At 49.7% G+C, this 132,834-nt stretch overlaps 4 protein-coding genes across 11 annotated transcripts; all 4 read left to right on the top strand.

The window, feature by feature from the left end:
* Positions 1-17,439: 17,439 nt before the first annotated feature.
* On the top strand, positions 17,440-53,634 carry Ube2f (ubiquitin conjugating enzyme E2 F (putative)). Of its 6 annotated transcripts, XR_007979416.1 has the most exons (11): positions 17,449-17,537; positions 21,272-21,450; positions 29,811-29,840; positions 33,104-33,169; positions 43,143-43,210; positions 44,267-44,337; positions 46,118-46,175; positions 47,369-47,401; positions 49,735-49,797; positions 52,392-52,979; positions 53,071-53,634. XR_007979416.1 is itself a non-coding variant. In XM_052192236.1 (10 exons), exons 2-10 carry the CDS (start codon positions 21,333-21,335, stop codon positions 52,440-52,442), a joined length of 558 nt encoding a protein of 185 aa, XP_052048196.1. In that variant the 5' UTR covers positions 17,440-17,537; positions 21,317-21,332; the 3' UTR covers positions 52,443-53,634. The 6 variants fall into 6 exon arrangements, 5 of the variants coding, with proteins under 5 accessions (XP_052048196.1, XP_052048195.1, XP_052048199.1 ...); XM_052192236.1 differs by having other exon boundaries at positions 17,440-17,537; positions 21,317-21,450; positions 52,392-53,634; XM_052192235.1 differs by having other exon boundaries at positions 52,392-53,634.
* Positions 53,635-62,025: 8,391 nt separating this feature from the next.
* On the top strand, positions 62,026-85,287 carry Scly (selenocysteine lyase). Of its 2 annotated transcripts, XM_052192800.1 has the most exons (12): positions 62,028-62,157; positions 64,560-64,672; positions 67,776-67,876; positions 69,872-70,052; positions 73,175-73,302; positions 73,489-73,653; positions 74,682-74,788; positions 79,453-79,489; positions 81,411-81,494; positions 81,938-82,037; positions 83,358-83,433; positions 84,297-85,287. In XM_052192800.1, exons 1-12 carry the CDS (start codon positions 62,105-62,107, stop codon positions 84,448-84,450), a joined length of 1,299 nt encoding a protein of 432 aa, XP_052048760.1. In that variant the 5' UTR covers positions 62,028-62,104; the 3' UTR covers positions 84,451-85,287. The 2 variants fall into 2 exon arrangements, with proteins under 2 accessions (XP_052048761.1, XP_052048760.1); XM_052192801.1 differs by lacking the exon at positions 73,489-73,653 and having other exon boundaries at positions 62,026-62,157.
* A 1,182-nt stretch (positions 85,288-86,469) lies between these two features.
* On the top strand, positions 86,470-112,402 carry Espnl (espin like). Of its 2 annotated transcripts, none has more exons than XM_052193609.1 (9): positions 86,470-86,763; positions 87,889-88,079; positions 89,389-89,575; positions 91,771-91,953; positions 99,066-99,197; positions 104,839-104,951; positions 106,189-106,273; positions 106,919-107,113; positions 108,844-112,402. In XM_052193609.1, the coding sequence occupies exons 1-9, from the start codon at positions 86,470-86,472 to the stop codon at positions 110,461-110,463; spliced, it is 3,000 nt and encodes a 999-aa protein (XP_052049569.1). In that variant the 3' UTR covers positions 110,464-112,402. The 2 variants fall into 2 exon arrangements, with proteins under 2 accessions (XP_052049569.1, XP_052049568.1); XM_052193608.1 differs by having other exon boundaries at positions 104,839-104,953; positions 106,176-106,273.
* A 7,917-nt stretch (positions 112,403-120,319) lies between these two features.
* Positions 120,320-128,303, top strand: Klhl30 (kelch like family member 30). Its single transcript, XM_052192834.1, has 7 exons — positions 120,320-121,154; positions 122,601-122,733; positions 124,483-124,569; positions 124,870-125,025; positions 125,914-126,102; positions 126,477-126,622; positions 127,777-128,303. The coding sequence occupies exons 1-7, from the start codon at positions 120,381-120,383 to the stop codon at positions 128,032-128,034; spliced, it is 1,743 nt and encodes a 580-aa protein (XP_052048794.1). The 5' UTR covers positions 120,320-120,380; the 3' UTR covers positions 128,035-128,303.
* The last annotated feature ends 4,531 nt before the right edge of the window (positions 128,304-132,834 follow it).

Below are 132,834 nucleotides of genomic sequence, written 5' to 3'. Positions count from 1 at the left end.
CGTACGCCTGTAATCCCAGCACTCTGGGAGGCAGAGGCAGGCAGATTTCTGAGTTCGAGGCCAGCCTGGTCTACAGAGTGAGTTCCAGGACAGCCAGGACTACACAGAGAAACCCTGTCTCGAAAAAAACAAATCTAAAAAACAAAAACAAAAACAAAAAAGAATTCACAACTTATGTGTATATGTGTACATGCATTTAGCCCACAAGTATGTATGTGCACCATATGCATGCCTGATGCCATCAGAGGTCAGAGTAGGTGTCAGATCCTCTGGAGGTTACAGATGGCTGGGAGCTGCCATGTGGGTGCTGGGAATTGAACCCGGGTCTTTTGCAGGAGCAGTAAGTGCTTAACTGAGCCATCTCTCCAGCTCAGAGACGATTTTCTTGGTGGTTCACCTGCGTGGCGAGCATGAGACGCCCTGCAGCCCAGCACTTTGCAAGGCTATTCAGAACAGCAAATTCCTTACGGGACTAAGCCTACTTGGGCTAAGGGGTAGCCGACTTTACTCTGTCTTCTCACACGTGTTAGAGACAGAAAGTTCCGGAGACAGGCAGCTCACAAAATGATCGCTCTTCTTTTCTTTCTTTCTTTTTTTTTTTTAAAGATGTTGACTAATCATCACCCTTCGATGAGACTTTGTTATTTTATGTATATGAGTAGTACATTGTAGCTGTCCTCAGAGACTCCAGAAGAGGGCATTGGATCCCATTACAGATGATTGTGAGCCACCGGGTGGTCGATGGGAATTGAACTCAGGACCTCTGGAAGAGCAGTCAGCGCTCTTCACTGACTGCTCGGTCATGGCTCTCCAGCTCAATGATAACTCCTCTTGAACCCACACCAGCCACACTTCCCGCCTAGCCACCCACCCTGCAGGACTTTCTCCAAGGCGCTGGCAAGAGACTGAGGAAGCTTGTTCTCTGGTCACCCCTGGTATTAGAGCAGGAGATGGGCAGGGCACCTAGAGATCAAGGGCAGGTGACAACTGCTGTTCATGCTCAGTACAGGCTGTTGTGATAGTGTCTGCATGTTGTACAAGCCCAGTCCATGCAAGGCACAGAGACATGTGGAGTTAAAAAAATAAAATAAAAAGGAAGACAGAGGTGGCTCAGTTGGTCAAGCGTCATGCGCGCATAGGGACCTCAGTTGAAACCCCAGATTCCCTAATAACAAGACAAAACAAAGAGGCCTAGAGGTGCCCAATGCTGAGAAGGAGGAGACAGGCGATTCTCTTGGGCTCACTGACCAGTGAGCCAGCCCAAGCCAAAGGGACTTTCATGCACACATCTGTGTGCCCCACCCAAATATACAAATGCAAAGCTGGTGTGTACAAATAATTAGAGCAAATTGCCTGGATCAAATCAGACGCCAGCTCCCCAGTGGAGAGGCGAGCCAATCAAATCAGATGCCAGTTCCGCCAGCAAAACTGTGGCTCCTTGCCCCTGCCTCGGCTCCCTACCCACCAGGGGTGACTATGAACCTTAGTTCAGTATTTGCAAGGAGAGCCCCTGACATGCCCCAGCACTTCACAAATAGTCTGTCCACTTTGGCCACAAGGACTCACCTTAGTACAAGGACAACAGAATGGACAACTGCAACTGTGACTGTCCTCCTCTGCCACACCCCGTATACCTTTCCACCTCTCAATATGTCCTTCTCTGCCACCCAGAGGCTAGGTGAGTGGCTAGAGTACTTACTGGCAGTAATAATGGGAACTACCAAGTGGACACCTTGGAGACCGGTCCTTCTCCCCTTCCACGTCAGACCGGAAACACTTCCTGGAGCTGCATGACTGACTTCCCAGGCCCCTGCTTGGGAGAAGCTTGCTTTCTCTTAGTTCTCCAGGCTAGAAGCCGGGCATCCAGGTGTCAGCAGACTGGGCTCCCACTCTGGGCTTGTAGATTCCAGCCATGGGCTAGGGCTTACCCAATGACAGTGCCTGGCCGTAATTACCTCTTTAAAGACCCTCCCTTTTTAAAAAAAGATTTATTTATTACATGTTAGTACACTGTAGCTGTCTTCAGACACCCCAGAAGAAGGAGTCAGTCAGAATATCTCATTACGGTTGGTTGTGAGCCACCACGTAGTTGCTGGGATTTGAACTTAGGACCATTTGGAAGAGTAGTCGGCACTCTGAACCACTGAGCCATCTCTCCAGTCCAAGACCCACCCTTTAAGTAGGGATCTTAGGACCTCAACTTATGAATTTGGGTTGGGGGACAAACAATTTACCCATGGCAAAAGCCTATCTCCCCTCCAGCCAGCTGGCTCACTGCAGCCAGTTAATTCAGTTATGGACCGGTGTTGCAAATCTCCATGAAAACTAGGGGTAAACAACTCTGGCTAGAAGTGCCGCAGAGACATCATCGCAAGAGGGAACAAAAACCTGCTTCTCATCAAAGCCCATCAGCACACATTCTTGTTGGGAAACGCCAGGCTCAATTAGGAAGGCGGATGGTGGGGAGGGTCTCGGGGGAGACTCCTCGGAAAATTCCAGAACCCGTCTTCCTGGCTTTCATTTTTGTCTCATTTTCAGAAAAACAGGCAGTGTTCCTCTCCTGCTGCCCTGTTCCTGACTAGATAACATTTCTTGTTCCTGAGCTGATAATGTTTCTTTCTTCCCTGCCCTCCATGTAGACAAAAAAAAAAAAAGAATTTTTTTTCTTTACTCAACTGGGTGAGCTGTCTGGAAAGCAGGGTTGTTGAGGAATGTGGAGGAGGCCTGCAGGCATGCTATTAGTAAGAAAAGCTGTCTGTGGGTCAGCAGTCGGTGGAGAAGGCACAGTTCCCAGTCTCCAGGAAGGGTCTGGCCTCTGTCCCCTCTGCTCTGCCTTCCTCACTCAGAGGCCATGTCGGATTCAGGATGACTGAGGCACAGACGGGCCTGAAGCACATGCTTGGGTGTCTCAGATCATGATGGCAGAGTCTGGCTGTAAAGCCTGAGCTCTCCAGCCCAGAAGCACCCGTTCCTTCACGAACCTGTGCTGTGCCTTCCTATAGGGCTAGGGAGAACAACCAGAGATTGGGCTCAGCAGAGGGTGAAGGTGAGAAGTCTGGCCCCCCCAGCTGGGGTGTCTCTAGGGAACCACAGCTGTTAAGTTTTATAAAGCAGCATGATGAGGCAGAAGCCCCCCCCCCCCATGAGGTATCAGATCTAGTATAAAAGGAAGTTTATTGCGGGGCAGTAGTGGCACACGCCTGTAATCCCAGCACTGTGGGAGGCAGAAGCAGGCAGATTTCTGAGTTTGAGGCCAGCTTGGTCTACAGAGTGAGTTCCAGGACAGCCAGGGCTATACAGAGAAACCTGTCTCAAAAAAAAAACAAATCCAAAAAAAAAGGAAGTTTATTTGGGATGTGGGAAGAGGATCTGGGGAATGGAGGAGAGGGGGAGAGAGAGAGGAGGGGAACAGAGAAGGACAGAGAGAGGAGAGAGAAAGAAGGAAAGAGGCCAGTTTGGTACATGTTGGAGAGAGTGGAGAGGAACAGGGGAAGGGAGGGGGAGGGGGGAGTGATGGTGAGGGGAAGAGAGGAGAGGGAGTCTCAATCCTTTTATTTATGAGCCAGACTCATACCTAACTGTTGGGCAGAGCCTAGAGGAAATGCTAACAGCTGAGTATTCTCTCTCTCTCTCTCTCTCTCTCTCTCTCTCTCTCTCTCTCTCTCTAGGTTTGTTTTCCTTCCTTCCTTCTTTCTTTTTTTTCAATTTTCTTTCTTTTTTTTTTTTTCTGACACAGGGTGTCTCTGTGTAGCCTTGGAACACTGTAACCCAGGCTGGCGTTAAACTCAGAGACCAGCCCGCCTCTGTCTCCTAAATGCTAGAATCAAAGGTGTGTACCACCACTGCCTGACTAGCGGAGTGATTTCAACCCAGGTGCCAAAAGCCCAAGTGGGCCTCCCTCTGCAGGGCGACAGTCCTTTCCTGGCCAGGCTCTCCTGGGCCCACCTCTGCAAGCTTCACACATGTTGGGAAGCCTCACCTGTATTTACTGGTGATTCTTTCTGCCTCTACTTGCTGACCCCAGGAAGGCTGAAGGGCCGGAAGCCCAATGAGAATGAGCCATTGGGTATATCTGAGTCCAGTCCCAGGACAGCATCATGCTGACTCTAAGACTCACTGTACGCAACCCCACACCTCACCCAAGACTGTCCCCTGAATGAACAGGACATGATCACTATTGTGTTTTATAAAAAGAAAAGAAGCCAGGGTCATGTTTGGTGGAGGTGCAGTGTGGTACTGGGGAAGGGGGTGACTCTGTGGGCCCATGCTAAGGCATCCCTCCCCCAGAAATATGTTTGAGCCACATGATGGTATAGTATAGAATAAAGTTTATTTAGGGCATGGGGAAGGGAGTTGAGGAAGTAGAGACAGAGAAAGGCAGAGAGAGAGAGAGAGAGAGAGAGAGAGAGAGAGGCTGTCCAATGAGCATGCAGAGTGGGGGTGGGGAGGAATGAAGAGAGAGGGCGAAGAGGGTAAGGGAGCAAGAGGAGAAGAGAGTGAGAAGGAGGGGCAAGCAGCCCCTTTTATAGTGAGTCAGGCAGAGCCTAGACAAAATGCCAACAAACACCCCTAGATATGGTTAAGGATGGGTTTATTGTAGATATGAGAGAGAGTACAGCCAGAGGCATCGTCTAGACTGATCTGGGCTATGAGAGGAGAAAGGGGAGGTGAGAGAGGAAGAAGAGAGAGAAAGGAGAGAGGGCAAGCAAACCAAGAGAGCAGCCAAGGACCAAGAGGCCAAGAGAATAAAGAGCCAAGATGGCACCTGGTCAAAATGTCCAGGTTATATAGGAAAGCGGGGCAGGGGTGGGGTGGGGGTGGGGAAGGAACTGGAGAGATTTAGGATAGATAGACATTTGTCCTGAGGTTCTCTGGGACCTGAGACCCACCAAACCATCCTGCCAACATACTTTCTTCCCAGATCCCCCCCCCACACACCCCAATTGCTAATTTCTTTTAAAAATGTTTTCTTCAGTTGGTTTCAGAAGAAGCTGGTCTCCTGGTGATAAGTGGAGGGCCTTTCCTTACAGCTTTACAATAAAGGAGTGTCCTACTACTTAAGACCCGACAGTACTCAAGTCCAGGAGTGGCAGGGAATGGTTTGGGGCATCAGAGATAGGCTAGTTCAACTGGCTCAGCTGTTTCCCGGGTCTGGAGTGCCTTTTCGATGGCCGTGCGTGGTTGGTGGGCGCCTGGACGCAGAGGCTGTTCCAGGACCTCGGTGCTCAACCTGGCTGCTGGATGGCAGGCCCTAGAAGGAAAACTCTGAGCACAGGGAAACATGAGAGTCTGCCTTGGCTGTCCACTAGAACGTGGGAGGCTGGAGCCCCCAGGACCACTAGGGAGGTGAGCTCAGCCAGGCAGGGCACTGACTCCTCCTTTGTTCGTTTTTGTTTTAAATTTCTCATTTTCTATTTTTCTAAACTAAAGGCATTCACAAGTACAACACAGAACTGTCAGATAGTTTCTAATGTTTAACACAGTGTTCCATGGGTACTCAGAAAGTGTGCATTTATTTCATTAATGGTAAGTAATATGTCGGCAGTCACAGCTTGGCCATCCATCCATCCATCCATGGGGAGACATTTAACTAGGGTGATACATTATTTCCTGTTGTCATCCAAAATCCTACTTAAAAACAATCCCATGGGCTGGGACAATGATTTGATAGGTGAAGCACTCACTGTGGGAGCTTAGGGCATGGTGGTGGTCTGAATAGGTAAGGCCCCTGTTAGGAAACTCCACCCCATGGTTACCTAGCAACAGCCAGGTAGGTCTGGCCCACTATAAAAGGGGATACTTGACCCTCCTCTCTCTTTTATTCTCTTACTCTAATGTGTGTGTGTGTGTGTGTGTGTGTGTGTGTGTGTGTGTGTCTTGCCTCTTGCCCCCTTGCTCCCCCTCTCTTCCCATTCCCTTTCCCCATCTCTCCACGTGATCATGGCCGGCCTCTACTTATCTATTCTCTCCTCTGCCTTTCTCTGCCTCTACTACCCCCTTAACTCCCATCCCCATGCCCTAAATAAGCTTTATTCTATACTATACTATCATGCGTTTGGTACCTCAGGGGGAAGGGATGCCTCAGCACGGGCACACTGAGGTGTTCCCTTCCCCCACACACCCATAGAACATATTCTCCTGCCAGTTTCTCTTTTTTAAGATCACAACAGCTCCCATAGACTGAAGTGTGTGAATGCTTGGCCCATAGGGAGTAGCACTGTTAGGAGGTGTGGCCTTGTGTGACTAGATGTGGCATTGTTGGAGGAAGTGTGTCACTGTGGGGGCAGGCTTTGAGGTCTCCTATGCTCAAGCTATGCCCAGTGTGGTACACAGTCTCCTTCTTATGCCTGCAGATCAAGGTGTAGAACTCTTGGCCCTTCCAGCACCATGTCTGCCTGTGTGCTGCCATGCTTCCCGCCATGATGTTAATGGACTAAACCCTTGAAACTGTAAACCAACCCCAATGAAATGTTTTCTTTTATAAGAGTTCCCCCTGGTCGTGGTGTCTCTTCAGAGCAATAGGAACGCTGACTAAGACAGTCATGATGCCCCCCTCCCCACCCAACGCCGTGTAAAGCTGCAGCTGCATGCAGTGACAGCCATCTTTAATCCCAGCAGGGACAGGAAGAACCCAAGTGGCAGCCAGATTAGTGTACACAGCATAAAACCCTGCCTCAAACAAGGTAGGAGATTGTTCTCTGATCGCCATATGCAAGCTGTGGGAGACACACACGCGCACACACACACACACACACACACTTAAAAAAAACTTTGTTTTACTATGGAAATAGTCTACAAATTGAGCAAGAGACAGGTAAACAAAAAACAAAACAGAATTCTTAGCCTTAATTCCTAGCGCTCAAATAACTTTTAGTCTTCATTTTGATGCACATTGTCTAAACTTCAATAGGAACATAGATAATAGATACTTTTAAAAAATTGGCTCATTCTACACTGTAAATATCTTTTCTGATTTAAAAATCTATTACTAAAAATATATATCAAAGTGAGCAGTGGTGGCGCACACCTTTAATCCCAGCACTTGGGAGGAAGAGGGAGGCAGATTTCTGAGTTCGAGACGAGCCTGGTCTACAGAGTGAGTTCCAGGACAGCCAGGACTACACAGAGAAACCCTGTCTCGGAAAAAAAAAATTAAAAAAATATAACCTTTTTTTTTTCAAAGGTAACCACAGAGTTTTTAGTCCCAGCGGCAAGGGTTTTATCTTTTTTGTTTGTATTATGCTCTGATGACTATATATCATTTTTTTTCAACAGTGAGCACAGAGCTTCTACAAGCCCCAGAGGAAGGGTTTTTTGTCCTTTTTGTTTATATAATGCTCTGATGAGTACTTCCTTATTTTTGTCCTTAAAATGAATGTTTAGAAATAGACTGGTGGGTGAAGAGGATCCTCGTGCTTTGAGTAAACATGGCCAGGTCCCTTAAAAGTGTTTGCATCAGTCACAGTCACCACTGTCAACTAGAACTCCTACTTAACTTAAGCTCTTGCCTAAAGGGGACAATGGCTTCTTTTCTCTAGCAAACAAGAAAATCAGCTGGGTGAGGAGAGCCAGTCTCAGCTGCTGTTCTCATGCGCTTCTGACAGTGGAGTGGTCAGCCTGTCTCCTGTGGCTACTGACCATAGGAAGTCTCAGTGAATTACCACACAGATACTTACCACAGGCAAACCCCTCTTCTCTTCTTGAGAGGGCTCTACTTACAGGCTGACCGTGTTCACACGTTATACACAAAATCCAGCTTTCTTCAGATTTTTTTTAAAGGTTTATTTATTTTATGTGAGTACACAGTTGCTGTCTTCAGACACACACCGGAAGAGAGCATCAGATTCCATTACAGAAGGTTGTGAGCCATCATGTCGTTGCTGGGAATTGAACTCAGGACCGCTGGAAGAACAGCCTTAATCACTAAGCCATGTCTCCCGGGTAGTTCTTTTAAAGAGTTTTGCTTTCCTCTGAATTTTGTGAGCTATCCTTTTCATGTAATTTTGTTAAATAGCATAGAATCTTTCATCTTATCTTGTGCCCTAAATGTTTTATAGAGTATGAGAAACTCAGGGAAGGACCATGGAAATGCTTGATAGAATCAACAAGATGTCTCCTATCTCGGTTGTAAGTAGTGCACAAAGACAAATGTTCAAAAAGATGAACCAGGAGAATGGCCAGGGTGGATAGCCTGGGCTACATGTGAAGCTAGGTGTGCACCTATGGTCACACCTAAAGTCATCCTCAGGTGAGAGGACAAGTCCAACTTCCTCTACAAGAGATCCTATTTTGAAAACATCAGGGTTGGAGAGATGACCCAGTGGTTAAGAGTACTCTCTGTTCTTCCAGAGGTCCTGAGTTCAAATCCCAGCAATCAAATGGTAGCTCACAACCATCTGTAATGCAGTCTGATGCCCTCTTCTGGAATGTGTGAAAACCGATCATTCATATACAATTAATTGATTGATCGATTAATTAATTAATTAATTAAAAAAGAAAACAAACATCAGCAATAAAACCAAGATGTCCCTCTAGGATCAGGATGTCCCACTAGGTGATCAGGATGTCCTACTAAGTGATCAGGATGTCCCACTAGGTGATCAGTGATTGCAGGTATTTCACTTGTCCAGTAGCCTCCATATTCCTTAATTGGATGCTTTTATTATTTTGGAAAGATAAAAACAAAATCCTGCCCCAACTCTAATTCTTGAGGGGAATGGTTTCCTTTTTTGGTAGGTTATATCTTTCCTAGGGCAAAATGTTTTTTGGCAACAGAAAAAGTATTATCTTTCAATTAAAATTAAAAAAATTCTTTTGTAATTTTGAAACTAAATATACCTTAGTAGGTATGATAAATATACTTATTTTCCCTTTTCTCTTTATATATAAATTCAAGGTTTAAGTGTATTTATTTTTAGATCACAAAGGAGATTCATTTTGAATTTCATCCTGCTTTTTTTTTTTTTTTTGTGAGCAGCTTTTAAATTTAAATCACTATAATTCCTGTATGTCTGCCCTGCCTCCCAAGTGCTGGGATAAAAGGTATGAACCACTGCCTGCCTCTGGATTCCTTACAATAGTTATTTTCATACAGCTGTCCTGGTATAATTTGGTTCTCTATCTCCCCTTATTTTTTAGTGTTGGAGTAAACTTTCAAGTTATTTGAATGTGTGATCTCTCATTCTTGCTGATTTATTCAGAATTTATTCCCTGGCAAATTTTAATATTCTAGTCTTAATTAAACATGATGTCAATTTGTCCATGATTTCATTATTTCCAGACCACCTATCTGTCTTGCCTGTACAAGCTACATTAAAATTGATGTCCTTGCTAAGTTTTGCTTGGTTTTACCATTTCCCATTTGTGCCTCCCAGGACTGGATATCTTTGCCATTTATCTGCCATTTATAGTAGTTTTCCATTTTGATGACCATATAGCTATACCATTGTACATGCTCCAGGAATTGGAGAAGATAGAAATTTTCCTTTTGCTCTCCTAGTTTTGTGGTTCCTTCCTCGGTGTTGGCCATTCCATTGCCCTGTATATAGACTGCTGCTTTCCATTAGTTTGGGTTCCATCAGTGATTAAGGAATCATCACTAAGCCATGCATTAGCCAAAAGTTGTGTCCCCACAACATTGATCTCCACAGTTCAATAAGTGACTTTATTTAATCCTGTTTACAATAAACAAAAAGCTCTTGGGTAAAAGGTGTGTGTAAGGGTTGAGCCGTACCACAACTAGAAACAGGTTTTTCCAGTAAGTAACACAATCTTGAGGTTCACAGTGTGATCATATCCTGTAACACCTAATTATATCATTTAGTCAAAAGAAGTTTGCTTTCTTTCTTTCTTCCTTCCTTCCTTCCTTCCTTCCTTCCTTCCTTCCTTCCTTCCTTTTTTCTTTCTTTCAGTTTGTTTGCTTTTGTTTTTGTTTTTGTTTTAAACAGAATCTCAATATCTCAGCCTGACCTTGAAGGGAATCTACCCAGCCTGAGCAGAGAGCTTGGAAATCATGACTCTGGAAAGCCTTGTCCTTCCCTACTATTTCTTCTGTTTTGCTAAATAGAATAGAATAGAATAGAATAGAATAGAATAGAATAGAATAGAATAGAATAGAATAGAATAGAATAACCAGAGAAACTGGAGGCTCTCAGGACCCAGAGGGGGATGACTTTAGCTGAAATGCATAGAGAAGGAGGAGATAGAACCTGTAGAGATCACTTCTAGTAGATAGGCACGGCCCCTGGTCGAGGGACGGAGCCACACACCCATCTCAAAGTTTTTAACTAAGAAATGTTCCTGTCCAAAGGAAGAACAGGGACAGAAAATGGAACAGAGACCAAAGGAAGGGCCAACGGGGAATGGCCTCACCTGTGGATCTGTCATGTCTGCAGACAACAAACCCAACACTGTTGCCCTGGTCAAGAGACACTTGCTGACAGGAACCTGGTGTGGTGCTTCCTTGGGAGGTCTGTCTGGCCAGCAACTGACCGATGCTGATGTGGGTGCTTGGAGCCAACCATCAGACTGAGCTCAGGAAGCTTGGTGGGGAAGCTGGTGGAAGCACTGGAGGAGTGGAGGGGGACTGCAACCTTAGTGGAAGAACAACCACGATCACCTGGTTCTCCTAGAGACTAGACCACCAGCCAAGAGTGTACCTGGAGGGATCCACGGCTCCAGATACATAGGTAGCAGAGGATGGCCTTGCCTCACAGCAATGGGAGGGAGGTCCTTTGCTTCCAGGGAGCTTTGATGTCCCAGCATAGGGAGATATAGGAGCTGAAGCTGGTGGGGGGGGGGGGGGAGAGTGTGGGTGGGGGGAAGCACCCTCGTACAAGCAAAGGGTGGATGTGGGATGGGGGGTTGGTGGAGGAGTAACAGGGAAGTGGGATATCATTTGAGATTTAAATGAATGGAATGATTAATTTAAAAAAAGAAGCAATTATTAAAAAACAAAAACAAAAAAACAGATTGTATTCCTAAAACCAGCCACCAAGGTCTATTCCCTTAGTTGGCCACTTCCTCCTTCTGAGGCTTGACTACCAAGGTCCAGCTAAGTATCGATGTCAAGCAATCAAAAGCCTCCTTCAGTTCATCAATTAACATGTTCAATTAAAATTAAAAACCGTATCCTAACCCGGGGGTTTCCCCGTTTACCTTTATAAACTGACATTTTCCTATATGCCGCATCTGTCTCCTCTCTATCCAGAGGCAGTCCTTTGTCCTCTGGGACAAATACTCCCCCCCACCCCCACCCCCACCCCCTGTTCCCTTCCCCCTTTTCCATGTCTGCTACCTTCTTCTGTCTTTGTCTCTTACTCTCTGCGCTCTATCCACCTGGGCAAATAAATCTCCTTTGTGTAGAGAACTTGGCCTTGGGGGTCCTGAGCCAATACTGGTCCTTTCAGCCCTCAACCTTTCATCCTTCTATCTCCCATGGGATTATAGGTCTGTTCAATCCCTGCATCATAGTTACTAGGGATCAAGCCCAGGATGCTAGGCAAGGCCAGCTAAACTGCATCCCTAGCTCTGGAAGGGAAGTTTTAAATTCAGTGTTCACTGTGTCCTTGGGCTGTGTGTGTGTGTGTGTGTGTGTGTGTGTGTGTGTGTGTGTGTGTGTGTCTTTGGTCTGTGTGTCTGTGTCTGTGTAGGAATCTTTGGCTTCCCTGTGACAGCATTCTTCTGGTGAATTCTCCGGGAGCCGGAAAGCTCGCTGGTTTAGCTTTTGTGCTTAGATCTACATTCCACTTGGAAACTAGAGCCCTTCGTAATCTTTCCCTTGACGTGGTGAGCAGAGGGGGCCCGAGGCTTGAGATTCAGACCAAAGGAGCTCCACAGGCAAGTGTAACTCCTCCACAAGTAGGCTCTTTCCCGGCTCTGCTCAGTCCACGGCCTTGGGATGCCCCCTGGAGGCTGGAGCCCGGCTACATCCGGATCCTTCAACAGTGCTGCCCCACTGCAGAAGCAGCTTGAGTCCCAGCCTACCCATGGACACTGAAGGTTTCCAGAGCAGCAGGGTGGCAGTCCCTACAGGATATAGGGACCAGAGTGACTCAGAGAATGCACCCTTAGCACCTTCTTAAAAGGAGCACAGTCCCCTCACTCGCTTGATTCATCCTGGGTGAGGCCACCAATGATCTCCATCTACAGAAGTGGTTCTCAGCCTTCCTAATGTGGCAGTCCTCATACACAGTTCCTCATGTTGTGGTGAGCCTCAAACGTGTGTATGTGTGTTTGTATGTGTGTGTTAAAACTTTTTATTGATTATTTGTAAAATTCACATTATGCATCCTAATCCTGTTCATCTCCCTGTCCCTTCATAACTGCCCTCTGCCCTTGCAACCTAACCCTCAAGAAGAAAAACAATCTCATTGTGGAAGCTGTACTGTGTCTCATACTATATAGACCTTTGCCTACACATCTTGCAAATGTTTATTACAATGAGTCACTGGTCTGGTTCGATGCCTCTGGCTTCTGCTACACTATCAATACTGGATTCTCACTGGGACTCCTCTCAGACATCTTGTTGTCCTGTGTCACGGAGATCCTGTGATTTTAGAGTAGATCTCCAGCGCTGCCTGGGCTAGCTCAACTAATGATCCAGTCAGCAAGGAGCAGGGCCAGCTTTTCTGAACTCATACCCTGGGGGGCATCTGCTTCCTCACCTGCCATAGGTGGAGAGGAGTGGAGGAGACAGGTATAAAATTATTTTGTGTCTACACAGGGGCAGCAAGGAGCACGCCCTGCAGTGAACCCACCTGGAAGGGCTAATCTGGCATGCTCCATCCTGGTGATCCCTACTAAGGCCTCAGACAATGAACAGATACCAACGTTCGCAAGAGAGGGCTAAGGGATGCCTACTCTAGGACCTTTGGTTGAAAGGGTTAACTCAGGAACTTTGGAAAGGTCATGGAATACTTGCCCCTCCCAGAAGGGGAAGTGTTCCCCTTCCCACAAGAGAGAGGCTAAATAACACTCCTCAGACCGAGGGGAGGTCCCTGCGGCTAGAAAAGGCCCAGAGTCCATTGGCCACCTACCTCATCCCAGTGGTGGTGCACACCTTTAATCCCAGCACTCTGGGAGGCAGAGGCAGGTGGATTTCTAAGTTTGAGCCAGCCTGGTCTACAGAGTGAGTTCCAGGACAGCCAGGGCTATACAGAGAAATCCTGTCTTAAAAAAAAAAAAAAATCCAAAAAACCAAACCAAACCAAAACAAAATAAAAAAATGTTCCTGCTCTACACAAAAACTACATTCCTTCTTGCTCATTTTTTTTTTCTAGTCTCTGATTTGGTATTTGTCTTTTTTTAGGTTGTAGTCATTGACTGTATGCAATTTGGATGGAGCTCTTTACTTTAATAAGCAATCTTGCGGCTCCACACAGTCTGCATAATGATCGAGGCACACGGCTCAGCAGCGAGCGAGCGTTCCCACAGGCGAACTCACCGTAGCTTAGTGAACCACACAGTGCTCCCCAGGGGCTTCCAAGTCTCCATGTTACACAATTCATACCTTCCTGCTGTGGTTTCCCTGCCTGGGCCAAAGTTTCAAAGGAGGTCTGTCTGTCTGTCTGACTGACCTCCTGTCCCAGGCATGTCCATGGTGTGGAGTTCAGCGGATAACTTGTGGGAATCAGTTCTCTCCTCCCACCATGTGGGACCTGGGGATCAAACTCAGGTCACCATGCTTGGTGGCAAGTGCCTTAAGCTCTAAAACCATCTCACCCTCTCCTTTTAAATAATTAATTATTAATTTAGTTAGTTAGTTGACTAGGGTTTTTCAAGACAGGGTTTCACTGTGTAGTCCTGGCTGTCCTGGAACTTGCTCTGTAAACCATGCTGGCTTCAGAACTCAGAGAGATCCACCTGCCTCTCCTTCCCAAGTGCCGGGACTAAAAGCGTGCGCCACCACAACCTAGCTATTTATTTATTTTCATGTGTACACGGATGGTACATGTACATGCCACGGCTTGAGCGGAGAGGTGAAAAGACAGCTGCGGTGGTCAGTTCTCTCCTTCTACCATTTGGGCTCCGGGTACTGACCTGGGTCACTGGGTTTGGTGGCAAGCGCTCACTCCTGCTGAGCCACCTCAGCAGCTCCTCCCTCTCTTTGTCTCAGGATTTTGTCACAGCATCAGGAAGCTGAATAGCAATTCCTAAGAGATTGTGCTGAGTCTCCAGATGTCAACACATCAGTCTAAGTGGGGGCTCCTCCTCCTTCTGGATGACACCTGGGCTGCGCCCTAATGTCAATCCTGCTCCTGTGGCTTTGGTTAGGGAGGGATTGCTGCACCTGAGTTGTCCCTTCTCCCCAATCCCTCCATCTCCAGTGACAGTGGAAGACCCCTGGAGGTTACATAGAGGTGTAGACTGTGGAGACACATCCAAAAGAGTTTCAGATACTCAGGACCAGAGATGAGCATTCATATTCCTATTTTGTTCATGGAAGTATTTACCTTCCATCCCAACCCCAAAGACCCTGTCTCCAAAGGAAATCCCATGCAAAGTTCCATTCTGAGGCCATGGAGTTAGAACGTCAACGTGTTTGGAGAACACACAGTTCAGGACACAGCATCTGAGAGCCAAGTTCCTTCTGAAGCTCAAGAAATTCTGATTTAGCTTCTAGAAGTTTCCTGAACTCCACTTCCCTTACACTGCTCAACTACGCGTATATCTTCACATCTCCCCCTGCTGCCCTGACTAACAGCCTGCCTCTCTCACACGAGGACCCTTGAGGTTCTGCCAGACTCACTTGAAAAATTCAAGACAAACCCAACTCAGGGGCCTCAATTTATTCAAAATTGCAAAACCCACTTCTTGAGTAAATCGGCATTGTAGCCGTGCAGGAGTCACGGACGAACTGGGTTTACCTGAAAGGGAGGCTGGAATTAAGGTAGGGGGGCAAGAGATGAATGAAGCCAAGACAAACGTTCCAATCAAGGCTCAAGGTTTAATTTTCAGTTCTGCGTTTATATAGGTAAAGACCCATCCTTAGTTTCAGCTGAGTTCTTGTTTCAAAACAAGCTCAGCAGGCAGTCTTGTGGCACAGTTGTTGTTATTGTAATGATGCTGCTAGATTTGTTGATGTTGTTTTGGGTTTTGTTTGTTTGTTTTGTTTTGAGACAGGGTTTATGTACCCACCTTCATGTCCTGGAGACCACTCTGTAAACCAGATTGCCCTCGAACTCACGGAGATCCATTCAGTCTGTCTCAAAGAGTCTTGTCTCTCTCCTTGCTGTTGGTGTTAGCAGTCTGTCACTGGGACTAAATTCCAGAGACAGATGGGCTGGATACTTAACTTCTGTGCTTTGGGTCCCTTACCTGAAAGCTGGAGCTAACAGAAAGCTGTTAACTTGGGTTGTTGTGAGGACTATATAAGCTAACAATGCAGTAGGCTCTTGGTAAGTCTTAGGTGAGCACTTGAGGCTCCCTTACGAAATGGACCTAGAAGTGACTCACCTCTTTGTGATGTTGAAGTTCAGGCATATTGGTGAGACACTAGTTCCAGCTGTTCTAGCTATATCTGCCTCTGTAGCCTGGCTTCAAGTCCTTATCTTTTCTCATCAGGACTTTGTACAAACTCATGCAGTACTTGCCCAATAAAACGGGCTCTGAACACCTGCCACGGGTCCAAAGAAGAGCAGGAAGAGTAGGGGGTGGGGGTGGGGGAGCTGTAAGAAAGTGCTGTTTAAGCTTAGGAAAACAAGACAAGAGTTAGCTGAGCGAAGAACAGGCATTTTCCTGAGAGAATGAGGCGGCTTGTCATAAAGAGTTCACTTGAGTACTGTGATGGCTATTCCTGGTTGTCAACTTGACTATATCTGGAATGAACTACAGTCCAGAATTGGAGGGCACACCTGTGATCCAGATCTTGAGGCTGGAAGACGTGTAAATTCCCTTAATATAGAGAGACATTCCAGCCAGGCAGTGGTGGCGCACGCCATTGATCCCAGCACTTGGGAGGTAGAGGCAGACAGATTTCTGAGTTCAAGGCCAGCCTGGCCTACAGAGTGAGTTCCAAGACAGTTCCAGGACAGCCGGAGCTACACAGAGAAACCCTGTCTCGAAAAACAGAGAGAGAGAGAGAGATTCCATAAGTTCTGTGACTCTGGAGAACCCTGATTAATACAAGTACCATTTCTTCTTTGTTCACAACCTCCCTAGATCAAAAGCCTTATTTGTTTGCCTGTTTATTGAGACAGGGTCTCACTATGTAGCTGATTGTCCTGGAATTCACTATGTAGACCAGGCTAGTAGATCTGCCTCTGCCTCCCCATGTGCTGGGATTAAAGCCGTGTGCCACTCTGCCCATCCACCTTTTACTCAATATCTGTGCCTGAGCATATATCTGATATATGCACATCTAAGCTTCAGGGAATGTGTCTAGTCATGGGGTGATCTAAGGATAACTTTCACCTTGTTTGTGTTTATTAAGATGGAGGATTATCATTCTGGTTTGGAACTCTGGTCCCAGTCTTCTGAGGATTCCTCTGCCTAGGCATCACATTTTCCCACCTGAGTTTGGAAACAGGTCCTCATGCTGACAAATGGGCCTCATTTCAAAAGAAAGTCTAGGCTCTAGGGGGATGTAGCTCAAAGGTACTGTTTTGCATGTGCGACTTCCTGAGGTTCATTCCCCAGAACTGCAAAGAAAATAAATGGAAAACTTGACACTCCTTGGTCTTTTCCACAGCAAATATCCTCTTTCCAAGGCCCTGCCTCTCTAGGAGTCTTGCCAAACTCTCTTCAGTCCCACGGGGACAGAGAATTCATACCCCATGAGCTGCAAATAGGACACTGCACATGGAGCGCCAGGGCCTCACATATGCTAAGCAAGGTCCCCACCACTGCTATACATCTCTGGCTGTCCGGGAATTCACTATGTAGATCAGGCCTTCCTTTGTCTCTTAGCGCTATGATCGAAGGTATGCGCCGGAATTTCCGGCCTGAAGCCGATTTTTAAAACATACGAGAATACTTATACATAAGAATACAAGAAATTAAAAAATAAGGAGCAGCCACCTGGCGAAATCTGCACCTCTAAGTATCGTATGACCCTAATGCAGCTGCAAACAGGTCGGATCCAGTGCATTCGGGAATGGTTCCGGGCACAGGGACATAGCTCCACCAGCAGGCACTGCACTAACAGGGTACTCTGAAGGAATCCAGCGGCTAAATGAATGGAAACAAGCCGGAAGGCCGCGGACTCGCGTCTAGGATCGAGGTGCCTCCGTGACCAATCAGCAAAGGTCTTTCCACGTGGCCCGCCCTCAGGTCGTGCTCTTCACCAATGAGCGAGGTCCGCCTAGTTGGACCGTGAACGCGACTGTCCGCGCGAGGAGCTGCTAATAAAGTTCTTTATAGCTTTGAATTTTTTTTTTTAAAGTGCCCGCTGCGGTCACGGAGTAGTCCCCGCCCCGCTACTTCCGGTCCCGCCGCCGGGAGCCGGTGCGGCTGTGAAGGCCAGCGCGACTCGGAGCCGCTGCTGGCCGGGCATGGTTTTGGATGCCGGCTCGCCTTGCCTGACTCGCGGTGCTCAGGTGAGCTGGTCGCGAGAGCTGGGCTGAGGCCGAGGCTCCTCTCGCCGGGCGCCAGGCGGGACCGCGAGGTCGGCGGCTGACGGGAAGCGCTGGGCGGGCAGCGAGCCCCCGCGGCTCTGAGGGCCGGGCCGAGGCGGACCCCGTGCAGCCGCACGCAAGGTCACGGTGCGGAGCTCGGGCCGTCCGGGAGGCCGAGGCCGCGGCGGGGAGGCCGCTGCCCCTGAAGGGAGGCGGGAGGTGGACGCGGCCCGCCACGGCGACGGCGGGGAGGAGGGGCGGCCGGCCCGCCTGGCCCGGTTCGGTCCCTGACCCGGTTCCGCGGCGTGTCACCTGGGGTGTGGCCTTCTCCTCGGCGGGCTCAGTTTCCTCCGTCTCCGGTGGGCATTGGACCCACTCCTCGGCGCTGCCGGTGGGTTGGAGTAGCTGGAGAAGGCTTCCCGGAGGGGATCTTGGCCTGTGGGTAGAAATCTGCTCTCCTTAAGAACCTGGTAGGGCTTGGCGGTGAAGGGAAAGAGGACATCCCAAGACTTGGTTATCAGATTGAACAGAAAGTTCCAGAAATGAGCAGGGTGGTGTTGAAAAACAGTGAGGTGGCCGGTGGGCCTGGTGCCGAGGCTTCCTAGCTGTTTGGACCGAATGTGGGGAGCTCGGCAGTACGAGAGAGATTCATAGGTGGAAATTAAGAGGGATAGTGCTGCGGGGAGCCTCTGGAACAGGAGCATCTGGGCAGAATTAACTTGGCATTCAGTACCCGAAATCAGAGATGAGTTCCGGAGGTGGTCAGTCAAGCAGCCTGGCGGGTTAGAGCCCCTTGGGCACTCATGCAGTACGGTACTGGGGTGCGGACGTTTTAAAGTCCCGATCTGTTTCTTTAGGCTCCGGAGGTTAAGCGTCCCTAGTGGCCCGTAGTTCTCTCTTAAATGGCTTAGATTGGAACTGTCAGTGAGGAGTTAGCCTCACTTTGAGCTGACTGGCCCAGCACAGGTGACACCGGCCTGACTTCAGCACTGCACATAAGAATGCTGAATAAATATGACAAGACTGGTAAATAACATCTGTAGCCCTCTTTGGATGGCTTAAAAGCTGGTCCCACCCAGAGGAGGAACTAACTGGGCCAATTACAACTTGTGGAATTTGAAACTGAGCTTGCCGTTCAGAACAGCCGATCTGTTCCCAAAATACGGCCTTAGTCACAATGTGATTTCTCGAGAAAAGGGAAGTTTTGGTTAAAGTGGGGTTTTCCAGAGGTGAGACATGTTGAGGAAGGAAAGAGAATTCTGAGGCAACTGCTACCCTTTCGATAGTTTAACTATTTTTGTTTGATCCCTTTGTGTAGATTTAATTTTTGATTGTGGGGATATTTCCAAATTGAGACTTCGGTGTATTCCCTCCCATGCTAGTGAAGGTGATACAGATGATAGAAAAATAGGTGGATACTCTAGTCTTACCTGCCATAGAATATGCGTGTTGGGTTTTCTGTGGAGACAGCACTAGTGTTGTTTTCTACCGTGCACAGTATTTGCACTACATGATCTATTGGGAAAGCTTGCAGCTTACTGAAGATTAGACGTTAGAGTGTGGTATGTCTGGCCTCTGCCTCCTATAAAGCCCATGTAGGGAGGGCTGTGAGAGCTTTAAGCAGAGCCCTTGGACAGTCGCCTTCTGAGCAGCACAGTGCAGGGCCACAGGGTGGAGCAGCTTGTGCTCATTTTCCACGAAGCTCTGTTGGCCACTAGGGGACTGCCTGCTGAACTCTTAACCAGTGCCTTTCCCTTTCCACCATTTACCTTACTGATGTCAAAGGTGAAAACCTGATGGTCCTCATGTGGAACATACTCTATACTGTCCCCAGCAGCACATGGGGTTGTTATCTTGGACCATCGTCAGACACCGCTGATGTCCCAAGGTCTGAGCATATAGCGGTGGACTTAGATTTGGCCAAGGCAGGAAAGTATTGTTAGGTATGTTCTGCAGTTTTGGTAGCGTGTGCTGGAGTCCCACTGGGGGAAGTGACTTGAGGATGCATGAGTTCCAACTAGGCTCATCTCACATACATGCCCTGAGGAGAAGCCATAGTAGAGTAGGACTGAACTGCCCCATTACTTCATGACTGATCTCAGTGTTTGTATAAACTATGCCATGACCACACAACACAGCTAAAGGAAAACTAGTTTTTTGTGGTGAGTGCTTCTTGTAGCTTAGTGTCTTGGACATTCACCCTCCAGGCCTGTTCCAGGGTGTGAGTATGTGAGTGCCTGCCGGCCTGCCGGCCTGCCTGCCTGCCTGCCTGCCTGCGTTTATTAATGTTAGGAATCTTTCCCAGATTTCAGTGCTATGAGCTTATGCATATTAGCATGCAGTACAAGAATTGTTTGGTGCATTTAGACAAGTGCTCTGTTTTGCTTTGTTTTGATATTTTTATACTGTTTTTTGATATGTGATCTTCCTTTATAGCCAGGCTAGACTCTGACTGACAGTCCTCCTCCCTCAGCCCCTGAAATACTGATGTTATAGATGTGTGCCACTGTGCCTAGTGTAACCAGTCCTTAGTGTGGCAGGGTCATATATAGTTTGGAAGATCAGAGTGTGTCTTGTTTTTGTGATATGTGGTACAAAGTGAAATCTGCCCTTCACTAGGGATACACAGAAGACGACATAAGAAACTAGGCAAAAGAGTTGCATTTGAGGGTTTGTTTTTTTTTTTAATCTGAAGAGAGGAATATTCTTATGTTCATGGTATTAGCCTCAAGTTTGACCTTTCATGTAAAACTTTTCATCTGTAAGTTTTAGATTTTGTTTGACCAAGAAATTATCAAACCTGTATTGAAAGGAAATGCTTTTAAAACAAGAAAGGAAATATTGTAAATATTGAACTACTTACTCGTGCTGGAGTGTCGGTATGAGGAGTGCCTGACTGGTGGAAGTATGTAATAAACACAGAAGGCATTTTGTGGAGGTAGGGATTGCTGAGCCCCTAATGTAAACTGTACTCTGAGTGATAATGCCTTCACTCAGGTCCATCCGTTAGAACAAACAAAACCTTGTAGGGAATGCTGATAATGAGAGTGGAGAGAGCAGTGCACGGGAAGTGCCTGTACCTTCTGCCCAACAGTTCTGTTGCTCTAATGCTGCTGTTAGAATAAACAGTTGACAGCTCATGGGGTGAGTGGCAGTCCTTTTTGCAGGCAGTCGGGAGCATTACCTCACCCGCTTTTGGATTTTGCTGTCCTTCCCAAGGAGGTTACAGCCTGAGAACCTGAAACTCACAAGGTCTGGAAGCAGCCAGGGAAGAAGAGTCCAGTTTGGGGTATTCTAATTTGCTCTTGATGTTGACATTGCAAATCAGTAAATGCAACAGTCCTTTGAAGTCTGAGTACCTTTCCTATGAGGGAGAAGGAAAGCAAAGCATCAGACATCCCTTCTGCTCTAGAGGCCTCTGCGCCCAGGCCACACCTGGATCCTGTTGCTGTGGCGACACTTCATTGAAACCAGTGGGCTTAGTGAGTGGGTGCTAGTTGGGAAATGTGGGAATGGGTGGGGATGATTGTGATTGAACTAGCACACACTTTGTACCTAGTGGATATGAAACTTATGGCTCCCCTAAACTTAAGAAGAATCACATCACTTATTCAGATTCCTTGTGAAGGAATCTAGTTTGATTAATATATGTAGAATTTTTTTAACAGATTTTAGAGAATCTAAAGTAAAAACCCCTGTATATTTTTCTTGTCTAGTGTCTGAAGACATGGCCCTTAACCCTACTCTTGCCTGTCTTCCAGAAGAAAGGTGGCAGTAATGCTAACGCTGGCCAGCAAGTTGAAGCGGGATGATGGTCTCAAAGGATCCCGGACATCAGCCTCCACATCTGACTCTACTCGAAGGGTTTCTGTGAGAGACAAGTTGCTTGTTAAAGGTAACCATCTTCCACGCAAGCTGTTTTTAGTTATACCCTGTAACAAAAGGAAGCTTGTCTGCAGGCTCCTTGGGATATGGTGTACAGGAGTCTGTTGAATGGGAATATGTCTTTGAAATGATAAGTATAATTATCGGCTAGGCTTTGTGATGCACACCTTTAAGCTCCCCACTCTGGGGTAGAGGCAGGCTGATTCTGTGAGTTCAAGGCCAGCCTGGTCTACACAGTGAGTTCTAGGACAGCCAGAGTGTAGAGTGAAGAAAACCTGTCTAAAAAGAAAAAAAAAGTGTGTGATTGTTTGTCACTTATGGTGGAAGGATTTATACTAGGCAGAGAATGGGATTTGTAATAGCAAGGATATGGTGTTAGAACTGTGGTGTTTGACACACCGGGAGTATTTGTTTTTGGCTCTGCTCTGCTATACTGTGTTGTGGAAAGGGTAAGACAGTTGGAATTGGCAGGGCTGAAGCACGTGGGTACTGCTGTTATTTTTCTCTGCTCTCCCCTTTCCTGCAGGATGTACAGCAGTAGTTTCTAGCCTGGAACAGGTACTCTTAGGATCCTTTTGTTTCATGTGGGACATAGCCTAAGGAGTCCTGTGAAAACCTGGTGTCTTCAAAGAATTATGTCACATATTGCAAGGCGCGCGCACGCACACACATACACACACACACACACTAATATATGAACTGTTAATGATACATATTATAATTTTGTTATTAGAATTCATAGAATTATGATTATAATTCTCCTAAGGTCATAGTAACTATATTTGTAAAGGAAAATTATGTTTGACAGCATAGGTGTATATATGTGGATGCATGTTCTTGTGTGCATGGGTAGAGGCATGGGTGTACACGTGTGGAAGCATGTACATTAGAGGTTAAAGGCAGTGGGACTGTGCAGATTTAATAGGGCCTTTTGTATACTTTCTGTACTTAAATTTTGAATTAGCTTAAATCTTGACAAACTTATGAATGATTGGTTGAAAGTAAAATTATTGTTCACATCTTGTTCTTGTCTATAAGTTCAGAACAACCCAGATCATAAACCTCAGAGGGTAGCCCTGGAACACCTCGTTTGGGTGAACCTAATGGCATATGATTTTTTAGAATCCTTGAGGTTCCATCTGTAGAGGCAGCCCAGAGTCAGGAGAGCCAGACTGAGGAGTTTTGGGGTATAGTTGCAGTGCTTAGAGCAGTCTTGGGGTATTGGCTGAGAATAAACTGTCCTTTCATATTGCTGCCCTCATGTTTAATAACAGCTTTGGTAGACCAAGCTCTTAGGGCCAGGTCCCAAGTTAGACAATATCTGCTATGACTAAACAATTGTAAACCTTGTAAACAATCAGGTATATCTTTCTCAGGATCTGCAATGTAGAAGATTAAGGTTAAGAATGCAGAATTGGGGGGGCTGGAGAGATGGCTCAGTGGTTAAGGGTAACCACATAAGAATTCACAATTGTCTGTAACTCCAGTTCCAGGGGATCCAACAGCCTCATGAAGATGTACACACATAAAGGCAAAGCACCAATGAACATTAAACAAACACAACAAATCTTTTTAAAAGAAAGGAAAAAGAAAGGAAGGAAGGAAAGAAGGGGGATTCCCCGACATTCATGAGGCAGGGGCAGGCTAATCTCTGAATTCGAGGCCTGCTCTGGTCTACAGAGTGAGTTCCAGGATTGTCAGGGTTACACAGAGAAACTCTGTCTCCCCCCCCCTCCCCCAAAAAAAAGAAAAAAGAAAAAAAAAAGCAAGCAAGCAGGATTGGTCTCAGTGATAAGGCCACTTTCCTCACATGTGCCAGGCCCTGGGTTCCATCCCCACCATCAGAGAAAAAGATAAATATTGGTCTCTTGGGGGAACTGTAATCTGCTTCCAAGTGGAGGCCTCCTAGGAGGAAAGAGTCACTGGTCCTTTTGGAAGGAAGAGACAAAAGTTGAATGTGAACAGAGCCCTCATGACTTAATCATCCCAGAGACTCCACCTCTTAATACTGTACTACATTGGGCATTGGGTTTTTTTTTGTTTTGTTTTGTTTTTTTGTTTTGTTTTGTTTGTTTGTTTGTTTGTTTTGTTTTTTGTATTTTCGAGACAGGGTTTCTCTGTGTAGCCCTGGCTGTCCTGGAACTCACTCTGTAGACCAGGCTGGCCTTGAACTCAGAAATCCACCTGCCTCTGCCTCCCAAGTGCTGGGATTAAAGGCGTGTGCCACCACCGCCCAGCTGGGCATTGGGTTTTAACACGAAGTTGGGGTGTCTTCAGACCATAGCAGCAAGCACTTCGGGGTAATTCTTGATTTATGTTTAAAATCTTGCCATGCAGGACTTCATTTTCCACCTGAAGAGCTGAGAGACTTAAGCTAAGTAGTTGCAGCATGATGGCCGGACCCATGTCTTAGGGGTGAGGCAGACGCTAGGAGAACAGATTCAACGTGTAATTTAAAGAGCAGAAGTGCAAGTTGATAGAAAAGGTTTTGGCAGATAGTCTCCACCAAACCTGTGCCTGGAGACTCGCCTGAGAGCTTTCAAATAGCTGCAGGGTGGTCAGGGTGAAAAACCTTCCAACAAAAATTCCTTTAGGGACTTTGAAAGAGTCTGAGTTTAACAAGATGGCTATAATTGGGATTATCATCCTGGGCAGTAAAGTAGGCTCGTGTGAAGGTGTCTTTCATGGGTATGGACACATTATAGGAAATTGTGTGACTATGTCTAGGACTTAATACTGCAAGCTGCATTCCAAAAGGGAGAGGCAGAGAGTTTGTCATGCAGGGCAATTAAAAAGTATCTTGAGACAACACAGTAGAGCGGGTGAGGGAAGCAGGAAGCTGAGGAATGGTCACAGCTTAAGGACAATGCCCTAGTATAGCCTTTGCTCAGTTCTTAGAGCTGTCGTCAGGCTGGCAAAAGGCTCAGGCCTTTCTGGTCTGCTTGGGGTCAGGTGGGGGCTGTGTGGAAGGTATATAGCTTGTCTGTGCAGTCATAAAACTGTAGAACAAAGGCCATGTGTCCAGATCCCCAGTGATGGCATCTAGGACAGAAGTCTCATCTACACTGGCATCCCAGAGAACTAAAGGAAAGATTACAGATACTAACAGGCCAAAAGATAAGTGCTTTTGTGGATGGGGGAGGGGCTCATGGAGTCTTGCCACTTAATGGTGATAACTTACAGATTCTAGGAGAGTGGAGGCAGAACAAGAAAGTGTGGGTGCCCACTCCTGTCTTCCTTGAGCCCGGGCCAAGCACCGTAAGATTGTGAGGGATTATGTGTGGATGTGTGCTTGGGTCCTTAGTCTCTACTAGAGCTGCCACACTAATCTGGTGGGTCACAGTCCAGCTTGCCACACTACCAAAGCTCTCACAGCATTTGACAGCACATGAGTCTGAGGGGTAGTCTAGCAAGCCCTGCTAAGTCAAGTAGGAGGTCAAACATCTGAGCAAAAACAGCCTTATGTGTTCTGTTGAAACTAAACACCAGTGAGGCTGTTTGGGGCACTTGGACAGTAACCATAAGTACACCAAACAGCCTAATGGGCAAGATGGCCTCTAGAAGCCATAGATAAGCACCCACCTTGATATGCTCATGTCAAAAGTAGGTGGCATGAAGTCCTGGGCTGCACTCAGTGGTCCTTGGCTCTTGTTAGAGGAAACTGCTTTTTCCGGATTGTGGTTTGCATTTTAGAGTGGTACTAGGAGCACCTTTGAGCTAGTTAGCTGGGCCAGTGCTTTCTAGAGGGGCCGCTAGATGCTGTGAGCTTCCCAAAGCAAGAAGAGGTGAATTTATGAGGTGTGGGGGTCATTGTGGTAACTGGGTAGATTTTGTAATCTGGTTGTGGTCAGGCTTCCAGTGGACTCTGGTTTGATCCTTATTTAGAAAGGAAATGAATTTAATTTCTCAGAAGGAAGTTATGTAGCCACTGATATGCAAGGTGCCCAGAGCCTCCCAGAATTGCTAGGCCACCTAGCAAAAGAGGCATTGTTGTCTTGTGAAAGCAGGCCTTTAGCAGCTTAAAAATACACGTCAGTTTTTGTTATTTTTGTGGGGAAGTCAGTGTTCTTCAGGCTTGAGTCGTGTTGCTTTGTCAGAAGCCCTCAGGCTTGCCAAGTGCTGACTGGCTACTTTTGCTTTAGTTTCATTTGTGTTGATACTAAGATTGTCATTACTGATGTTAAGGTTAGTATGCCATCATTCAAAGGCCAGAGAAACCACTTGCCATGCTGGACAACTGTCCTACATGAGCACTGTGCAGATTTGACCTGGTGTTTTATATTCTGCACTGGGCTAGACAAAGTGTCAATCATCTTTATTGAATCCCATGTCCCAAGGATTCGGTTCCTTGCCTGCTCTGACAGATGGAAACAAGAAGTCTCCGTAGGACTCCTGGTGTAGTCAGCAGGCTGTTTGGGGCTTTCCTCAGCCCTTGTCTTCGTTTCTTGGTCGAGTTACACTGAACATGATGAATACAAGCAAACCTTCAAATTAAATTATTGACTGTCATGTAAAATAAGAACTTCTTGTTACATTTGTGAATGTATATAATGCTATTAGATGATGTTTTCACAGGCATTGGTCTAAAATGGTCTGAAAGATGTCCTCCAAATGTGTGTGCTCAAATCTAAACACCTGGGTGGTATTAGGAGGTAATTTCCTTTGGGAGGTAATCATGATGGTAGAGTTCCTGTTAATGGGGTTAGTGCACTAACGAGATCACAGATAGCTTCCTTGTCTCTCCTATGGTTTGAACACACAGCAGGAATTTGTTATCTATAAGGCCTTACCAGGTTCAAAATCTGCTGGTGCCTTGGTCTTGGGCAGGCAGCCTTCAGAATTATAAAAAAAAAAAAAAAAAAAAAAAACTAGTGTCTGTGTATACACCATCCATGCGTATAAAATATTTTTATTGTAGCAGGCCACACAGACCAAGAGTTAGAGACTAACACTAATTTAGGTTTTTAATGATACTGGAGTGAGTGAGTGAGTGTGGACTAGGGCATTCAGGGTTTTAGAATCCCTGTAGCTACTGGACTTCAAGGATTAGATGCAGAACCAGATTACTAAAAGAATCACTAAAAGAAGTGTGGAAGGCTTGCTGAATACTGAAGGCATGAGTAGGAGTGGGGAGCTGGGGTTCAGGGTTTGGAGACCCTTGGAGTTCAGGAATTAGCATTGCGTATGAAATGACAGAGCCTTTGGGTGGAGCCAGGTAGTGTGCTACTCTCTGTCCAAGGTAAAGACTGCTCTGCTGGCCTATTTATTGTGTCATATCCTGTTTTGCCTCCTACACACAACATTTTACTTGTTATTATGATTTTACACACCCATATGGTATGTACACAGTAAAACAATACTAACCAGTCATTTCATACACATTCCTATGTGGTCACATCAGCACACAGTACTTATCCTACCTAAGCCTAACCTTGTGCCCATTGCCATTGCCCTCATCCCTTCTCCCCATTGCTCTGTTTCTGTGTGCTCAGCAGTTTGTTCCTTCTGTCGGGCTTATTTCACTTAGCATGATGTCCTGTGCCCATCACGTAGTCACAGATGGTGGGCTCATCTCTGCTAATGCTGAGTAGTGTTTTTACACATCTCAGTTTCTTTTCCTTACTCAGTTTATTCTTGGGCTGATTCCATATATTGGCTATCATGAAAAATAACTGCAATGAGCATGGGATGGTCATTCTTGTACAGCAGTGGTCTTCCACTGTCCTGATGCCCACCATCCAGATGCTACAGCCCTTTAATTCAGTTCCTCAGGTTGTGCTGACCTCAACCATAAAGTTATTTCCTTGCTGCTTCATAACTAATTTTGCTACTATTAGGAGTCATAATGTAACAACCCAAAGAGGTTGTGACCCACAGGTCGAGAACTGCTTCTCTTAAAAGGTGCTGACGACTTATTTTGAGTGTATATATTCACAAAGATTGCTGGGTCATATGGTAGTTGTTTTGTTTTTTTTTCTCTCTTTTTTAGCTTTTTGAGGGATCTCTCTCTCTCTCTCTCTCTCTCTCTCTCTCTCTGTGTGTGTGTGTGTGCGCGCGCACGCACACTTGTGTGTATAATATTTAATATATATTATAATATTGTGTGAGGGTTCCCTTTTCTTTGTATCCTAACCTTCAGTTGCTACCTCTTACCTCTCTAGTAGTAGTAGCCAACGGGAAAGATTAGAGATAGCAGGCATGGTCTTGTTTTGATACTTGGTGATACTACATATCTTTTCATATAACTGGTCACTTTTATCTCTTTGGAGAAATGTCTGTTCAGGAAGTCTGCCTGATCCATCAATCTTTCTTTTTTCCTTCCTTCCTTCCTTTCTTCCTTCCTTCCTTCCTTCCTTCCTTCCTTCCTTCCTTCCTTCCTTCTTTCTTTCTTTCCTTCCTTCCTTCCTTCCTTCCTTTTCTTTTCTTTCCTTCCTTCCTTCCTTCCTTCCTTCCTTCCTTTTCTTTCTTTCTTTCTTTCTTTCTTTCTTTCTTTCTTTCTTTCTTTCTTTCTTTCTTTCTTTCTTTCTTTCTCTCTTTCTTTCTTTCTTTCTTTCTTTCCCTGTTGAGGTGTGTGTGTGTGAGTGTTGGTATTAAATCCTTATCAGCTACATGATTGGCAGACATTTATCCCCAGTCTCTACAGACTACCTTTTCTTTGTGCTATAGCATTTTAGTTTAATGTAGTCTCACTGTTTACTTTCTGCTTTAAAATAGAATAATTGGGGCATGGAGAGATGGCTCAGTGGTTAAGAGCACATACTGCTTTCCCTGAGGACCTGAGTTTGATTCCCAGCTCCCACATCAGGCACCATACAGCTGCTGGTAACTCCTGTTCCAGGCGCTCTCACATCCCTGACCTTTGTGGGTACTTGCATTCATGTGCACACACCACTCCTTCCAGTGCACATAATTAAAATAATAAGTAAAAAAATAAAGCAAAATATAAAGCACTGCTAAAGCAAGGTTTGAGAATTGACTCCACCACCACCCCTATGAGTTTTACAGCTTACATTTAAGCCTTTTATTTATTGTGTAATTAGTGTAAGGATGCCTAATTCTCCACCAAAGAGGCTCTCATTTCCCTGTGTGGTCTTTTTGGTACTCTTGGGTGTTAGTTGATTGTGTGTGCTTACTGGGTTTGCTCTAGCCTCCCTGTTGTTCTGTTGGTCTGTGTTTATGCCCATATTACTATATTGTTTTGATTACCCTATCTCTGTAATATAATTTGAAGTCAGAAACAGCAGTGTTAACTTTGTTCATTTTCTCAATATCCTGTGGATCTTCATATGGTTCTGTGAAGACTGCCACTGAGCTCGTGATAGGGTTACCTTGTGTGAAAGGCTTTGGGTGACGGGTTCCACTCGCTCTGTAGTTTCTGTCCTCCGTGTTTACAGTTTGAGAGTACAGATCTTTCATCTCTGTACTTAAATATAGTCCTTAATATTTTTGGTAAATGGGATTGCTTTCTTAGTTCCTTTTTTGTCTTTCTGTAGTACAGTGTTGGAGACTGAACCTGGGCCCTCCCATATACAGTATTCTTCCCTAACCTACTGCTAGCCTTCCGTGTTTCTTTTCACTCTTTTCTCTCCTTCCCAACTCCTTTCCCTCTCCTCCCCTCCTATTTTTTATATACTTTTATTTTTTAAAGAAAGAGCCTGGCTCTGGAACCCCTGGGTGGCCTTGAGTTCATAGAGAACAGGTATTCCATTGTGCACCATCACATTTGGCATTACTTTTCTTTTAAATAGTGCATTATTAATGTAATAGATTGGTTTTCATATTTTTGATTTATTAGTTTTAATGTTTGTTTCCTTGCTATTGGAATCTCTGGGGCCTTCTTGGTGTAATATGTCTTTTGTACAGCTGATTGTTCTTCTAATACTTCTTTTCTCTGTGGAATAGAAGTGGTGAGAGTGGGCTTGGTGTCTGTCTGCACCTATGGGAGAGAGTTAGCATGAGATGGGGAGGGAGAGCTGTGGTTTTGATGTGCAGAAGGATGCTGGACTTAAATACACAGTGAGCAACTGAGGATGTGAACTGGATGGTCTGAGGCCTCGTGGGAGAGGACTGGGGCCAAGAAGTGTAAGTTACAGAAGTAACTTGAAAGCACATTTGGGGAAAAAACATAAATTGATGGTGTGTGTGTGTGTGTGTGTGTGTGTGTGTGTGTGTGTGAAGTTAGGCTTAAAATATAAATTCTAAAAAATTAAAAGAAAATAATGGGTGGGATTAAAAATTCAAAAAAATTCTAGACTAGGTTTCAGTTCATCTAGCTTATTTTTTTTCTTCTGTAATCTAGGAGGAATTGCTTATTTAAAACTGGTGATATTATGAAGATTGCTGTTAACTACAGTCTCTTTATTTCTACAGAGGTTGCAGAACTTGAAGCTAATTTACCTTGTAAGTATAGCATGCCTGTCAAATTATTACTATATAGTGATGACATGAAGAAAACTCATTTTGTTTTAATAACTTTGCATAGCAAAACCTTTTTTGTGTGTATATTAAGAATAAATTTTAATTTTGTAAAAGAAGAGGCTTTTTTGTTTTGTTTTTTGCCAAATCTAAGATGAGGTTCTAGCCAGGTATCAGTGCCATAAGCTTTTAACCACAGCACTTAGGAGGCAGAAGCAAGCAGATCTCTGAGTTTGAGGCTAGACAGGTTGACACAGTGAGTTCCACAACAGGGTGACAGAGAGCCAGCCTGTCTCAACAAACAACAAAGCAGTCTGTAGTCCTGAGTGGCACGTGTACACTGCTGGCTGTGTCGGTGTAGCGGAGGCATGATTGGTCAGTTGATCCTGTTCTACCTTCCCCCTGAGTGAAAGGAGAGGGGGTCAGGAGCACACAGCCCCGTTGTCAACGGGTGTGCTCCCAGTCAGCTCAGGAGATGTTTATTGTTGGTTTGTGTTTGTATTTGAGAAAGGGCAGATGTACGCCCTTCATCCACAGATGTGCTCCCTCATTCTGTCTTTCCCGAGGACACACATGGACCCTGCAGTGTGTCACTGAGAAATGCACCTGGATAATATATATCAGATTTCTACTTTTTTTTATCATTCACCAAATATTTAACATTTTACATGTTGTATGAGAACCTGAAAGCTTTGACATTTTACTTTGTTGTTGTTAAGCTTTTTATTGTAATATTTGGTTTAAAAGTCATTCTGAGTCTGAGGGTGGTTGTAAAATTAGTTTGTGAGGGCACAGACAAGCTGTTAATATTCACTGTGCAGTCTTGGCTAGCCTGGACTTTACTACGTAGACCAGGCTGGCATCAAATAGCTCTGTTTGCCTCGGGAGTGCTGGGATCAAAGGTGTGTACTTCCTGGGCAGGCTGAACAATTTTGATGCCTGACATTTGTGTGTGGGAAGAGTGGTCATGATGGAAAATATATTTCTGCTATGGCTTTTATCTAAAACCTTCTAATTCTGTAGCTTGACCTCAAAGTACCTCCATTCAAAACTGATGGTATTGTCTGGGAATTTTATTGAAAGGTTAATCTTGAAGCTCAGGATATGGTTTAGTAGCAGAGAACTTGCCTGGCATGTCTAATGCCCTGGTGTCAGTCCCAGACACTGAGTGGGGAATGAAAGAGTAGAGCAAAAGGAGAAGGGCATTCTTAAAAATGCTTCAGAAAGTCTGTGTGAGTGGTGTGACACAGGCAGATGGCAAAGGCCTAAAGCCAGGTGATGAGCTATCTGTCTTTCTATCCATCTGTCTCTCTGCCTGTGTTAGGACATTTTCTTCTAAAAAGCATCATACAGTGATTTTCTGTGTTCTAGTCCAACATGTCTTTCCACTGTTCCTGATTCACATGTTTGCTCAAAGTGCCTTTTCATCAGAGACCACAAAACGTTTCCTCTTAGAACTAGCATGTGTGCTTGATGTGACTCTTGTAGGATATGGAAAAGAAGGAGCCTGTCTTCCTGTCTGTCTGTAGCTAAGCTATCAAGGAGCATACACTATATGACATGCTGCTGCTTTCCCAGGTTTTGTGCAAATCATCATGTTAAAGAAGAAACAGGCCACCACATGCTCATTCTTTACTATCTGTTTAAAACACTCTTAAAATATTTACAGAGCCATAAGGATAGCTTTTTATTTGGCAATGTGATTAGAGACTGTGGAATGACCTCAGAGCTTTGTATTTGCGCATGCATGGGTGTCTCCCTGAAAATGAACATTTCCTTAGATTGATGCTATTGTATATAGAGAAAACTAAAAAGTGTGTGTGTGTGTGTGTAAGAATAAAACATATATATGGAGCTGGAGAGATGGCTCAGCGGTTATGAGCACTGACTACTCTTCCAAAGGTCCTGAGTTCAAATCCCAGCAACCACATGGTGGCTCACAACCATTCGTAATCTGACACCCTCTTTTGGTGTGTCTGAAGACAGCTACAGTGTACTTACATATAATAATAAATGAATCTTAAACATATCTATTGATAGATTAAAAGCATTTATATAATATAATATAATATAATATAATATAATATAATATAATATAATATAATATAATATAATATATAGTAATGTAATGTTTTTTTTGACTTATCCTTTCCTGAGCTTTAAGGTTAGTTATTTGATTTTGGTAGTTTTATTAATTTTTAAAACGTGTTTTACTGATTTTTGTATTCTTGGAAGGCTAATTCAGAAGGCTCTTTCTAGATTAAAGAATGTGGTATTCTATCTCAGAAACTGCTCCTGACCCCTGAAAACTGAGGAGTTCTTTCCTCTACTCTAAAAAAAGAAAGCCTACAAATCTTAAACTGTTTTTTATCTCAATGTTCTATGTCTGACATGCTCATTAAATACTAAAATGAAACAAGACCAATAGTAAAATTATGAACCTTTTTTTTTTTTTTTGAGACAGGGTTTCTCTGTGTAACCCTGGCTGTCCTGGAACTCACTCTGTAGACCAGGCTGGCCTCAAACTCAGAAATCTGCCTGCCTCTGCCTCCCAAGTGCTGGAGTTAAAGGCGTGGGCCACCACTGCCTGGCTGTGAACCCATTTCTTGAGACAGTGTTTCACTGTGTAGGCTAGGGTGGCCTTGAACTCAGAGGTCTTGCCTGCCTTTGCCTCCCTGGTGCGGGGTTAAAGATGAGCAGTAACCTGCACTCTGGAGGTGGAGAGAGAGGCAGGCGGGTTTCTGAGATTTTTTTCCCCTCCAATGTTATGGTAAATTCTGGGTGGCTGCCGACTCTCAGTATCTCACTTCTGTTTAACCTCACTCTCTGCATCTCTGTGGTCCTGACTGATCTGAACAGAAGTCCTCTGTGCTGCTTTCCCTGGTCTTCCATGTTTAGTTAGCCTTTACACATTTAGTTAGCCTTTACACATTTAGTTAGCCTTTACACAAAGACATTCATGTCTTTGAGGGATCGTCTCTTTCACTGTAAACAGCACAATTCTACAGTGAGGAGAACTCTTCAGTGATGGTTTAAAACTGAATACTTACCTTAATTAGGAGTTAACTAGTAAGACTAAGGGGGGAATGGCAAAGACAACAGAACCCTAGCTTGTCATTTAGTATATTCCATGATTACCATTAGAGTCCTTTGTGAGTCAGCACCATGGGCTTCTGTGTGTTTGGAGGCTAGCTCAGCGTGTGGACACCACTCACTCCTGACCTTCCTGATGGCTATTTCTTTTGCAGGTACCTGTAAAGTACATTTTCCTGATCCAAACAAGCTTCATTGCTTTCAGCTGACTGTAAGCCCAGGTAATAAATACTGGATATTTCAATGTTCATGTAATTTTCAAGCAGCAAGTGTAAAGGTCTGCTTAAATCTGTTTTTCTCTGGATGTGTCCTGTGGTATGTTAGTGCTCTCCCATTCCCTAGGATGGCCTATGACTTGCAGCCAGATAAAGTACAGCAGGTGTGAGGCACTCAGTGTCTGGTGACTCTGAAAGCCAGGCAGCTAACACCAAAGAAAACTGACGACAGCCTGCTTTGGGTATGGGCTTTTAAGTCATGAGTGGGTTCTGGTAACACTCTGGTTGAGCTTGACTGAGGTAGGATTGCTTAGCTGCAGCCCCCATCTCCGGAAGGGAGTCATGAATCCTGTCTTAGGCGGTGTCAGGATCAAATGGATTTTCATATGCACACCACTTGGTCCCAAGTTCTAGCAGATGACCAGCTGTCCTTCTTAGGACTATACTAAGTGCCTAGTCTCCAGGAGCAGCAGCATATCTCCTTGGTCAGGCTTTTCTAATGAAGGTGCTATTAAAGGAGTTACTGATCATCAACCCATGTCTGCCTCCAGTGGTCAACCATTGGTAGCCAGTTCATGCTAGTTCAGGGTAGGTGGGTAGGAAGAGTAAGAATCAATTCTCAAGGTTTCTCCGAGAAAACTAGCTCATAGATGTTTGTGAAGGGTACTAGAGTGAGAACTGCATCCATTGTTTCCCATTCTACACTTTGTACCTGAAGTGAAAATTTTAAAAGTAGCCAGAGAAGGACATTATTTAAAGGATGTTACTAGTACTTCAAAGAAGTGGAAATTATTAAAAGGATTATGATGCAGAGAAAAGGATATTGTCAGCATTCAGGTCATACTGACAAGTAATGTGACACTTGTTAAGGCTGGAGTGGTCTTATCTTTGGGGTTTATGAGTACGTGTCCAGGGGTGTTCTGGGGCAGTTAGTCCACAAATGTTTCTGACATCATTCGGCAACTGTAAAGTTAATATTGTTACTTAAGCTGAAATGCACAGAAAAAGAAGAAAACAAACAGGACAGAGATTCCTTGTAAAAATAGAAGGTGTTGTCCTATTTGGGGGGCGGAGGGTGAGGAGCTGAGAATAATGAGTCATGAACTAATTAGAAAGTGAGAGGTACAGGATTTTGTTACGCGATAATGAGTCCATGAATAAACATGGCCTCTGTCTCTGCAAGGAGAGTAGCTTGTTTCTTGTGGAAAATGTTTTATAATAACAAGTATCCCATTTCAAAATGTTCTTGATAATTTGTATTTCTGTTTACATCTGACTGCAGTGGTGCATGCTTATAATCCTAGCACTCAAAAGGCTGAAGCAGAAAGTTCACAAGTTCAAAGCCAGTTCAGGTTACCAAGCAAAAATCTGTCTTAAATCTATGTGAAGAGTGCTCTGGGGCAGACTTGTAACTCTGGACAGATAACAGTTGCCTGGAGACACTAGAATACAGTTGGTATCAGGACCTCATTCTTGGAAATGGGAGGCTTTGCATGCCTGGTATCTTTGAACGGGTGAGATGGTAAAGACCAGGCCCGTTCTGAAACATCTTCTGTCCTATGTTGATGAGGGATGCTGAGTCCATAGGTAACGTCTCTCATCTCAGGATTACCATGAAGAGCAGTGTCACTAAGTCTCTCAGGCTCGTGTGTTATAATGAGCTAGGTGCTGATGGTCCAGCAGCACTCTGAGCACACCTCTGCAGTCCTTGGCGTCTCTCCCAGCCTGCTCAGTGTCTTATTTATGTTTCTGTGGCTTCCTCTGAGTGTTTCTCCCTCTCCTCCCTGTTCTACCTGTTCATTCTTACTAAAGCCTATGAATGTGGATCCTGAGATGACATATGACCACGCCTTCATCCTGATTGAGCTCTGTTAGGAAAACAACTGTTGGTGGTTCAGTATACACTATTCTAGCAGGCAATAAAAAAATTTTATTTTAGTGCCTGGAAATACAAATTCATATAATAGTATCAGGAAGAGCAGACATCTCTGAGTCAGTGTTCAGTTACAGTGTAGAGGTCTTCCAGAACTGGGATAAACTTTGCGTAAAGTTCAACAGTGGTAGTTGGCTGCCTGGTTGGTTTTTGAGATAGGGTCTTACTTTGTATCCCAGACTGGCCTTGAACTTCCCTTCCTGTAGCTTCTGCCTCTTACATGCTGACATTACAAAACTCAGCTACCACACCACAGTAAAGTGTTTTTAAGACTTCAGTTGGCACCATATGAAAATAGCAGATTTTAAAAATATGTTGTTTATGTGACTAATAAACAAGTTTACTTGTTTATTCTAGTAGCTTTTAAAAATAGTGTTGAGTGCTGGAAAGGCAGTTTACCAGTTAAGAGTACTAGTTGCAGAGGACTCAGGTTCAATTCCTAGCACTCCATTGTAGCTCTCAGCCATTCATGACTCCAGTTCCAGGGGATCAATGCCCTCTAATGACCTTCTTATATACCAGGTTTAAACATGATGCAAAACACTCATACACAAAATAAACACATCTAAAAAGGCAGTGTTGGCATCTGTGACCTCTCTCACAGAAATCGTTCTGTGTGGGAATGTGTGCCTTTACTTCTCAGTGTGTGCTCGCAGTCACCTCATAGAGCAAGACCTGGGTTCCACTTACTAGTATTTTCTTAGGAACTTTTGAATCGGTAATCATGAAGATTATTTTATTTTGTTTTTCTTATAATTTCTTAGGTTTTGTTGTCAGTAGTAAAATAAGTTAGATGTGTTCCTCAGAGTACCTTTGTGTTATTTCTCTCTGAAATGGCTGGTAGGTTACCAGTGGTCAACCTGGAACTTCATTTCCAGGAAAGTTTTTATTTATGAATGGAATTTGTTTAGGAAGTACAGTGTTAGCATTGATTTGTTTTGTTCTAAGTCAGCTTTGAAATCGTTCTTTGACAGAATTGATCCATTTCACTTGAACTATAGGTTTGGGATGGTTTGTTTATCCTGCTAATGGCTAGGGTATGTGGTGATCTTGTGACATGTCACAGTTTCAGTTATGGTACTTAAGAGTCTCATTCACAGTTTGATCCCTGGTTCTTTCTAGTGATTTTTAATTTCACTGTGCGGTTAGCCACAGTAAGAAAACAGTACATTTTAAGAACAGACTTTTCCTCCCTTGGTGAGTCACTTCTTTCAGATAACCCTAAAGACAGGTGGCAATTTTCTGTCCTCTGTGTGTACTAGAAATGTGTGAGCTATCTGCCAGCAGTCTTCTGACTGTGAAGAAAACACTCATTGCTCTTTCCTTGCTCTTTCCACGAACTCTGTTGCTGTAGTGTTTGCTTGTGATGGTACCAGTGGGCCACTGAGTTACCTGATGGACAGACATGTCATCTGTTTGATGCCGATTTCTCTCCTTCCCTAGCACACATCTTCCAGTTACATATTTTTTAGGGGATTCTCAGGCCATTTAGTACCATTGTTAAAAACAGCATGTGAGCTGAGTTGTGGCTCAGTAGTAAGAGTGCTTGTTCAGCATGCATAGGACATTCTGGTGGTCACCAGTAAAAATGTACAGTGTAGGCCAGTGAAATAGCTCATTGGGTAAAGGCACTTGCTGACTGCCTTAGTTTAATCCCTGGAGTTCACATGGTGGTAGGAGATCCCTACTTCTGCAAGCTGACCTGACTTCCAAATTCACATCTCTGTGCATCTGAGAACACTAGCACACACTAAACCCACAACGCATTAAAATAAGGAAACAAGTAAAATAAGTAAATAAGTAAAATGAATGAATGCAATTAAAAAATCAAGGTAAATAATGCATGTTGTGTCCAAAAGTAGCATGGCATTTACGTGTAAGTTTTTGGTCCAGTATTTTCTTACTGTAGCTAGAGTTCTTTTGTACCCTGAGCCATCTAGTCTAGAGCAGGTTAGGACTCAGGTGTAGCTTTAAAGACTGACGGTCTTCACATGTTCTAGCTCTCTAACTATACTAAATGCTTGTTGATAGCTTTTAGTGATAGTTGATAGCTTTTTTTGATAAAGGAAAACTTGCTCTTCCTGAGGGTTAAAGACTGCTGGCTTAGGTGAGTAACACCTGGGATTATTTCTATCTCCACAGGAACTGCATAACTCTCAGGGGTCTAAGAAAAGGGGGGAATGAGCAGTTACGGGGATCTGCTCTGAGGGAAAAAGGGGTAAGGATTGCCCTGCTCTCTTTGTCCTTAGCACTTACACATCTTTCAGAATACATGATCACATGATAAAAAGTTTATCTTAAGTTTATACATAAATTCAAATTATAAATCAATTAAGTTTACAACAGAGAATGTTTACATGGGTATCTATTAGGAGTAATTATCTGGTTAAACATATATTTCCTGTCACCAGCTCTGTAGGTTCATAAGATTTAAAAACCATAACTTTTGTGACCAAGGTATTAGTGAAATTTGGTATAGATAAACTCAGTCAATATTTTATCTTCTGTCTTAGCACCTATAGTAAATCAATAGTTCCCTTTTTATGATTGATGGTTAATAGCTTTACAACCTCTTGGAATGTGCTCTGAGTAGTAAATGCCTGCTTGCTATCTCAGAAGCAATTAACTCATGAAGCTAAAGAACGATAGAGTTCTCATTGTAGTTTTGACTATCAGAAAGGATTTAATAGCAGTGTATTATAAAAAAGCTTAATAATTACTATAGTTTTAGGAATTCTTATAGGATCATCATTAAGGATTAAGAAATCATCTTCTATTTGTCTATATAGCAATCACTGTAAGACAGTACATCTTCACTGTTCGGCAGAGATTTGCTCAAAAGGGTGGGCTAATACCTAGTAGTTGCTATATATATTTAACAATTACAGGAAAAGCATATTAATAGCAGGAATCTTTCCTAAAATGGATTTCTCCTGGGCTTTGCCTACTGGAGCAGTCAGAGATTTTTAATCCAAGGTGGATGCATCTCAGTTTTTAGCTTCCACTTGTTGGCTCCTGACACTTTTGTAATGTTCTGTGCCGCTGCATAATGGAAGTATGTAGTTTGCCTTTTATTTTTACAAGGAGCTTACAGTGAGGAGACTGCCTGGAATCTCAAGAGACTTTAGCCTTTAAACAGTGTTGAAATAGAAAGGCTACGGGGCCTCTTGAAGTTGAACTAAATTCATTTTGTTCCTGTGGGACAAAGGAGTTGAATGTGGTGGTTTGAATGAGAATGCCGTGTGCAGGCTCAGTCGTTTTAACCCATGGTCCTCAGTCTGCCTCTATTTGAGGAGGCTTAGGAAGTACATCCATTGGGGTGAGCTTTGAGGTTTTCCAGCCTCCCACCATTCCCATTTGCTCTCTGGTCTAGCTGCCACACCTGCCTGCTGCCATGGTGATGAGTTCTTATTCCTCCGGAACCATAAGCCCAAATAAACTTGTCTATAAGCTACCTTGGTCATAGTGTTTGGTCACAGCAACAGAGGAGTAATGCAAAAGATATGTTCAAAGTTAAAACCAGAAATCATAGTATTTTCATGATCTTGGAATTGAGTGCTAGATCTAGTACATTGTTGGCTATGTTGAAAGCAGATTAAAAGAGATTTCACCAGCCAGGCACTTGAACATATTGGTAAGGTTTCTGAGCCTAATCAAACCCTCTTTGATCAAACTCCGAGATGAGACTATTGAAGATTACTCATTTAGTGTGGGCGTCATAGTGGGTCTTATCACCACATTCTTCATACTTTGATCTAAAGCTTGGCCCTGCAGACTCATGTCATTTCAGGTTGTCAGAATTGCTTGCTATCTGCACTACTTGTTAAAGCCTCCTACTCTCTAGTAAAATTTTCTTCACTTCTCACTTCCAAACTCCTGAGAGCTTTATGCTTGGGAGTTGTGACTCTTGCTGGTTGAGAGGTGCCCTGGTGATTGCTTATTAGCATATTGTTTGCTTCTTGCAAGGGGAAGCAATGCATTCTTTCACAGTAGTTTAAGGTTCAACTTGCCGTTTTGTATTTTGTGTTGTTTTAAGAGAGTCCTATATGGCTTGGGTGGTCTATACATAATTTACTATGTAACCGAGGGTGTCGAACTTCTGATCATACTACCCTATACCTTTTGAGTGATAGGTTTACAGGTCACACAGCTTGAAACAGAACTACCTAAATGAAACATTAATCATCTCTGTGCGGTGTCTGTCTGAACCAGTGGCAGGAACTGAGATATGGTATGTCCAATGTTGCTCTGTCTTGAAAAACCACTGTGGAGACAGAGATTCAACAGGCTCCCAGAAATTCTTCAGTCCTCTAGGCCTGTTTGTACCATGATGATGTAGAGCATCCTAGTGGCCAGGTGTGTGTGTGTGTGTGTGTGTGTGTATGTGTGTGTGTGTGTGTGTGCAGGGCTCACTCATTCATGTGTATTTGCGTGTCTTAAAGTAGAGACAGGCTGTGAAATGGGAGGAGCAGAAGTGGAGCTGCTGAGACTTCCGGACCTTGAGAGGTCCTAGCAGTCATTCTGGTGTAGGGCCCAAGGGTTAGTGTCTGTGAACCCTTGGAGAATCTCTTCCCTGGAGTCACTGTCAGTGCTGATGCCTTGAAGGCAAGAGAGCAGGCTGTAAAGTTCCAATGGAAGGAAGGGTAAGTCCTCTGACTGTGGGCAGGGAGCCAGCAGCTCTCTCCTGCTGTATTTCAGGATTCAGTCCCAGTTGCCAAGAAGTAAAATGTTTTTAACGTCAGCAACTGGTATAGAGTTGGCACACTATGCTGGTCATGGTACATGGTACACTGAAATTTTCTGTTTGTCAACTCCAAGGAGAGGAGGCCTCCTCCTTGGGCTATATGGACTGTGGAGCTGAGCAGAGCGGAGCCTGGGCTCATGCAGGGTAGTCTGTTCCTCGGCCACATTGTAAGTTGCAGGTCAGCAGTAAAGTGAAGAGGGTGTGTTGAGTCTGACTCGGCTTTGAGTAGGGAAATACTAACTAAGAAACACATCATCTTCTGGAGAGAAGAATTCCATTAAGGGGGGGGGCGGGGAGGAGCAGTCTGTTCTTGGATCTTAGATTTTAAGACATAATTCTTATTAGTAAATGAAAACCTTATCAGGGCAGAAGAAACATGGTATAAGACAGACATTAGACACATCTTCGTAACTGGTGAGCAAAAAATCAGAATAGTATCAGTGAAATGCAAAGCCAGCCAGTGAAATACAGTATGGCAGGAGGGAGGCTGCAGCACAGCCTTGTAGTGGGTCAGTGTGTCTTAGGTGGGACATAGTTACTCCTGAAGAGCAATTAGAGTGGGCTGTGTGGTCTGCAGAGTAAAAAAGCCCGGCATAAAGATCTGGACTATCAGGGAGTTTAGAGGTCAGGTGGGGTAGGGGTGGGGACATCCATGTGGAGACATCCATGTGGAGACAGGGAGGAGGTATGGGATGTGGAACAGATGGGGGGGGGGTGCATGGGGTGGGGAGGGGGATGTGGGGAGAGGAATAAAATATGGAGTGTAAAATAAATAAATGTTTTAAAACGATCTTAATTTGATTTAAAAAAAAATCTTGTACTATGCTGATTAAAATCAAATTACAAGAGAGCAAGATCACTGGACTTGGAGCTAAATTTACTAACCAACTTACCAAAACAAGTGTCTTTCCCCAAGACTTGTTACTATGTCTGAAATCCAGAAGTATTTACAAAAGGTAAAAGACCTGACATATTAAAAATAGGAAGGCTTTGTTCTGCTCATCATTTTAGGGGTGGCAGTTCATTATGTAAGGAGGGGTATGGTAGACCTTAGAGCATGGCAGACGGGAAAAAGCAGTACAGGAAAGGGTCAGGGCAAGATGCAGCCCTGGATGCCTCACACAGTGTCACTGTCACCAGGCCCCATTCCTACAGCCCCGCCAATCTCCCAGCTGTCTATTCAAACCCTGAGCTGAACAAACAACTCCTTAGGTTGTGATTTGTCCGGAAAGGCCTCCCAGAGACTCCCAGAGTTGTGCCTCACTATCTCTTCTGTTCTCTACTCAACCAAACTGACGTCAGAGAGGAAAGAGAATTACAGTTAAGCAGCTGATTGGGAGGGAAGAAAACACCACATTCAGTGAAATTAGTGAATGACCTTTTTTACTAAGATATCTTGGTTGTGAAAGACCTTTATAAACCACTACACCAGAGACTGAGTCCATGAAGTAGAACTGGCTGAGTATGGTGGCCAAGCTGAGTTTGAGGCCATTATTAGTATACAGAGTGAGCTCTAGGACAGCCACCGCTACTCAATGGGTACTCATGGCTACCCTGCTCTAAGTCCCTTTTTCAACCCCCCCACCCCATCTCCCAAAATAAAATAGCAAAGGTGTTCTGGAGTGACAGCTCAATGATGCGGAGGATCACAGCACCCACTTCAGTTCATGGTGTGTAAAACTCCAGCTCTAGGGGCTGCATGGGTACCCCTGAACACAAGACATTAATTAAAATGTTACAACAGCAAAGGTAAATCTAGGAGCCTTTTATATCAGTAGCCCAAAGAAATTTATCTTGCTAACAAGAGATAGACACCAATTCTTATGGAAAAGTATGTTTTAGTCAGGGTTTCTATTCCTGCACAAACATCATGACCAAGAAGCAAGCTGGGGAGGAAAGGGTTTATTCTGCTTACACTTCCACACTGCTGTTCATCACAAAAGGAAGTCAGGACTGGAAGCAGGTCAGGAGGCAGGAACTGATGCAGAGGCCATGGAGGGATGTTTCTTACTGGCTTGTTTCCCCGTGGCTTGCTCAACTTGCTTTCTTATAGAACCCAGGACCACCAGCCTAGGGATGGCACCACCCACAAGGGACCCTCCCACCTGTGATCACTAATTGAGAAAATGCCTTATAGCTGGATCTCATGGAGGCATTTCCTCAAGGAAGGCTTCTATCTCTGTGATAACTCCAGCTTGCATCAAGTTGACACACAAAACCAGCCAGTACAAAGTAGAAATAACCAGTAAACTTCAGCCCTACTAGCATTAGGCAAGGGTTGTGTAGTGAGGCACAGATAGTGTTTAGTCTTTTACGAGATTGCCAGAGTACAAGTGCTACCGTCCAGGAGTGGCTGTTGGATTACATGGTGCCGGCACAGCCTCAAAGTTCTTTTCTTTTTTATTTATTCATTTATTTTTGTATGTACATATGCAACTGTTCATGGGGGGAGGTCAAGGGATAACTTGCAGACGTTGGCTCTGTCCACCTTGCAGGTCCTGGAGACTGAACTCAGGTCCTCATGTTTGAAAGCAAGCACCTTTGCTTTGCTTGCTGAGCCATCTCACCAGCCTACAGCCTCTAAGTTCTTAAAGAAGCTTGCTTTTAGTAATGGTTTATTTACTGGTAAAACTTGCTTTATGTATCTGATTTTTGTAAAAGGTTGAAGCAGTTGGCCTTAGTGTTAGCTTTAAAGATGAAGGCAGTGCTAGTCACACCACAGTGAGACTTGGAGGCTGCAGCACCTCTGCAGGCAGCAGCCCCTTCCGTTCCTCTTGAACCTGGCTTGGGCAAGAGAGACTATGTGCTGTGGGTTTACAGACCTGAAGAAGCCTGGACATCTTGTAGGTCCTTGCCACACCCATTTCCTAAGGGCTTGTTCTTTCTTGGAATCTCACCATGCACTCCCTGAGGTAGTGGGGAAATGGCAGTCAGATCTCATCAGCTTTCCCACAGAAGGGCGTCCTTGTAGGGAATCTGGATCTGTCCTGTAAAAGGTAATTCTCGCGTGGCAGGAAACGGTTAAGAGGGGACACAGTATCTGTAGTACCCTGAAGAAGGAGCCTGCTCCTGAAGGATGCCCTGCCCTTTTTCTCTGAGGGCACCTTTGCCCTGGAGCAGGTGGTGATGGTGGCAGGACCAGGCTCTGCACTTCGCAGCTTTGCTGAAGGACCCTGGGGACTCTGATCCTAGTGTTAACCTCTTCATTCTGGGTTTGCCGTATCCTAACTCCATGTTTGCTTTTGTTTCCTTTTTTTTTTTTTATTTAAAGATTTTTTTGTTTTGTTTTGTGTTTTTAATAGATGAGGGTTACTACCAGGGTGGAAAATTTCAGTTTGAAACTGAAGTTCCTGATGCCTACAACATGGTGGTGAGTAGCCTGTAAACCTTCCCATCTCCCAACACACACACACACACACACACACACACACACACACCCCTGGGGCAAGACATAGAGAGAGACATGGAGGACACTGCCTTGGGAGCCATGCTTCCCACGCAAGCCTGTTTGTGTTTCTCTTGTGGCATTTGCACCAGTATGAGAATTACAGTACAGAAACTCATTTGTCTGGCAGGTACTCACTGTGCAGATGTATATTTCATGTAAATTTTTTAAAATGAGGAGTCATGTTTTTAAGACTGAATTTTATTTATGGTATAATACCAGAATTCCAGGGGCCAATGATTTAACAATCTATACCTATATGTTAGTTCCTTAAAGACCATAATACATACTACTTATACTAGAGGCTGTCACATGGCTTTTGCTTTTGAGACTAGATCAGTAGGGAAGTAAGGTGATGGTAGAAAGTTGAAGTGATAAAAATGGCAAGTAGCTAGGCAGGTGGGTCAACGGTAGGAAGTAGATTTATAGGGAGTGCGTAGAGAAGGGGAGAACACCACCTTTGCAGCATGGCAGAGCCATGTGGGACTATGGTCTAAGTTGTGGAATGTAACTCTACTTCTGAGGAATCCAGCACTGCATGTGCACATACACACGTTAATAAATGAAAGAATAAAGTAGACTAAACCTGGTCTTGGAGACTGTTTGGTACTAGTGTCTGCAAACACATCTGGCCAAGGTGGTTCTGTATGGAGCAGTAATGGTCAGCTATGGATCTGGGATTTGGGTATAGCAATTTGGACTCCAGGTTGGAGTTTCAGACTGGGAGGTGGTGCGTGTGTCTGTGTCTATGGCCGTGTGTGTGCGTGGGTCTGTCTGTCTATCTATATCTATATCTGTTGCAAGTATTTATGGGAGTATACACTGCCACCTGCTATTCTGTTCTCAAGTTCCATAGTTCTGTGGTCTAGTTCCAGACCATGTGCTTGATGATTCATTGGGTGTGTAGAAAGACCACACATTGCAAATAGGGACTGGGGAGCTCTGTGACTCCCTCCACCTCTTTCTCTCTCTCTCTTGCAGCCTCCCAAGGTGAAATGCTTGACTAAAATCTGGCACCCCAACATCACAGAAACAGGGGAAATATGTCTAAGGTGAGTCTCTTCCTCCCTTCTGCCTGTGCATGTGTGAACCTCTTCAAATTCATTCTTGTAAGGAGATCTTGTTTGGCTACAATTCAGAAATTCCTGTGCCAAACTGACGCAACTACTTTTGGAACACATCCTCTGTTGCCAGGGCCCTGGTAGTCCTCACTGTGCAGTTGGTGCTCTCTGCCTCCACCTCCTTTAGTGAGCAACCACAGTCCCAGTTCACCACTGATGTTAGCTAACACACGGGTAGGTCTGGGGGAAGGAAAACCCAGGAGGAAAAACTACAGGAGCCTGACCTCAGCATCTCAGATACCTGCACTGAGGCTACTTTGCATACTGTCCCTTTCAGAACAGGCAGGTTCCCTGTGTCTCATCAGCTGTAGATTGTGTCCTGCCTTGGCAGTGGCACAGGTCAAGGCCTAGCAGTTCAGCTCTCCCTGGAAGGTTACTGCTCTCCAAGGAAAAGAGCTAGAGAAGAAAATGGGGGGTTCTTTCACAGTGACCAGAGCATTTGACCTTTGTTTTTCTGTTTGCCCTGTCCCCACTGTCTAGTGCTATAAGGATGTTAGTGATGGGTGGCCAGTCTCTGCCAAGCGCATTTGATGCAGATCCTCTCTAACAGTAAGACTCGGACAGGCTATCAAGACACTGCCTCGTGTTCACTGTAATGTGTTGGGACCTGAGGCTGCTCTTAGGGGTCCTCTGCTTCTGCAGTTTCCTTAGTAAGCATTAGTGACTTTGTGAGGAAGATGAGTTGCACCTGGATGCCTCTCTCCACTCTTTTTTTGTCTGAGAAATTCAGTCAGTGCCATCAACCCATGCCAAAACCTTAAAATACTGTCAGGCATGGTGGTGTGTGCTTTTTAATCTCAGCACTTTAGTGGAGCAAGAGGCTCTCTGAGTTCTAGGCCAGCTATGGCACCATAGTGAGACCCTGTATCAAAACAAAACAAGCACATCATAACAACAAGTAACAAACCATACACACAAAATTGAAAGAGAGGATCCCTGGACTGTTTGCTGTCATTGTATGTAAATAGTCACTCATTTTGAAAAAGCTGGGCACTGATCCTGCACGCAGGAGTGTGGGCACAGGAGGACACCACTAACCAGCCAGCCTGTGTGGTGCTCAGCCACACTGGCAACCAGGAAACACGCAGGAGCACCGTGAGGGAGGGGCATTGGGGTGGGCGGCAGCCGCAGATAGTGACAGACTTTGGGCAGATGCATCCTTCTTTCATAGAGAAAGCAGTTCCTCCGGTTAAGGGAAGCGTGTTTTGAATTATGCCTGACACATGAATTATAGGCTCTAATCCTCAGTCGTTCCTTCTATAATTTTTGTTGCTATCACTTCACTATTTCCTGGCTTTCAGACAACACTTGTGCATGCTGTTTTAATAATACTTTTCTGGTGGGTATGATGACACACGCCTGTGATACAAGCACTTGAGACAGATACAAGAGAATTGACACAAGTTTGAGCTAGGTTGGAATATATAGCAAGTTCCAGGTAAGTCCCTGTCTCAAAAAAAAAAAAAAAAAGATTTACCTTTGCTTAGGAATTCCATGTGAAGAATTAATAGTCTATACATAGTCAATAAACAAAACAATGGACATTGTAACTGAAATACAACTTTGAAGATGAGGATTGTTTCAGGAGGACAGAAGAGAAGACTGGACAGCAAGAAGAAACAGGTTCCAGAGATGGAATTTACTCCTTTATTGTGAATAGAGGCCTGCAGAGAGCTACAGCTCCTCGTTAACATGTGTTTCTCTCTTCCAGTTTACTAAGAGAACATTCAATTGATGGCACTGGCTGGGCTCCCACTAGGACGTTAAAGGTGAGAGCTTTCCTCCAGCACTTCTCAGGAAATCAGCCTCCCTTCAGAAGCACACCCTTGCTCCTCCTCTGCCTGCCCCTTGCCTTCTGAGTCTGCTCCACCCAGTATTGCTTAGCCAGTTCTAATAGGGATGGCGTCTTTGTTGACCAGCACCACGTCACTCAAGAGTCAAACTGTAGGTTTCAGAAGCCCAGGAAAAAGCCTCTCTGTCTTAACTCATTCAACAGGGCTGTCTTGAGCCTTTCTGGGTGTGTGGAAGAGCTGCAGTGTGTATAGTTACTTTCTGAAGGTCTGTGAAGTGACGATAGGTAGATTATTGCCGAATAGTCACCATCGGAGAGAAGAGTCGATGTCAGAATCTGCAGGCCCATGTAGTTATGCTCCATTGCTCTCCAGCTGAGCTCTCTGGCACATGAACCACCCAGCCTTCTGCCCAGCCTTTCCCTGTGTCCTTTCCTCAGGATTTAGCTCTGCCAGCTTGTCCCACCACCTAGAAGGCAGTGTCCTCAGGTCTCCACTCAGGGCACTGCTCCTACAAGTGTCTGGCATGGCTGTCATTTCCTCTGCAGCCTCTCTCTGCTGCTTGGGGCTCAAATGTCTACTTCCTTCCTTCAGGCTTAATGCTCATCTTCCCCTCTAGCTCACACCAGGTCAGCTGTGACAGGACAAATAGGTGGGACATCCGTCCCTGAGAATCAGCATAAAGGAACAAGAGTATGGAGTGAAGAATCAGGTAGAGGAGGGGTTTGGGAGCATCATGGCTCCCATCTGAGAGTCCGATCTGTGAGCAGTGAAACAATGGTTTTCACTAGTGGGAATTAATGATCTTAGAAATGTGAGTCTACCTTAATTCTTAAAGTAACTAGAGAAGGTTAAAAAGATGTAATGGAGTAATTTATCTGTGAATCCCAAAAGGTAGTAATGTCACAAAACAACAGGCTTTGTTTTGAGTCTAGTCTGTGTGGCTACAGGTCGAGCATGCACGTGTGGACCATGGCTGGTGGTCCCTGCATCTGATTGAGCAGGGAAGACAGGAAGTTGGTTAAAAGTTAAGCTTGAAAGTCCATTTATTTGTCTTGAGAAAAACGGTGTGATGCATATTTTTGATAGCCTACGATGCACATTTCTTGTTTACATGTTTGAAAGACTTTTAGTGGATTGGAGCCTGAGAATTGTTCTCTTTCTTTTTTCAGGATGTTGTTTGGGGATTAAACTCTTTATTTACTGTAAGTATATTAACCGCCTACCCACCACCCTCTTGATTTTCTGGCTGCTGATTGGAAACACAGCCTTAAAGACCATGGGGTCTTAGAAGCTAGCCTTCTTTTCCATTCTTTATGATCAAATGTTGCACTGCTGCTCAGCCTAGGGGGCTTTAGAGACATTTGGAGGTTCTAGAGCATACCTGCTCCTCCTGGCTTGTGGAGCACAACATGCTTGTTTTTAAATGTTCAGCAAAACAAAAAGCAGAACTGCTACTAATCTGTGAGGCCCCACCCAGTGTTGTGATATTCCGGGCAGCATATGCCTCCAGAGAAGCCAATATTCACCGGCATTTCAGGTTCTCCCTGATTCCTGTGAAGTCACTAACTCCACCACTCAGATGGCTTTTCTGGTGAGATAACGGTGTTTGTAATCCTGGAGGCTGAGTCTTATTCACAATCTTCCCAGCAGCTGGGCTTCACTGTCTATTTAAATAGATTTATTATCTGTGGGTGCTTTGCCTATATCCGAGTCTGTGTACTACATATGTAGCTGATGTTCACCACGGCCAGAAAAGGCCATGGGGCTGAGGTTATAGGAGGTTGTGAGCCACCGTGTGGATGCTGGGAATTGAACCAGGGTCCCTTTCCTTAGGCCTTAGCCCACTATGTAGCCCAGGGAATCCATGGACTCATGCTATTCCTCCTGGTCAATTTCCTGTGTGCTGGAATTAACATTCACAGCTATCTATGTTTTTCTCATTAGGAACACAGTACTGCAGAGGAATATGGTAGTCTCTGCAACAAGACCTTTTCAGATGTCCTTTGAGAAGCAGTAATTCACTATATGAATAGTATATCTGGGCTGATTTTCACAAGGACTGGGCAGGTCAGCTGTGGCCTCTGTGCTGAGTCTGGGTGTACATGGAGAGGTGGAAAGAGACTGCTTCCCTGAGTCTGGGGACACCAAATACTGTTCCCTTTGAATGTTTGAAGAAATCTGACATCTGAAGGAAAGTCAGAAAAGAATAAAATCACCCAGGCAAAGTCAAAAGAGAAACTTTGTGTACACTGAGGAGACAGGAAATTAGAGAAATGAATGCTTTTAAAAGGAAATGTAGCTGGGTGTGGTAGGCTTAGTTCCAGCACTTGGGCTACAGAAGCAGATGGATCTCAGAGTTTGAGACCAGCCTGGTGTAGAGAGTGAGTTCCAGGCTTGTCAGGGCTACAGAGATACTCTGTCTCTCAAAGTAAAAGAATTGAAGAGCCAGTTAGATGGTGTAGCAGAGAGGGGGCCTAGCCTGATGTAATCTTAAGTTAAATCCCCAAAACCTACCACTTCCTAAACATTATACTGTAACCATGTATGTATATGCATGCAGTCATTGTCAAAATGCATGATAACAAATACTGCAAGAAAGAAAGCAGTAGAGCTGGAGAGAGCTGAATCAGTAAAGCGCTTGCTGTACAAGCATGAGGACCCAAGGTCATTTCAAGAACTGATATTAAGAAGCTGGGCATAGGTTTGTGCCTGTGATTCCAGCACTGGAGATGGATCACTCCAGTGCTGGAATCGCACTGGTCACTAGCCTAGCCTAATTAGTGAGTTCCTGGTCCCAGTGAGAAACCCTGTCTCCAGCAACAAACAACAACAACACAGTGGTTGCTCTAGCTGCCAGTGCTGGCACACACCCTCAATCCCAGCACTTGGGATGTAGAGGCAGGCAGAACTTTTAAATTTGAAGCCAGCCTGGTCTACAGAGTGAGTTCCAGGAGAACCAGGACTACACAGAGAGATCCTGTCTCAACTGCCCCACCCCACCCCCCCAAAGAATGGTGACTCAAGGTCAGAGAGATGACTCCATGGTTAAAAGCACTGGCTGCGTTTCTAGAGGACCCAGGTTCTATTTCCAGCACCCCATTGCAACTCACAACTTCCTGTAACTTGAGTTTCTTTTTCTGGCGTGCACACACACACACACACACACACACACACACACACGCAAGAGTACATCTACATACTTGCAAGTAAAACACTCAGAAAATAAAGATAAATATTTTTAAGAGAATGATTGTCATTCACTAGTTATCAGATAGCTTCAAGTTACTGTGATTGCTATTCTCTCCAGTTCCCCAGGGTAGGGATAGTCAGGTGTAAAGACACACTTACCTTTTACTCAGCCTTCCTTCACCATTGTGAAAGCCACCCTTGCTCAGCTCTCTGTAGTGAGGGACATGGAGAGCTTGGAGCTCTCAGGTTGCTCTGCCCGTCACTGGTGTGCTGAGACTTTGTAAGGAAACTTGGCTACAGGGTAGAGCAGACTCTTTCCACACTCATGAGTTGCTCTCTTTTTAAGGATCTTTTGAATTTTGATGATCCACTGAATATTGAAGCTGCAGAACATCATTTGCGGGACAAGGTGAGCTGTTTCTAGGTAGACATATCAGGTAAAAGGTAGTTGGAGTCTCTCAGCTGGTGAGTGGGACTTCAGTGGTGGGTGCCAGGCAGCCAGTTAAGGCAATTTCTATATATGACGTTACAGTAAATGTGTTGTGGTTTGCTCATAGTGAACGTGGCTTTTATTACAGGTAAAACCATAATAAAATTTGATGACTTCATTAGCAATAAGGGAGGGCTGGGGACATAGCTTTGTGATAGAGTACTTGTCTAGCACTGCAAAGCAAAACCGCAAAATCCCATCACAGTGGTTTAGAGGTAGAGACGGAAAATGAGTGACATCAGGCCACGTTTTACTCTGAGTCTTTCTTTTTCTCTCTGATCAGTCCATATCTTCACTCCTGGGCTGTTTTCTCTGATCTCTCAGGGTCTCCCTACAGTAGTCACATCTACATCCTTAAGCACTGGTATTTGATGTGGTCCTACAGGCAGATTACTGGAACAGAGATACTATGTGTCCTTAATTTGTGGGCTGATGATTTATCTTTGAGGCTCAATGGGGCACAACCCCTGAGCCTGTATACACTGCCTAGGAAACTTGTAGGCAGATCAAGTATTACAGAGTGTGCTTGCTTTGAATAGTTTGCTCTTATTTTTGAGCAGTTCTCAGAAGATTGATTTTTTAATTTTTTTTTCTGATGTACCTTCTGAGGGTTTGATTCTGGCCATCATTTTGCACATGTAGGGGACAGAGCTTTGTTTTGTTTTGGGGTTTTTTTTGTTTTTGTTTTGGTTTGGTTTTTGGTTTTTCGAGACAGGGTTTCTCTGTATAGCCTTGGCTGTCCTGGAACTCACTCTAGACCAGGCTGGCCTCGAACTCAGAAATCTGCCTGCCTTTGCCTCCCAAATGCTGGGATTAAAGGTGTGTGCCACTACTGCCCAGCTAGAGCTGTTTTATACATTAAACATTTTCTGTCTTACCTACTTCAGATGGGTATGAGGTGCTTCTGAGAAAAAGCCTATAAATCAAAGGAACCAGTGGAAGTGTACCAAGCTATAAGAGTTGCCATCACAGTGCACTGTGGCTGCACTCTGGGGCCTGTGTTCAAGCAGCATGTGGGTCCATAAATGGAACATCAGAACCTTAGGGAAGGGACAGGACAGAGTACTGAGGGAGATGCACCTGGAATGACTTTGCATAAAGGGTCTCTGGTGACCTGGGCGGAGGTGACTCAGGTTGCTCAGCCTCAGTATGTGGCTAAGAAACTCATCCTGTTTGCACAGCCATAAAGGACAAACCCAGGGACTCGAGCCTGAGTGTCTGTGGTGGTCTTCAGTCTACAGTATTTTAGAAGCAGCAGGAGCTGCAGTCAGAGGCCTCCTATGGGCCTGATACTGGATTCACTGGAAATGAACAGTACATTAGGGGCCAAAGTGGAATAGAAATCTTTGTCCTGAGGTAACAATGTGAGTAGGATGGACTCTCCATTTCATATTCTAAGACTTTGTGGTAGTTCCTGGTGAGCTCACAGTATTGCCCAGCTCTGGAAAATCGAAGTAATCTAGAAGACATTTTGGATTTCTGCAAAACCCTTCCTAGCCACCCTGTATTTTGACTGAATGGCCAATGTGGGAACCTTTGCACAGTGCCCTGTGCACAGCAGTCATTTATAGTCAGATCACTGCTCAGGCTGAGGGCAAGTCCCTCACCTTCTCATAGTGTGTGATCTGAGAATATGCTGGGCCTTGAAGGGACAGCTGTGCCGATTCAGCATGGAGCAGAAGGGCCACAATGGGATCCCGCTGCAGAGAGACAGCTGTAGGAAGGCGTACTTTTGAAAGGGTTTAGCCCGTCAAGATGTGCCAAGTTCCTGCCTGTATCCTACTCAGTACTGTGTAGGGAGCAGGATGTGGGTGGAGCTCTCCATGCTTCTGAACTTTCTTGGGGAACAACTTTTGCTGCCTGTACGTGGTACAGTGGTGTAGCCGAGTGTCAGAGTAAGCTGGGAGAGTTAGTTAGTCCTGTGGGATTTGGCTCCCAACCTTGTAGAGAATCTGAGAAAGCTTTTCCACTCACTAACCTGGGCGAGTCTCAGGGGTTCTGCTGTCTTTTGCCATCTGAGGCACCCAAGCAGACACTGTTTTCTTGACATGAGATGATTGTAAGCTCTGTGGCCCACTTGCCCCTCCTTCCTGTATGGTGGGTGCAGGGAGGATAGACTGCAAAGGTAAACACATTATAAGTGGACAGCCAGGTCCTGGGAAGATGGATCTAGAGGCAAAGGTCTTTCAGAGTAGCTGAGTGGCTCATATTCCTTGCAGAAGAGTGTTGGCATTGGCCATGAGCATGCTTTTCTAGACTTGATGATCCTATTGGCAAAAGAGGGGTGGGGTAAGCTGCTCTTAGCATTTCCACTGCTCAGACTTGTTCGGTGCCCCTCCCCACTACACACTGAACTGTCTCCTGCAATTTGCACTGGAGTCACGGTGAGGTGGTCCATTGGTGACAGGAAGCCAGGTCTCTCCATAGGGTCTTTCACTTTGGAGGTTGGCTGTGTTCCTAAAGTGTCCCTTTGCTCTCTCTTTCTCTTTCTGCTCTGTCCCCTCCCTCCACAGGAGGATTTTCGGGACAAAGTGGATGAATATATCAAACGCTATGCCAGATGATAAGAGGAGAGATCGCAGGTCTGAGGACTTTGTCACAGTTGTCTCTGATGTGAAACAGCTCGAGGTAGCCCTCCTCCCCATCCTCATACTCCCTGTCAGCCCCTTGGGATTGTCCCAGTCCTGCGACCATGCTGTCTTGAAGAAGACCCTCCTGACTACCCACTATAGGTGGCGAACAACATAATACAGCAAGAAAAAGTGTGTCTGGGCCTCGAGAGAGTTGTCTGCTTCCCTTAACATGTTTACTGAAACTACTGTCTAGGCTGTCTGATGGAATCCCTCCGAAGTTGTGATGAACTCACCACTGAGGACATAGCGCTTGCTTCCTTTCCCCCAACAATCGGTGTCCTGCACAAGTGATGTAATGACATGTTCCGTGTGACTGGCAGATTGGCAATAAGAAACCCGCTATAAACTGTGATTGGATGCACATTCTCTTAGCTTCTTCCACGAATGTTGGCCCTACCTAGATGTGAAGCTTCCCAGAATGCATAGTCATTCACTGTAGATCTTACTGAAATGCGTATTTTATTTAATGTAAGTATATTTTGGAACAGATTTGTAATTTGTACAATTTGATGCTTTAATTATTTTTTCTATTCTTATTTACTTTGTATTCATTGTATAGAGCAACACAAAGATATTGGGTCAAGAAACTACTGAAGAGAAATGCAGAGAGACCATGCTAGGCACATAATTCAGTTTCTCCAGATGCAGCAGGAATCTTGCTCCTAGACACGAGCTCTTCCTTCAGGTCTACATGCGGATGTCTTAAAGCCTTAGAACCTACACCTGGATGATCAAAACCAAAGGCAGGAAGCCTTCTCTCACGTGCTGCCCAAACACAGCAGGCTGGGGCTCTGTAAGCAAGGATGGTAGGTGACTCTGCCATGGTCATAGCATGAGCCAGGGGCTCCTTAATGACTCTGTCATTGCCGTCCTGCCTGGGCAATCGGCCCAGTCTCTGACCCTGCCAAAACTCCACTGTGACTGTCTTCCAATCTGCCAGTGGTTCCAAGCGGGGGGAATTTCACAGTCCTTTTCAGGCCGCCAAGCAGCAGCAGCTGCAGCATACGCCATAGTCGGGGTAGTACACTTCAGGGTCAGCCCTGGAGAGACAGGTGGGTTTATTCTGGCTTTAGACATGTAAACCAGTGAAATCTAATGCAAAATAAATGCGTGTCTGGTTTTACTCACTGCCTTCCTGGCATTCACAATTAACTGCCAGTCTTCCTGCCTGCCATCCTCTGGGTTTAGTGTGCTTTGCAGGTCAGTTTTGCTTCCCATTTGGCATCCAGAATTGTGCCAGTTAGCCACAAGGGTGGCCTCTGTTGGCAGCCACATACCTAGAGGAACAGAGCAGGAAGGATGGCGTCTAACAAAGTGAATGGTAGTACTCCAGTGGTTTAGGCTTAGGACTTGCCCCAGCCTCCTCCTCCCAGAGCCTAAGGAAAATGTGACTTAACCCTCGTCCAGGGTTGGTGTCATTGGGCACTCATGGTGCCCAGCAGCTGACCAAGGTACCTGCCTGGCAGTGCTGGCATCATGGATAGGACTTCCTTACAAGAATGCTTCAGTGGAAGAAATGACACTAGTGCCTGTCAGGTACACAGTGACAGAGAGCAGCCTGCCTGCACTGAGAAAGGTGCTAACCTCAGGGTACCACACAGTAGCGTTCTGTTAGAGGTCAGATAGTTTATAACATGACATTTCCAAATAAGAGGATACCCTCTCATTCTGTTAAGTAGAAATCACTCTCCACATTCCACAGCCCCGTAGCTTCACCGGTCACAGTGAGCAGTGGTGCTTCCCTGACCTCTAGACTGCCAGCTTGTTGATTTCCCGACCCTGGCCAAAACAACATTCTAATAAGTTCTTGTGACTCCGGCCAAGCTGATAGTTTCTAGTCTGCCAAGGAAGTATGATCCTCAACATTGTGTGGAAGCTGGGCCAGCCCTCTATGGGAAACTGGTACGGTCTGGCCTGGGGCATGGACGCTTTTGGTAGCTTGAACACACTGCTATCAACCTCTACTTCCTGGGTCTTGGCTCTGCCTTGAAGGATGCTGCTCAGATTGGGTGAAAGTTGTGTGTTCCCAAGTGCTCAGAGAAGGAAACACTTGCAGGGTGGGCCTCTCAGAAGGAGAGTAGCATCTCTAATTGTCCCTTAAACACCCACCTCAGCAGGTTAGGACTGTAGTCTTTCTAAGGAACTGAGGCAAGGATACCATTAGGTAGAGTCCAGGTCTTGGCTGCACACCGTTGTGCCTCTTTCCTCCTGCTCTCCCTCATTTCTAATGTTTCTGTTAGTTGCTGCATGGTCCAAGCTGGCCTTCTGCCTCATTCTCCTCAGTGGTAGGATGACAGGTGTCATAATGCCCACTGTTTAGGGAGCTTGCAGTCAGATCCCAGGGAGCAGGGTCCCTTTTAGTCCTGTTCAAGCACTGAGCACCCCATAGACACCCTGTCCTTCCTGCTGAACACAGCAAGGTGTGTACCCACAAGAGCAGCACTGTAGAGAAGCTTTGTGGAGCTTCTCCTCAGGGAACAGCACTGTGCAACCCCCAACCACACCCACGTCTGTAAGTGCACGGCAGTGAAAGCTCACTGAGCAACCTAAAGCCACACGTGTCGATTTCCTCCCCTGTGATGTCTGTGATCCGGGTTCTGTTCTGGTTAACCTTTAGTTGAACTTCATACTCTACTAGACCTTAAAAGTCACGAGTTCCTGTGGCCATCAGGGTTGTTTTATTTATTTTATGTATATGAGTGCTCTGTCTGCATGTACTCCTGCATGCCAGCAAAGGGAATTGGATCCCGTTATAGATAAGTGTGGTTGCTGGAAATTGAACTAGAGACCTCTGGGAGAGCCAGCCAGTGCGCTCCATCACAGAGGTATCTCTCCAGCCCCAGCATCAGGGTTTCTGCCATCAACCCAGCAGAAGTTTCTTTCTTGATTAAAAATACCCAATAATGGACTGGCAAGACAGTTGGGTGACAAAAGGTGCTTGTACGCAAGTCTGGAGCCCTGAGTTTGATCCTCTTCTCCCCTCTTCCCGGCCCCTGTCAGCTGACCTCTGCATGTATACTGTATGGCACACGCTCACACATTAATAAGAAAATAATTTTTAAAACAAAAAAGGCTATAAGCCAGCACCCACAGTCTTAAGTAGGCACTTGTCATTGCCTGGCCCAAGGTGGTTCTCACCTTCAGCTATTTACAAATATTCCATCTAAGATTCTGAGCACTACAGTTCACTGTTCATGAAGTACAATGTGCTTAGTAAAATGCTAGAGTACGGTAACATTGCTGGGCATATTTTTGTCAAAGAAGAACTAAGAATAAAGCCTGTGACCCCCTTCCCTATCACAACCTGTATCAAGCACTGAACAGCAGGGGGGCGGGGATGATACAGCAGGCCATGCTGCCTGTCTATGCTTACTGAAAGAATTGTATTTTGAAGCACATGGTGGGGGCCTTAATTAAGAATGTATTTGTACATGTTGAGTAGCATAAAGAACTGAATTATCTCACATCTCAGCTTTGGACTCATTGGCTCTCATTCTCAAATTTTCTGAGCCAGAGTTTTTCCAAAAAAATGTTGTAGGTTTTTTAGCTTGTAAAGACCATTGGCCACAGCAGGGCCTTCTGGGTGCTGCAGTGCTGCCATGAGCAGGGCTTCATGCACAGACTCAAACGGGAGCCTTGGCCGCAGGTGCCACTCAGAGAAGAAAGGAGTTATGGTGACTTAGTTTCTGCGGCCAAAAGCCAATATGCCGGATGCTGAGGCTGATACCACAGTTAGGCACTGGGCACTGGCCAGTCTAGGTGTCTATCATTTTGTAGTTTTCTCACTTCTGCATCCCTACTGTACTGCCTAGCCACTCTTCAATACTCTGGCAGCTTTTACAAGTAGCTAGGCACTGTGAGATCCCCAATCTTCTCCAGCCATCAGGAAACAATAGGAATGTCACATGGCCTTCCATGTGTTCCTGTCCCTCTGGGAGTACCTGGTGTCACCTCTAGTGAGTCATCTGAGATAACCTGGGTAGGCTATAGTGTGGCCCTTCACCATTGAGAGGAGAGAATGTGGAGTGAGGTGGTTGCCCAAGGAACTGCCCAGAAGCTGAGTGTCCTGGCCAGCCATGCAGTGACAGAAGGGACCTGCCCACCAATGAGGAGCTGGTCTCCATCATCTACGCAGTTTGCTTTGCCTGAGTAAGGAGCCTAGGAAAAGAATAACAGAAAAATCTTATCCTGGAGGCTCAGTTACCTCTAAGCATGAACGGAAATAAAGTGTAGGATTGAAAAAATGGAGGACACCCCAGTAAATAACATGCTGACTCAGACCAAAAAAAGGGGGGGGGGGCAGGGAAAAACAGGCTAAAGCAAAAGGCAACAGGAAGGCACGCCATGCCAGAAGCCACATGACAGGGATGGCACAGCGGTTAAAAGCTCTGCTCTTCCAGAGATTGGGTTTGAGTCCCAGCACCCACATGGCAGCTCACAATTGTAACTCAGTTCCAGGGACCCAACACTCATAAATATGTGCAGACAACACACCAATGCACGTGAAATAAAAGTCATTTAAAAAAAAAAGGGATGGGGTTGTAGTTAGAGTTTCTGTTGCTTCCACCTAACACTATGACCAAAAAACAAAAAAAAGGGGTTATTTGGCTTGCACTTTCATACAGCTGTTCATCAGTGAAGGAAGTCAGGACAGGAACTTAAACAGAGTAGGGTCCTGGGGACAGTTAATGTAGAAGTCACGGAGGGGTACTGTTTACTAGCCTGGAAGAACCCAGGGCTACTAGCCCAGGGATGGCACCACCCACCATGGACTGGGCCTCCTGCATTGATCACTAATTTAGAAAATGCTTTACAGCTGGATCTCATGGAGGCATTTCCTCAACTGAGGCTCCTCTGATGACTAGCTTGTGTCAAGCTGACACAGAGAACCAGCCAATACAGATGGGATCCGTAACATGGAGTTAAATCAGACCCGGAACATGCAGAAGGCAACACAGTCCCCCAGAAGGGTGCAGAGAAAACTGTATGCCTACTCAGTAGCATGGAAAGACCAGAAGGACCTCCTCGCTAAGCCAACCCAGTAGTACCTGGCCATGTCACACACAAGTCAGTTTTCAGACTCCTCACCAAGCAATGTGACAGACAATGCGCTTAGGTGGGACTCACCAGATCCTGGCTCATGGCAGGCATAGCTTCCCTGCTTTCAAGGGAAATGAGTCTTAGGTTGTGGAATTCAGAGCAGAGCCCACACAGGATAGTCTGCACAAAATACACGCCCAGCCTGGTCATTTGACCTTAGCTGTTCCTGCCCTGTCTGTCCCTGAGATCTTTGAAGCTAGAAAAGAAATAATGTGGAGTAGAAGCCTTGCAGTTGAGCCCACTGGGTAGAAGTTGGTGGCTACTATTGGCTCAGTGATGGGGAAAAATGAATCCTAAAGGCTATGCTGGCCCTGCCCAAATTGGCAAGATGGCTGAATAGGTGAAGGTTCATGCCAAGCCTGATGACCCTCTGGGACTTGGGACAGAATAGCCTCTCCCAAGATGTCACCTGCCCCGTGTGCTGTGGTACAGATGCAATCAAGTGCTCAAACACAAGGTGTAGTTTTTAAAAAGCCACATCCAGAATAAAGCTTCTAAATACTTGTAGTAATAAAATACCCATACTATGCCACAACAAGCCACTAATCATGCAGTCTTCTGTCCCAAAGCACCAGGATGCCTACAAAACTATCCTGTAAAAGGATTTAAGTGCTGAAAGAGCACTTGGTGAAGCTATATTCAGAAAAACCTTGTTTCTGGAAAAAAAGGGAAAAGTCAGCTCAGATGAAGTAAAACGATGAATTACTGACCTGTTTGTAAAGATTGACTAAAACCTTCAATACTGCTGCAGTGGCATACGCCTGTCATCTCGACACTCAGGAGGCAGAATGAGACAGATCTCTGTGAGTCCAAGGCCAGTCAGGGCTACCTAATGAGACTCTCTCAAAAATTAACTAAAATTGAAGTTCTTCAAACACAGGGAATGATGGAGCCTTTAGAAATCATAGATGGTGGTTACATAGAAGTTACCCCACCTGATACTCAGGCTGTGATGATGAACATAGAGAAGAGCACAGGGGGTCAGGAGGGTCATGGGAGGAAGGGATTATGGAAATACACCACTTGTGTATTCTCAAAATTTTTCATTTAAAAAAGAAGGAAAGAGCTGGGGTAAGCCCAGCTGTGGGAGAGCACTTTAACCCACTGTATGTGAGACCCTCTGGTTCTGGGAGGGCAAGCTTAGGTTTGCCTGATAGAAAGCCAGAAGTAAACCTGGTCACTCTGAAGGGCTCCTCCCTTCCATCCTTCTCAAGTGTGCCTGTGTCTGCATGACCAGAGCTAGAGACGGCTCTTTATGATGCGGATTCCTTTTCCACCCCGCCCCACCCACAAAAAAAGCAGAGGAAACAAAGGAAACTAAATCCAAGTAAAATTTCATCAAAAATGGTGACGTGTTGGTACTAAGAAGCAGAGATGACTCTGGAGCTAAGAACACGTACTGCTCTTCTGGGAGACCCAACCTTGGTTCCTAGCACTCACACGAGGTGGCTTAAAGCCTCTGTACGTCCAGCTTCAGGGGATGCAGAGGCCTTCTCTGGACTCCATGGACACATTGTACTCATGTACCCATTCCTATGGAGAGATACACATCATTAAAAGGTGGTCCTAACCAGTGCTGTATCCCGATACCCACAGCAGCCTCTGAAAGCTACTCAAGAAGATACACTGAATGACAGCCTGAACGGGTGTGCATACAGCTGCAGTTGCTCCTGCCGGATCCAGTTGAGGCATTTTCCCAAATAAGCCAACTAGCACCTGAAAGGTGCCCAATAGTATTGGATGGCAAAGAGCTTCTGAGCCCACTCGCCAAGAAATTAACTGGCAAAAGAAAAAAGAAAAAAAAAAGCAAAGGCTGTGTCAATCCTGGGGATCCCACAGACCTCAGTGAAAACAGAGGCCCGGCATCTCTAACTTAGACTGGCGGTAACTCCACAGCAGTGTCAGTACCACGCAGCTCACCTTTACGGCCACCAGAGAGGGCAGAATGTGGAGGGTGCTCTTTGAAGCCTTCCTTCCCAAAGGAATGTGCCATTCCTCAGCAAATCTAGTAATTCCCTGGATGAGTCCACATGCAAAACTTTTTCTTGATTTGAATCAGTTCAGTAAGGACAGTGGTATTTTCCCCCATGTTGCAAAACACAAGACTGACCAAGCAGGCATGTACACTATCACTAAATGAGTGAAAGAATGAAAAATAATCCCACCAGAGCAATGTAAAAAGAACAGAGTAGTTGTCGATTTGATAAACACTGGGGCTTCCTTTGCATGCGAAAAGCTCTCGGTGCCATTGCTGTTACCACAAAAATAATCAAAAGACCACAAGTTTTATGCCCCGAGGACTGCAAATACCACCTAAAGAGACAAGAGATCTAAAGTGGAAACCCATCCTGTGTCCTTGGCTCTGGAAGGTAGCGGAGAGGCAGCCCTCATTAGCCCCCCATACTGAACCCTCCCATCCCCCTCAGCCGTTGTGGTGGACTTGCTTTACCCGCACTCCTGTAAGATCCACAAGACAACCTTACAGGTACTAGCCGCCAACCCTTCCTGGAGCTCAGCTGCTGCTGAGTCCGTCACCGCCCCCTGGTGGGCAAGCACAGCACTAGCCGCCAACCCTTCCTGGAGCTCCGCTGCTGCTGTGTCCCTCCACAGTCCCACACATCCCAGCACTTTTCTCCCACCAACTTAGCCGTAACAAGCGAAGCCACCGGTCCTCTTGTTGGCTGACAGCCCAGGGGGATGGTGATGACGCCCTGGTTGAGCAGAGAGTTCCACAAGTACATGGCCTCAACAACAGCTGGCTGAGTTCAGTGAATGGGACACCAGCATCTGGGAGGAGTTTGGAACTCAATTGGCTTCTACTTACAAGTCATATGGTGAAAGTTATGATGTGTGTCATTATAGTGTGTGATGTAACATCAGGAATTACAAGACTGTCAATCTGTTACAGAGATCAGGTGGAAACCCATCCTGTGTCCGGTGTGTGAAAACATTGCTGTTGTTTGTTTTGTTTGGGGGGGTTGTTTGTTTGTTTGTTTGTGACAGGGTTTCTCTGTGTAGTCCTAGCTGTCCTGGACCTCACTCTGTAGACCAGGCTGGCTTTGAACTCAGAAATCTACCGGCCTCTGCCTCCCAAGTGCTAGGATTAAAGACATGCACCACTGGTAACAAAGTCAATGTTAAGGGCAGAACCTGAAGGCAAAACCTACCCAGGATGGTCCAGATCATCTAAGACAAGGGTGACAATCTGGGAAAGGGGGAAGCTGGAGCCCAAGTCTGGTTTCCTAGAGGACCCCCTGGGATGCAGTCAGCTCAGCACTGTTTAACTGTTGCCCGGCTAGGCAGACGGGTGTTCAGTTCTGTGTGCTGACAAGGATGGGTGGGTTCCAGAGTGAATGTGACACTTTAAAAACACACGTTCAGCGTTTTAAGTGGCTCAGCGGTTAAGAGCACTGATTGCTCTTCCAGAGGTCCTGAGTTCAAATCCCAGCAACCACAGGGTGGCTCACAACCATCTGTAATGGGGATCCGATGCCCTCTTTCGGTATGTCTGAAGACAGCGACAGTGTACCCACATACATAAAATAACATGAAATAAATAAATCTTAAGCACACACACACATTCAGAACTCACTTTGTAGACCAGGCTGGCCTCGAACTCACAGAGATTAGCCAGCCTATGCCTCTGGAGGGCTGGGATTAAAGGCCTGTGCTACCCCTGCTCTGCTTCACGACTTTCAATTCTTTAAAAAAAGTATTTTTATGTGTATGAGACTGCATGCATGTGTATTTGTCTGCACTTACACACGAACACCATGCGCATGCCTAGTGACTGGAAAGGCCAAAAAAGACCATCAGATTCCTTGGAACTGGCGCTACCGGTGTGAGCTGTTGTGTGGGTTCTGGGTCCTCTGCCTTCGTCCTTCCATAATTTTGACAGCCCTGCTTAGCTCTCGCTCTCTGATCCAGATTGCCTCAAAAGTATCAAAGCATGACTTTCTCATTTCACGCAATTAAATCATCGGGGAAGGCGGATCTAGGGAATCCTATGTCCAGCGAGCACTTAGGTCTACAAGCCACTGGCCGCCAACCCTTCCAGATGCTCAGTCTTGGCTGCTGCGATGCCTCTCATTGCACCGTGCATCCTAGCGCTTTTTCTTCCACCAAGTTTGCGGCGACAGGTGAAATCACTGGTCCTTCTGTCACTGGTGACAACCCGGGGAGGTGGGCTCCCAGGGCATGGTGCCAGTAGCTGGAATACCCAGATTACTCGCTTTGAGCGGCGCGCGCTTTGCAGGAGGCCGGTTAGATGAGACCGGCTGCGTGGTGGCCCTAAGACTGTCCCCAGCTCCGCCCCACTGCCACCTGACCCCGCATGACCAATCAACCAGTCAGGGGCGGAGGCAGGGCCCGTGCGGCTCGCAGATTGGCCGAAGCGAGGCGCGCAGCCAAGGCGGATACCCAGGGCCGAGGCTCCGCCCCGTCAGCGACTTCGGGGCGCTCAGGTTTGGGGTGACCGTCAGGCGATCAGGGGGATGGACGCGGCGCGGAATGGCGCGCGAGGCAATATGGAGAGCCCGCCCGACAGGTGCGCTCCTTCCAGGAAGCCCACAGGGCCTGGGGACACTTGGGGGACCTCAGTGAGGGTTTGGTGAGGCGGGGATGGGGGTGGGGGGGAAGGAGTCCCAGGGACACGCAGAAGCATACGGCCACACGACCCAGTAGAAAACAGGCTACCGCCAAAGCTGAGGGCAGAAGGGGGCCCGCGGGTGACAACTGTGCCGAGAGTGACCGCATTACTCTTCCCGTGTTGCGGGCTCCTCCCCAGGGAATAGGGTCTTGGAGGTTGGAGCTGGCAGCAGGATCGCTATTATCCGCATTTTACAAGAATCGCTGCTGCTTAGAGACTAGAGCTGCGTGACTGTGGGACAGGGGAGAACTTTGGGGACGATCTCTTAGGGCCCATTTGACCGCCCCGAAGTGAAAAGTGGACTTTGGGGAGGGAGCCCTAGGGACACCAGGACGGTGGAGGAGACAGATCAACATTCTCTTGCACTCCACAGGACTGCAGGACCTCCTCCCTAAGCGCACAGAAGCGGGGGCGAGGGGGGGTACGGGGGAGCGTGGTGTGCAAGTCCCTGGTTCAGCCTTCACCCACCCAGGAATGTGTCATACCAGAAACCTCCTCTCCACCCCCATCTCATTTTTTTCCTTTCTCTTTTCTCCTTTTTTCCCTGTCTCTCCCACAAGGCCTTGCTATGTAGTCCAGGCTACTCCTGTCCCCCTCCTACCTGGATTATAGGTTTGCCCTCTCCGTGTTTTGTTTTTGTATTTTCTCATCGTCTGTGCCCATGTCTAAGATGTCAGATATCTATCTCCCTTTAAAATTTTTAGTCTCGCGGGATGTGGTGGAACTTGCCTATAGTCCCAGACCGAGGCAGGAGGATTGTGATTTGGAGGCCAGCCTGGATCACACAGTGAGAACTTGTCTCATAAAGGCCTAAGCCTGGTGGCTTGAGCCTGCACTAGATAGTCATTAAGCAGTTTCACTTTCTCTAGGAACAGACTAATAACAGTGAGTCAATCGCTGATAAAATGCAAACCATAAAACAGTTCTGCCAAGCTACAGATGGGAAAACCACAGTCACTCGGTGGACCTGTGGGTGTGCAGCACTTTGGGAGCTATTTATTTATTTATTTATTTATTTATTTATTTATTTATTTATAGGAAGGAACAGATGTGGGGCACAGGCAAAGCCTGCAGCAATGGGAATTCCAGCCCCAGGGTGTTCAGATAGGTATACCTTCCAAGGCCCCTAACATTGCAAGGTCAGGTGACTCTGTGGCACTTAAAGCTGAAGACAGGAGATCAAAGCTTCTTCCTACCTGTTCTGTTGTGCTCTTGTGGGTGTAGTTGGGCATTGTGTTCCGGCTCACCAGTGCATTGGCTTGAACACCAGTTTGGTTTTAAATAATGAAGTGAAATAATGGCTGTTTTCAGGCCTGATTGCCTACCATGGAGATTTTTGGGGTCTGGAACCCCCGTGAGAACACAGCAGATAATTCTCCTTAGTGAGGGTGTCTGGGGTTTGCACAGTATCCTGAAGTGGAGACCCTGCCGGAAGGCAAAGCCTGCTGGTACTGGAACTACTCTTTCTCCCTAGAGAGAAAGCTATGCACGTGACTCTTGGGTTGGTCAGATGATGTGGGGAAGACAGGGAGGGAGGGGAGGAAGAGGGCCGAGCTGCGGCCTATAGTTCTAATAGGACTGTGGAGCCTCATCCAAGCAGATATGTTAAGGCACAGCCTTTAAAAAGTTTACATAGAGCCAGGCAGTGATGCCTTTAATTCCAGCACCTGGGAGGCAGAGACAGGCAGATTTCTGACTTTGAGGCTTGCCCGGTCTACCGAGTGAGTTCCAGGACTGGTCAAGGCTACACAGAGAAACCCTGTCTCTAAAAACAAACAAACAAACAAACAAAAATTTAAAAAATTTACATGGGGGTGGGGCAAGGAAAACTGAAAATGCAGGATGCCCCAGGGAGAGGCCTGCCTGGAGAAAGCCTGGGAGGAGACTGCCATTGGCCTAGGAAACCTACTGCAAAGACATCCAGTACAAAGCTCCTTCCTAGAGTCGGTTCCTGAAGGACTCGAAGGGGCAGATGGCTCTACGTTGTTGGGAAATTCCCCAAGGAAATGTGGGGCTCCCCAACCATTGGCAGTTCCTTCCTCCCTCCCTTCCTGGAGTTGGGCCACAGATCTGGCCTCCAGCCTCCAGCAGTCAGTCAGCCTTTGCTAGGGGAGATTATGACCCTCTTGTATGGGGCAGCTGCTGGGTGACCGGAAACCATCGTCTCCTATCAGGAGGGAGAAGATGGAGAACCTATGTCTGATGCCCTACCTGAGCCTCCACTCTCCACTCTGGATGCAGAGGACTCTAGCAGTGGACCCCTGCTTCCCCAAACTTTACAGGCTCTTCTCTTTCTTCAGGAAGGTCTACATGGACTATAATGCCACCACACCTCTAGAGCCGGAAGTCATCCAGGCTGTGACAGAGGCCATGAAGGAAGCCTGGGGAAACCCCAGCAGCTCATACGTGGCAGGTAAGAACCATGACAATAAAGGGGCACTGGAGGCCTCTTAGAGAAAGTGTATACTAGCCTGGCTTGGTGGCGCCTGCCTTTAATCCCAGCACTCAAGGGCAAACTGCTCTCTGTGAGTTCAAGGCCAGCCTAGTCTACAAAGTGAGTTCCCGGACAGCCAGGGCTATCTAAACTGAGAAACCCTGCCTAAAAACAAAAACAAACAAACAAAAATGAGAGGGGGCGGAGAGAGTAAGTATATAAAGTGTATGCTTACATAAGATGGCTTTGTTTCGAATTGGGGTGGACTTTCTTTTTTTCTTTCAACTTTAAACTTAGTACAATGCCTATGTTGCTTAACATAATTCCCAAGAGTTTTTTAAAGCACACTTTTAAAAAAATGGAAAGAAAATAATTACATTTTAATCTTTAAGCATTGTGTCACTAAAGTCTACATAGTGTCTTCTGTGTAAATTAGCATCATGTTACAATTGTATACTTGACTTGACTCTTAAAGTCTTCTGTCCCTGTATGATAGCCTAGCTAGGAGCTGCATGTCTGACAGATTTTTTTACACACACTCATTCCTATTCACATTGCATAGCACAAATGCGTGTGTCAGAGGACAACTTGCATGAGCCAAGATGAACTGTATCTTGAGCAGTCATTTTTAGGATTTTTTCGAAAAGTCCAGGATTGTATCTGGAGCCTTACTGTCACCCTGATGGCTGTAACCTTTCAACTATAACCTGCCACCCTTTCCTACAAGAAACATTTCACTGACATCTGTTATTAAGCCTGCACTTACTAAACATCTTTTCTGCAACCTGCAGTCTATCTCCATGCATTTTGGGGATGTACTTTGCAGCATCAAGTCTACGTATGTGTATTGTGACCTTTTCCAAAAAAAGGCAAGTTGTAGGGCTGAGGAGATCTCAGTGGCTAAAGCACTTGGTACACAAGTGTGAAGATCTAGTTCGGATCCACAGAACCTGTGCAAAAGCCACACACTCATGGCAGCAGGTCTGTCATCCCAGCCCCCATGAGGCAGAGACAGGGAACCCCCAGGACAGGCTGACTAGCAAGGTTAGCAAGTCTGCAGGCTCCAGACCCTGCCTCGGGTTCTGCAGGAGACCCTAAGTAACACAAAGCACTAAGGGAGATACTCAACTTCTGGCTTCCACCCAAACATGCAAACATGCATGTACATCACAGCACATATACATGCACAACACATATACATGAACACACATGCACAGCACAGCAAATACATGCACAAACGCATACATGCATGCAAAATAAAGTAAAAATAAATTTGAAAAGAGGAAAATTAATTTGTTGCTTGGGTTATATAACATTCTTTCTTTTTTGTTTTATAGAGACAAAGTTTCTCTGTATAGCCCTGGCCATCCTGGAACTCAGCCTGTAGACCAGGCTGGCCTCAGACTCACAGAGATCCTCTGCCTCTGCCTCTCAAGTGCTGGGATTAAAGGTGTGTGCCACCACTACCCGACTTTTAATTATATTCTTATTTCTTTCCAGTTTGCCTTTGTAATGTAGAGTTTTAAATTTGCATTTTTGGATGATAATTTGCTTCCAGTCAGTAGTTAAAAGACAGCATTCCACATTTTCCTACAGACTTGTAGGCTAATCAAGCTTTGCCCTCCTAGTTAATGTTTATCAGCAGAATGGCCAGGGCCCTGCTCCCAGCCCTGCGCTGTGCGGTTAGGGTGACTAAGATGAACCACATTAATGGTGCTTTATTGGGAACTGAGTGCCAACCAGGGAACTAAAGATGACCCTCGCTAACCGATCTGTCACACGGGTGGGCAAGCCCAGGTCTTACTCTAGTACCTGTGTCCTTCCTAAAGGGCTGTGGTGGGTTCATAGCAGTTGTTTACTGAAAGCTCCTCAGCAACTCAGTGACACAGACTTTCCAAATCAGATGCTAGTCACTCATTAACTTGTCTGTCGCCTTATTTCTGGACATTTCTGGACTGCCTAATGTCACCTGTAGTATAGTCGAACTTCTGATAGAATACACTAGAGAAGGCCAAGGAGATTAAGGTAACCAGGAAGTTGGGCACGCAGTGGGAAACTGTTGCTATCCTGGGTGACAGCCCAGCTGCTCTCTGTTAATAATTGAGTAAAAATGCCAAGAAGAAAAAAAAAAGCAAAAATCGTGAATCATAAATTTTTGCCTGTCTGTTTTCAAGACAGACAGGATCTCACTGCGTAGCTCTGGTTTCCTGGGACTCACTCTGTAGCCCAAGCCTGCCTCAAATTCACAGAGATCTACCTGCTTCTGCCTCCGTAGTGCTAGGATTAAAGGCGTGCACCACCACCCCAGCTCATCTTCACAGCTGCTTCAGGGTCTCTCAGTATTAGGTTTTAAAATCTACAGCAACATATGCTGAGGTCCTGTGGGAAGAGGTTGAGTACTATCCAGATGTGGCCAGATGTGGCCTTGCTTGTGACCGCCAACAACATCTGGAAGTGAGCTGGGGAGGGGAGGAGTTCTGGCCAAATGACTGGGCATCATGGGAAAGCCGTTCTGGACCCAGCATCAAATGTAGGGGCCACTGGTGTCTTGACTGAGAACCCCATAGAACCACCTTCCTCTGGCACGCTGTCCAGTGCAACTGGGCAGCCGTTAGGACACCCACTTGAAGGCAGATGCTCTCAACCTTCCTGTGCCTCCCAAGGCTGACCTGCAGCGTGAGAGAAGGCACTGGCTGATTGGGTGTATGAAATCTCATGTTCTGTTTTGTTTACCTTTGTGGTTCTGAACCTTCCCTCCTTGTTCTTTCTTGAATGGTGAGAAGGTGGGCAGATAGCCGTAGCCTGTCCTCTAGCATCCAGTAACAGAGCAGAGCTGTGCTGGGGGGGCTCCTAGATCCCCCAACCAAGCTGTCCGTGGCTCTCGCTGAATTCCATTGGTTGGCACTGACTTGCTAAGTCAATGTGGCCCCTTTGCTGACGCCCCACTAACTGGTAGGAAAGTATTCTCATCCCGGGTGGATGTGTCTCCTTTTAGGATCACCCCAGTCCTTGACTTCCCTTGTCTAGATGCCCTGTTAGATGTGGAATTGCTAGTTATGACCATGTTCTTTTGTCTTTCAAGGTAGGAAGGCCAAGGACATTATAAACACAGCTCGAGCGAGCCTGGCCAAGATGATAGGGGGAAAGCCCCAGGACATCATCTTCACTTCCGGGGGCACCGAGGTAAAAGCTGCCACCTCTCAGAGCTGAAAAGCACGGGTGGGGTGAGGGCGGGGTGCCGCCTGTGGCTTTCTCCCTCCTATTGCTCTGGGACTATCCCATGCTTTCCGACTACATTGTGTATGTCACTGAGTCCGAGGCTTCATCTGACTCAATGGAACTCACGTTTAAGTTGATAGAACACACTAGAAAGAAACCTAAAGGAAGATACTGCAAAGCTCGGGGACAGTTGTTGGCTGTGGGTCACAGGTTACTTCAACCACAGCAGTTTTTAGATTAAAAGTCAATTCGTTTGTTTTACTTTGACCTTGAGCATGAGGGCTGTTTTACTTTTTTTGTTTGTTTTGTTTTTGCTTCTTGGTTTGTTTTTTTTGTTTGTTTTTGTTTTTGTTTTGCTTTGTTTTGTTTTGTGCCTGTAAAAGGCATTTACCATAATATAAAAATGTCACTTAGGAAATAAATCCAATAGAAAAGAATTGGTGAGACCAGCCAGGGAGGTGAGAGACATTTCCTGGAGTCTCCTAAGAAGTTCTGGGCAAGGGGCCGTGCTTTGCAGATCGGAGGACTTGGGTTCTTTTTAAACCAATCTGATGACTCAGTACAGCCTCTGTCAAAATTCTGACAATGGACTCTCACAAATTAACTCATGTGGAAGCTAAGAGTCAAGATTTCAGGAAGATTAAGAGCCTAATGAGGGAAGGCAGGGCACTCCCTAAACCAAGTCTGTAAGAGCTCCTGTAACTAGGCAGACAGCTTTGGCAAGGATAGACACTTGGTCAGAGACAGTGTGTCAGTGCAGACACTTACCACATGATTAGGTGGCCACACATCTTGACTGCTCAGGACTGGCCTGGACAGCCAGTGTTGACACAGTAGTAGGCCATAAGACTGTCATGTGACCGAGTAGGCGGATGGCAGGGAGTCCTGCTAGACTCTGCTGCCACAGGGCCTGGAAGTCAACTTCTGCCATTCGGCAGCGATGGGACCAAGAAGAGACATTAGAAAGCGCTTAGCTGCTGCCTCAGCACCTCTGTGCTGTCTGACAGCAAAGGGTATCTCAAAGCAAGTTTGGATAGCATCTCCTTTAAAGGAGAACACTCGACTGGGCAGCCGAGGCAGGAGGATCACAAATATGAGCCAAAACAAACCAGGAAGACAATGATTTCTGTCACAGCAAAAATAATAATAATTAATAATAATAATAAATAATAACAATAATAATAACAGATACACTTTGTGCGATCAGAGAACACTTCAAGGAAAGTCAAAGAGCATTTGGAAGAGGTGTTTATCTCACAGAGCCAAAGAAGCCACAAGCACCCAGGACAGTTGGGGGACTCACACAACTCTCTGGGGGATAACACAGTCAGCAAATAAGTCAGAGATTTGAACACAGGTGCAGCCCAAGGGAAGCCCCAGGGCGTCCTACCCTTCTGGCCTCGCCTGACCAGTGCAGAAGTGTGAACGTGGAGCTAACTGGAAATAATGTATCCTGAGGCAGAACAGGCGAGTCACAGGCTCAGGTGGGAAAAGAAACTCCAAGGCAGGCGGTGTGTGCTGCCCGGCCCAGCTTCCCTGTGAAGCTGCCCTTCTGCTCTGCTGCCCGCGGGTTCTCTTGGCCGTGATCTGGGGCCAGTACTGTGGACTGTCATGCGCTCCGAAGGCAGGGGTGTATTTTAATTTCAATTTTTGATTTTTTTCTTTCATCTTATATTTGTGCCTGTGTGGCTTCCAGTTTGTGTTCCTCCAACCTGGGGTGGAATTCTCCTTCCTGTCAGGTTTATGTAATATGAAAGTTTGGGCTTACTAACAAAACAGACACACTTGAAGTGAGCTCTAGAGTATTTAGTGTTTGGAGGCGCAGGCCTGTCAGGAGGTTGGTTTTCTCTGGCCTTTTCCTTCTGCTGTGTTAGGCGGGAAGGACAGTAACGAGCAAGCGCTTCCTCTCTCTCCACTGGCAGCTTTGGTGAAAGCTGTCTCTCTATTGTGTCTCCACAGTCAAATAATTTAGTAATCCACTCTATGGTGAGGTGTTTCCACGAACAGCAGGCCCTGAGGGGGCGTGTGGCTGACCAGCACAGCCCGGAGGAGGGGACCAGGCCCCATTTTATCACTTGCACGGTGGAACACGACTCCATCCGGCTGCCCCTGGAGCACCTGGTGCAAGATCAGATGGCAGGTTAGTGACCAGGGGGACTGTCCTGGGCCTCACGCGCCCTGCAGACGGGTGTACCGAATCGTACTGGCCTCTTCAGAAGTTAATGGCCGTCCCCGCTGTTCAGCTGTTATGAATAAAGCTCCTTAGGGAGAGTATGTGTGTGAGAGAGAGTGTGTGCGTGCGTGCGTGTGTGTGTGTGTGTGTGTGTGTGTGTGTGTGTGTGAGAGAAAGAGAGAATGCATGTGTGTGTGTGTGTGTGAGAGAGAGAGAGAGTGTGTGCGTGTGCGTGTGCGTGTGTGTGTGTGTGTGTGAGAGAGAGAGAATGCATGTGTGTGTGTGTGTGAGAGAGAGAGAGTGTGTGCGTGTGCGTGTGTGTGTGTGTGTGTGTGTGTGTGAGGGAGAGAATGCGTGCGTGTGTGTGTGTGTGTGTGAGAGAGAGAATGCATGCGTGCGTGCGTGCGTGTGTGTGTGTGTGTGAGAGAGAGTGCGTGTGTGTGTGTGTGAGAGTGTGCGTGTGTGTGTGCGTGCGTGCGTGCGTGCGCATGTGTGTGTGAGAGAGTGCATGCGTGTGTGTGAGAGTGTGCGTGTGTGTGTGCGCATGCGTGCACGTGTGTGTGAGAGCGCATGCATGCATGCGTGCGAGTGTGTGAGAGAGTGCATGCGTGTGTGTGTGCGTGCATGCGCGCGTGTGTGTGAGAGAGTGTGTGCGTGCGTGTGTATGTGTGTGTGTGTGAGAGAGAATGCATGCGTGTGTGTGTGTGTGTGAGTGCGTGTGTGTGCGTGCGTGTGTGTGTGTGTGAGAGAGTGCGTGTGTGTGAGTGCGTGCATGCGTGTGTGTGTGTGTGTGAGAGTGTGTGTGTGTGTGCGTGCGCACGTGTGCGTGAGAGAGTGCATGCGTGTGTGTGAGAGTGTGCGTGTGTGTGCCCGTGCGTGCACATGTGTGTGAGAGAGTGTGTGCATGCATGCGTGTGTGTGTGTGAGAGAGAGTGCGTGCGTGTGTGTGTGTGTGCATGCGTGTGCGCGCGCGCATGTGTGTGTGAGAGAGAGTGTGTGAGTGCATGTGTGTGTGTGTGAGAGACAGTGTACGTGCGTGCATGTGTGTGTGTGTGTGTCTGAGAGTGTGCGTGTGTGTAAGAGAGAGAGAGAGAGAGAGAGAGAGAGTGCGTGCATGCATGCATGCGTGTTGGATGCTGAGTCATACAGAAACCAGATTGGAGCCCTGCGGTGGTGGCGGTGCACGCCTTTAATCCTAGCCCTGGGGAGGCAGAGTCAGGTGAATCTCTGTTGTTCAAGTCCAGCCTAGTCTACAGAGCTAGTTCAAGGGCAGCAGGGATACACAGAGAGACCCTGTCTCGAAACCCCTTGACAGGTTCTCAGGTAGACTTGATTAACCTTCGCCTTTGCCTTCCCTGACACCACGATCGGCAGTCTCTTGTCCCTGACGGAGCTTCTTGTCTGTCTCTTCTGTCAGAGTCACCATGTGTGCTAGGCTAGTACTCCACACGGACAGCGCCCTCAGCCCCTCGCCCTAAGTTTTACTGTTCATCTTGTTATTGACTTACAAGAATTTCACATATATGTGACACAAGCCCACAAAGTTTTGATGAGGTCTGCTTGCTTTTGGTTTTTGTTTGGTCGTTTTGTTTATGTTTTCTGTCTTGTGTCATATCTAAGAAGTCTCCCTTTGTGACCCTACCCCCGAGTCACAAAGATTCCTTTCCTGTCCCAGCAGCGCCTTGGGTGGTTTCAGCTTTGATTCTTACGGCTGACTCTGTGGTGCCCTATGAACCAGGAGCAAGAATTTGTTTCTTTGTAAGAGATTGACTCTCTGTTTTATGTTTTGAAAACTATATTTTACATACAGCAGTGCAATTGAAATATTAAACAATGCTCTAGTAGAATGGTTTGATACGGTTTTGTCTAACCTCTTGCTTCCAATCTTTGTGTCACTGAATCTCTGTGGCTCAGAGACAGAGGGTGACCCATTGATGACAGCCATAAGAACCACTTAGACATCCCATGGGACTGGTCTGTGTCCCCTTGTGTGGTGGAACCTGGGCCCGGAACCTCAGCTTTGGTTCACAGAGTTCCAGGGGTGATTCTCTCCAAACCTTAGAGCCCAAACTGCCCTGTGAGCGGCCGGGCACTGACCCGGATGGGAAAGCAGGAGGCACCTCCAGATTCCCGGAAATGACGTCAGATGGGTTCCTTTTGTCGTGTCTTGTCCGATGCCTGACTCTATCTGGCCCATGTGTACTGGCCTATTGTCCGGCCATCTTTTGCCACAGTTTACAGGAATTAGTTTTTTCTGATGGTTGCATATTTTAAAATAATTTTTCAAAATGAGAGTGAATTTTCTTACAAATTCACTTACAAGAATTTATGTAAGAAATAAATGTGCCGTGCAGAAGAGCAGGACATGCGGAAGACGACTTGTCTCTCTCTCCCTCCCCTCCCCTCCCTCTTTAGAGCTGGAGCATGATTGATCTCATCTTGCACACAGCCATGGTCACGCACAAATCCATCCCAAGACACAGAGGCTAGAGAGAGCTTGTACGCACTGGCTGTCTTTGTTCTGATCTCTAAGGCGCATCTGTCTGCCGATGACGGCACAGCCAGCTGTTACACTCCACAGACTGTGGGCGGGAATCAGCTGGGACCCATCCCAGCTCTCTGTGGCCTTTTGTCTGGCCCTGGAAAATCCTCTTTCTGCTCTCTCTCCCTGGATGCATCTGCTAATGTGTCACCTAAGGTGTTACCTGTTGCCATGGTGACCTACTAACTTCCTGGAGCTGCTCACTACCGGGTCCTATTGTGAGGATAACCTGAGGCCTGAGCTTCTCAGTGGACAGCATTTCTAATGTTGTCTGAACTTGGATGGTACATTCCTCTTTTTAAAAATATAATTGTGAGCCGGGCGGTGGTGGCTCACGCCTGTAATCCCAGCACTCTGGGAGGCAGAGGCAGGCGGATTTCTGAGTTCGAGACCAGCCTGGTCTTCAGAGTGAGGACAGCCAGGACAGCCAGGGCTACACAGAGAAACCCTGTCTCAAAAAAAATAAAAATAAAATTAAAAAATAAAAATATAATTGTGGAGTTACTTGCATGGTTAACTTGCATAGTATATATGTTTTGTTTCTCAGAGGTCACTTTTGTCCCGGTGTCGAAGGTGACCGGGCAGGCTGAGGTGGAGGATATCCTGGCGGCTGTCCGTCCCACCACGTGCCTTGTGACCATCATGTTGGCCAATAACGAGACCGGCGTCATCATGGTGAGTTGGCCATTTTCTTTTCAGTGGGGGGTCCAGCGAAGAAGGTCTGCACCTTCCAGGCATCTGCACCCCACCTGTTCTTTTCTCTGTCTTTGACTCTGGCTTAGCTCGGCCCTTGGCAGCTCGTGTGGTTCCTTCTAGTCAGAACCACACGCTCATCCAGCTGCTTGCCTCCTCTTGCTTCAGCCTGTCTCCGAGATTAGCCGTCGTATTAAAGCCCTGAACCAGATCCGGGCGGCCTCGGGACTGCCCCAAGTCCTGGTGCACACGGACGCCGCCCAGGCACTGGGGAAGAGACGAGTGGATGTTGAGGACCTGGGTGTGGACTTCCTGACCATCGTGGGCCATAAGGTGTGTATGTGTGCACGGGCTGCCTTCCCTCCATATTGACCTAACCACCACGACACAGTGGAGCCCTCAGCACTGCTGTCGATGACCAGTTCTGTCACTGTGGTTGTCCAGTGAGCTCCAGGTGCCTGTTTGTCAGGGACCAGGTGCTGAGATGCTGTGACAGCAATTCAGGAAGGGCCTTATCCTCGAGAGCTTTCGGTGCACGTGTGTCATGGCACCAGTGACAGCTAGGATGACCTCTGACAAGCTGTGACACAGATAGCAGGGCTCCCCAACCCACACGGAGCCAGGGAAGGACGTAGCTACAGGCTCTGTGGAGGATGCATGGCCGAGGGTTTGGTACACAGCAAGTTCTGGTTGCTGGGGAAACTTACTCAGAGGCCTCATCTACACCCACGGAGGATCCTGCCAGCACAGAAGAGATGGGTCCAGGAGACTGTTGCTTCCTCTGACTTGATTGAACTATGACCTTTCAGCAAGAAGGTTCGGTTTCAAGTGACTCTTCAAAGTGCAGTTCAGGAACAAGGTCATAGCAAAGACCCTCCCCAGAGCTTCCGCTTGGCTCTCTGGCAGCTGACAAGGACAGAGATGTTCTGTGCTCTGTTTTGCCACACCGCCCTTAGCTGGTCCCTAAAGGAGCTCACAAGCTGGCCTCACACCGTGATGTAACCCTTTGCCTCTTACCACTGGGAGGCACAGAGTTCAGGAAAATCCCGCTGCTGCCGTTCTAGCCCCTTCCTTCCTTCACAGTCCTGTTGTGTCATGTGCAGGCCTCTCCCATCATAGGACTGGAACTGGAGTCCAACACCAGCCAATCCTCAGGCTGGGCCGGACCTTGAGCATAAGGGCTCTTGTGACTCTTATACACCAAAGTCAAAGCAGAAAGACCCAGGCCACAAGGAAACCTCAGGAGCATGCCCCCTTCCCCCAGAGCTGCCTGGAGCACTCTGTGCCTCTCGTCCTCAGACGCGAACGGAGCAGGTCACCCAGCAGCTCCCAGTGAGTAAATGACTGGTTTTTCCTTCCAGTTCTACGGCCCCAGGATCGGTGCTCTGTATGTACGAGGGGTCGGTAAACACACCCCCCTGTACCCCATGCTGTTTGGAGGTGGACAAGAGCGGAATTTCAGGCCAGGGTAAGGTTGAAAGTCCACGAGCTTCTGGCTGGCTGGCCAAACACTCCTGTCAGTGGAGTCAGCGACACTTTGCCGTTTCTCTCTCTCTCGGCAGTGCAATCCACATCACCCCAAACCAGGATCGGTCCTACTGATTGGTTTCCACAGTGGGACTCAGATCTGCCATCTCTCAGGGGGAATCAGAGTATGCAATAGGGGTCCCCCTTCTCAAATGCTTCACAGTTCCTGTGTGCTGTGATGCTCTACTGTTCCCTGCGGTGGGGGCTCAGCGGGCTCAGGGGGTGCCCCATTTTCCTTTGCGAGAACTCTGGGTCTCCACTACATGCATGGTGTTTTAACCCCAAATCAGGGCCAGCAGCACTTTTGTTAGGCTGTCTAAGGGAAGGGAGATGGTAACAAGGCGAAGACAGTGTTGGCTCCTGGCCACAAGTTCCACAGCCAGAACCATCTGTCTAGAAACACTGCTGAGGGAAGGCAGGGACTGCCTCCACCTGATGCCCACAGGTGGGCAGGCTAGCCAATCAAGAAGAAGAAACACAGTATCTGCTCTAGCCCACCCCCACAGGACAGTTGCTGCCCCTCGCCAGTCACAGAACAAACAAGCAAAAAGCTGAGAGAAGTCCAAAGAAATGTTTGCCGAGATATTTAAATGTGTAACAATAGAAGATAAACTCTTGAAAGCAACCAGCGACAGCCAGCCTCTGCCGACAAGAGGAAAGCGCTTTGAGTGACATGGGTGTCCCGTGGTGGTGCACCGTGCTGAGGGAGGACAGTCATGCTAGAATCCCACACCTGGTAAGCAAGTCTGAAGAGGAAATCAAGGTGTGGCCAGATGAAGAGAAGTTGAGAAAAAAAAAAAAAACAGTAGGAAGCCCTTCTCCTCTGGGCTTTCCTTGAAACTTAAAAAAGATCTGATAGCTTATGAAAGAGTTGAACAGTATCTGATATGGCTATCAAGGTATGTAAAATGAACATTTAAAATAGTTGTGTAAAGGAAAAGCCTTAGAAGAAGGGATATTCCTATCTGGCATTTGTAGACAGGACTCATGTAGCTCAAGCTAGCCTTGAACTCTGACCCTCCTGGCCCTTCCTCTCAAGTGCTGGTCCTACAAGGCATGTTCCACCTGACTATCTCATTTAAGCTGGTAAAATGATAAAATCAATAGACTGAAATTTTTTCTAACATATACTAGCATATAATATATTAATATAATGCATATAATATCCATAGTCTCATTGGGTGTACTTTACAAAGAGATGAATAGGTATATCCCAAAATTAAACTTTGAAAACTGTGCAGTACCCCCACAAAAGCAAACAGGAGTGTCTGGACGTATAGCTCAATGGTAGGACACTCACCTAGAATACATGAGGCTGTCTGTGGTGTGGGTAACACCACCAAAAAAAAAAAAAAAAAAAAAAAAAAAAATGGAGTAAAGCAGGTTCTAGCCCAGCTGCCTTAGTTTATTTTTCAGTTGCGTTGATAAAACTTTGGCGGAAGTGACTGGGGGGAGGAAGGGTTTCTCCTGGCTCACGGTTCAAGGGTTCATGCAGTCCATCATGGTGAGAAGTCCAGGCAGCAGGAGTTTATTACACGTATCCTCAACCAGGAAGCAGAGCTATGCTGCGGCTCTGCCCGCTTTCTCCACATTCACAGTCTGGGACCACAGCCAGGGGATGGTGCCGCCCACAGTGGGCGGGCCTTCCCACATCAACTAAAGTAAAAAGACAATCTCTCAAGGCAAGCCCAGAGCCCCGTCTCTTAGGAGATTCTAGACTCCATGAAGGAGACAACTGACACTATCACAGCTGACCATTCACAGCTTGCCGTTTCAATCATGATGTCCAATGTAAATGGCTTAAATACATTGCATAAAAGAATTTTTATGGGCTAGAGAGATTGCTCATCTGTGAAAAGCACTTGCTGTTCTCAGAGAAGACCCAAGTTCTGTTCCCGGCACCAACAAACTCGACTGAATCACAACCATCTGTAACTCCGGCTCCAGGAGATCCAGTGCTCGCTCTCCTCTGGCTTTTGAGGCACCTACACTCATGTCCGCATATCCCAACACCCCACCCTCAGACACACATCTACACAAAGCTTAAGATAAATCCTTCTTTTAAAGGCACGTCAAATATATCCGAAACTGCAGGGGAGCAGAGAGGGAAGCAGGCGTGGCTTTCTAGTCCTGGCTGCCACAGACTCTAGAGCACAGCAGAGAAGACATGGTGTGCGGGGTCCACCAAGGAGCGCATGCAGGGGCCGGACAGCGTTGCAAGTAGAACAGAAAGTGAAAGAAGACACAGCTTGCTGTTGTGAGGCCCGAGTTTACACTATGGAGAGGAAGGAGGCGGGAGAGACCCCTCGGGAGCTCTTAACAGTGGCTTGATCCAGTCGACAAAGACAAGGAGATGGAAATCTCCGAAAGTGCCTTGCCCAACATGGTTGGTCACGTGGCGACCTCTCCACCCAACAACTGCCCGGGTTGCTGGGATCACTTGCCATCCTTTAAGCAGACCTCAGGGCAGTTAAAAATGGAAACTTCTAGTGTATGCTCTCTAGCCATGGGTTCCTGAAGCAAATTACAGAGAACAGAAAAATCCCCAAACTACTGCAAACAAGAAACACTCTTCTAACCAATAGAGAGTCCCAGGGCAGAAAAGATTTAGCAAAGGGACTGGACTGGATGAAAGTGGAAGCCCAGCTCAGGCGGTGGGAGGGAGGCTTATATCCTAAAATGACCAAAAACAGCTGAGAAGAAAAACGGGAAGTCGGGCCTAAGCTCCTGTAGGAAGAACCAGAAACTGGGGAGCAAAATGGGCCCTGGATGGGTAAGAAACTGCAGCCCAGAAAACAGATGAACGAAGCCAGGGGGGGTTCCTTAAAGCCAACAAACAAACAAACAAACAAAACCTCTAATCCTACTGCTTCAGAGGTAGTAACAGAAGAACCAGGAGTTCAAGGATAGCCCCAGCTGCATGGGAGAAAGGAAGGAAGGAAGGAAGGAAGGAAGGAAGAAAGAAAGAAAGAAAGAAAGAAAGAAAGAAAGAAAGAAAGAAAGAAAGAAAGAAAGAAAGAAAGAAAGAAAGAAAGAAAGAAAGAAAGAGTCACCAAATTGGTGACTCTGTAGGAAGAGTGAGTGACAAAGGAGAAACTCTCCCAACCAGGAGTGACACATCATCACATCAGACCCTGCCGACATCAGAAAGCCACCGGCAGCCCCATGGTGGTTGGTAAATCACTAGGCTGGAACCATGACTCTTTGGAAATGGGATCTAGCTTTAAAACTGCCCAGGGAGATCTCTGCCCATGGATCGTTCTAACTAGATCCTGTCAAATGTCTAAGGAATATCAGATCTGTCCGTTCTCTTCCACAAAAGGAGAGGAGGGGACACTGGGGTTTCCATGAAGCAGATGTCACCTGATGCCAGCACCAGGGTGGAAGGCTGCTCAGGGTCAAGACCCCCAGTGAAATCCACTTTGCCAGCAAGTTCACGAGTCAAGACAATCACACAGTTGTCTCATGTGATGCAGAAAACGCATTTGACAGAATCAACTACAATTCGTGTTAAAAGCTCTCAAATGGTGGGATGAGAAGGAAGTTTCCTAGCTTGGAGAGGGCTCGCCTCTCTCACCCCACAGCGGGTAAAGACCACTGTCAGCCTGCTGGGAGTTCTGGGTAGGCAGTTCTAGGTACTTCCGGTTCATTTTACAATGTCAGTATTAAGCCAATATCACAGGCAAAGACCGAAGTAAACCAATGTCTCTCATGAGTTTGTGTGAGAAAGTATTCATCAGAATGTTAGCAAACAATTCCACAGAACCAAAAGAACATCACAGGCAAAAACATGAGCCTTACGCTGATTACACCAGGCGTTGTCTCAAAATGGTTTAAACACAGAACATAAGATATAAAACCTGTTTTAGGGAAGGGAAAGAAAAGAGAACTTGCTGGGGCCCAGGCAAGGCGGCAAGTTCTCGGACCTCATATCATGCTACTCATTAAAGAAAACCTGGGTAAGCTGGATTTTGTAAGGGAAGCTTTGTTGGTCTGAAGGTTAGCTCAGTTTGCAAAGTGCTTGCTCCAGGACGAGCCCCATCCCTAGCACATGTGTAAAATCTGTGGGCGGTATGATTCTCTCTCCCATGCTGGGTCAGGTGGAGATGGTGGGTAGATGCCCAGGGCTCACGGACTAGCTCGTCCCGTCAGTCAGTGAATAGCGGGTTCCGAGAGACCCTGTCAGGAGAGACAACTGAGAAGACACCAGGCTCCACACCTGGCCTCCTGCATGCGCTCATGTACGCATAGGAGCATCTCATAGAGTTAGCAGTCGCTTTGTGAACAGCTTTACTGCAAAAAGACCAGCTGCCTACTGGGAAAATATGTTCAATATTTCTGGACTGGACAACATCTAGAACTGCCCCAAAACATACATACATACATACATACATACATACATACATACATACAAGCTCAGGGAAGAAAGGATTTATTTGAACACACCGTCCCAGGTTCTAGCCCATCACAGCAGGGAAGTCAAAGCTACAGGAACTTTAGACAGCTGGCCGCATCCCGCCCACCATCAGGGGCAGAGAGCAGTGAGTGCCTGCATGCTGGGGGCTCAGCAAGCTTCCTTACCACGCCATGCCTCATCTCTTGCAGGACCGAGAACACGCCCATGATTGCTGGCCTTGGGAAGGTGAGTCTGCTGACCTTGGGTGGGCGCAGTGACGCCATGAGTGTACTGATGACGGAAAGCCTGGAATTTCCTCCGGGAGGCTGGAGAGCCAGGTGTGGTGTACTCATGTAGTCTGAGTACTTGGGAGGTAGAGGCAGGGGGTGAGGAGTTCAGGAGACTTTTGTTTTTGGTGGTAGTGTGAGGTGCTTCTGCTTCACAGTTGAAAGGGAAAACCTTGCTGGAGAGATGGATGGCTCAACAGTTAAGAGCACTGACTACTCTTCCAGAGGTCTTGAGTTCAAATCCCAGCAACCACAGGGTGGCTCACAACCATATGTAATGGGATCCGTTGCCTTCTTCTGAAGGTGTGTCTGAAGATAGCAACTGTGAACTCATATATAATACATAAAAGAGAACATCTTTAAAAATATATATTTTAGGCTAGAGAGATGGCTCAGCAGTTAAGAGAATCACCTGCTTTTCCAGAGGTCCTGAGTTCAAATCCCAGCAACCACATGGTGACTCACAGCCATCTGTAATGAGATCTGATGCCCTTTTCTGGTGTGTATAAAGACAGCTACAGTGTACTTAGATATAATAATAAATAAATATTAGAAAAAGAAAGAAAGAAAGAAAAGAAAGGGAAAACCTAGGCCGACGAGGTGGCTCTGTGGTAAAGGTGTCCAGCCTGACAACCCAATTTGATCCCTGAAGCCCACATGGTGAGAAGACAGAACTGACTCTAAACACTTGTCCTCTGACCTCTGCAGGTGGTGTGCCGTGTGTGTTTGCATGCACATACACTAAAGAATAGAATCGTTTTAAAGGAGAAACTCTTTGAGTCCCTTCCTGAATGAGAGAAAGGCAATGCTGGCTTTTCTGCAGGTGGTCAGGCCTGCTGGTCCCTGTCGGGCCGTAGGGTGTGAGGTACCCAGCTCGGGTGTGGGACCCTTGGCCTGTCTCCTCTGGAGCCTGCACTCTGCCAACTCTTCGGGAACTTGGCTGGGCAAGGATGGTCACGTTGCATCCACAGGAGGGAAGCAGAGAGAGATGGACGCCACGCCCAGTTCACTCACTTCATTCAGCCCAGGACCCCAGCCCATGAGATGGAGCTGCCCACATTCTGGGAGGATCTTCCCTCTAAAGTGAAGTCTTTCTGGAAACACCCTCACATATCACACACACACACACACACACACACACACACACACACACGCACGCACACACACTCTCTGTCGCCCTGAGGTGGCTCTCACTTTCCAGGCCCTCACTCACAAGGCCTAAGGAACCCTTAGGGCTCCTTGTCCTCATTTCATGGGCCTGAGACAGCAGCTGTGGCTGTCTCTTCTTCCTGTGGGGTGCCAGTGTCTTTGTCCATTTTCATGGCTCCCAGCACTGGATGAGGTAGTTCTTGCCTTTACAGTTGGGCATCTGTCATGGTTTCTGTGGGCCTCTGGTACAGCAGTTAGCATGACCCTTACGTATCACAGCGGGTCATCCCAGCCCTGACTAGAGCTAATTACATGTCTGCTGGGCACTTAGATTCCTGTTCTGGTAGAGTGGGACCTCTGTGAGTAAGCAGAACCTAAGGCCTGCAGCTGCCTGTGGAAACAGCCATTCCCATTGACTGTCTCCCTGGCCCCTCAGGGACCTGAGGACTTTGCACGCTCAGGAGGGAGACTGTTGACCTAGTTTTATCCCTTAGAGAATGACACTCCTTAGGAGCTGAGATTCCCTCGGGGTTTGTTTGCTGTTCTGCCTGTGACACCTGGATGGAGCCTGTGGGAGCACCTGGTGACCCTGCTGCGCACACACGAGCAGGGGCAGCTCGGCAGGGTTTGCCAGCACACTGCAGAGGCTTAGCAGAGGCCGGGAAGGCTGTTTCTAGCTGTCTGGTCCCTGACTCCAGGAGACCCACACTGTCCCATGTCTGTGTCCCCAGGCTGCTGATCTGGTGAGCGAGAACTGTGAGACATATGAGGCCCACATGAGAGACATCCGGGATTACCTGGAGGAGAGGCTGGAGGTGAGAGGGCGAAAGGCCAGCCCTGCAGCTGCACCTGTGCACCTGGGAGGTGGTCTACCGTGGGACAGTGCAGTCAGTACGGTGGCGCCAGACACTGTCTCCCCGTGGATGAAACTCAGTCTGGGGACCTGGAGAAAGAGGGGGCAGAACTGGGTTGGAAGTTAGCTAGCATCAGAAATCCCAAAAGGGCACCCTGTATCTTTCTCACAGTTGCGGTTGTGTGTGAAGGGTGAAGATGTTCAGTATGCTCACTTGTACTATAGGGTCCATAGTCTACTGCATAGCTGTTACGACAGGATAAACAACGCCAGACTCTGTTTCCAAAATAGTCTAAATATCAAACAGTTGATGGGAGAGGGTGACTTTGAAGTGATCCCTGACTAATTTCTGGTGTGTGCTTGTGTGTGTGTGTGTGTGTGTGTGTGTGTGGATTTTGTTTTTAGGCTGAATTTGGCAAGAGAATCCATTTGAACAGCCGGTTTCCAGGAGTGGAGAGGCTTCCAAACACCTGCAACTTTTCCATCCAGGGGTCCCAGCTCCAAGGTGACTACTGGTCTTGCCCTGATCCCCGTGTATGTTGGGGAGTCATGGGTTTGGGTCTGAGCCAGGCCCTGCTCCTGCCCTGTGCGCCCAGCACAATGCGGTTGACATTAGCAGGGTGTAGGACATTTGCGGGGGGGCCACTGGCCAGTGCGGCCAGAAGGGAAGAGAGCAGACTGCGCCCAGGCCAGCCAAAGGAAATCAGCCCAGGCTAGGCAAGTTTGCCTGCTTCTGCTCAGTCAAGACAAAAAAAAAAAAAAAAAATGCAGAGGCCATGTGACGGTGGCTGAGGGCAAAGCGCGGGATTCCGAGTTTGGGTGGCATCTTCCGGGGAGCACTCCTGGGCTCTGCTTCCCGGGGTTCCCAGCCCTACTGGCCCAGAGGATACCTCTGCACCTGTGGCTTCTCCTCCTCTTCCTCTTCCCTCCTCTTCCTCTTCCTTCTTCTTTCAAGACAGGGTTTCTCTGTGTAGCCCTGGCTGTCCTTGAACTCACCCTGTAGACTAGGCTGGCCTCAAACTCATTTGTACACCTGCCTCTCTCTGCCTCCTGACTGCTGAGATTAAAGGCGTACATCACCACCACTAGGTGGTGTCATTAAATGTATCTGAGGGCTGTCTGCATGAATGCCTGCAGGCCATAAGATTCCATTATCCTTGGTTTGGAGGGACTGTGTGGTTGCTGGGAACTGAGCTCAGGTCCTCTGGAGCCAGTGCTCTTAACCACTGAGCATCTCTCCAGCCCTTGGGTGTCACTCTCACCTCCCTGGATCACAGAGGAGCCTGCGGTCCTGATGGGACATGATGGAGCCTAAAGCTAAACCCCCGTGCTTGATGAGAGGAAGGAGTTTTGTACTCTCTCTCCCCACACCCAGCCAGACCCCCTGTGGAGGAAGCTATTCTCCTGCTGTTCCCACTTTCCCAGGGGCAGCTTTGCCCAGGGATGACCTGTGTTGATTTAAGTGTGACAGGGATTTTTTGGGATCAACTCCACCAGCATCTCTAGAGTTTTAGGGTCTAACCTGGGCTTGTGAGAAGAGCGCAGTGTGCCCTGGGTGAGCACAGCAGTAGGTAGCCACCTTCAGCACTACCTGGCACCAAACCTGTAAGCAAGGCAGCCTGTAGGAGTCCCAGTGCCCTTGAGGTGGCTGGCTAGACTACCATTTCAAAGCCAGTCTTAGGAGGCAAAAGAGGACTGGCCTTTCTGTAGCCACAGGTCGTAGTTTTCCCAGAGTTCTGCCTGCACTGGGATCCAGTGGGTAGTGGCAGGGAAGCAGGGTCAGAAGGCTGGGAGATGGCTCAAGTCCCACATGCTGTCTTCACAGGGTACATGGTCCTTGCACAGTGCCGGACGCTGCTGGCCAGCGTGGGAGCTTCGTGCCACTCAGATCATGAGGACCGGTAGGTGTGCTTAGCTACACCCGACTCTCAGGGGCACCCGAGTTAGTGGCAACTCCGGGCCTAGCCCCCCGAACTGCAGACTCACCACCGGCGAGAAGGGTTCTGCTCCAGGCTGGGGGCAGGTATGGGTCCCTGTGGATCGGAGCGAATGGGTGAGCGGGCTTGGCTCTGAGACAGCAGTCAGCAATCAGTACCGGGTCCAGAGCTGGTGGGATGGTTCAGTGGGCATGTGAATGGTCCCTGTGCTAACCAGGAGAGGAAGACAAGGGTCAGGCTCTCGGGGATCAGTGGTTCACAGAAGAGAGAGGGGACATAAGAGGGCACCCGGTGCCTGGAGTCCGGCACCTGATGGCCAAGGCTCCCTTAGGAGCAGGGACACAGAGGCCAGCTGGGGATCAGGGGCAAGTGGGAGGTACAGATGGGGGGGCACATGGACTCCCCCCTCCCCGATTAAGCACTAGATGGCATTGCTCAAAGAATCTTTACCTTGACTTTAAATACAGGAAAAAATCAGGAGCCAGGGCTCAGTGCAGAGCTGAACATAGTTGGCAGATGCATGGGAGGAAGGTGTTAGAGCTAGAAACCAATATGGTTCCCCATGGGAAGCACAAATGGGTACCAGAGAGAAATGGAGAATGTTAGGAGGACCTTACCTATGAGTTGGTTTGGAGGAATGTTTGGGCCAGGGAGTTTGGGGACAGGAGGACTTCAGACAGTGTCAGCAGGCCAGGTAGGTAGGCCCTGATGGACAGAGCACATCCTCACCTTGAGGGCCTGGCTGAGAGGTGGGAGCGCAAAGGGAAGTGCACCCTCAGCTGCGGCTGATGCTGTCCCCCCACCCCCTCGCGCCCCTCCCCCCACAGGCCATCCCCAGTGCTGCTGAGCTGCGGCATTCCTGTGGCTGTGGCCCGGAATGCAGTCCGGCTCAGCGTGGGCCGTAGCACCACCAGGGCTGAAGTGGACCTCATCGTGCAGGACCTGAAGCAGGCCGTGGCCCAGCTGGAAGGCCGGGTCTAGAGCTAGCAGCCACTCTTTCCCCTCCATGGCTACCGGGACTTTGGCTGCTCAGTCCATAGGAAACCGCTTGTGAAAGCCCCTGGCCCCTAAACTGCCCCTTCTCAAGAGCTGCACGGAGATGACTTGTCTTACTGTGGGGTCCAGAGCGATGAGGGGCCGCCCACCGCACAGAATCCCAATCGTCCCATCCTTACAGGCTCAGGACAACCGTGTCACATAGGACTTCCCCCTGTCACCTTCCGACAAAGGCCACAGGGGAATAGGAATATTCCAGTTGTCAGGCAGCCTGCTAGAACTGCCTGACCCCAGAAGGCACCTTGGCCAGAAGACAAAATCCAAGTCTTGGTCCAGTGTCACTTAGCTGCTAGTGTGAGAATAGGAAAGTTGATTTCGTCTCCACCCATGGCCTCCTGGGTGCACCTACAGACACACCCCTCCCCAGTACAGCCCCGCCTCTTTCCTCTGCCCTCGGCCAGTCACTGCCCGCCTGCTTCCCTGGCCTGAGGGTCCCCAGATGAGGCCTAATGCCCTGTCCCCGAGGTCACCGCTCACCCTGCCCTCTGCTCAGGGATCCACCTCCAGTGAGGCTGATGCCTGATCTGTCTTTGCCAAAGTGGGAAATCTGATCATTTCTCGCTCAGATTCAATTTTGATTTTATTTGCAAAAGGTTTTGCCGTCTTGAGGATGTGTGGCACACATCGCACCAAGGTTTATATAGGAATATCTTCTTGGAGGATGCTTTGAGCACGTGGGTCTGTGGTCCGAAGGATGACACAACCCATGGAAACAGCTGTTAAATGAACAGAAATTAAATGAACTAATGAAAGATGTCTGCACCTGCTGAGGTGGCCTGGGCTTTTTTCTGGTGGGGTGGGAAATTCTCTGACTTGCTGCTCACAAGGCTGATGAATGCCTCTGCCTCTCTGTCTGTCTGTCTGTCTGTCTGTCTGAGCTGAAGGAGAAAAGGTTTCTGATGTACCATTAGATATTGCAGCCCAAGGGCTTGAAAGGGCTTTCTGGTAGCTTAAGGTCGGTCCCCCATCAGCACCTGTCTGTGGCACCAGGGTGACCCCACACTAGTCCTGACTTCCCCAGCCACAGGCTATGGATGGTCTAGACTCCCAAAAATGCTGTGGCAGGAGCAGGCAATGTGGACCTGTACGGTTGTCCTCTTACCATAGAAGCCTCACCTTAATCCAGCAGCCACTGGAAACTCATCCAGAGTCAGTGCTGAGAACAGCCAAGGACTGGGTTCCAGATAGAAACCAGCCAGGCACAGCTGCACACATCTGTAATCCCAGCACTGGAGAGGTAGAGACAGGTGGACCACTGTTCTCAGTGAGTTCCAGACCACTAGTGAGACCTTGTCTCAGTTAAACACACACACAGAGAAAGTGTGTGTGTGTGTGTGTGCGCGTGTGCGCGTGCACGTGCGTGCGTGTGTGTGTGTGTGTGTGTGTGTGTGCGCGCGCACGCGCGCGCGTGTCCTGGGTGCCTCAGGTCATGGCATTTAGATTCTAAAGGTATCATAGTGGGTCTACGTTTCAAGGAGAATTGAGGCATCTCCTGGATGGCCTGCTAGTCTATCACCGAAGTATTTCCTGGGGCAGGTTTCTGAGTCTGAGCTGATGTAGCTATGAACACTGCTGGCTGGCTGGCTGGCTGGCTGGCTGGCTGGCTGGAGACCCATCCCAGGCCAGGAGCCCTGCGGAGGGGTGTTCTCACTTCACTCTGTAGATGATAGGGTTCCAACTGCTGAGTGGCATCTGCCAGCATGACCTGCGTACCCCTCCCTCTGGGCCTGTACTCTCCATGCTTGGAAGCTCCAGGCACCCAGCCCTGAGTTGCTTGGGCCAGGCTTTGAGGGCCAGTCTCCAGAGCCTGCCCCCCTGTTGCTGCCTCCCATCTGCCCCGGGAGTTGCTTATCAGGTAACCAGAGCCCTCAGCAGCGTCCACGCCTGAAACAGGAAGCCCTGCCGGGCCTGTATACAAGCCACTACTGAGAGTCGCACTTGAGGATGGAGGCACAGCAGGCGCTGGTGGCCTCCAAGGACGGGGATGTGGTCACCTTGGAGCGGCTGTTGGAGGCTGGCGCCCTGAGAGCAGACATCACTGATGATTTGGGGGCTGGCCTGGTGCACCATGCCACCCGGGCTGGTCACCTGGACTGTGTCAAGTTCCTGGTACAGAGAGCCAAGCTGCCGGGCAACCAGCAGGCACACAACGGGGCCACACCAGTGCACGATGCAGCCGCCACGGGCAACCTGGCAGAGCTCTGCTGGCTGGTCCGTGACGGGGGCTGCGGGCTGCAGGTAAGCTAGGTCAGGGCGGCTCTGCACCTGTTGTCTTTGAATCTGGCTGAGGTGAGTCCAGAAAGTGCGATCCCTGGAAGGCCCTGAGCTCTCAGTCAGAGATGTGTGCCTCTGCCTCTTCCAACCCATCCCTTCCCCCAACCCCAAAGAGCGTAAAGCCCTTAAACACCAAGGCCACAACATCAGATGGATCCAGCCCTGGCACAGGAGAGTCACTGGGGTTTTTCCACACCCCCCTCAGCAAGGAGGGCCTTAGACTGCCAATGATGGCCTTGCCTGTGTTCAGGTTCTCATCTCTAATCAGACCTCATCTACAGACCCGATCAAAGGGTCAGAAAGTGGATTTATAAAGTGGCTTTGGGTACTTAGGATCTTGTAGCCCTAGGGACACAGGCTGTGATAGTGAGAAGATTCTCAAGTATGGTGACCATCTTGCTAGGACATTTCTATCAGAGCCAACAGCTACTCGTTTGCATGCCTAGGCCTGCTTGGGGCAAGCAAGGGACTTAGAGTTGTTAGCCATGACTGCCTTCTTGAGAGCATGGAAATAGTCATCAGAGTTGGATAGAGAAGAGACACCGGCTCATGTTTCAGCCTCCACGACCCTGTTCACTGATTTGACCAATGACCCCCGAGGGCAAAGGGCAAACAGACACTGAACCATCTCTAGATTCACATTGGATCATAGCGCTCTGAGGGAATGGCCCAGTCTACCGGATGCTTGACACCTTAAGGAAAACGGCCTTGGGGACCATGATGGAGAGGGGAGAAGCCCAGAGGCCTGGAGACTGGGGCCCTGGAACAGCCATGGTGGGAATCACTGTGCTAGCAGAAGCCTTTCTGAGCATGTGCAGAATGAACAGGGACTCAGCTGATGAGGAAGGGAGGCAGCTGGGGTGGGGTGGAATCCCAGGGGCCTGGTCCAGCTTCTTCTTCAGTCAGGGCGCTCCTTCAGTCTCAATAGGGGATGGAGGAACTGGAGAGGGATTCAGCTGCAGACATTGTAGGGTCCTCCAAGAGCCTAACTTTGGGCAGCTGCTTCTGGCCGTTCTGGCCCTGCCCAGCTGGGCCACACTGGGACCTGCATAGACTCGATGTCTATGCAGACTGCTTGTGCCCTGATAGGACCAAGATGCCTCAGGTGTCTCCCCGCTGCACCTGGCTGCCCGGTTTGGACACCCGGCCCTGGTGGAGTGGTTGCTACGGGAGGGCCACTCAGCCACACTGGAGACGCTGGAAGGCGCCTTGCCACTGCATCACGCTGCTGTAAGTGGTGACCTGACCTGTCTGAAACTCCTGACGGCAGCCCACAGCAGGTGAGAGCCACCTTACCCATAGTGACTGGCCACTGAGGAGACAGCACAGAGGGGAGGCTTGCTGGTGGCCTTGGGGACAGAGTCTGTGATAACAGAGGTGGAGGATAAGCAGGGGCAGAAAGCATGGGTGCAAGTTCTGCATGGGGCAGGGAGGGCCTTTAACACAGGTGCAGCTTGTGCAGGTGGAAGGGGGAGGGGCCTGCAAGAATTGCAGCCAAGTGATGCTCGGGAAGAGCAACCACCTTCAGCATGCTGACTGGGCTCATCCTCCACACGGGATCCCTTGACTGGACCAGCCTCATCAAATCCAAGGCCTTGTGCCCCACCCTCTGGGGTCTGTGGATAAGGGAAAATATGGCCTGACCCCTGCACTGAGACAAGCAGTTTTCAATTTTTTTCTTTCTTCCTTTGCTGTGTTCTGGTCCAAGCCCTATACAAAACTCACCTTGCTAGAACAAGGTGGCTAAAAGGGCTTTGTAAGGAAAGAAACCACAAGCCTTGCCCCTTGAGTAAATCATCCATCCCCCAGCCTCAGCTTCCCCCCTTCTGGCGGTTGGAGCTTGTAATCGCCTCTCCATGATGAAATAGAAGTCTCCCTCTGGGGTGGACCCACAGTCGCTCAGTGAGTTTCAGGGTGTTTGTGGAAGCTGTCATTACTCCCCTGCCTGAGTGCCACCCTGTTCAGGGGTCCCAGAGACGAGTCAAGGCCGAGGCACAGTCAGTGACCTACAAGACAAATATGCTCGAGTCAGGAGCGGTTAAGAGCCAAGGCTTACTGCTAAGGGAGGCCGCCTCCTCCCAGCCCCAGGGAGCACAGCTCTAGCACCCATGGACTCTGCTCTGTGGATAGAGAGCTGTGTCCGGCAGGGGTGTTCTGCTGCAGCCGCAGATAGTACTAGCCACTCCCAGAGGCAGAGGGAGCCCTTAGGAGTTAGGGGTTCTGTGTCTCTACAGGGATGGCTGGGAATGCAGAATCAGTCCAGAACCGAGAAGAGTAAGCTTGACCCAGGCAAAGAAAGAGTTAAGGACAGGTTGCGGCAGCATATAGTGCACAGAGCCCACTGAGGCAGCAGATGGCGAGAGTTAAGGAGACTCAGACAATAAGTTCAGGGGTCAAGAGCAAGTCTTTGTCACCCGAGGATGATGTCAGTTTGGGGTAGGACCCTGGCCTCCCCTGCAGCAGGTCCCTGGGAACTAAGGAGTCACTCAGGCCCAAGAGAAGGCTGCCGAAAGCCCCCAGATGCTGCCCCAGCCCATCCTCCATGGGGCAGTTATGGGCGCAGGCGTCATGAGCCTCCCTCCATCACAGTGGCGTGAACCAGCGGACATGCAGTGGTGCCTCTCCTCTCTACCTGGCCTGCCAAGAGGGCCACCTGCATCTGGCACAGTTCCTGGTGAAAGACTGCGGGGCCGACGTGCGCCTGCGAGCCCTGGACGGCATGAGCTCCTTGCACGCGGCGGCTGCCCGGGGCCACTACTCTCTAGTTGTCTGGCTGGTAAGGGGGCACTGTGGGGCGGGAGGACCAGGCCCTAGAGCCAGCTGGGCCTGGAAGGGGCCACTCGGGCACTGCGGTCACACAAAGCACCTAGAGCGGCAGGTGGAACCCCATGCCTCTGCAGTGGTCACTTCAGGAGACAGGAGGTAGCCTCAAGGGCACCCAGGGCCTCTTCCTAGGAGTCGGGTGCTTCTCTGGGGTTCAGTGGTGATCTGTCACAGGTGCCAGCACTTGACCTGAGCCTCCTTTCCCAGAGCTCTGGGGGACAGCCACTCACCTTTCCCAGGAAGGAAACCCCTAACTCCAGAGTGGCCGGAGTTGGGCCTGAGTGGACCAGGGACTTCTCACCTTCACAACAGAAAACCATTCACCTCCAGAAGTGGGCACTTCAAGGGTCCATTAGAGATTCCATAGAGACCCTGAGCTGGGGAGGACCCTTCCTTCATTGAGGAGGAGGAAAAGGAGGAGGAAAAGGGGGAGAAGGAAGAGGGGAAGAGAGGGAGGAGGGAAAACAGGGAGAGAAGGAAGAGGAAGAGGAAGAAGAGGGGGAGAAGGAAGAGGAGTAAGAGAGGAAGGGGAGGAGGAAGAGGGGAAGAGGAGGAGGGGGAGGAGGGAGAGGAGTAAGAGGGGAGGAGGAGGAGGGGAAGAGGAGGAGGGGGAGAAGGGGGAGGAGGAGGAAGAGGAGGAGCTGTGGTGGGTATTGAGGAATAGCATAATGTGTATTGTGGTTGAGGCAGGACTCAAGGCAATTTCCCAGAAGAGGATGGGTCACACTCAAAGGCAGGAAAGCCTGGCCTCTGGACCTCAGATAGAGTGGTTAAGACAGAGAGGGCCCTAGGTGGGCAGGGGCTGTCAGGAGGATCCCGAGGAGCCATGGAGGACTCAAAGCCCAAATCTGCCTGCGCGACAGAAAGCCATTCTGAGGGTGGATGAGGCTCGGCCTTCCAGCTCCCTTCAGCCTCCTCTCAGGGCCTTTGTGCACGCTGTGCCTTGCTTGCGCCTTCCTGAGGCCCCTGGGCATCCCTGGAGCTAGCACCTGACCAACAACACATCTGGCTGGCACCACAGTTGTTTCCAACCACCATCAGCAGTCAGGTCCTGTCTGTCTGCTGGACTCCCGTGCCTGCTGGTGCTCCCCTTACACTGGGGAGATGTCCTCCCAAATGTCCCAGAGACCATGTCGCTTGTCTCCAGCTTTCCTTGTAACAGCTGGTCAGCCACTGGTGTCAACTGGTGTGTGCTGCTCCAGTTCCCTCTGGAGAAAGCCTTGGCTCCGGGCCGCCCAGTTCCCCAGCACCTTAGTCCTTGACGCTGTGCCCATGGCCTTGCTTGCAAATCTCACTCAGTCACTCTAGGCCATGACCCTGTGCTGTGCCCCAGGTCTGAGGTTAAGCTGGCTGTCCTGTCAGCTGGATGTGCGAGTCAGTGGAATGTGATTGGAAACGTGGCCGCGGTGGGGGCACATAGCAGGGAACAGGTGATTTGTCCATAGAAACCCTCGGATTGTGTCAAGGTGGGCACACTCTGCTCTGAGGAAGAAGTGGCCACAGGGCCGCAGGGCCAGAAAGGCCATTCTAGATGGGGGAATGTCCAAAGTTCCCCTGCCTGTCGATTGGGTCACCAATCGTCTAGCAGACCCCACACGACAGAGTCAAAGGCCATCCCAGGTGTCCACATTTCATGAGGTAAGCCCATGGGAGAGTGGGCATGGCTTTTGCCTGGACAGCCTGAGAGGACCCCGAACTGGTCGCTGTGGAGCAGATCCCATCGTGCCGTTACAGGGCAGATGAGACCAGAGATGAAGACAGGCCTCAAAGCACTCTAGTGGTGACAGACCCCAGGCTATATGAGCAGCTCCAGGCCTCGGGCAGCACCCACCGAGGAACTGAGACACCCAGGGGTGGCCTGTGCCGGAGTCTTCCCCATCTCTCCTTTCTTGCTGTGGCATTTGGCTTGTGGGCTTCGAGTGTTCAAGTCCTGTCCTCACATACCCTGCCCTGGCTTGGGATGCCACCAGGGCCACAGGGCATGTGGGATGAGCTCTGTCCCAAGGCTTCCTGGGGATATCCCCCCTGCCCACTGAGGATTACAGCTGGGACCATTTCTGCTCTGAGTGTCCCTGTCTGTCCTCCCTGAGAGGAGCTACCCCAGGTCCAGCCTCAGCTTCAGCCTACCTTCCTCCGTTCTGTCACCAGGTCACGTTCACAGACATCGGCCTGACAGCACGGGATAATGAAGGAGCCACTGCCCTGCATTTTGCAGCTCGGGGAGGCCACACACCTATTCTTGACCGGCTCCTGCTCATGGGCGCCCCCATCATGAGAGACTCCTGGGGAGGGACCCCCCTGCATGATGCAGCCGAGAATGGACACATGGAGGTATGCTGCAGTGGGGGAGGGGGAGGGCTCCAAGCTGGCACTGCGTCGGTGTGCCGTTGAGTCCTCCCAGAAGTCCTTTGGAGCAGATGCCAGTACTGCCCTTCTATAGGGAGTGAGGGTGGGCGCAGCTGGCAGGGCACTTCCCTAGGTCATGAGCCATGGGGGAAGCTATTGACTCAGAAAAACCCCTGTCTCCTGCTCCAGGCTAGCTTGGTGATGTGTAGTTGAAGGCTATATGGGCTAACCTGGCCCAGGTGGCCCAGCTATTTCTAGGAATGAATCCCCAGAACTTAGGACGTGCAAGGGTGAAAATGTCACAGATGGGGAAGTGCTAAGCTCTGAGGGTCAAGACTGCTGGTGTTCTGTCTGGGTCTGGTCCCACGCAGGTTCCTTCTCCCCTACCCTTCCTGCCCTGGGAAACTTGAACTCCACTCCTACCCCTCCTACCTGTGTCCTGGATTCCTCCTGAATTGCTGATTTTTGCCAAAGTTACCCTTCAAGTCTCCAGGCAGACTGGACTCATCCATGGGGACTGTCACCAGAGACAACCCAAGTGTCTCAGCATGGGTCAGAGTTTGGGCACCTGTCTCTAGCAGGATCCCCAAATATTCAGGGAGACACCCCAGCAATGGCAAACAAGAGAACCGCACATAGTGCCACCACAGGGTCACTGAAAGCAACCCTGGACTGTCCATGGCTACTACCCAGGGCCCTCTACCTCCCTACCTTCCAGGCAGAGGCTGCCTCTCACCTGGCCCGCTCTCTCACAGGCCCTGCACAGTTCGCTTCAGCTCTGTCCCCAGGTTAGCCTGGAGGACTAAGGCGCCTGCCAGAGTCCCTGGGAACCCTTTCTGTCCTGTCTGCTGAAGATAAAACATCCTGGGTGCAATGACAGATGCCACTGAGCTGCAAGAGGGGAATCGCTCACACCCCACCTGTGGGAGTCTGCGGGGCATCCAGGCTGAGCTCTGCCCCCTGGTCATCAGGCTACAGAACACCCCAGTACTTGTACACAGTACTCCTTTTTAGGGAGGGATGTGCAGGGCAGTGGAGGCCAGGGATTTTGCTAAGCAGTCAGATATTTTTCCATGTAATACTGCGAAAACCCACAAAGCAAATAAAAAGCAGTCATCTCCACAGGAAGGGGCCTCAGACGAGTGTACCCTCCCTTAAGTATATAGAGTCCAGGACTCCCAAGAGCGCATGGCCTCAGCAGCTCACAGCTGGGCTCCTGCCTTCCTGCCCCCTGGCGTATGAGAGCAGACCAAGGGCTGGGGTGGCACCAGGCACACCTAACGCCAGCAAAATGCTCATATACATAGAAATAAGTCTAACACATCGGCTCCAGCCTTTCCCCTAACCACTGCTTGGCTGGATCCCTGTTTTCACAGCTGTTCAAACGAGTACTTCCTGTTTCCATTTTCAAACCTTCCCTGTCCCAGGACAGGTGCAATCGGTCAGGCTTCCGAAGGTGCCAAAGGCAACTTAGCTTAACCTGAAGAGAACTTCAGAATGTGCCAGCAGCTCATTCCACCCCCAGTTCTGGTTTTAACTGGTCCTGGGGAGGCCTGTTGACTCCTAGGGTGCGTGGGGGAGGGGGCAGGGGGCTGGGAGGGCTCACATGTGTTAGATGGGAGGACCATGTGTGAACTGTACCAGTAAACCAGTATATAAAAAGCCTCAAAGATGAGACCCCTGAAAAGAGGCACGCATGGGAAGGAGCGGACTGGGTAAGGCCGGAATGGGAGGGTGGGGCTAGAAAGATGGTGGGGTGATTCCAGCAAGGCTTTTCGGGGAGAGAACTCATGGGCATGAGACCACAGTGTGGTGTAGGGAGGCCACCAAAGGCTGTATTAGGACATGAGGACAGGTGACTTGAGGCTGTTTGAAGGAAGGCACTGAGGTAGGACAGGCAATGAGGAAGAAAAGACAGCTGAGAGGCTGCCTCAGGCCAGATGTGTGGCTGGCTATAACTGTTAGCTCTCTACCTAACTAGCTCCAGAGAGAAAGCCCAGGAGTGCCCACTCATGCCCTACCCTGTGCATGTTCAGCCACCTGCTGGCTCTCGTGCCCGTGGGGCATGCCCAACCCTCCCTCGTTCCCAGTCGGTCTCTCAACAGACGCAGAGCAAGACATGTCCATGGATTCTGTGGTGGTGATCCCTTTGTAGGGTCCCAAATTCAGGGCTGGCCCAGGTGGTTAGGGTGGTTGGGGTTCTTGTGACAGGGACAGGTTAGCTCTCCAGAACAGCCCTGCTCAGTGAAGGATGCATTTGTAGGGGTGAATTTTTTCAGGGCTCAGGACTCAACACACGGATGTGAAAACCCAGTTTGTGGCCATCTGAGCAGAGGCCTCCATAAATCTCACTGCCTCAGTTAGACCTCGAGTGTACAAGTGCCCAGCTGACCCACGAGGGTTGTGAGAAAGGTCCCCTTTCCAGGAATCGCCCCACGGAAATACATTGAGAGGACAGGCATTTTGTTTCATCTCGGGTCTAAAACCGAGGCCGGTGACAGCGATTGCTGGGCCTGATGTTGGAGCTTCATTGGTCTGACACTTGATATTTTATTTTATTTTACCTCTTGGTTTTGACACTATACTTGTTCTCAGCTAAAAGGCCGAGAAACTATGCTGGCTTTGTTTCTAAAAGAGTCTTGCGTAGCCTAAAACTCACTGTGTAGCAGAGAAGGACCTTGGATTTCCAACCCTCCTGCTTCTGTCTCCTGCATGCTGAGGTCTTGGGCATGCACTACCACACCCGGTTTAGGTGGTACTGGTGACTGAACCCAGCGCTTCCTGTATGGTAGGCAAGGACTCCACAAACTGAGCTTCATCGCCAGCTGTATACAACAGCTTGACTTTCTGACTGTTAAATTTGTAATGATTCTGCATACATGTAAATCAAGCTGTTACCTGTCACCTGGGCATGGAGGTACCTATCTATAATCCCAGCACCTGGGGACCAGAAATGAGAGAAGTGCCTCACAAGTTTGAGGCCATCATCAGAGTGATACCCTGTCTCAAAAAGGAAAAGCAAAACAAACGCCCAGAGAACAAGAAGACACCTTTTATGTAATCTTGACACAACTATGAAGTGGCAAAGATTTCTATTTAGCTTCTTAATTAATGAAGAGTCCGAAATTCCCAGTGACCCTGTGTGCACAGATAGGAGATGCTGAGGGCCTTCGCAGCTGGGCAGAGATGCAGGTCACTGGCCACTCACTGGTCATCTCCATCTACTCCCTTCCTGTGGGCAGGAGTCCTGTGCAGGGCACCAGAGCTGGAGGTCAGAGGCCTGGGCAGAGCAGGGAGCCCCGGGTAAAGCCCAGTGGGAGCCCTGGGCTCCGTCCCTTTCTTAGTCTTTCTCAGCTGAGTCTGATTCAGCCATCTGGCCCTCCTGGTTTCCAGTGCAGGATTTTAATTATTTAGAAGCGATGTGTACAGGTCGATGCTATCACACACGGTGTTGTGTTAGAAGAGTGAACGAGGTATTAGGAAGAGCTGGGAACACAAGGCTCAGGGTGTCCTGGCACTGAGGATTCAGGACAGTTGTCCTCAGCGGCCCAGAGGCCCTGCTTGTCTACAGGGCAGCTGTGGAGCAGGTGGATGGAGGCTATGCCGGCTTCATCATGACCTTGGAAAAATTCTTCACTTCCTCATTCCCTTCTGAGTACCGGAAGCAGCTGAGGCTCCCACAGTGGCTGGGAGACAGGGCTGGAGCGTGGTACATGTGAGGCTCGTGGGAAGGACTTGTGTGCACCCTGCTCCCAACTCAGATTTGGGCCTCCAGCTGGGGATACTGTGGCATCAGACAGAGGCTAGAGACCAGCGTGGGAAGCTGGGAAGGTGAAGACCCAGAGAGCGGGTCATGGGGGACTTGGGGAGGGCCGTCTTCCACAGTTCTGCTTCTATGGCTTTACAAAACCTTCAGTCTTTCTTTTTAAATAAAGCGAGCCCACGAGTCTCCATCTTCTTTCCACGCCCTGCAGATCAAACTCTTGCGTGGACTTGCTGTCCTGCAGTCTGGTGTCTCTGGGGACTCCCTCAGTGTGGCTGTGTGGCTGGGAACCATCGGTTCCTTATGTGTGTTTGCCTCCAAACGTCCTCTTCGGTAGTGAGGGGTGCCTTTGCCAGAAATAAACAGGTAGCCAGGAGCCAGCCACGGTGTGGTGCGGTGAGGGGCACACCTGCCACCCCAGCACTTGAGAGGTGGAGGCAGGAGGATCAGGGGTTCAGACTCAGCTACATAACAAAGTTGAAGTCAACCAGGGCTTTAGGAGACCCTGTCTGGGAGAAGAAAAAAAAATCTTGGTAATTTCCAGCCTTATTATTATTGTTGTTTTTTTGGTATGTAGTTTAAAATGATCATCTGCTGCTTCCAAGCCCTTGTCCATTAGAAGACCAGGGGCCTGTGGTCTGAAATCATCCTCTCCCCTTTCCTTGTACTCTCTGCAGTCTGTCTACTGTGAGGGGACAGGTGGGCCTCTGTTTATACCAGCAGGGATTTGCTGGAACTCCTGGATTTGTGCCTGGCATCTGCCATCTGTTCATAAGGACCTCAGCCACTATCTCTGCTCCACACTGTCTCTCCCCTTCTTCTGGGATTCACATTATGCATGTGTTGACTTTACTATCCAGCGGTCGAGTCCGATCACGGGGAATGCACAACTTACCAGCAGGGGAAGTTTGTTCTGGCTCAGGGCTTCGGAGGGTTTTGTCCACGGTCGTTCTTTCTTGGTGCCGTGGGCCCGTGGCCACACAGAACATCACGATGGGAACACACGGATGGAGCTCAGCCCTGTGTCCCTCACCTCTGAGAAAGAGAAGGAACAGGGATTAGGGTCCCAGGATCCTCTAGAGTCCAGCCACTGGCCCTACATCCTTCTAGTAACCCAACCTCCTCAAGCCTCACTGTATCTCAGTGATGTCCCAGACTAGAGACTAAGGCGGGCCCCTGACATGCCTGTCCTGATAGGCATGTCTCCTGGGTTTCTTTGTTTCCTTTTTGGGTCTCTCAGCAATGTCTCAGTTACATCATTTTAAGTTATGTTTTGAATGTAGCTTACTAGCCAGCAGGTTTCCATGGGGCAATTTCACACATCCTTAGCTTTGGTTAACTCACCTCTCCTACCCCTCTCCTACCCCCCTCCTACCCCCCTCTCCTACCCCCCATCCTATCCCCCTCCATCCCCCAGCTCTCTTCATCCCCCCACCCTTACCCTCACTCCTTTAACTCCCAGAATCCCTCCTCTTCTTGCATATCACATATATTCGGCGATTACTTGTTCAACTGGGCTGTGAGGTGGCTTCCGCGTGACTTTCCACACACCATCTCTCAGGGTTAGCCTTCCCGATCACTTCCGCCTTCCTCCCTACTCCTTCCGGTTAAAGTCTTTCACTTCCCAGTGTTCCAATATTCTCCTGGATTGTGTCTAACACACCCTCTTTCCCTTAATGTGGGCCCTTCAGCCCCTTCCGGCCTCCTGGCTTCAAAACACACACAAGATTTGAGGCTGGATCCACGTATGAGCAGGAACATGTGGCGTTTGTCTTTCGGAGGGTCAGTTCTGACCAGGGTTCTCTTTACTGGTTCAGCCTCCGGCCTTAGTGTTCACGTCTTTATGTCCCATCTGTTATTTTCAATCTACTTAATCAGTTATTTGTTAGCTTGGTTTTCATTTTGCTTATTTTTTTTAATTTTGAGACAAGGTCTCATGTATCCCAGGCTGGCCTTGAGCTCACTAGGTAGCAGAGGATGACCTTGAACTCCTGGTCGACCTTCCTGCCTCCACCCAGGTGTGCTGGCCTTGCAGGTGTTGCAGCTGTGCACTGCTACACCCGATTAAGGTGCAAGGGGGTGAACCTGGACCTCTGTGCATACTGCCAACGGAGCCACGTCCCAAGCCCCACCTCACTTTCATTGTCGATGATACCATGTCTAATTTTTCACACTTGGGTTTTATTTCTTTGAAAGGCAGGATCACAGTGGTTTTTCTGGATCCGTTTTTTTGGGGTCAACCCGTTCTCCTGTTCCCACGCATCCTTTGTGTCTATCGACTGTGTGCTGGACAGTATAATTGGAGAACAGTCTCTAGTTGTAACTGGAGTGGCTCCTCATCTCCTGTACCAGGCAAGTGGGAGAGCTACAAGCCTGGGTCCATTTTAATCTTCATTCCAGGCTAGAGGTTCCTCCACCTTAAAGCATAAGGCGGTCAGCTGGCTCATGGGTGGCCTTAGCCTATGACAACAGGGGGGTTGGGGAGTTGGGGGTTGGGAGGTGGGTGTGTGGGGGGGTGTCAGTTAGAGCTGTTTATTCAGTCCCTGGTCTCCTCGGTCCCTTGTTCTTTAGGCTACTGGGGGAACAGCCTGGCTTGTCAGCACCTTTGTAGGATAGATGGGGTGAAACTGAGTGTGAGGCGAGGCCCTCCTCCCACCTCCCTCATCTCGCAGTCTTAATGTAGTCACCTCCTCGCTTCTTTATCCTCTCTGAAGGCATATAGTGTGCATGGTGCTTTGGTTGCTCCGCCTGCCTCTCCCTTCTCTGTAGTACACCCATTTGCTCACCACTTCCTCCTGCTGTGGCCTCCTCAGATGTCCAGCCTTGCACCTTCATCATCTCTTGCCAGACGCCTCTGCTCACTGGTCCCAGCACCCAGGAATCCTTCATACTGGCGAATCCCTCCTCCCGCCAACCCCTGACGCGGCTGCCATCCAGTCCAGGCTGTGCCTTCTGTCTAGCACTACCTGGGGCCAAACTTGGTGCTTTGCCCCTTTCTTCTATGCGCCATCTGCTCTGCAGACCCTGTGACCTCCCCTTCGGGTCACCATAGCCTCTCCCGCTACCCCAGGAGTCACCCACCGCTTACCCAGCTTAGTTGCCCCACGCCTGTGTCTAGCAAGGCTCTGCTCAAGCTATGAGCTCTGCAGGAGTTAGCCCACTCACCTGAGAAAGATGTCCCATCACAGAGAAGGGGTCCATGAGGGAAAGAACTGAGCAGGTCCTTCCAAGGCAGGCTGCTGAGTGGCCAAGCCTGTAGCAGGGGAAGTGACCTGAATGTCCCCATCGACACCCAGTGTGCCACGTGTGTCATCGAGTATTCCTTTCTCCACAGTGCTGCCAGACCCTGCTCTCCCACCACGTAGACCCCTTCCTGCGGGATGAAGATGGGTATACAGCGATAGACCTGGCAGAATATCACGGACACCAGGATTGTGCCCAGTTCCTTCGGGAAATGTCTCGGCCGGTAAAGCCCCAGGGGCCCTGTCTATCCTGGGGGACTGGGAAGGTAGGCCTGCCACTGGTCATAACACTCATTTAACACACCTCTCTCACCTCCAATGCTTGCCAGGAACAAAGGCCTTAGAAGGACCCAGGCAGTGACTCAGTCAGACAGAGGAAGCAGAAGCCATAGCAGGAGCTGTGGTGGCAGTTCCTGGGACAGGGACAGGGACAGGCTGTGCTGGGGGCTGAGCCAGGACTGGACAAGCCACGCCTGTTGTGTGGACCATAGAAATGGTGTCTATATCTTGGGGATGTTCTTTCAGGCCAAGCATGCTCGGGGTTGGAAGCAAGACCCCGCGACGTCTAAGGTAACCCTCAGGCAGCCCGTTACTCTCCGGTGACAGCAGGGTCACTTTATTCCACGTGTGACTCTCAGAGCTGGGATCCTCAAGTATCCTAAGTGGTCCCCGTGCCCAACACAGGGCAGAATCCCACAGGAATCTGCCGGATTGAACAGACAAGGGAATTCACAGATAAGTGAGCACCCAGAGGGAAAGATAGCGGATGGGGCAGGTTGGAAGGTATTCCCTGTGGAAGATGTTCAGTGACTCAGACCAAAGTCTTCCCAGTGTACCTCCCACCCCAGGCCCTCCCTCCCCATCCAGCCCAAGGCAGTGACCATGATGACATCAGCGGTACCACCCCTTCAGGAAGGTGACCCACCATGTTCAGGTAAGGGCACTGAGGTCCTAGAGGTGAGGGCCCCCGGCACTCACCAAGGGCATTCCATGTTTCTCCTCCCATGGGGATATCCCCTCGGAATGTCAAGAACCAAGGGGAGCAGGGCACTCACTGGCCCTTTGGCCGGGGCTAAGCACGATCATAGCCAAATTTTACTGCTTGCAACCCGCGGCAAGCCTGACACAGCGCACTGCAGTTTATGTGAGCCACAAGGTCTCATGTGGGGCTCCTCCTGGGGTGGAAGTCTCAGGATTCAATTGTCTGGAAATGGACCAGACTGGCTGTCAATGCCTGGTCCCTGCCCTGGCAGGGGCTGTGACGAGAGGTGACATGGCTGATTTCTGGAAAAGTGAGCAGGGTTGCATATTCTGGGCCTTAGGGACACCCCACCCACTAAAAATGCCAAGTTCCTGTCTTCACTGAGATCTGCCCTGTCCTGGGTGGGAAGGGTGGCTGCTCTCCTGTGCCCATTGTGTGAACAACCACTCCCTTGGACCGGGTCCTACCTATCTTCCAAAAGTCCCTGACTAGACCCCACCCCAGGCATGCTATGAATTCCAAGGCCAGAGATTTCAGTGCTCTTGGCCTTCTATCTCTTTAGCCTGGCACAGCCAGTCAGCGCCTCCTGGACCTTACCACCTTAAGGAGAGTGTCTCTGCATGATCCCCTTTCCCCAGGGTGAGGGCAGCCAGCCCATCTTACCTTCTTGGGATCAATCTGTTCCTAGCTGTATCTTTGAAATTATAAAGGACCCAAGGCAGCACCTCACCATCATGCCCAGGGACTGTGGTACCTGGCACTCCCAAGTCTGCATGGATGTAGCCTAACACGGCCCATCCACTTTCTATACCCCAATATCTTCCTTCCTGCTCATTTATGGGCACCCACCCAGTCTCTGCAAGCCTGAACCCGGGCCTTGTGTGGGCTCTGTGGTGTATATACTGGGAATCATTCAGAACTTCACATTTAAGACTAACTTGGTGGCTTTAGCCACCATAGGGTGGTCATCTTGATGGCGTCTGGTGACAGCTAGGAGTGCCTGACCCCACCACTGCTAGAGTTATCCTCTGGGCCTCCTACCTCATGAGGGAGGGCAGGCTGTCAGCTGCAGGCCGGCTGCAGGGGGAGAGCACCTGATGCAATATTGATGGAAATGCAATATGCAGAGGTCGTCCGCATTGGCGCTCTCCTGTGGGCCTGAAGAGCCGGTGAAACCCATTATTCCCCGGACACCACTGTCCCGAGCTGCTCCCAGGGGACTTGTGGGCCCAGGAGAGGCATCTCAGTGCTAGGCTGTGAGTATCAAGAACTATCACCTGATGGGTCACCTTCAGTGAGCATTTTATGCCAGGGGTCTGTCTGTGGGACCTTGGCATACTCTCTGCTGAGTGTGGGGCCTGTATGGAGCCCTGGGGAAATGCAGGCCATGCTCCTCCCTGGACCTCTGCACAGTAAGAGGTTGGGCCTCCTTTCCTAGGTGGGACAGAAGCCAGAAGGCTGTTGAGGTGGTAGCCTGTTGCCTACCCCTCTCCGTTAGCTGATAGTCTGACTGCCTGGTGTCAGTGGGAGTCTGCAGATTGTTGCAGAGATGTTAGCTAATCATAGGAGAGCAGGATGCTATCTGCGCAGGCCTCCAATCCCAGGGAAAGCAGCCCTGGCTGCTGGGTTACCCTGCTCGCTCGCCTACCTTGCACTCACTCCCACCAGTGTGATGCTGGATCCTCTTGGGCCCACGGCACCAGCCTCAACTTCTTCATCCTCAGAGTGGGTCTGAAGACCCCATTTGGGGGGCGGAAGCAGTGTTCCTCTCCTGCTCTGCTGCAATGGCCTTCGCTTAGTGCCCCTCTTCTCGCCGCGGAGGGACAACCTAGAGCCCCTTCATAGATGTGGGGAAACTGGAGCTAGAGAGGGCTGGGGACGTCCTTGGACAGAGTCTTGTCTCAGGGCGGAGTGGAGGTGACGGCCCACAGTAACGGAATCTCAGCTGTGGTGAATGGTGCCCAGCTCCGTCTGAGGTCATGATTTTCTCAGCCCGGGTGGCATTACAGGCTTGTAACCCAGCTCGCCACAGCTGCCCTCCATGATTAATGCATGGCAGGCCCAGAGATGCTCAAATCTCACCAAAAACAAGGAAAGAGATGGCGGGCAATGGAGCCAGAGGGACTGCCACCTTCTGAACAGCTGTCCCAGGCATATGCTGAGCCATTAGGACTAAAGGGTGGGGTTTGGTACCTCGCCCCCTCCTAGAGCAAGGATTCCCTCAGAATCCATGGCTAAGACTGAGAGTCAAGGATAAAGGGGCTCCTGCTTCCTGGGGGGGCCTCCACGATCAGGTTTCTTCCTTCCCACGGTCAGAGGGGTCAGAACTAATGGCTTCTTGAATAGATCCAGTCAGAAGTTTCCCACAATGCCTCACCTTCAACGACCCACATGTAGCCATGACATGGGGTCCACACTGGCTTCCCTTTCTTGTTCAGTGGTGAAGAGGGCTTCGGGGCCTGGTTAGTGCGGGGTCCTGATGTCCGCCAGCTGCTGTTGGGCTGCTCTTTGGCTGGAGTTTATCTCTCAGGCCAGGCCAACATCCTACCTCTTTTGTTGTGCCAGCCTGAGGTGGTGGCTGCCAGCGGCCCCTAAGCCCCTTGATCTTTCCTGGGCAAGGGCACTTCTTGCCTATTCTCTTGCCAATAGATTAAATTGAAGGGAGGGGGAACTGAGGCTCCTGGGTGAGGGATCCTTTGCCCGCAGGTCCCAACCCCAGTTGCTAAGCTGATGGTCCAGATGGCTTCCATGCTCTCAGTGGATTTGTGTTTCTGCCGAGGAGCCCTGAAACTGGGGCAGCTCCACACCAGAGCGAGCAGGATCCAGATTATTCCTGTCCTATGGGTTTACCCCTGTGACAGCCCCTAAGGGTCAAATTCAGCATCTGTAGAGATTGTCAGACCCAGGAGCTATGCTCCCCTCAGAGCTTCTGCTGCCTCTCCTCCGTTGCAGCTGTGAGCCCTTGGAGAGCCTCTGGTTCCCCACTGTTTTGTGAGAGAGGCACTGCGAGTTGGCTTCCTCTGGGTCCTCCACCTCCCGGAGGTCCGCCCCTAGCCCTCTACAATGGAGCCTAAGGCTCCGTGGTAAGGGATCCAATACCCGGCCCCAGCCTGATGGCCACCTGATACCTGGACCTTCAAATATTAATGTGATACCTCCTCCCACTCCGGGGGCGCAGCGTCCACAGCCCCTGACAGCTGGGACTGGGACAAGCACAGATCCCTGTGCTCGGCTGCCCAGCGCTTGCTTCTGAGAACCTCCCCTGCTGAAGTAGGCAGATGTTCCAGCCCTGCAGCCCCATGTGTGGGTTCCTGGGTTCTGCAGATTCCCAGGATAAATGAGGTGCACAAGGCGGTATTTGGGGTCCGTGCTGCTATGTTTTCCCTGTGACCTGGTGAGCTGAGGGTGTTGGGTGGGATGGGTCTGAGGTCAGGAGGAGGGATGCTCCAAAGAAGCCAAGGATTGGCCTGGGCAGTGCAGGCTGCTGCGCCGTGGGGTGCAGGCCAAAGGCTGTCTCTGCTGATGTGGGAAAATTTTGAAAGCAGATTCAACAGAGTAACAATCCAAGCCACAGCAGGTTCCCGACATGGATCCTGGCTGTGGGGCCACATGTTCTGAATTAGGACGGGCTCAAGCCAGAGCCTCTTCCCTGCTCAGGGGCGAACAATCTCACTAGCACCACCTTAGCGGCCTGACAGTTACATTGGCTTCCTCTGCCCCTTGGAGGGAGGTGTCGGGGCTTAGGCCTGGCTGTGGGGTGGATACTCAGAGGGATGCTATGTGTGCCCTGTTAGCTGTAGCCAGGATCTTGGCATCTGCATGCCAGAGGGCATCAGTGTAGTGCGTGCCCCCAAAACTCGGACAGGGTCAGGAAGCCTTTCACATCAGCTCTCAAACAAAGGGCATAGCTTAGAGAACTTGGAGGATATGGTGGAGGTGAACCACCGGCCGGTCTCACAGCCGAGCCTAATCAAGGCTACTCTGGGCAGCATGTTCAGCTCAATGGCCCATCCGGTGGTCCAGCAGAGGTCCAAGAACGGTTGGCCACCCCACCTAAACATGGAGGGGCTGCCTCTCCGGACTTTGACGGTCCTGTTTTGGTGGGGCTTGGACACGAAATGCAGGTCATGATTAGCACCTGTATTTGCCTGGCATATACAGCCCAGCCATTCAGCATTATGGGCTTAGAAGAATTTCAAGTATCCTATCTCGCCTCTCTGCCCAAGCAGCATATCTGCCCTCCTAGGGGCTGGGCAAGCCAACCAATGGTGCAATAGTTTGGGGAAGATTGCAAGGCCAGGCTCCCTGAGACAGCTGCTCAGCCTTGGGCACAGCTTAGGGGTCACGCTCAGGTTCCCTGGGCCCTCTGTGGTCTGTGTGCAGGCACAGACATCCTCACTTGATGACATCCTTACAGGGACCTGCCACTCCCCTCCCCTTCCTTACTGGATCTCACCAAATTCTGTACCCCAAGTTACCCTCAGGTCCATGCCAAGTACAGAGCCAGGTGAGTCTCAGGAGGAGTGCAGCTCAGTCGCAGGGAGACATGCGTGGCTGCATGTGTACATGCGCCCATCTGCGTGGGGCTGAGAGAGGTGAGCCCAGCTAACCCAGCATCTAGTCCTGGAGTAAGGCTGGAGCTAGCCAACCCTGAGCTGGGCTCTGAAATGGGTGGAAGGGTACAGACGGTTAGAAAACCCAGCGGCCTAGCATGGGTGGGCAGGGAGACACAAGAGGGACAGGGTCCTGGGGCTCCCTCTTGCCCAGTTCTCTCCAGATCCTCTGACAAACTCCGGGAGGCCCTCCATGCTTGCTTGACAGAGCTGGGATAGAACCAAATCCAGATATCCGAGTCTCCACCAACCAGATTTGTCCATCCCCAGGTGCCAGTCCTGATGACACCCCCACCCCCACCGTTTCCACCTCCTCCACTGCTGGCTGCAAAACTCTCCCTGGAAGACGAAAGAAGAGGGGACTCAGGACCCAGGAGCCCCTCGTGTGAGTGCTTGGTCACAGAAGAACTGGGCTGGGCAGGGTCTGGAGGGTGGCAGAACCCGACTGGGAGGATCTTCTCAGAGGAGCTAGGCTCAGGCAACTGAGCATTTGGAGCTTCCCTTTCTCAGAACTCCTCCTAGGATTCTCTCGCAGTCTCCAAGGTTGACATTTTCTATCTTGGAGACCATGACGACAGTAACCTGGAATAAAAGGAAGTGATCTCAGTGGGACGCAGGCCAGTGGGCATCCTTGAGCATCAGGAGATTGAGAGGGCCTGCCAACTGGGATCACCACCCTTAGAGGATTGTGACCAACCCTTACCAAAATGCATAGGCTGGCATGAAAGTATTAACAGGCATCACATATGAGGTTTCATCTCGACCAGTGAACAAGTTACAGTGACATGCTCACATGTAGGAGTGTGTGGGCAAGTGTGTCTGTGTTATCTTTATGTCTGTATGTGTCTGTGTCTGAGTGTATGCCTTTATGTGAGTGTGCATGTCTCTATGTATGTCTGTGTATGTACTTGTGTGTCTGCAAGTGTCTAGCGTGTCTGTGTGAGTGTGTATGTGCCAACCTGTTTGTGTTTGTGTGTGAGCATGCGTGTGTCTTGGTCTACCTGTGTTTTTCTATGTATGTAAGCATATATGTCTGTGTCTACCTGTGTGTGTGTGCGTGTGCGTGTGTGTGTTGCTGGTGTGTGAGTCTGTGTGTATCTACTTATGTGTATGTATGTGGCTGTGTGTGTATGTGTGTGTATCTGTGAGTTGCGTATGTCTGTGAATGGGTCTATGTGTCTGACTAGGCTGTGACATAGCTCAGGGTCATGGCTCTAGTGTGTGTGTTATAGCACATAGTAAGAGGACAGGCTTTGGGCTCTGACAGGGCTGGGCTAAGTCCCTGAACCTTCAGGCCTTTTGGGCTCCTGGCTCTTCCCAGGCTGTAAAGAAGTTGGGAGGTGCTACAGAAGGCAGAACCAAATAAAATACAAGCTTTCCTGGAGGCCAGGTTGGGGCAGGCCCTCTTGAGGCCTCTTTGAGAATCCTAGTTGTACCATTTTGCCTCCGACCCCAGCGGGCAGAACTGAGGGGGGGGGCTTACGCTCCAAGCCCAGTGTTCCTGGAAGGGTAGGGCTGGCCTGGGTCCAGGAGCTCCAGACTTGGCATCTCTGCTTTCCTGGACCCCTGCCCTCTGATACCCCCCTGACTCCAGCTGTCTTCAGCAGCTGTGACTCTCAGCCCAGTGTGGCCTGCTCAGCCTGTCCCCAGGGAATCGATGGCCTGCACAGCCCCTCTGGGAGTCACCACCCCAGCTGCCCTTCAGGTAAGTATCTTCCATTCGCTCCCCACCCGCTCTGCTTGAAGGCTAGTGCACCCCATGTTCTCTCAGCCCAGACAGCTCTGACCACCCCAAGTTTTCAGAAGACAGTCTCAGGGCAGCAGGAGCCAGGCCCCATCACAGGAAACACAGAGCCTTTCTCTGTCATCTCAGAGTCCTGGCCTCCGGGCTCAGGGTTGAAAGCCGCTGTCACAAGAGGCAACCAGACAGCTGAGGAAGGTTCTGGAGTCTGCTCTTCCGGAGAGAGCTGTGCCAGCCCACCCCCACGTTTCCAGCCCCATCTTCCCGAGTCTAAGAGGACTCTGAGAATCACCAAGCGATTCTGGTCTTCTCAGAGCACACAGTTTAACAAAGGCTCTGATAAGTTTTGCGCTAGAGAACTAACTGGTGGGCAGACTTTGTCTGTACAGTTGTTTTCACCCTGTTTAGCTGTTTCTGTAAGACCAACCTCATCTAGGCCATGTGAGACCACACCCTACAAGGGAGCATGGGGGCGGGGGGAGGGCAGTAAGCAGTTCCTTCCGCTCAGGCCTCACCTTTATTAGGCTAGGGACTGCAGGGGTTGGGAACGGCACCTGGCTCAATCTTAGGTCCCCTTAGAGAGGGCCTATCACCTGCCTGTCTCTACAGGGCCCTGAGGTGCAAGCCCGGGACTCCCATGACGGCCTGGCCGCCCTGCAGCTGGATGGGTTGCCTTCGGGAGACCTTGACATGCTGGTACCCACACAGGATGAGCGGGGCCGGCCCATCCCTGAGTGGAAGCGGCAGGTGATGGTGCGGAAGCTGCAGGCTCGCCTGGGTGCGGACGAGCCTCCGGAAGATCAGGTGTCACAGGGAGGAAGGGGAGGAGCCAGAGGGAGGGGCAGCGAGAGGAGGGCGGGGCTCCAGGAAGAGGGTGGGGGACCACCAGAGGGCGATGGGGAGTTGGGTTGGGGATGGGGGGTAGTGTGGGGGATAGAGTAGTGGGATGAAGGGTGGGGTGGGATAGGCAGGTGGAAGGTGGGAGAGATGGAGGTGAGGAGTGGGGTGAGGAGTTAGGCGCATGGCCACTGAGTAAGTTCCGCGCGGGAGTGGGAGGTGCTAGCGGGACACTCCAGCCCAGACCTGGAACCTAAACCGGATGTCCTCCTCTGTGGTCCTGTGTGGTCCCAGCTTCCTCTCCCGCCATACATACATGGTTCAAAACTAGATGGCAGGGCTCCAAGCAAGGCATTTATGGTGTCATCAGGAGTAGCCCCCATGATTTCTGTCATCTACTAGACTGGGCCAGTCCTACTGTCCGGGTGAGGGCAGGGTGGGGGCGGACCCGAGGTGAAGGGCAAAGCAGGGTGAAGTGGGGGGCTCAAAAGGGCGAGCAAAGAGGGCTCCTCTCTGGGCAGGAGACCTTGAACTGGAGCTTGGAGGTCATGAGGAGCAGCCCGTGGGAGTTTGGGTCTAGGGTATTCTCCACTCTAGGTGGAAGGGAAAGCAAGTGCAAAGGTCCTGAGGTATGGTGTGCAGGCACCAGGGCTGATTAAGTGCAAAGGTCCTGAGGCACCAGGGCTGATCAACTGAGACGGTACTAGTGAGTGGGGGATGGGCATGCTGAGGGGATAGCAGGCGTCTAGAAAGCATCTGTGACTGAACAGAGAAGGGGCCGTGATTGCCCTGGTCACTCACAGGGCTTCTGGATGCTGTCCGGGCAAGCGGAACTAGAATCTTGCCCTAAAGGCGTGTGGGTTGTACTGCAGCAAGGTTTAGATCTGAACTATCCATAGGACCCTGTCAGCTACTGGGTGAAGGTTTCAAAGCCAACGTAGGATCATCCCATTACACCAGTCACATCTTTTCCCGGTGCTACAGGCTCCTGCCTGCTGCCTGTGTCACACAGCACAGCACAGACTGGGGGGACGGGAGGGGCAGGAGGAGCTGTATTCCAGAAAGTCCCTCGGAGTCCAAGGATGAGCACAAGGCTCTGCAGAGACAAGAGGCTCCAGAATGGCATGGAGAGATGGCTCAGGGGTTAAGAGCACTGACTGCTCTTCCAAAGGTCCTGAGTTCAAATCCCAGTAACCACATGGTGTCTCACAACCATCTGTAATAGAATCTGATGCCCTCTTCTGTGTGTCTGAAGACATGACAGTGTACTAATATACTTAAAAAAAAAAAAAAAGAGGCTCTGGGATATGGAGGGGTCCCTAAGGGGTTTGGAGTGATGGCTTATACAGAGCAGAGGCCTCTGTGCTGGTCCCTTGCAGACAGGACACTGCCTAGAACAGTAATGTCCATGCCCAGGCTGGTGAGGCAGCAAATAGGGCTGTTCAGGGTTAAGTGGGGGGGGGGGGGGGGCCCGGGTATGTTGACAGTCAGCACTGACGAGTTAGAAGACCAAGGGGAGCAAGCAGTCCCCATCTTCCCCAGGCTTCCATTTTGGACTGGGTTGGCCAGCCGCCAGCTTCACGTTGTAAAGTCAGGGGAGGGCCAGCTGGTGTCCAAGGTCTGGGCTGCAGGGAACCAGGCAGAGCGCTAGTGAGTATGAGCTGCGGCGGCTGCTGACCCAGCCTTCCTGTGCGCAGGACCAGAGTCAGAGGCAGGACTCAGGCCCCACCCCTACAGAACAGGCAACTTGGAGGTATTCGCAGACGCACCAGGCCATCCTGGGCCCCTTCGGGGAGCTGCTGACAGAAGATGACCTTGTCTACCTGGAGAAGCAGATCAACGACCTGCAGCTCCGGCGCCGATGTCAGGAGTACGAGAGCGAGCTGGGCCGCCTGGCAGCTCAGCTGCAGGCCCTCCTGCCCGAGCCCCTGGTCAGCATCACCGTCAACAGCCACTTTCTGCCCCGGGCTCCCGGCCTGGAAGACGAGGAAGCTCCAGTCCTGGCGCCTGAACTCGAAGCCTCTGAGGAGCCCGGGAAGGCAGAGCCCAGAGGACAGCCACTGCCCTTCTGGTGCGGCCACATCGGTCGCCTGGTGCGCAGCATGTCCCTGCTGCTGAAAGGCATGAACGGGCTGGCACAGGGCGAGGAGAAGCCACCCGACCCGGTCCCGCAGGACCCAGGCAAGGAGACCCTTGCGGGTCCCTCTCGGAGCGAGGCCCAGCGCGAGATCCAGGAGTGCGGAGTGTCAGTTCGGACGTTGCGGGGAAACTTCGAGTTCCCTCCGGATCTGCCCTGCGCCTCGAACTCGGGTCCCTGTGAGCTGGGGGCGCGGCCCGGACAGTGTCTGAGAGGCTGCTGGTCGGCGCCGCCACAACCCCGAGGAGACCCGATGGGTGGGGAGCCCCGGCCAGGCGACACGGAGGAGGCCAGCGACTCGGGCATCAGTTGTGAGGAGGCCCCGTCAGAGGCTGGCGCGGGTCCGGGGCTGGACCTGGCCAGCCTGCGCAAAGAGCGCATCGTCATGCTCTTCCTGGGCCATTGGAAGAAGTCCGCCTACACGCCCGCGCTCAGGACGGCGGCCTGCAGGACCCTGGAGGCTCAACGTGCACGATCCAGGGCCCCCGAGGCCGCGGGTAGCCCCCGGTCGCCCTCCCCGCAGCCCAGCGACGGTCCCCGGCTCGGCCACCTGTGGCAGCAGCGTGGCATCATCACCCACCTGCTGGGCACCTGGAAAGCCATCATGGCGCACGTGCCGGCCCGGCAGCTGCGGAGGCTGAGCCGCAGGGCGCGTGGTCCCCTGTCCCCCGAGCAGTTCTTGCCGCACGTGGACGGGGCCCCGGTGCCCTACAACAGCCTCTCGCTGGACCTCTTCATGCTCGGCTACTTCCAGCTCCTGGAGTGCGACCTGCCGGCCGAGGAGCGCAAGATGCGCCACCTGCTGTGCTTCGAGGTTTTCGAGCATCTGGGCGCTCACGGCTGGGAGGCCGTGCGAGCCTTCCATAAAGCAGTGACCGACGAGGTGGCCGCGGGCCGCCGTGCCTGGACCGACGGCTTCGAGGACATCAAAGCCCGCTTCTTCGGTTCCAGCCAGGGTCCCCCCTGGGACGTGGAGCCGGGTCGCAAGCTGGGCCTGACACCACTCGGGTCCTTGCCCCATGCTGCCCTTCCTGGCAGCGGCCCCGAACCTGTGGCGCCAAGGCTGGGGTCCGACTCCCAACGGAGCAGCTTCAACAGCGGAGACATCTGTGGCTACATCGATCGCAGCTTCGCCTTCTGGAAGGAGAAAGAAGCTGAGATGTTTAACTTTGGAGAATGACTGTTCACCCGGGTGGGACAGGACCCTGGGGGAGGTTTGGGGTTCCGTTTTTCATTCTTTGCGCTCCCCGGGGGTCAGGGGAAGTGGGCACGGTGATAGTTGACTTCTGTCTTCAGAGATCAGTGGTCTCTCAAGCCATGGTGTCCATCTTTTCTGAGCAGCGATTGGGGTCAAATTCTTCTCACTGTGAGCACAGTCCTCAGGCCCTCAGGTGGTCATATGGGTCTGGGGGTCCTGCAGTTAAGGAGCAGCTGGCCATTCCAGCACTAGGGTCCCCTGGTCTTGTTTCCAGCCGTCACATGGTGTCTCCAGCTTCAGTTTCAACGGCTCAGGTGGTCTCAGCCACACTGCCACCCTCTCTACACCTCCCCTTGGGCCTCAGCCCTGGGCCTGCCTCTGCTGTTTGTTGTTGTTTGCTTGTTTTCTGGTAACTTCCTATCTCTGAAACCAGAGGGAGCTGTGTCTGGAGTGAACACTCTCCCTGACAGGAGCGCTTCTCTGGAGGAGACCCCAAAGCCCCAAGGCAGACAAGTGGATCCGCCCAATCCTCCTGCTGGTCAGTCAGAGCTGCTGTTGCATGTAGGTTAGTTAGTAGCATCTCTCTCCTCCGGCACTGCCTGGCCCTGAGGGAAGGCTCCCTGTCAGGCCTCTGTCCTCCAGCTGACTAACTCTTCCAAGACCCTCAGTGTGGCTGGGCCACAGGAGGTCCTGAAGAGCAAGGACCCAGGAATATCTGTCCACCAAGAGGAGAGGAATCCTCCGTATAGAAAGAGTGGTACCCCCTGAAAGGAAACTGGGCACAGCTTACAGCAAGGGGAGACCATAGCAGGGGTGTTCATGTGGACATTTGGGTGTCACCTTCTCACTTAGGCACAGAGAAAGGAGCCATACACCTTGGGGATTCCAGGTGCCACAGAGAACCACAGGTGCTAGAGAGGGAGCCCTTCCTGCTCTCCCCCAGAGTGCTGACTCTAAGACAGGGTTTGCTTGATTCCAGCTTCCGGTGACAGACAGAAGGATGAGCCACCACCTACCTCATGGGGCCCAGGAGAACTGGCCCAGAATCCATGGAGGACTTTGGGGTGGTGACTTTTTGAGGAAACTACAATTGGCATGGAACAGGGACCTGAAGTCAAGCCTCTTTGGAGGCAAAGTCCTGCACAATGGAGACAGGCCATCTTCATGAGTCTCTTACAGTGTCCTCGCATTACCACTAGGGGGCGCAGGGAGCCCTAGCCTCGGGCTCTGGGATGCTACTCCTAGAAAGGCTGTAGAAAGGCTGCTTTGGCTGGAGCAGAGCCCCACAGACTCAAGACTAGGCTGGGGTCCCAAGGGTGGGGACTCCAGGGAGATAAGGTTGGCACAGGATGGGTTTTGGTGCTGGAAGAGCCACAGGGGCCATGGCACAGGTCCTGGCTCCAAGTTGCCTCCAGCCTGGGGCCCACCCTGGGACCTGCTGTGAGGTGACAGGGTGAATCCTCCTTCTCTGTGAATCCTCCTTCTCTGCCCTTGACTTCCTCTGCTTTTAGAGTCTCATCAGAAGCTGAAGCTGGATGTATGTTTGCTAGACAAAATGGCCGTTCCTGGCTGGTGAGCACGTGTCACTCTACCTCCCGGGAAGGCTACCTGTGAGCGGACGCTCAGACCCCAGTGTCTGTGCAGCTGTAACAACTAGATAACTAGATTCCTCCCTACACCGTGGGATCCGGGATGTGGTGCTGAGGCTGGCTTGCCCGCTCCACATCCTGGTAGAGTTCGCCATTGGCTCAGATGCTCACTAGCTTGTAGAACTTCCATAAGTAGACAGTGGTAGGCAGGGCGCCCAGAGGGTAGTGACAGTCATCCTTTTAGAGAGTAACAAAGAAGGATGCTGCATTGCAGTGGGAAGGGCAGCAGGCACAGAGCCCAGCCTTGAGTCTCCTAGACAAGAAGAGGGCACACCCAGTCCTTATAGCCTTTGGGGCCTCAGTTTCCAGTTTCTTTCTCTCTCTCTCTCTCTCTCTCGGTTTTCGAGAAAGGGTTTCTCAGTGTAGCCCTGGCTGTCCTGGAACTCACTCTGTAGACCAGGCTGGCTTCGAACTCAGAAATCTGCCTGCCTCTGCCTCCCAAGTGCTGGGATTACAGGCGTGCACCACCACTGCCTGGCAGGCCTCAGTTTCTCAAATGAAAGGTCAGACCCAGACTCTCAGGGAAGGGACACCCAACAAGAGCTGGAGGATCCAGGGTGGGTTGGGATGCTAGGCAAGGGAAGCAGTAGGGGCTCAAACCTAGGTCTGTGGCCCAAATGGAAAGTAACCTCTTCTGCAGACAAGTCGTACCTACAGGAAGCTACCTCAAGATTCTGGGACCCCGGCCTGGGTGGGGACAGGTAGCTAATATTTAAATACCTTCTGGGGAGTTCTTCTCCAGCAGGCCAGGAGACCGTGGCCCTCCAGCAGTTCACTTGTGGGGAGCAGGTGCCCCTCATAGCAGAGGCTAGCCCCTCAAGGACACACGCACAGTTGGGCACATAAACCTGTTGTCGTGCTGGCAATCACTGAGGACCCAGGACCCCTCCATATGTGTCCTGGAGATGGAGGTCACTGAACAAGGCTTCCAGGTGAGTCAGGGCCCGGCCTCTTGTCAGTTTGTAAATGTGTGCAAAATGAATACGCAGGGAAATAGAGGACATGCCAAGACTGATAAAGTCATGCCACCCCCAGATCAACAAGGGCTTAATGCAAAGTGGAGCTTTTAAAAGTAGGGCTGGAGAGATGGCCCAGTGGTTAAGAGCACCGATCCAGAGGTCCTGAGTTCAACCACAGAGGTCCCAGCAACCACATGGTGGCTCACAACCAACCGTAATGAGATCTGACACCCTCTTCTAGTGTGTCTGAAGACAGCTACAATTTACTCACATATAATAAATATTTAAAGACATTTTAAAAACAACCCTCAAGTTTATTTCAAAGAAGCACAGGGAAAGGGCGCTGTCCTGGCTGTGTGTGTGAACTCTTGCTCCCCAGTCGGTGGGCCTGCCCTGGTAGGATGTGGAGGCCACTGAAGGTAGAAGGTGATTGACTGGGGGATGCACGTCACTGCGGGAGGACCTTGAGGTTTCAAAGCCCAGGTCCAGTGTCCGTCTGCTTTCTATATCCTGACTCTGACACAATGTGACGCTACGTGATTCTTCACGGCCACGCTTTCGCCACCAGGATGGACTGTGTTTCCTCACATTGTGAGCCAGTGTAAGCTCTTTCTTTAAGTCGTTTCACTAATGCAGGAGCTATAAGGCCAGCCTCTTAGAAGGTCTCCAAAGACCCTGCCCCTAGGCAGTCACAGCTCATAACCCCCAGAATACAGCAGACGCTGGGGGTGTCGGTCCTGATCAGACTGTGAATGCTGCCGAGAGCTCAGTTCTGTGGTTACTTGTCTCTATACTTCAGGGAAGCCAGCAGCCAGGTGAGGACAGAGCCGTGGGGACCTGGGGCTAGGGCTGGGGATTCAGTTTTTCTTCTTGAATCCAGCAGGTCCCCAGCTCAAAGTCCCCAGCCTTTAGATGACCAAAGCTTGAAGCCCCCTTAGTGCAGTCTGATGCGACATTCTGAGAGGACCACCCTAAAATGGTACTTGTGTGGGGCTGTTCTTGTTTGTTTGTTTGTTTGTTTGTTTGAGACAGGATTTTTCTGTGTAACCCTGACTGTCCTAGAACTCATTCTGAGGACCAGCCTGGTCTTGAACTCACAGATTTCCTGCCTCTGCCTCCAGAGTGTTGGGATTAAAGGCATATACCACCACTGCCTGGCTTGTGGTACTACTCTTTTGAGACCCTAGATTTGGGGGACAAACTCTTAGACAGCAATAGCTGAAAGATATAAAAAGGAAGGCGCTGAAAAGTTATAGAACAGTGTCCTGACAGCAAGGAGGCTCTAAGCCAAGAGTGGGTCGGAGAGGCCTGGCCATCCACACTTAGAAAGCATGACCTGAGACAAAAGAGCCACAGCCAATCCACAGGCTCTGAAGAAGGGTCAGTAACAGTGTGGAGTGCCGTAGCTAACTGCTCAATCAGAAGAGAATGTGCTTACAGCACACACACACACACACACATATACACACATACATATACACACATACACACACATATACACACACATACATATACACACATACACACATACACGTATATATACACACATACACACACATACATACACACACATACACACATGCATATGCACATACACATGCATACACACATACACATATACATCATACACACATACACATTTATACACATACACACATACACACACACATGCATGCACACATACACATGCATACACACATACACATACATACATATACACACATATACACATACACACATATACACACATATACATACATGCATACACACATACACACATGCATATACACATACACACACATACATAGACACCTGCATATGCACATACACATGCATACACACATACACACATATACATCATACACACATACACACTTATACACACATACACATACACACATGCATACATATGCATGCACATATACATGCACATACACACACACACATACATACACACACCAAGCTCACACGTACCTAGAGACAGTGCCCCAGCTAGGCCATAAATACTAGCATGAAGGAGTTAATCTAACTTGTGGGACTGTCGCCTGGGCTGGCTTCACAGCCACTGCAATACCCACACACCAGCAAAAGCAAGCATGCCTCCTTCCAGCCCAGTCCCTCTGATGTAAGCTGCACCTTTTAAAGATGGCGGCACATTTTAGGTTGGTGAGTGCACACCAACCTAACAGAATCTATTCTGGGGGAGATAACTGCACAGCTGGTCCTGTCATCACAGAATCTGAAATGGAAAATGATCCAAAAGCCTACGAATAGGAGCTGTGTCTGGTGTCACCTCCAGCCTTGGGAAGGAAGGTATCTCCCTGTCCAGATGAAATTTAAACCCGTGTTCTTAAACCAGTCTCCTCAAAGCTCATGATTCAGCATCAAGTGATCAAAACAGTGACTTGTGCTCCTCCAGCACGCGGCACACCCAGACTCATGGTAGATGGTCTGTGAGAGATATTGTCATGTGCTGTTGGAGAGTTCTGCTTTATACATTTAAAAATTTCAAAATATAAGTGATTTTTAATAACCCTAGGCCTGCTTTAAAGGGTCAGTTTTTGGAAGAAGCCCACCATTTTGAGCCCCTAGTTGAAAGGACAACATAAACCCCACTTGTCTCCATGTAAAGACCAGGACTGATTCTAAAAGGAAGGCCAGGGGCACCAGCTCCAGGAACAGACCATAAAATCAAGAAGGTCATAAACCCCCTTCCCAAAGAACAGCCTGGGGATAACCACAAAGATCTTATCTCAGAATGGGCTATCTGCCCTGGGCAGCCCTATCTTACATTATAGTTACATATTCATGACATAGGAATGCAGACCTCTGACCACCTGTGGCCCCCTAGCACCCACCAATGAAATTTTAGATTACCTAATCCTTCCAGAGAATTTCCCCCAGTACCCTGTAAGAAGGCCTGCATGCCTTTGTCTGGGGCCGCCATTTCAAAAAATGGTTGACCCCCGCATGCTGGCTGTTTCTGCAGAATAAATGCTCTTTGTTCTTGCGTACTCTATGAGGCTGGGGTCTTCCTTCAGTGCTTTTTTGGACCCTTACACTAGTGTTGTATCTGTCATCTGACGATGTGCTGAACCTCTAATGCCCACATGGCCTGCTGGGGACCTGCTCACTTGGTGCAGTCAGCACTCCCTGTGACACCTGTGTCACCGTTCCTGTCCTTCACTCCCTCTAGATAGAGCAGGGAGGCACTGGCCCTGCAAAAGGGGTGTTAGGCAAAGCCTTCACCTTGCTTCAGTAACTTTCCTCTGGTGGCTCTAAATGCTTCCAGTCAAGGACCCCAAATAACGAAACCAGAGGGAGCATCTCACTGTGGCCCAGGAACAGGGCGAAGGAGAAGGGCCTGGGGATTCCTCAGGAGGGAAGACAGAGCCGGGGACCCTGCACATGCAAGCTGCCAATGTGAGGAGCCTGGCAGGCCCTGCAGGGCTCTCCTGGCGATGATCAAGTTCTTCCTGGGAGCGAGCACTGATCATGACCTTCCCAACTGCTGTATCAGCCAGGAAGGTGTCATGCATGCAGCACCCTAAGAAAGTATCCAACTCTGCCAGGGGGGCTGTCACTCAGAGCCACCTGGGACCCTGCCTGTGAGAACATCACTTTCATCTCTAGTGACCTCCCAACGCCAGCACACTGATGATTATTCTACATGTGAGAAGGAAGGAGGTGCTGATGGTGAGGCCTAGCCTGGTCACACAGGCTGAGGTGTCCCACCTGTGCACTGGATATCCCACTTGTGCACTGAGGTGTCTCACCTGTCCACTGGATATCCCTGGGATATCCCACTTGTGCACTGAGGTGTCCCACCTGTGTATTAAAGCATCTGTACTGGCTGGTTCTGTGTGTCAACTTGACACAGGCTGGAGTTATTACAGAGAAAGGAGCTTTAGTTGGGGAAGTGCCTCCATGAGATCCAGCTGTGGGGCATTTTCTCAATTAGTGATCAAGTGGGAAGGGCCCCTTGTGGGTGGTACCACCTTTGGGCTGGTGCTCTTGGGTTCTATAAGAGAGTAGGCTGAGCAAGCCAGGGGAAGCAAGCCAGTAAGGAACATCTCTTCATGACCTCTGCATCAGCTCCTGTATTCTGACCTGCTTGAGTTCCAGTCCTGACTTCCTTTGGTGATGAACAGCAGTGTGGAAGTGTAAGCTCAATAAACCCTTTCCTCCCCAGCTTGCTTCTTGGTCATGATGTTTGTGCAGGAATAGAAACCCTGACTAAGATCTCCCTTACCTGGGAAGCTTGGTTTTCACCCTTCTCAGTTCCCTGTCCCAACCTGACCTGGGGTGACATCAGTAACCTAGACTATGTCTGTGAAGTGTGTCCCCATGAACCAGACACTTCATGGAAGATTACAAACCTCAGCTGCTTTATTTTTAGATGGCCCTACTTCTTAGCTGCCTGAAGCACCGGGCAGCCCACGGCCAAGGCTTTATTGTATCTGGAGAATCCCGGTCTCTCCTACCCGCACCCAGGTGTCAGGAAGCCTGTCGGTGCCTGAGCACAGCCTTTACCCCTGAAGTCCCACCCACTACCACTGTGAACTCGAAGCTTAGAGACTAAGCTGCCAACCTGTGCTTACTCACGATGTGACTGTCCCACTCCACAGAGGGACCACGGCTGTCTGGGTCCCTGTCAGTACAGTGTGAAGCAGCCTTCTATGGCCCCACAGGCACCAGCACGGGCTCCTGCTGTCTCCACCCTGCATGTCTCGCATTCTCAGCAATCCCACCTCAGCCTGACTGCCCAGGAGAAGTCAAAGCACCGACTTGTTCAAGTTCCCTACTGTCCAATCTAGCCCTCAGGTAACCCAGAGGTCTCCTGTGTGTTATAGACCGTGTGGGCTTTCAGAGGAGACAGTCTTCGAAGAGCTGTGACCTCACTCCTCCCCCCACCATCCTCCCTTCCTCCCATACAGAGGCTAAAAATACCCCTAAGTTCCCACGTGGCCTGCCCAGCCCGGCCCAGCCCAGCAGGCCTCCTTTGTGGCCCACACTTCAACCTAAGTCCTGCCCTTTGGTCTATGGTCTCGGCAAGGAGCCCTAAGGGAGCCTACTAACAGGTAAGACCAGGGGCTCTACAAGGAGGTGAGCTCCGGTTAGGCTTAGTAGAGTCCTCTTACAGGCAAGGGGCTCCTGGGAGCTGAATGAGCCTCAGAGAGAGAAGCCAGATTCTAGGAATGCAGCCAGAGCCATACCAGCAGGGCTGTGTTAAAGCCATTGGCATGAGCATGCCCTGGTAAGACTCTAAACGCCCCCTTTACCCTCCAGCCTCTGTGGAACTACAGGGCAGCAGGTGTCCGCAGGTATCTCCAAGGTCCCTTGGAGACACAGTGTGCACAGGCTTGGCTGCACCAGTGTAGCTATGGTCAGTAGGCAGAGTCCAGCAGTGACCAGAATGCAAGGCCTGTGGGAGTTGCCTTGGGCACAGCTCTCACGTGCCTCAGCTAAAGTACCGTAACCCCACCCAGAGGCCTCCCTAAGAGGTTAGACAGGATGGATTCCTGGTGGGTATGAGGGTCTCGGGGCTACCGGTCTCCTGAGCTTCCCTTTGTAGTCCTGATCCAAGGCTGTTCCTTGACAACACTCCTGAAGAGGTCCTTAGGGGGGTCCTCGTGCTGGGGGAAGGAGAAGGCATCAGGGATAGGGGTGTGGGTCTCAAGCTCCCAGCCAGCCCCCTGCCACAGGCCCTGTGGTTTGCCTGTTCACTGGAGAGTGCTCATCCTTTGATGTCTCTGTGTTCCAGGAATCCACCAGGCTAGCTCTCTCACTGTGGTGGCTTTGTGAGGTACCCCGAGAGGGCAATACACTACCACTGTGCGGCTTTCAGTGTGAGGGACTCCTCAGGATGGGGGCCCCCTGTGTATACCCTCCTTTCCTTTGTCCCCCCTCCCCCTTTATCCCTTTTCCCTCAGTTCCCCTTTTTTCCTTCTTTCTTTTTCTTTCCTTCTTTCTTTTTTTCTTCTTTTGGTTTTTTTTTTTTTTTTTTTTTTTTTTTTTTTTGGTTTTTTGGGGGGTTTTGGTTTTTTTGGGTTTTTTTTTCTTTTCTTTTTTTTCCTGAGTCAGGGTTTCTCTGTGTAGCCCTAGCTATCTGTCCTGGAACTCACTCTGTAGACCAGGCTGGCCTCGAACTCAGGAATCTGCCTGCCTCTGCCTCCCAAGTGCTGGAATTAAAGGCGTGCGCCACCACTGCCTGTCTGTTCCCTTCTTTCTAATGTGGAATGAAGAAAAAAGATTTTTTTCTTTTGCAAGGTCTCACTCTGTAACCCAAGCGACCTTGAGCTTGCTGGTAACCCTCCTGCCTCAGCTTTGGGATAGTAGGTGTGCCCTACTGTGACTAGTGACTGTCACCTTCGGCTGTTTTCTTACAGCAAATTACCAGACATGCCTATCGTTAGGACTAGAAGTGAAATCTGCTGACAGGTCTGGAGGCTGCTGTGGTTATATTTTGAGTTTTGTAGTTGTAAGCCGGGCTCTGAATTCAGTTGCCACCCTCCTACCCCACCCCACCCCACCCCACCCCACCCCACCCCTCCCCTTACCGTCTGCTTCCTAGCTCTGTGGTCTTGGGCTGATGACTCAAACTCTCTGGATCGGGTTCTCTGTAAAACACCAGCACTTGGTTGGCAGAGTGGTTGCAAGGCTAAGTGTGAGCACAGGAGGAGGCCTGGGAAACTGCACAGGAGCTGCCCCAAGGGTGACCCAGTCCCTTTCACCCTTAGCTTCTTCATCAGAAGCTTAGAAAACAGGACCAGATTTGACCCAACCAAATCACTCAGCAAGCTCATGCGGACAGGTGGCAAAAGCCAATGAGGCAGAGTAAAAACCTAAAAACACCTCCAGTGGCCTGCCCAGCAACATGGTGCCTGACAGGAAGGAAGCAGGGAGGTTCCCTAACCTTGGAGGTCTACACTGTGGAAGATCGAAGGCCCAGGGATGACTTTCTCTCTGTGGTCCTGAGTTATCCGAATTACCTGGCCATGAATAGTTTAGCCCTTAGCTTCTTCCCTATAAAGTGTAAGCAACAGTTGGCTTACCCACAGGGCTGAGGACCTGGGATAGAACAGGATGTGGGCTTCCCAAAGTGGCCCTCACTGGCACTTGCCAGAGGTGAGGACAGCAGATGTCCAGTCAGTCACACAGTGGATCCCAGGTGGAAGAGACCGTAGCTCTCACGGATGACCCTGCTTTTCTCCTTAGGTCTTCAGGGGAGCCCCAGGAACTACTTCCAGAAAAGAGGGTGAGCTACAAAGGTCTCTGTGAGCACTGCATCATGGTGAGGAATGTAGATGACCTGGACTTTCATCTGCCTTCACACGCCCAAGACATGCTGGAAGGCCTGCAGCGTCTGCGCTCCCTGCCCAAGCTGGCCGATGTCACGCTGCTGGTTGGTGACCAGGAGCTGCCCTGCCACCGCAGCCTGCTGGCGCTCAACAGCCCCTACTTCCACGCCATGTTTGCCGGAGACTTCGCTGAGAGCTTCTCAGCACGCGTGGAGCTGCAAGACGTAGAGCCGGCTGCCGTGGGGCAGCTGGTCGACTTCGTGTACACGGGCCGGCTGACTGTCACTCAGACTAACGTGGAGGCACTGACCCGCTCCGCCTCACGCCTGTACTTCCCCACGGTACAGAAGGTCTGCGGCCGATACCTCCAGCAGCAGCTGGATGCTACCAACTGTCTGGGCATCTGCGAGTTTGGGGAGCAGCAAGGCCTGTCGGGTGTGGCTGCCAAAGCCTGGGCCTTCCTGCGGGAGAACTTTGAGGCGGTGGCCCAAGAGGATGAATTCTTGCAGTTGCCAAGAGACCGGCTGGCCACCTGTCTGGCCAGCGACCTGCTGCAGGTACAACCAGAGCAGAGTCGGCTTGAGGCCCTGCTGCGCTGGGTGCGCCATGACCCCCAGGACCGGGCTGCCCACCTGCCCGAGCTCCTCAGCCTGGTGCACCTCGATGCCGTGCCGAGGCCCTGCGTGCAGCAGTTGCTCGCTACAGAGCCACTGATCCAGGAGTCAGAGGCGTGTCAGGAGGCCCTGTCTCAGGGCCACAGTGCGGTGAGTCAGAGGCTGGGGACTTCCACCTAAGAAATGGAGGAAAAGCCCCTGCACCCCCACCTGGGTGGAGAGAAAAGAGCACCAATGTGCCCCATCTTGCATGACTCCCTCCTGAGGGCTGCCCCTGACAGAGCATCACCACCCATCTCTCAAGGGTGCCATGCTCTGAGGGCCAGCGGGAGGAGCCTAGAAGTGTCTCTACCTTTAAGAAGTCCATCACTGCTTCTGGTGGCACACACCTTTAATCCTAGCACTTGGGAGGTAGAGGCAGATGAATCTCTGAGTTTGAGACTAGCCTGGTTTACAGAGTGAGTTTCTTTTTCTTTTTTCTTTTTTTCTTTTTTTCTAAAAGATTTATTTATTGTTATATGTAAGTACACTGTAGCTGTCTTCAGACACCCCAGAAGAGGGCATCAGATCTCATTACAGATGGTTGTGAGCCACCATGTGGTTGCTGGGATTTGAACTCAGGACCTTTGGAAGAGCAGTCAGTGCTCTTAACCGCTGAGCCATCTCTCCAGCCCCGAGTTTGTTTTTCTTTTTCTTTTTTCTTTTTTCTTTTTTTAGTTTTCCGAGACAGGGTTTCTCTGTGTAGCCCTGGCTGTCCTGGAACTCACTCTGTAGACCAGGCTGGCCTCGAACTAAAAAATCCGCCTGCCTCTGCCTCCCAAGTGCTGGGATTAAAGGCATGCACCACCATTGGCCGGCACAGAGTGAGTTTCATGTGGCCAGGGATACATAGAGAAAAAGCTGTCCCCAAAAACAAACACAAAAACAAAACAAAGTGGCAAGGCCACCACTGGGAGGGTGCTAGGGGCATCGGGCATGGGCTGCCAGTCGGGAGGGGCTCCCTGGAGGAGTCTGCGTTGGAGCTGAGCCTTAGAGGAGATTAGGAGTTGAAGGAGGGAGAGGAAGGCAAACAATCCAGGATGGTGGAGAGCTGCATGGGGCGGGATGCTGTGGGACCTGGATGCTGTCATCAAGTGCTCCTGAGTGACCAAACCCACATGGAATTCCATCCCTGCTCATGCCGGCAGTGGGCAGGCAGCAGGCAGGTCCTACGAGAGTGTCAGGCCTGGCTACCCTAAGGGGACTCCAAAGAAAGTCCTTTGTGACTGGTGAGGGGCACAGCTCTTCACGGGGTAGGAGTGTGCACGGGGTAGGAGTGTGCACGGGGTGGGGGTGTGCACGTGTGTGTGTGTGTGTGTGTGTGTGTGTGTGTGTGTGTGTGGAGGTGCAGTTGTTCACAGGGTCGGGGGGTGTACACCACTGTGTCCAGCCATGCAGACATGCATGCACAGGAACTCACAGATGCATGCACACATGCATGTGTACACACATACCAAGCCTTCTAGCCTCAAGCACAGGCACTGAGAGAAGACTACACCCGACCCTCGGGCTGGACAGACATCGGCTTAGCCACTCTGACCTGGCTCCTGTCCACAGGCGCTTCCTGGCCTCCCACAGAAGATGCAGGAGGTACTGGTGGTCGTAGGAGGACGGGCGCTGGAGGAGGAGGAGGAGGGTGAGGAGCCCAGCCCCCACACAGGGAACTTTGCCTTCTACAACACCAAGGCCAGTAAGTACCTGCCATGCTTGTCCTGGACATGAGCCATGCGCCACCTTGGGGTACAGGCAGTGAGGTGTCTAGTGAAGGGGGGGGGGCTGACTCCAGAAGGTTGAGTTTTGGACCTTACCAGGAGGAGCCTGGTGGTCTTAGGGAGGAGGGGGGAGGAAGATTGGGAATACTGTCAGTCCACTTCCCTCTGATGGGAGCTCTACCTCTCTTTTATTAGGCCCTGGGGGCTGGGACAAAAGGGCCTAGCCCAGACAGTACTATTACTGGTAGACTTCTTCCTAACCCATCAATTGCATCCAGTGTGGGAACCAAGGCTCTAGGGGAAAACAAGAGGGTGCTAATAGGTCAGCAGTAAATTTGGGTTGGGATCCAGTTTGGCCCTGGAGCAAGTCGTTTAACTTCCCTGACTATGTCTTGGTTTTTCTCATCTGTGAAATGGGTTCCCCATGCCTCCCCTCCATGGTTGGAAAGGGGTAGTGGCGCACCCCCACAGGCCATCTCACCAGGAGAGCTCTTGGGAAAGTACTGATGAGGGCTGGTTGGCTCCAGGCCCGAGGCAGGTCGCCAACACCACCGCATCAGCTCTGGCGGGCTGAGGAAGCCCAAGGCCAGCGGTCCAGGTCAGAGGCTTATAGTGGGGATTTGGGGTTGACGTCAGGAGAAAGCAGCTGGCTGGCCATCCTCATCCCGGGGTGACACAGACATGAATCAGGGGACACTCCGTTCCTACCCACGGTGCCAGGCTCTTGGCTCACCATGAGCCCTAGAATTCTACACGTTCCCAAAGTGTCATAAACAGTCCACAGTCCAGGGGACTTCCCCAGGGCCTGATCTCCCACAAACACCTTCAAGGAGTCCATTCACAGGATTCGGGTTTCCCACGCCTCTGGTCTCATGATGGTTTCTTTCCCAACATTCCCCATCACTCTGTCCCTCACAACAGTGACAACAGTGAGAACAGCTTACCAGCCACTGCCAGTGGGCGTGTCCCGTCTATCACTCATCTCACGCCTTTTTAAATTTGTGTTTTACACTTATTTATTGATGGGGGGGGGAGCATGTGTGCCACGGTGCACAGGTGAGAGTCAGAGGACGACTCGTGGGAGTCGGTCAATCTCCTATCACGTGGCATCTAGGGATCAAACTCAGACCACCAACCTCCATCTCAAGTGTCGTCGCAGGCTGAGTCATCTCTCTTGTCCAATTCCTCCCCATTCTATAGACAGGGACCCCAGGGGTGGGCCTTGTCTAAACTCACACAACTGGCACCTGTAAGGCAGGGTTTGGACTTCGCTCTACTGCTGCAAGGCTGGTATCTCATTCTCCAGATCTCCTGGCTGCCTTGGAAATGGGGAGGCTTGGGATAGACAGATAAATGTAGGAGTGAACAAGTGTGTTACTGCCTACTAGTGATGCTCACATGCAGTCGATACCTCCGGTGACTGAGGTGGGCTACGTTCCTTTAGGGTTAGTGAGGTGAGCTTCAGGTAGGAGTGACGACAGCCTGCAGGTCCTGGACTACGTTTTACATCCTTGGGCCACACTTGTCTAGTCTGGGCCCCAGGCTGGCACTGCGGGGGAGTACAATGAGCCAGGACACCCCAGGCTGTCTCTACCCCACCCTTTTTGTCCCCACTAGTGAGGGGGACATTTCTACAGCCAGTTCCTGAAAGACACCAGGGCAGGTGGGGGAGCAGGGGACCCACAGGAGGACAGCCTTCTGACCCTCCGCCTCTCTCTCTCCACCAGGGCAGTGGATGGCACTTCCGGATTTCCCCGATTACCACAAGTGGGGATTCTCCCTGGCCGCACTCAACAGTGATGTCTACGTCACAGGTGGGTGGTCCAGAGCTCCTAGGGACATCCTGATCAACTTGATATCACACGGGACCCTCAAATCAACTCTCCCACCTAATAGAATCCTGGGAGGTCTCCTAAGACATTCCAAACTTTTCTACACATCTAAAAGTGAGGGATCTCCAGAGGTAGAGATAGGAGGATCAGAAGCTCGAGGTCAGTCTAACTTAAAAAACAAGCATAAAAACAACATAATTTTAAAACAGATAAATAAGCTAAAAAACCAGAGTCCACTGACGAGTGCTAAGAGCCACCACTGTGTACTGAACTCTCTGACAGGTGGCTCACGGGGCACCAAAACAGATACCTGGTCGACCACCCAAGCCTGGTGCTTCCCGCTGAAGGAAGCTCTCTGGAAGCCTGTGGCACCCATGCTGAAGGCCCGCACGAACCATGCCAGTACAGCGCTGAATGGAGAGATCTATGCTATCGGTGGTAAGGCCTTCGCCCCCATCACCACACACACCCTTTGTTCCTAGGGCCACAGGTCCCTACCCCATGCCATCGCTGGATGCTACCAGGGAGAGCCCTCTGCCTTTGGGGAGTCAGTGAGCCCCAAACTGATAGTCCTCAGAACCCCTGGCTGGGGCATCCTGGGTAGCCAGGAACTAGCCAGCCCCTGTTTTCCTATCCTGGAGGACTTGGAGCCCCAGGGCCAGCAGGAATGATCACACACACCCAGGAACTGGGGATTAGGCCCTCAGTTCAGGGTCACTGCAAGCCTCTGAGGTGAATGACCCACAGTGACCTTCAGGTGCCTATCGGCCTCATGCTTCTTCATCCAGACATCCTGGTGCCGGTTATGAATATTAAAATATTAAAATAAAAAGCAGCCTGGAAGCTGCTTCCAATGTCTGATAGACTGGGTCGAGGAGAGGCAGATTCTCAAAGAATTGCCGTGTTCCTGGCCAGAAAGCAAAGAAAATACATACTCTCCAAGTCCCAGGCACCTTGGGGTCCCCAGAGTCTCACAGAAGCTTAGACTAGGAAACATACTCCACAATAAGTTCTCACCATTGGCATACCCGTTCCGCTGAGGGGCTGTCACCATAGTCTTATGTCTTACCTGATCTCCTAGAACTGGCCCTGGGGCCCAGTGCCCAGAATCCCACCTCCATATATATCACCTCTTGGGTGTGGTCTTGGGTGAGAGGACCCAGGCCACAGAATCCCAAGGTCCTATGCCCTCCATTCATCCTCATTTCCTGGAGCTCTAGAGCCATCCTTGCTGCCTTGGAACATCCAGAGGCTCAGCTTGCAGGACCCTCTCCTATTCCTAGACCCCAGTGCCCGGCTCCTACCAGTTACGACATCCTCCCACAGGCACCGCCCTGGACGCCGTAGAAGTAGAACGCTATGATCCCTATACGAACAGCTGGGCTCCTGTCAGGCCAGCCCCCAAGTATGTCAGCAACTTCTCGGCTGCCAGCTGCCAGGGCCGCCTCTACCTGGTGGGCTCCAGTGCCTGCAAGTACAACATGCTAGCTCTCCAGTGCTACAGCCCCGTGACAGGTAGGAAGGCCTCTCCGGTGGCCTGTATTCCTGAGGTGACAGGTTCAGCGGTTGGGGGCTGGGGGGAGGCTATTGTTTCTGGACCTGGCAGAAGAGAACCACGTGGGGAAATGTGGGCTGGATAGATGCAGAGGCTCAGGGGCTCCCAGCAACCTGTGGGACTGAGGTAGGACAGTGGCCAGGTCAAAGCCTCGTCCCTCCTGCCTGCTATAAAGGGACAACCCCAGGCTTGTTACAGCACACTGCCCCAGGCTGGTTCCATTGGCAGAGTGTGCTGTGGCTCTGGAGGCTTCCGCTCGGAGCCCTTCATGACTTTCCCCAGTGAGGAGCCGTCCCCTCCTCCTGGTGAGGTGATCTATCCACGTGCCCTGCAGATGCGTGGAGTGTCATCGCTTCACCTTTCCTGCCTAAGTACCTGTCCTCTCCACGTTGTGCTGCCCTCAATGGAGCCCTGTATCTCATCGGTGACAACACCAAGAAGGTCTATGTGTATGACCCGGGGGCCAACCTGTGGCAAAAGGTGAGCCACCCCAGGTCTCCCTCTGTCTGCCCCACTGGTGGAGCCTTGCTGGACTCCTGACACCTCAGAGATGCAACAGAATAGAGATGTGTGGAGGGTGCCAGGGAGGCCAACAGAGCTGAGGCAAGCCTTCAGGCTCTCTCTAGACGACAGGGCAGCCACGGTGTCAGTGGTGACAGAGACACTCGTGGTGACTACGGGTCATTGTCAGGTCTCTTTCCCTTGAGCTCTTGTCTTCTGTCTCCAGGATCCAATCCATGATTAGTGCTGAGTGCTTCTGGGACAGCGTGGATGGAAAGGGACAATCATTTGTTAGCCATGAGATAGTGAGTGTCCCACTCTGGGACATCAAGCCAAGCAGGTGGATCCTGTGCTAAGAGTGAGGAGCAGCTGTCTCCCCAGAACCATCCCACCTTGCCCCCCCCCGCCCCCCGTTCTTCAGGTCCAGGAAAGGGTGGGAATTGAGCATGCCCGGATGCCCGCCCGGGTGGTCCAGAGCCCTGGCCTTTCTCCCTAGTTCTAGGCTGCATGTTCTGGTGAATCTACCTACCTTGAGATTCTCAGTCTCAGAAGCCTGATGATGGTAGCCCCACTGCGTCCTCTTGCCCACGGCTGCCCTCTCCCTTCGGTGTCCCACTGACTGGAAGCCCCGTTACAGTAGCCAAGCAGGTGCAGAGCAAGCTCTGCCAAGGTGCTTCTCCCCCGAGCCTCCCAGCTGAGCCACAGCTGGGCTGGGCTCCCAGTAATACGGGTCCTACTTGGACTTCATCGAGTCTGCAGGCCAGGCAGCTGCCTGTGGTCACCTCTGTCACCTCCGCGTGGAGGCGACACCAGCCTTCTCTGGTATATCTGTCTCCTCCAAGAGAGAACAGGGAGCCAAGGCTCAACCCAGACGCCATTGGAAGCAGCTCTGGGCTCAGACCTCAGCGCCATACTTGGATCCTGTAACCCCAGGGCCTTAAGGAGCCATCCTGCTAGATGTAGGCTGGAGAGAGACACCAGGCCTTCGCTGGTAAAGAGAACCTGATATAGCCACAGGGAGCAGTGATGAACTCTGGGACTCAGGGTCAGGTGGTGGTCTCCAGCCCCACCAAGGACACCCTTGTTTCCACGCTCCCGTTGTCCCGTTGGCTCCTGATAATTGTCATCCACAGGTGCAGTCCCAGCACAGCCTACACGAGAACGGCGCATTGGTGCCTCTGGGTGACCTGTTGTACGTGACGGGTGGCCGCTGGCAAGGCATGGAGGGAGACTACCACGTGGAGATGGAGGCCTACGACACCGTGAGAGACGCCTGGGCCCGCCACGGCTCCCTGCCCCGGCTCTGGCTCTACCATGGGGCCTCTACCATCTTTCTGGACATCTCCAAATGGACACAGCCCTTCAGCCCCACTGCCCCTCAGGAGCACTAGGGGAGGGAGGAGTTCCTGGCTCTGTTCCTCATGGTCCTGCAGAATGCCACCCCACCCTCACCCCACCCCACCCCCGCCACCCTTTATGCTCGTCCTCTGTCTACTGTGAGTTGCTGCCCCCTCCAGGGCATGGGCTGGGCTCAGTATCAGATGACATAGCTCTGGGGCTACCAACTTTGCCACCAGCTGGAAGAGTGAGACCCTGATACTCAACTCACATGCAGCGGGGAGGGGAGGAGCTCTGCTGTCCCTGAAGACCTCAGAGAAAGAAGCCGAGGGGGTCCTGGACTGTACCCTCAGAGGAAACAGCCCCCTCGGTGGCAGCTCTTCTTTCTCTACTCAAACGTAGTTTGGGGAGGTGGGGGTGGGAGGATCTGTACAAATGGGGAGTTAACATGGAATACCCCGAACACTGAGCCAGGGCCTCAAGCTTGGATGCCCAGAGCATGGTGCTCCATGAGCCCAGAGCATGGTGCTCCATGAGCCCAGAGCATGGTGCTCCATGAGCCCAGAGCATGGTGCTCCATGAGCCCAGAGCATGGTGCTACCCCACCATGGGTACCTCTGACACCAGGAAAGCAGCCCCCAAAGAGACACTAGGAGACACTAGAAAGGTAGGGGAGGTGGCGGAACAGGGCAGGAGAGTGAGACAGTGGAGGTCCCTCTAGGAGACTGTTTCTCAAGCTTCCTAATGCTGCGATCCTCTAATATAGTCCGTCATGTTGCGGTGACCTCCAACCATAAACTGCCTTCATTGTTACTTCAGAACAATAATTTTGCTACTGTTCTGACAGTAGTAGTAAATATTGTATATGCAGGTTGTCTGATAAATGAGTTAATATCTGATATGCAGGGTATTTCACACCTGGCCCCTCACCCTGGTCTACAGGGATTCTGGGGGTGGCCCTTGGGTGTGTCGGAAACTTGCTTCCGGTGGTCTGTTGAGATGGGGTGAAGTAATAGCTGATGGACTCTTCCTGCCAGTCATGATATGATTTGGTGTGACCTAGACCATGATCTCACGAGGGTGTGCGTTTTTCAGTCTCCACATCTCTGAGTCACTTTTCCTTCCTTTGCCCCTTTCCCCTCTTGCTCTCCTCCACACAAAGCACCAGATTTGTAACCAGACAAACAATAAAGGACTCTCACCGTGCGAGAGCCGCATGTTGTCTGCCACAGGCTGCTGAGGACCCACACTGCAGGCTGGGAGTTGGTCTGGCCAACACCAGCTACTAGCCCACTGAGGCCTTGAGTGGCCCCACAGCTTCCACTGCATGCGGACTTCTTCTCTAGGACCAGCCCGGGGGGCTCCGAGTGGTTCCTGACACCACTGGATTCTGAGGACAGGACTCCAGGCTCTGCCCTGACTTTGCAAGTCTGGATTCACTTTGCTCCCAGACCTGACTTTATGCCTGTCTTTGGGACCATTGAGTCAACTCAGATCAAATAGGGCAGCGGGTAGAGGTATTACTTCTAAGATGACAGAACTCATACCTGGGCTCTAAATGATCCCATGGTGTTGGGAGTTTGAATAACAGTTGGCCCCATAGGCTCATTATATGAATATTTAGTCAGCAAGGAATAAAACTGTTTGAAAGGATTAGAAGGATTAGGGGTGTGGCTTGTTAAGAAAGTACCTTACTAGAAGTGGGCTTTAAGGTTTCTAAACTGTGTATCATGCCAGGCCCAGTCTCTCTTGGCCTACAGATGAGGATGTAGCTCTCATCCAGTAAAAACAATTGAGGACTCTATTGATGTCCTATAGTGTTTCCCTGAGCATGCTGTCCCAGGCCTGTGCAAAGGCAAAGACTGAAAGACTGGAGCTTATTTGAATCAGAAACAGGGAACTGGGAAAGCCATGCATCCCTGGACGAGTGTGAGCGGGGACAGTCCTGGAGTAGAGAGACACAAGGTACTGAGCTTTGCTGAACTGTGCCTCATCTGGTCGTTCTGGGGTCAGGGACATACTTGGTGTTCCAAGATGAAAGGTCTTCCAGCTAGGGATCTGGGAGTCTAATAAAGTCTCCTACTGGGGCCAGCTTCAAGGATGCCCAGCTGGTGGAGGGGAGCTGTGAGATGCCAGGAGCTAGAAACAACAGGGAGAGAGAGAGAGAGAGAGAGAGAGAGAGAGAGAGAGAGAGAGAGAGAGAGAGAGAGATCCCTAACCCTACTGTCCCATCTCCTGCTAGCAGCCTGACAATCACCCACTGACCAAAGCAACCAGAACCTAGGGAGGGAAGACAAAATACTGGCAGAGTCCACTAAAGCCACCCTGGGGACACAAAGTGAGCAGGAAGAGGGACAGCCACCAGCATAACACACAGAGACTGGAGCTCACCAGACACTTACCTTCTGGAATGCTGGGGATGGCCACAAGACACCCCAGGAGTCATACTCCAGAATTCCTAGGCAAGCAAGGACTCAGGCATCTGGAACTAGTGAGGACTTATAGTTAGAATAGAGAGTGCTCAGTAGCACCTAAAGCCTTCAGGAGTGCCCAGAGCCTACAGGAGCACCCAGAGCCCTCTGAGCCCTCTGACCCCTCAGGAGCACCCTCAGAGCCTGCAGGAGCACTCAGAGCCTGCAGGAGCACGTAGAATCTAAGAGCACTTGAGTCCCCATGCCTCAGTCAGTGTTCTAAGGCTGTGAAGAGACACCAGGACCAATTCAATTTTTTTCATTAATGATTTACTTATTTATTTATACGAGTACACTGTAGCTATCTTCAGACACACCAGAAGAGAGCATCAGATCCCATTACACATGGTTATGAGCCACCATGTGGTTGCTGGGAATTGAACTCAGGACCTCTGGGAGAGCAGCCAGTGCTCTTAACTGCTGAGCCATCTCTCCAGCCCCAACCAAGGCAATTTTTACAGAAAAGGGCATTTAATTGGGGGACTGCTTACTGTTTCAGAGGTTCAGTTTCTTAGCATCATGGATGTGAGCACAGCATCATTTATGGTGCTAGAGCTTATCTGAGCTACATCCTGATTGGCAGGCCAGAGACTGGGCCTTGCATGGACTTTTTAAACCTCAAAGCCCACCCCTAGTAACACACATCCTCCAACAAGGCCACACCTCCAAATCCTTCTAATCCTTTCAAATGGTTCTATTCCCCAATGATTAAGCATTCAGATATATGAGCCTATGAGGGCCGTTCGTACTCAAACCACCACGCCCCCACCCCCACCCCACCCACCCCACTCCCCCCCACCCCTCCCCATCCCCCACCCCCTCCCCGAGCACTCAGACCCTGCAGAGCTGCTGACTGCAAGCCATGTTAACTGGGCCTGGATATGCTTTGTTTGGTGACTGCTTGATGATGCTCCCAAGCTCTAGTCCCCATTTTCCTCATTTGTATGTTAGGGACATATGAGCCAAGTACTGATGGCCCATCCATATGCAAGGGATAGCATGGCTATCTGCAGTCCTCTGGAGGCCACACAGCTAGTCAGCCTCAGGCAGGCTCCCGTTGTCTTTGAGTGAAGGGAGATTTCATGCCCATGACCTCATCAGCCTAAGGCCTTCCTTTGAAGAAAGAGGGACACGGGAAAGCTGGGCTCATTGAGCTGCCAGGAAGCTGGGTCAACGCCATGACATGAGGGCCCAGGAATGAGGATTAGATTTCTGCCACGCAAGAAGGCCCAGAGGAGGTCACTCCTCGCTCTGCCTGCCCAGTCCCACTCATCCAGCACGTCCACTCGGACGCAGACGCCATGCTCAAGAGTCCCACTTCTAAACAAGAGCTGCTGCTCCGTCACGGCTGCGGACCCCATGTTTTGTGCCCTGTGAGCTCTGGCGTGCACTCCTGTCTCCCTGAGGGCCTTGTTTTCAAAACGGGGCCCTGCAAACATACAGGAGCCTTTCCTGAATGGCCAGAGCTCTGGGGTTACTCGCCTGAACCGGACTGCGTCATTACCTTGAGCTAGGGTCCAGGAAGCCATGCCAGGACCAGAAAGAACTGTTTGGATCTGGGCTCTCTGGAAGAACCCATGACATCACTAGGACAGTCCGTTGTTTGGGAAAATAACTACTTTCACATGGCAACCGATCTGGTTGTCAGCACTGCAGCTGGGGCCCTCACTGTGAGCAGAGTAGGGTCACTTGACATCCTAGGGACTTGCTCCCCAAATCAAGTCCTTTCTTTGGATTCCCTCTTCTAGTCTTTAAGGGTACCTGGATTCACATGAACACCTGTGCACACAATTTAAGGTTAAAACAAAGCAAGCAAGCAAACAAACAAACCCAAAGAGCTGGGCTGTGGTGGTGCCACACCTTTAATCCCAGCACTTGGGAGGCAGAGGCAGGTGGATTTCTGAGTTCGAGGTCAGCCTGGTCTACAGAGTGAGTTCCTGGACAACCAGAGCTATACAGAGAAAAACCCTGTCTCAGGGGAAAAAAAAAAAAAAAAACAACAACAACAACAACAACCAAAGAAAGCCAGGTGTGCTGCTTTATCTCCAGTCAATGTAGTGACAGCAGCCCAAGGCAGAGTGGGGCTGCCTCTTTGGAGGAGAGCCACCCGGCGAAGGCTCCCTCCCAGATCAGGCCTTTAGGATTTGTCACATCTGTCCTGGTTGAATGCCCCGCGGTGGGCAGTGGGCAGTCTGAGCGCCATCTGCCTGGCTTAGGACATCAGAGGGATCTGTCGTTTCAGCCAGGCTGGGTCAGTTCTCTGTAGCTGCTACGAGCAGACTCAGTAGCTGGAGCCCGAGAGGCCCCAGCTGTGCAGATACATCCGGGATGGGGAAGAACAGGAAAACATTACAAGAGCTCCAGGTTCCCCAGCTTGAAAAG

Source organism: Apodemus sylvaticus, chromosome 9 (genome assembly GCF_947179515.1).
Source record: "Apodemus sylvaticus chromosome 9, mApoSyl1.1, whole genome shotgun sequence".
NCBI classification, from domain to species: Eukaryota; Metazoa; Chordata; class Mammalia; order Rodentia; family Muridae; genus Apodemus; species Apodemus sylvaticus.
This window is presented reverse-complemented; position numbering and strand designations above follow the sequence as displayed.

Coding starts and splice junctions, on each gene's coding strand:
- Ube2f (XM_052192236.1), top strand. CDS start 21,333: ATGCTAACGCTGGCCAGCAAGTTGAAGCGGGATGATGGTCTCAAAGGA. Junction 29,841..33,103: donor ACTTGAAGCTAATTTACCTT/GTAAGTATAGCA, acceptor TTTCTTTTGCAG/GTACCTGTAAAGTACATTTT. Junction 47,402..49,734: donor GATTAAACTCTTTATTTACT/GTAAGTATATTA, acceptor TCTCTTTTTAAG/GATCTTTTGAATTTTGATGA.
- Scly (XM_052192800.1), top strand. CDS start 62,105: ATGGACGCGGCGCGGAATGGCGCGCGAGGCAATATGGAGAGCCCGCCC. Junction 64,673..67,775: donor CAGCAGCTCATACGTGGCAG/GTAAGAACCATG, acceptor TTGTCTTTCAAG/GTAGGAAGGCCAAGGACATT. Junction 79,490..81,410: donor TGATTGCTGGCCTTGGGAAG/GTGAGTCTGCTG, acceptor CTGTGTCCCCAG/GCTGCTGATCTGGTGAGCGA.
- Espnl (XM_052193608.1), top strand. CDS start 86,470: ATGGAGGCACAGCAGGCGCTGGTGGCCTCCAAGGACGGGGATGTGGTC. Junction 99,198..104,838: donor TTCGGGAAATGTCTCGGCCG/GTAAAGCCCCAG, acceptor GTCCATCCCCAG/GTGCCAGTCCTGATGACACC. Junction 104,954..106,175: donor AGGACCCAGGAGCCCCTCGT/GTGAGTGCTTGG, acceptor TGTCTTCAGCAG/CTGTGACTCTCAGCCCAGTG.
- Klhl30 (XM_052192834.1), top strand. CDS start 120,381: ATGGTGAGGAATGTAGATGACCTGGACTTTCATCTGCCTTCACACGCC. Junction 121,155..122,600: donor TGTCTCAGGGCCACAGTGCG/GTGAGTCAGAGG, acceptor TCCTGTCCACAG/GCGCTTCCTGGCCTCCCACA. Junction 125,026..125,913: donor AGAGATCTATGCTATCGGTG/GTAAGGCCTTCG, acceptor ATCCTCCCACAG/GCACCGCCCTGGACGCCGTA.